The sequence below is a fragment of the Salvelinus namaycush genome, chromosome 11 (genome assembly GCF_016432855.1).
Source record: "Salvelinus namaycush isolate Seneca chromosome 11, SaNama_1.0, whole genome shotgun sequence".
In the NCBI taxonomy this organism is placed as follows: Eukaryota; Metazoa; Chordata; class Actinopteri; order Salmoniformes; family Salmonidae; genus Salvelinus; species Salvelinus namaycush.
This window is the reverse complement of record NC_052317.1, coordinates 9,977,159-10,090,369: the sequence shown is the minus strand read 5'-3', so window position 1 is coordinate 10,090,369 and position 113,211 is coordinate 9,977,159. Positions and strand designations below refer to the sequence as shown.

The following is a 113,211-nucleotide window of genomic DNA, read 5'->3' as shown; positions in this document are numbered from 1 at the left end:
GGATGAATTGGACCGCAGAGTGAAGGAAAAGCAGCCAACAAGTGCTCGGCATATGTGGGAACTCCTTCAAGACTGTTGGAAAAGCATTCCTCATGAAGCTGGTTGAGAGAATGCCAAGAGTGTGCAAAGCTGTCATCAAGGCAAAGGGTGGCTACTTTGAAGAATCTAAAATAAATATTTTGACTTGTTTAGCACTTTTTTTGGTTACTACATGATGCCATATGTGTTATTTCATAGTTTGGATGTCTTCTATTATTCTACAATGTAGAAAATAGTAAAAATAAAGAAATACCCTTGAATGAGAAGGTGTGTCCAAACTTTTGACTGTTACTGTATGTGGTACCGACGATCATACACGCTCAACGTTGCTTTGGTCACTCATTTTGCCAATTCTAACAATCAATTGAACAGTAACTGAGTCCCTCGATGCATGCTTTATATAGCAAGCCACGTGACTCACTGTGTAGGAGTGATCCATTTTCATGAACGTGGTAGTGTACGTAATAAACTGGCCGGTGAGTGTATATCAGAAGATATACACTCGGATCGTATCATTGCATGAGACGAGTGTTCCTCCAAAGATGGCTTGCCCAGTGCATGGCTGCTCACCCTGGCCCGAGGCTAAAGAGCCAGAGAAGCTGCCAACAGAATTACCAAGCACTGCCAATTAGGTCCCATGAGATAATTGCATATAAGAGCGTAATAAGAATAAAAGCATCCAAGGCCAAGCTGTGGACTCGATTGTTACCACTCTCTATCTCCTCTCTCCATGTCATTCACTCCGGTCACAGGCATTCCGGTGCCACCGTCATTCAGTCACTCAGAGAAGGCCACTTCATCCTTGCAGGACATAATTTGGCTAATAACAACCTTGAAAATGTTTTCATAAGCCAAAGAATTTGAAACAGTTATCATCTTGGGTGCAAGGATTATGGATTGCAACTGGTACTGAAACGGCATGGAGGGGAGACCGAGATTTCATAGTTGCTGGTGTTATTACAAGGACTGTGTTTGACTATGTTAATATGGCATATCAGCACAGTTTCTACTATATGAAAAGAAAGTTATTCAGAATAACATTTTTTCCCTCTCATTGAAGATAACAGTTCTCTGGTTCTTCTCCTTGTCGGAAATCAAGATCAATGTCTCAGAACATTGTGTTCTTTGAACAGGAAATTTAGGGTGCTATTTTCTGTGATGTTTCTTGTCTTCTTCGATGAGCAGTTTACTCTAGCTTTCTAGGCGTGTCAGCTGCTATACTGTATGTATGACGCCACGGTGCCAGTAAAAGTATTGGGCAGCCATAGACTAACTGTGGGTATGTAAAGGAAATGACTCAAACTCTGTGCAAGTGAGTGACAGACAATCTTCTACGGAAGTGGAATCGTTTTGTAATTGGTTCATTCAGTGTGTCATTATTCTACAGGCAGGGGATGCGATATGTAATAATCATTCATTATATACTGTACTGACTGCTGCCGCAACTTACATTGATTTATGTGCTGGGTCGACCTCTGAATGTTTCCCAGGTATTGTGTGTGTTCTACTCAGTTCTAGTTCTATCCTAGTAGTCCTGCCATGGTCCCATGCACCACACTTCCTGAGCTCACCACACTAGGCCATTGTGCTCTTCCTCCCCAAGCCTGATTCCGCTCCCCTCTACCACTGAAGCAGACCTGGCATGATGCAGCTACTTCAGCTCCAATTACCACCCACACCTTGATTCCTCACCCCTCTCTCTCTCTCCCCTCGCTATTTCCCTCTCCAGGCCACTGTCGAGAAAAACTAGCACTGAAAACCCAGGAAAGCAAACCTTTCATGAGATGTACAGGCACTGCATAAATGGCCTCAAAATCACAGAGGGAGTTCTGTCAGGTTTCTGTCTCTGTAGGGCAGAGAGAGACCTGCTGTGAGGACTATGTTCAGATGGCAGGGAGGGAGGCAGGCAGGTGGCTGGTTCATCGACTCTGCTCAGCTCTGCTTTCCTCCAGGAGACTGACAGAGAGCCACCTGCAGCCAGACTGGCTGATGAGCATCACCTTTGGGCCGGGGGCCCTCACTCCTCACCCCTCCTCCTTGGCGGAGGATCATATCAACATCTGCTGAAGGACGGGCAGAAATGCCAAGCCTTGAACTGTGCAGCTTTGTTTGCCTTTTCCATGTGTCTCTGCCAGATGGAGAAATGTGTGTGGTTATTACTTTAAGAAGGATTTAGTTATCATAAGATCACCTGCGTCTGAGAATTATAAAATGAGAGGAAAACCACAATATGTCCACATGAAAATACTTTTCGAAGTAAAAGTATATTGCCATTTCAATTGATATCAAAACCCCCAAAGCTGTTGGATGACTTATGTTGTATTTCTTGAGCAAAATTTGTAATGACTTGGGCCTACTTAATACACTTTACATTTTAATACAATACATTTTAATTTAGGCATCATCCCAAAATAGGCATCATATTACATTGGAAAACTTTTCATTAAATATTGTTGCAATGAGGATATTAAGTAGGGCAACTTACTAAGTGTACGCTTCCTACTCATACTGTAGGCCATATGCATTTTTAGAGATCTTGTTAGTATTTTTGTGATTTTCTTTAGCTTTTTTCATTACTTTTTGTCAAACCCACTGAATTACTCGATAGGTATCAATGTGCCTGTGTTATTCATTACACTGCTTACATTCAGTAATACTAACATAAACCAGTCATTGACGAAGCCATCGATCAAGGGAAAACATAATCCCTATTACCTTTAATGCCCAGTTTCCTGTTTCACAGACCACTCATTTTTATGATTTACAATAAATGCAATACACTGTATTTCTGAAGAAAATGCTTTTAATCAAAGGAACTTTGCTCATAGCCAAGTATAACAAAGAAATCAGAGCCATATATAATGGTTTTGGTTGAAACCTCAATTGCCAGAGTCTCTCAATATTAGGCTCTGGGGAAAAGCAAGTGGTTCCTTAGGCTTGATTGTTCCTGTAGTTCCATTGTGATTGGCTACAAGAGGTCAGAGCGTGTGGGTGTGTTGGATAGCTTCACAATGAATAGGAGAGCCATACTGAGGTTATGAATTACCCAATGACAAACCAAGACCAAAACTAAGAATAATGTGATTTAATAAAGCTAATCTGAAAGTGTGGGAGATTGGTCATGGGGGCAAGACAATGGAGAATGTGTGAATTCTTACGAGAGGTGAAAGGGGACAGAAGTCAATCAATCTATGTTCAACATAATCATCAGAACTATGTATATGTTGAAATTGCGTAGAAAATTCCACATAGAAATGTTTTTCATCCTATATTCAATTGGTTGGGTGAAATTACTGTATGTTGAATTTTAGATTTGATTAAACACATTTTATTTGACCTTGTTTCAATGTTGTGTCAACCTAAATAGAGGTACTGAATATTTAAATAAAATGTGAAACCACTGTCTGTGATTTCTGCCTAAACAGTGACTCCTACATAAGAGAGGTAATGCACTTCAGTGAGAACAAGTCTACCATCCAGATGCCTGCCTCTATGTACCTTGCTTAGCTTTGGAAAAGAAGCTGTGTTATTTTTCAGCTGAGCTAACATGGCAACACATTAAAATATTGATCCGCTTCCGTACTCATTTGTGTAGACTACCTAAATAACTCTTCTACTTTTCTTGCACAAGCTGTATGTGAAAGTAAATTCAGAGTGAGGTTGGGTTTATGTTGGCTACATTGACATCTGATTTGCCCAACAAAGGACACCATCATTCCAGTGTAGAGATGTATACTATCATTCATCCATGGTTGATTGGATCTTTGGAAGTTTAGAAGTAGTTACCATTATCCCTATAAATAGGATGCCAAATTCATGATATTAATAATACACTTCACCTTTGAATATTTAGCTTTGGATTTTGGATATTTGAATATACAGTATCACTCAAAAGTTTGGACACACCTACCTCATTCCAGGGTTTTTCTTTATTTTTACTATTTTCTACATTGTAGAATAATAGTCAAGACATCAAAACTATGAAATAACACACATGGAATCATGTAGTAACCAAAATATTGTTAAACAAATCAAAATATATTTCAGATTCTTCAATGTAGCCACCCATTGCCTTGATGACAGCTTTGCACACTCTTGGCATTCTCTCAACCAGCTTCACCTGGATTGCTTTTTTAACAGTGTTGAAGGAGTTCCCACATGTGCTGAGCACTTGTTGGCTGCTTTTCCTTCACTCTGCGGTCCAACTCATCCCAAATCATCTCAATTAGGGTTGAGGTCAGGTGATTGTTGAGGCCAGGTCATCTGATGCAGCACTCCATCACTCTCCTTCTTGGTCAAATAGCCCCTACACAGGCTGGAGGTGTGTTGGGTCATTGTCCTGTTGAAAAACAAATTATAGTCGCATTAAGCGCAAACCAGATGGGATGGCGTGTTGTTGCAGAATGCTGTGTAGCGATGCTGGTTAAGTGTGCCTTGAATTCTAAATAAATCACTGACAGTGTCACCAGCAAAACACCCCCACACCAGCACACCTCCTCCTCCATGCTTCACGATGGGAATCATGAAAGCGATGTGTTATTTCATAGTTGTGATGTCTTCACTATTATTCTACAATGTAGAAAATAGTAAAAATAAAGAAAAACCAAGCCTCCTAGGTGGCGCAGTGGTCTAAGGCACTGCATCGCAGTGCTAGCTGTGCCACCAGAGACTCTGGGTTCGAGCCCAGGCTCTGTCGCAGCCGGCCGCGACCGGGAGGTCCATGGGGCGACGCACAATTGCCATAGCGTCGTCCGGGTTAGGGAGGGTTTGGCCGGTAGAGGTATCCTTGTCTCATCGCGCACTAGCGACTCCTGTGGCGGGCTGGGCGCAGTGCGCACTGACCAGGTCGCTAGGTGTACGGTGTTTCCTCCGACACATTGGTGCGGCTGGCTTCCGGATTGGATGCGTTAAGAAGCAGTGCGGCTTGGTTGGGTTGTGTTTCGGAGGACGCATGGCTCTCGACCTTCGTCTCTCCCGAGCCCGTACGGGACTTGTACCGATGAGACAAGACAGTAACTACTAACATTTGGATACCACGGAAAAGGGGTTAAAAAGAAAGAAAAACCCTGGAATGAGTAAGTGTGTCCAAACTTTTGACTGGTATTGTTGTAAATGTATTTCTTTAATTCTATTTATGATACGTTGATACTACCTTTTTAATGGTGCCACCTTAACTCATAGCTAAGCGGTCACTAATGTTCTCATGGCCTGTGTCCTTCAGTCCAAGGCATCAGACATGCGCTACGACGGGATCTTCACGGAGGAGGAGGTGAAGCAGGGCTCCAAAAGACAGCGAGTCATCAACTCCCGTTACAGAGAGGATTATATCGAGCCTCTCATATACAGAGCTATCATGGAATAACCCTCCTCTTTCTCTACTTCCTTATAAACTCACCAAACACCCAGAGAGTGGGGCATCTCTGGGCACCCACAGCCTTGACAAGTGGCTCCAACCCTGGGTACCAGTACGAACAAACTCTCCCATGTCCCTTGGACATTTTTGTATCCAACTGTGTTCAAACTTTTGTCTGCTACTGTATATGTTAGTAATATGATCCTTAATCCCTCTTTTTTTCTCCTTACGCCCCATTTTCTATCCTTCCACTTACCCTCTCTCTCTTTTTGCCTCTTTCTCTCTGTCTCGATCTCTCTCACTCTCTCTCTCACTTTCACTCTCTCTCTCACTCTCTCCCTCTCTTTCTCTTTCTCTTGTTCCCAAAGCTCTCCTTTATCTCAGAGGGATATTAGTTGCTTGGGAGGCCTTGTGCCAATCACATGGTGGTCAGGTGGTAGAGCTCAGGTTACCTCATGCCTTTTAACAACTGATTTAGGATCAGCCAGAACCTACCTTTAACCATATTCAGCTACACCACAAAAGCAGCCATGGAACAATGGCTAAAGGTTTTAAGTAACCAGGCATGGTGATAGAGTGTGAGGCTGTAGACTCATACTTAAGGCTGTTTTCTGTGTCTCGTTTGTCTTGATCTTTGGCATTAGAGCAAGGGGACTGACTGAAGATAAGGTGGGTTTCTCCATCCATGATGCAATCCATACAGTATTGCTGTCCACTGTAGATTACAGACCCAAGAGAACGTGGCTCAAGCAGATATGGTGTTTATTACAGCATATCTGCTGCAACCACAGGAGGCATGGTGAATTGGTCAGATCACTGGTAACAATGTCTCCTCAAAGTTTAAAGAAAATGGAGTTGAAGAATAATAGAATTAGGAGAAACTACAAATTAAAACCTGGAGTGGTTTAGGTTTTTGTTTTGTTTTTTGCTTTCATGATTTGACTCGGTTTTGGTTAGAATTTGCAAACTCAAAGAACTTCTCGATGATAATTGTATATTGTTAATGATTTCTAAGTGAGTTAGCAGTGGTTATCTTATTAGGAGGAACTTCTACATGGCTTGGTCACATCCTGATTAGTGACTTCCCACTGTACACTCCCTTCTGATCTCAATTTCTCAACTGTCTCACTTTGGCACTGAATACTGGCCATAACTCCTGCAGTTTAACCATGACCATTTTGCACAAAATTACCTGGGGAGGACTTTTGTACTGAAACGTCTTTATGCTACATGAAAATCAAATCTACACCAGTCATCCATCTCTTGATAAAAATCTACCTTGTGCTTTTGCTCATGCACATTTAGACTGCTGCCATAGCAACCACTGTCGATCAGCCAATGGGATGATTGGGTGTGGGGGCTTAGTGGACCAGTGTTATGGTGTGATTATCCTTCTGGCACTCAGGTGAATTTAAGGTCAGCACAACCGGTGTGGCTTTTAGCTTCTGTGAGTAACTCAATTTGTCTCTCATTTCAGGTTAGTGGACTGTTGATGCTTTAGCTGAAATTCAATGAAACCTGTTTTAGGACCCTGTACTGAGGGAAAGTATGTTTATATAATGTTTTAACAAGGATTTACATTTCAAGTAAAATCAATGTTAATTGGATGAAATTAACAAAACAAAAGTTATTCCAAAAGTGTATTTTCTCAGCGCAGTTACAAAATAATTTGAGTTTCAGTGTGATGAAATTCCAATGACACATTGAGGATGGCAGCCTCAATTTCCTTATTGTCCACAGGCAAAAGTACAAGGAACACTGTATAAAGGGGTCGATTTACCGCTAGCAAATACATTGAATATGGAATGGGTCTTTTTGTTTCATCTTCTTGATTAGACTTCATTTAAAAGAGCACTCTTTCTTTTGAAGTGGATCGAGTTTGGCTGTGGCTAAGTTCAGTGACATTCACCCTACAAAGTGCTGCATTTGGAGGGATAGTTCCAAAACTACATCTTTCTTTCCTCACCCTTTAAGTGTAGCACATGAGGATGTGTGAAACTTACTCCTCACCATAAAGTGTTGAATTGCTAGCTTTTCGGGTTGCGCTGACAGTTAAGACGCTTCAGGACGACGGTCACTTATCCTGGCAACGCGGAGGTCCTGGATTTGAGCCTTGTGTGAGCCGAATCAGGAGTAAGCGGTACTCGCTAAACAAGCAGTGTGACGTCCTTTACAGTAGTGCAGTGACCCGGATCTACTGTTGCGCTCAGCTCAACACTGGGGTCGCTGTTAAGTGAGTTTGAGGGCGTTCACACAGGTAGCCCGATTTTAATATTTTTTCCACTAATTGGTATTTTGACCAATCACATCAGATCTTTTTCAGAGCTGATCTGATTGGTCAAAATACCAATTAGTGAGAAAAAAACATCAGAATTGGGCTGTCTGTCTAAATGCAGCCTACATGATTATTTAATAACAAATGTTGTCCTGGGGAAGATGCAGGTGTGTCTGAAATGTCTCTCTTCATTAGAATAAATTAGACATTGTGTGATTCAGTATGAATGCTCTAGTTACTCCAATGTTTGAAAGCATGCAGGTTGACTGATGATTTCATGTTTACCAAGGATGAGTAAAACAAAATCACGGTGAAAGTGGCATTAAGAGGCCGTGTTTACACAGGGAGAGTAATCTTTTGCCAATAGCTGGTCTTTCAACCAATCAGATCTTTGCCAATAATTTAGTTGTAATTGAATTGCCTGTGTAAATGCAGCCAGATAAAGCAGGGTTTCCCAAACTCAGTCCTGTTTTTTGCCATAGCACCACACAGCTGATTCAAATAACCAACTCATTATCAAGCTTTGGTTATTGGAATCCGCTGTGTGGTGCTAGGGCAAAAAACTAAACGTTCACCCAGGACCGAGTTTGGGAGTGTGGGAAAAGCTGATATAGAGGATATAATTTAGGGGTACTCCCCATCACCAAGCTGTCATCAACCAGTATGCCAGACTCATCTCACACCTTTTTTTTTTTTTTTTTTTTTTTTTACATAGATCAAGACTCTCAGATGCCCATCTGGCTGTGTGACACAATATTCACCTTTAGAGAATCGTCTCATTGAAACAGACATCAATGTCCTGCTAACAGTATAGCTTCCTCCATTGTCCCTGCCCCCATATCGAACTCAAACCACTGATTTTCTGCTCGCTAACACACGTAACCGCCCCCCTCCTTGACAACATACCAACCGTTTGAGCTGTCGGGAAATATCTAATTCGATAGCTTCATCGGCGACATTTTAAGCTAGCTGTGGAGTGAGTTTACAGTACATTCTTAACTCTGTTACATATTTATAAGTGGTTTCTTCAATTTGAAAGAGAACTGGACAATAAGATCCTGGAATATGGTTACCAGAGTCCTGTTATTGCTTAACCATTAGACATTGTAAGTGCTGGACAGCGCCACTTTGTCATACATGTCTTTACTTTACTTTGTAATAGATAACCCATTGGGCACAAACTGGTTGAATCAATGTTGTTTCAACTTAATTTGCCAATGTATTGCGACGTCTAATCTACGTAGAAAATACATTGGACTCGAAAAAAGTCAGCGACCATAAAAACGGTTGTTTTGAGGGTGAAATTTCAACCACAGGATTATGTCGTCATGGTCACCAAATTTCCACAAAGACATTTAAAAATCCATTTCATAGAGAGTGTTACAAATTGAACTATATTACAATGTCCCTATTACAGGCCATTCTAAAAAGTAAGCCTAAAGGCTAATTGAGAGTGAAATAATACATTGAAGGCCACTGATGATGCTCTCCCAAGATCATGTGATGAAGAGTAGGGTTAGGGAGCATGAAGCCTACAGGCCAGTTGTGGCATGAGTCATGAGTGTTGCCAGAGCATACATTCCCTAAAGCATAGTAAAGGGCAATATCTGCCTGCCACCAGAGAATACTTCCATGAGGGCAGTTCTGATATATGGACATGATGTTGGACATTTGAGTGCATGTGTGTTTTGTATAAATACTTCATCCTCCCACTAATCTGGCTGGCCCTGATGGAAAACAGTGGCTGTCCGGATTGTGTTTCCTGGTTGATTCAATATGAATAGATCAACCAGATTCATGAGGAATGCTTTTCCAACAGTCTTAAAGGAGTTCCCACATATGCTGGCTGCAGAATGGATGCCTTTTTCATCCTAGCCCTGATCCCAATATAGGGATATTGCTCATTTAAAAACAATAGAAACAACCATGAATAAAAGTAATTATTGTAAAACATCCAATATGTAAAAGCCATTTAAAATGTGTATCAACAACTATTGTTTCAATTAACCCCAGAATTCAACTATAAATAGACAATACAATCGGCCTAAGGTTTCAAGCTCTGGTGGATTTAAAATGTAATGATGTGAACCAAATATCCACATTTTATGGAAATGTACCTTCTCCTTGGGTAGTTACATCTGTGCCATTGACTTAATTAGTTATTGATATGTTGGATTCACGTCTCCATGTTACCAAAAATCTAGTTAGTTAAAGAATAGGACTAAATCAAATGTAAACTTCAATGGAGGTGATGGAGGCATGTGAGCATGTTATTTTCTTTTAAATTATAAAATCACCTTTAAGTAACATCAAACCAAATATGGAGTTGATTTTAATTTATTTCAGGTGATTTGCGCATAATTGTTTTACACGTGTTCTCATGCCCCTACCACTTCCATTGAAAGTTAGCTGAAGTTTGTAGTGGCTGTTTAAAGAAGACTGAACCATGAAAGACAGTTTATCTTGGCCTAAAGACTACTTTCAGGGTGAGGAACCATCTAACACCAAATTGTAAAATAGTGAACTACTCCTTTAAATGGTTGAAAGCCACAGTGATAGACATTTGTGTGACAACTAAACAAAAAATCCGACATTGTTTTTTCATTGGAATTTGGTTGTGCTCTTCGATGGTTGAAAGCATAAAAAAATAACACATTGGAAATTCTAACTTCTGGCTGTCTTTTTGAGTGGGTGAATATAGGTTGTAATGTCATTGATCAACGTCTCAACGAAATATTATCCATTGAATTATCATTTTTGGGGGGGTATTTTTTAATATATGTTTTTTTTACCCCTTCTCCCCAAATCCGTGATATGCAACTGGTAGTCCACGTTGAAATGACATGTGTGCACAGTGGGATGTGAGGAACATGCTGTTGAGCAAGATGGTTTGGAGAAAAAAGAACGGGGCGCGAGCGAGCGGTCGCGTGATTTAAAAAAAACATTTATAGGGAGATTTTCTGAAGTCTGAACGTCTTCAATTCTGCTAAACGTCTTCAATTCTGCTAAACTGAGTTCTCGGGATTAACATGATGATGGTCGGTGAAGGAGGGGGAATACGGTGGCGACCTCTTCGTTGTTTAAACTAGTCTAGCCTTTTCTCAACGGGCAAATCTGAAAAAGGAGAGGATAAGGTAACGACCAAAAACTAATCTGTTTTCTTGTAGCCAGCTCGATGTATTGGGGAGAAGGTCCTGTTTTTATACGATGTAGGACATAGGTGAATGTTAGCTAGTTAGCTAGCGTGTTTTTTTGAGACAACCGCTATCTTGCCTGGCTTCCAATCATTCTCGTTTGATGTCGCCTTGGTTAGCTAGCTAAGCTAACGCACCTACCTAAGGTAATGTTTTTGTAAATGACTATCGTGTATACAGTTTGCAGTGGTGATTGCAATAGCTATATTCAATAACTAATTTAGGAACCTCACAAACCCAAGGCAATTTCACCACCGTTTATTTGATTTCACTGTGTAGCTAACGTTAGCTAACAAGTCAAGAGTTAGCTGAAGAAGTTAGCTATCCGTACTAATTTTCTTTTCTGTGGGTTTTGTGGGTGCCAACCCGACTGCTACTAGGGAAAAGTAATTTTATGTCCAACAAGCTGCCTACATAGTTTTTATTGAGAAACGGCTGCATTTCTGCATATAGAAATTGGGATTAATGGACCGTTATTTTCCTACGTGACGTTACGTGCTAGAACGTTAACCAGCTAGAACAAACCTGGGATGTAATCATTAGCCAAACAGTTTCGCAACTAAAACTAGAGTTTCTATGCTGGGACACATTCAGTTAGGTCCCTCCCGTTCCGTTTGCTTCCGTTTTAATACGTTTTTTGTAACAGAATCGGCGTAATGAATACGGACGGACTGGGACTAGAATTCGGCCCTGACATTTTATCCACTCCAGCCCACATCACTGCCTGCTCCGCACTGAAAACGGCAGTACTGTTTTCAGTACTCCAGCACCCTACACTTGTGAGGAGAAAGACATTTAAAAAAAAAAATGTTTTATGCGATTGGCGAACACATTGGGAGGAATCTTAGACCATTCCTCTATACACAATTTTTTCCAGATTCTTAATATCCTAGCCTGCGTTTATGGACTGTCCTCTTCAATTCAAACCACAGGTTTTCAATGGCGGAGACTGAGATGGCAATTGCAAAATGTTGATTATGTGGTCAAGTAACCTTTTCTTTGTGGATTTTGATGTGTGCTTGGTTATTGTCTTGCTGGAAGATCTACTTGCGGCCAAGTGTCCACCTCCTGGCAGAGGCAACCAGGCTTTTGGCTAAAATGTCCTGGTACTATGGGGCTATTTTGCTTCCACTGGTCCTAGGGCCCTTGTAAACCCTGTTGAGGACAGAGGGCGCTGTTTTCACTTTGGGGGGGAAATTGTGCCCAATTTAAACGGCCTCGTACTCAATTCTCGCTCGTACAATATGCATATTATTATTACTATTGGATAGAAAACACTCTAGTTTCTAAAACCGTTTGAATTATATCTGTGAGTAAAACAGAATTCATTTTGCAGCAAACTTCCTGACGAAGTGGAAAATCTGAAATCGATGCTCTGTTCTAGGGCCTGCCTATAAATGGCCTTCATATATATCAGTATACATGCACTTCATACACCTTCCACTAGATGTCGACAGGCAGTGGGAGAAGAAATGGAGTGTATAACTTGATCTGGGGTCGAATAAAAGCTCTCGGCATGACGTGTCACCAGTTTCCTGTTTTCTGGAGAGCGTGTGAAGGGACCTGGTTTTGCCTTCTGAAAAGCTGCCGTTATAGACGACTAATATCTCCGGCTTTGATTTTATTTGATACATGTGACAATATCATCGTAAAGTATGTTTTTTCAATATAGTTTTATTAGATTATTGAAATTTATTTGGGACGTTAGGGGTGTTGCGTTGTGTGCCTTTGTTCAGGAAGGAGAGCTTCGCGCTACTTTGCTAGCTTTCCGTGCTAATTGACTGGAGAAGAGGACATTCTAAATCCAAACAACGATTGTTCTGGACAAAGGACCCCTTGTACAACATTCTGATGAAAGATCATCAAAAGTAGGACCCATTTTATGATGCTATTTCATATATCTGTCGAACATGTGAAATAGTCGTTTGCGCCCAGATTTTGGGTACTCTCTCGCTATAACTAAGCTGGATGTCGTAATGAAGTTATTTTTAGAATTCTAACACGGCGATTGCATTAAGAACTAGTGTATCTATCATTTCCTATACAACATGTATTTTCTAGTAACGTTTATGAATAGTTATTTGGTCAGGATAGTTGAGTGTCATAAAAATATCCGCACATTCTGGGAAAAAGATGCTACGTTAGCACAATGTATAACCACTGATTTCAGCTCTAAATATGCACATTTTCGAACAAAACATAAGTGTATGTATAACCTGATGTTATAGGACTGTCATCTGATGAAAGTTTATGAAGGTTAGTGAAAATTAATATCTTTTGCTGGTTTATTCGCTAACGTGCCTATTGCTATCGCTAACGTGCCTTGATGAATGAATGCGGTAGTGTGGTAGGCTATTGTAGTAAGCTAATATAATGGTATATTGTGTTTTCGCTGTAAAACACTTAAAAAATCGGAAATATTGGCTGGATTCACAAGATGTTTGTCTTTAATTTGCTGTACACCATCAATTTTTCAGAAATGTTTTATGATGAGTATTTAGGTATTTGACGTTGGTGTCTGTAATTACTCTGGCTGCTTCTGTGCTATTTCTGACGGTAGCTGTGATGGTAGCTGCAATGTAAAACTGATTTATACCTCAAATATGCAAATTTTTCGAACAAAACATAGATTTATTGTATAACATGTTATAAGACTGTCATCTGATGAAGTTGTTTCTTGGTTGGTTCTTGGTTAGTTAGGTTGGCTTTGTGCATGCTACCTGTGCTGTGAAAAATGTCTGTCCTTTTTTGTATTTGGTGGTGAGCTAACATAAATATATGTGGTGTTTTCGCTGTAAAACATTTAAAAAATCGGACATGTTGACTGGATTCACAAGATGTGTATCTTTCATTTGCTGTATTGGACTTGTTAATGTGTGAAAGTTAAATATTTCAAAAAAATATCTTTTGAATTTCGCGCTCTGCCTTTTCAGTGGAATGTGGGAGGAGTTCCGCTAGCGGAACCCCGGTGCCAGACAGGTTAAGGTCAATGGCATCATGAGCTTTACCTAGTACCAGAATATTTTAGCCAAAAACCTGGTTGCCTCTGCCAGTAGGCGGACACTTGGCCGCAAGTGGGTCTTCCAGCAAGACCGTTACCCCAAGTACTAATCAGTCAACCATTTCTGTACCAGTGACTGGTGAGACATGGTACTCGTCCTGTTTTTTTACCAGCTGATGTTTAAAACCAATGCAATATGTAAAAACACCAACTCACCACTGTACGTCTGCTCTAGCCATTTTGTTTGCCGCCTTATTGTGCTGTCTTATCTGTCTCAGCACCTTCTCTCTGCCAGTCTGCTTAAGCCTTATGTTATAATAGCCAAGCTAACAACATAGGCTATATTGCAAATTAGTGCCTGTCATGTATTCCCCTGAATCAACAGCTACTGTATCCTAACAGCCTGGCCTCATAGCCATACAAAACATAATTTATGTATTTCTGATACCTACTAAAGGTTACTTAAGACAAACAAAGTAGGGAAGTTGGACGCACCAATATCATACCTCCCCTCTTAATGTAATGGTGCGAGGTTAGCATGTCTTGGGGGGTATAATATTTGTGCGTTTAACTTTCTCACATCATTCACGATTCATTGAGGATTATCCGTAATCATGGAAGCATCCACATTAATGTAGAAATGTTTAGAAGCGTTCTATTCTTATTTAAAAATAAAAGTTACTCCAAAATGACACTACATTATTTATCATTAATTTCTATTGGGCACAAAATAATCTGAAACAACCAAAACAAACAGCAAATGCATCCATGTTTGTAGTCAAAAGCTTGAAGTAGTCATTGCGTGCTATGAATATAGGATCAAATACTTAACTTTTTGCTACACTGAACAAAAATAAACGCAACATGCTTCAATTTCAAAGATTTTATGGAGTTAAATCATATAAGGAAATCAGTCACTCTAAATAGACTGTACACAATGGAGGACCGTACTGCCTGTAGCCTACTGTACATGGAAAGCTGTAAGTGTCACTTCACTTTTTAGTATGGCAAACGGATGTGAGGATTTTTTTTTTTACAATGTTCACAAGATGTTCACAAGTAGCATTCTGCCCCGATTGCTCAGATTGTCCGGACGGCCAGCTCTAGGAAGAGTCTTGGTGGTTCCAAACTTCTTCAATTTAAGAATGGAGGAAACTGTGTTCTTGGGGACCTTAAGTACTACAGAAATTGTTAGTACCCTTCCCCAGATCTGTGCCTCGACACAATCCTGTCTCGGAGCTCTACGGACAATTGCTGTTAATACACTGTTAACCAGGGCTCTACGCACATTTTTTCCCCCAAGGAGTACAGTGAATGAAAAAATGTAGGAGCACAGTGAAAAATGTTGATTTAACAGTTTATTAACAAACTATTTATTACATACATAGTACACGTATACAGTATAAATAAGTGACACACATCTGTGCAGCAACACATACCACCAAAATCACACATTGACCCATGCCTACTAGACGCAAAGGATATCAGTTGTCTAGTTGGTTTTGTATGCGGTCCACGGCAGGAGTGGGATCGAACTCCTCGACAGAAGGCCCCTCCAAGCTGATCCTCATCAGGTCTTTGGTGGAGGAGACCCCAAGGCAGCTTCTTGTCAAATTCTTAATCCGGTTCAAGCAGAGAAGCCTCGCTCACACTGGGAGGCTGAAATGGGCAGCACCAGCATAAGCTGCACCAACTCCAGTATGTTCTAGGGAAAATATATCTTTCAATTTCATTTAAACTCTTACCATTAACTTATCTAAACCAACCATAGGATACCATACATAACCACTCAGGACTGTTAGTCTACCTTGTAATCGTGCTTGTAGAGGTCCTTTGTCAACATGGTCTCCCACAGGCCACTGTAGGACCACTGTAGAGCATGTGAGTTTGCAAATATGCGAACATTGTCTCATATGGCAATGCAGTGTCAAATAAATTCTTACCTCTAGAGGCTCCTTGAAATGCCTCATCAGGTCTGCCACACCATCATTGCCAAAGGTGAGAAGGCTGACCTGGTATTCTGGCCATGTGTCAGGGTTTAGCACTCTGAAAGATTCCACTGGGGTCTGGACACCCTCATCCTTCAGCAAACCACCAAACCTGGCTTTGAGATCATCCACGCCGATGTTGATGGCCGCCTCCATGTGCTGCTTCAGCTGGGGATTGGTGAGGTCTGTGAAGCCTTTCAGATTCCCTTTAACAGAAATAACACACACACACAATGAAATATTTGGCCATTTGTCTGTCTCCCATTTTTTTTTTTTTGACTTCTCCTGCATTTCCCTCCTTATCCTCAAATCATTCTGTTGGGCAACGATTACATTTATTCTCACACTGAGAATCTGTCTTAATCATCGATTTCTCTTACATCCTAACAAGCACTCATCCTAACACACCTGGAATCTCCTCTCATCACCCTGCTACTGAGCAAGCATGGTCTGGATCTTCTCCAGCATGCGTCCTGCCTTTTCCCTAAGCTTTAGTGCTTCCAGTCTGGTCACTGTCTTGCTCAACTCTGACATGGCTTGGGGGAGGAAGGTCATTCCTTTGCAGGGTGAGGCTAAGTGAGGATAGCTCACTCAAACATGTCTGTGAGGAAATGGCAGAATACACAAGTGCATTCTCCATGTCCCTCTTTTTCTGTTAAGTAGTGAGTAAATAAACAGTCACCTGTCAATTACTTGATTCTGAAAGTTCATTTGAGTCTTGAACTTATTATTATTATTTTTTTTTAAATAGTGTGGTATTACATTTCCTGTGTAAAACTGACCTGCTTTGCCCGCCCATGCCGCAGGAACACTTTGAGGGTTCTGTGGACATGGGGGATCCAGCGAGTTCCCTTGACGCTAGACAAATATCCACACCGAGCTCTTGCCCGAGACATACAGCTCTCGTTTGGATTTTCCGCCAAAGTGATATGTCTTCCATATGAGATTCAGAAGATCGTACACGACAGACACCTTTTGGCTCTTTCTTCTGAATGGTCAGTATTGCCAGCTCTAGCCTGTGAAGTATTGTTTAACATTCTCTGCTAACAAATAAAACTAAATCATAGAGAGGTTTGTAACAAATAAATTGTGGCATACAGTGGATTGGGATTATATGCCCCCCTGCCTCTCTGCAAGTGGGCAATCACTCCCCCACGGTGGCCCATGTTCACTGAGGCAACATCTACCCCGAAGGAGATGGACTTCTTCATCCATGACCCTCCGTCCTCCTCTGGGCAAACAGTATGAAATGTGGCCTTGGTGGCATCCAAAACACCTCGAATGACAACACAAACAATTATACAAAAGTATTTCTGACAAACTAAATTATATCCATTACGAATAATGATTAAACTTGACACAATAATGAAGCCTATAAAGAGAAACGACTTACCAATGGAATGGGAGTGCTCAAGGGTCTGTTGTCCCACCAGGAGATTGACTGGCTTCCCATCCTCCAACAAGCGCACATAGACAATCTCGCATTTGGTGTTGGGTATATCAGTGTCTATTAGAATGACAAGATACTTTGCGGCTTTCAGCTTCGTTGACAGGCTCTCTCTCATTATGTCAGCAATTTGACCGATCATCTCCGCACATCTTACATCATTGTCGTATGTGGGATTAATGTCAACTCCATTTTTGTGGTGGAGTCTAAGCGGCCCAAATTTGACGAAAGGTTAATCTTTCGAATCGAAGTATGCAATGTATATCTTTATTTTCAGCTTTCTCCTCCTCAGATAGCAGCACTTGCCTCCCCATGCTGCTGACACCGTGCTTGATGGTTTCTCCTTTCTCAACAGGTACAGATCTCTGTACTGGATATGCCGCTGCGAGATGTTAGCATAGCGAAAGATATCTCTTTTCAGATGCGGGCTTCCTGACACGAAGGACGAGTTGCCCGCTTGTTTCTGCCCTCTACAATATTTGCAGAACATGATGTTTTCGAACTCTAGCCATGGGAATATTTTGAGCCAATTCGCATTGAATCTATATGTTCTCCCTCCGCCGGCTACAGTGGACATTGAAGTGACAGCAGGGGTCACCGTAGCTTCGCCAACGTTGTTCTCAGCAGCTTCGCCAACGTTGTTCTCAGCAGCTTCGCCAACGTTGTTCTCAGCAGCTTCGCCAACGTTGTTCTCAGCAGCTTCGCCAATGTTAGCCGCCATGTCAACGTTAGCCGCCTCAGGTAAACCTTGTGAAGAGGCTTCATTAGTTAAACCTTGCGAATCCCCCTCGTCGGATTCTCTTTTTCGCTTAAAATAAAATTGAATGGGCTTCATTTTTAGCGATGTCTGTACGTTAACTTATAGCCTATATTGATACTTTTTCCCAGTGTTGTTCACCTTTCTCTCACTCTGACTGGACTGCGTTATCACAGAAAACTCTACTGTGGTTGGCGCATGCCGCTTGTGGAATGTGGGACTTGTAGTTTTTAAACAATTAGCAGCGGGGAAAAAATTGATTACGGTAGGTTGTAATCTTTACTCGCACACTGTGCTCGTAAATAATTTTTCTGGTTCGCACATATCTATTTTTAGGGGCAAATGTGAGTGAAATACTCGCACTGTAGAGCCCTGTTAACTGTGGGACCTTTATATAAACGTGTGTCTTTCGAAATCATATCTTTTTGGTATTTCGGTTTTCGCTTTGTCATTATGGGGTATTGTGTGTAGATTGATAATGTTTTAAAATCAATTTTTAAATAAGGCTGTAACGTAACAATGTGGAGAAAGTGAAGGGGTCTGAGTACTTTCCGAATGGATTGTATATAGTTGATTTTATTAAAACATTGTTTATATGAAAAAATACACATTTCAAGTTTTCTACCAATCGATTGGTCGAAAGAACAGACAACTTTTGGTCAACCAATATTTATTTTGTTGTCGGGGACAGCCCTAGTATACATATCCCGGTCTCTGACATTGCTCGTTCTGATATTTCTTAATTTCCTTACTTGTTTATTTTTCTGGATTGTGTTTTTTATTGCTAGGTATTACTGCACTGTTGGAGCTAGAAACACAAAGATGTCGCTGCACCTGCGATAACATCTGCAAATGTCTGTACTCGACCAATAAACTTTGATTTGACATGAAATCAGTCAAAACACCTCAAAGCGAGACCTGGTGTCATCGGATCATTTTTCGGATCAGCAAAAAAACAAAAAGGGAGACAAATATAGCTTTGCTTTCCATTTATTACTTAAAGAACACTTACAGCAAGGAACTTTTCTTTTTTTTTTTTCAATTTAAAGTTTTATTAAGTTTTCAATCAACCAACCAAACACATTCCACATTCACAGATGTGACTTAAAAAAATAAAAAATAATAATAATACAAAATTGTTTTATATATATATATATATACATACATACATACACACATACATATATATATATACATACATACATACATACATACATACATACATACATACATACATACATACACACACACACACACACACACACACACACACACAAATAATAATTATAACAAAATTTAAATTATAGAACTTGCAGCAGCACTATCAAGGTTCTTATTAGCTATTTCCAGCCTTAGCTGAGATGACGAGCCAATAATTAGTTTTTAGATTTTACAGCACCTTACACAACACGCATCTGCTCATCTCCCTGATTCCCCCATTCACTCTGTCCAATTTGAAATATAGTTGAGTAGTGGAGACCAGAGTCTATCAAACTTGGGCTGTCTCTTGTGGAGGTCATAAGTGAGCTTTTCAAGAGGGAGAAAGTCAACAATCTGGTCAATCCACATTTTAAATGTAGGAGAAGTATTAGAGGCCCACAATAGAAGAATACATTTCTTAGCAAAGTATGTAATGGTCATGAGCAAATTTTCTCTGTCAGGATCAAGAACAAAGTCCTGCTGGGCATTAAGAAGATAGAGACACGGGGTCATATCAAACTGTACATCTAGTATTTTCTGTGCAGCAGTATGTATAGATTGCCAAAATCTGGCAATCTCTCTACAGCTCCAAAATACATGCATATAGGTTCCACTTTCAGAGGTACATCTTTTACAGTTAGGAGAAATGTCTGTTTTCATTTTATGGAGTCTCAGGGGGGTGTAATAAAATGTGTACAAAAATTTGTAATTAGATTCTTTCATTTTTACATTAGTAGAGGAGCAGTATACCCTGTCGCAAACCTCCGCCCATAACTCCTCACTGATAGTCAGACCAAGGTCCTTTTCCCATATTATTTTCAAAGGAGTAAAGGAGGATCCTCCTTTCTCAGAAAGGAGTCTATAGATATAGGATATTTTGCCTTTAATGGATTGTGCTGTGACAAGAAGGGTTTCAACTTCATTCAACTGAGTTCTAAACCTCCTCTTGGAAGTAAATGAGGAGATGACATGTCTAATTTGTAGATAATTAAAAAAATGGGATCTTGGCACATTGAATTCACTGCAGAGCTCTTGAAAGGATTTCAGTGTAGTGGTCTTCTGATGAAATAGGTCTGAAAAGGTCCTGATTCCTAGAGTATGCCAAAGATTAAAGTTGGCATCTCTCAGGGCTTTTGGCAAGTCTGGGTTGCCTACTATAGGCGAGTGAGAACATATTTGGGAGGAGATGCCCAGGTATTTCTTACAGTCCCTCCACGCTCGTAGGGTGCTGTAAATCACAAATGTTTTGGCTATGTTGCCCACTTCACTAAAGTTATTAATGAATATAGTTGAGCTTAGTGGCAATGAACCACAAGATTGGGCTTCTATCTGGATCCACGTTGACTCTTGTCTGTTTGTGATCCATGTTAGCATGTTGCGGATTTGGGCAGACCAGTAGTACAATTGAAGGGAGGGAAGGGCAAGACCACCCTTAGATTCAGGTTTCGATAGAGTGGAGAGCTTGATCCTAGGTTTTTTATTGCCCCATATAAATTTGGTGATGCTTTGGTTAATTGTTTTGAAAAAGGAAGCTGGGAGATAGCATGGGAGCATCTGAAATAAATAGTTCAGTCTAGGGAGGATGTTCATACGGATTACATTAATTCTTCCTACTAAGCTAATTGGGAGGGAGATCCAGGTTTGGAGGTTGTTCTTGATTCGATCCAGGAGTGGAAGATAATTCTCCTTGAAAAGCCTATTCAGATCTGGTGTTATGAATATCCCAAGGTATTGAAACCCCTGTGTCTTCCATTGGAATGGGCATAGTGTCTTCATAGAACTGGTGAGTGTAATATTGAGAGGGCAGACAGTGGATTTGTTAAAATTAATCTTATAACCTGAAAACGTGCCATACTGAGCAATTGTGTCTAAAATGGGAGGAAGGGATTTCTCAGGGTTGGATATGTAGAGCAAGACATCATCCGCGTAAAGCGAAATCTTGTGCTGCAGGCCGCCTGCAGGAACACCCATAATACTTGGATTGCTCCTTATCAACTCTGCCAGAGGCTCCGCCCCCAACAAGTAGAGCAGGGGGGACAGCGAGCACCCTTGTCTTGTGCCCCGTCCCAAAGGGAATCTGTCAGAGTTCAGTCCGTTAGTAGTCACCATGGCATTTGGATGAGAGTATAGTGATTTGATCCATTTAATAAAGTTTGGGCCCATGTTGAACTTTTCTAAGACTGAGAACAGAAAGCTCCACTCCATCCTGTCGAACGCCTTCTCAGCATCCAGTGAAGCCAGCAGGACAGGGGTCTTCTGTGTGTTTACTTGATCAATAATATCAAAAAGACGGCGAATGTTATCAGAAGAGTATCTGTCTCTAATAAATCCCGTCTGGTCCGCTTTTATTATTTTGGGAAGAAGAGTGTTTAGTCTTTTGGCGAGCAATTTGGTAATTATTTTGTAGTCGAAATCCAACAAGCTTATGGGCCGAAAGGAGGAGCAGGATAGGGGGTCCTTGTCTTTTTTGAGCAACACTGTAATGCGAGCTGTGTGCATTGAGTCTGGGAGAACTCCGTTTTTGCAAAAATCCTCCAGCATTGGCATGAAAATAGGGCTAAGCTGGGGCCAAAAAGCTTTGTAGAACTCTCTGGGGAATCCATCTGGGCCTGGGGACTTGTTAGGTGGCATGGAGGTAATTGCCTCCAGGATCTCCTCAGGAGTGAAGGGGGAGTTGAGATCTTCTTGGTCGGTCTCTGATAGTTTAGGTAGCGAGATTCCCTCTAGGAAGGAGTGGAGTTCTGCCTCCGTGTGTTTTCTCTCAGAGGTATATAGTTTGCAGTAAAAATCATGAAAAGTTAAATTGATCTTTTTTGGATCATATGTGACCTCATCCTCTGCTGTTCGGATAGCCATAATTGTACGCTCTGACTGCTCTTTTTTTAATTGATAAGCAAGCAATCTACTAGGCCTATTGCTATACTCATGGTATTTCTGTTTAGTAAAGAAAACTTTTTTTTTAATCTCCCGAGTATAGTCCAAATTCAGTTTGGCTTTGGCTGCTTTAAGTTGACTCCAGGAGGTGCTGTCTGGGGATTGTTTATGTACTTTTTCACAGCGTTCCAGCTCCCTCTCCAGATCTAGCCTGTGTGCTTCCATTGCTTTTTTCTTAGAGGAAGCATATGCAATTAGATGACCTCTTAGTGTGGCTTTAGCAGCGTCCCACATTGTGGCCGGAGAAACAGGAGAATCTTTGTTGTCTTGTGTGTAGTTGTCTATCCATGTAGTTACCAATGTATGGAATGCTTCGTTTGATAGCATGGAGGTGTTGAATTTCCAGCTCTTTGATCTCGGGATGTTTTTGCAGAGGTCAAAGCGGAGGTGGACAAAGGCGTGATCCGAAAGCGCTATGGGTCCGATTGTACACGTGGCTGAATTTATGAAACTCTTTGGGATAAAAATGTAATCTATACGGGAGTAGGTGTTATGGACATTAGAGTAGTATGTATAGTCCATCGCTGAGCTATTAGTCTCTCTCCAGATATCTATCAGTCCCATCTCTTTAGTAAGAGAGTTCAACATCTTTGCAGATCTAGGATTTGTGGTGGGGACTTGAGATGATTTGTCTAGGGTTGGGTTCAGGGTACAATTAAAATCTCCGGCCAACACTCCAAAGGAAACACAATGCTCATTGAACAGGGTTATCATTTTCGACATAAAAGCAGGAGTATCTGTGTTAGGGGCGTATATGTTTAAGATAGTAATTGGTTGCCCATACAGTGACCCAGTTATCAAAATAAATCTCCCCTCCGGATCAGATATGTTTTTGTCAATTATGAATGGAACATTCTTATGGATAAGTATTGCTGTACCTCTACTGTTGGATTTGAAAGATGAGAAATACACCTGTCCCACCCAAGCTCTGCGGAGTTTGGCATGTTCAGCATCACAGAGGTGTGTCTCTTGCAATAGCGCGATGTCTGCTTTTTCCTTTTTTAGAGCACATAGTATCTTTTTCCGTTTTATTGCATGGCCTAGACCGTGGCAGTTCCATGTCAATAGATTTAAGGTACTAGTCATCGTCATCGAACAGTAATCGAACTTTAGTGCAAGTCATCTCTGGGTAAAGGTGGATAGTAGTTACAGCTGCGTTCACATAAAAGGAAAATAAATGGTTTACATAAAATAACAATCTCTGAACACCCCAGCCGAGTTCCCAAACAACTCGACATATCCCGTTGGATCTATTACCTCCCCGCTCAGTCACAATTCTGTGTTCCAACAAAAAAAAAGACCGGGAACAGTTAGCAACGCACAACGTCTCCCCCTCCCCACCAAAGAAATGCCTCATCCTCTCCGCCCCGCATTGAGTAAATGACAACGTAGCCCCCGTCCAGACCACATTAAAAAAGGGAGAAAATAAAATCAATAGCCCAGCCTACATATAGTAGGCCTAGGTTATAATATGGGGCCTATCCCTCTCAGCTAAAGGAACATAAATATAGATTGGACGGCTATAATGACATTTAGCAGGGCGGTGGGTCTTTGGATATCGGCTATATGTTGTCTTACCTCCTTTAGTAATAACAGTAATCGCATTTAGTCAATGGTCCATTTCTCATTGACCGGGGTTGTCTTTCAAAAAACGTTTTGCCTCTTCGGGAGTTTTGAAGTGTCGCAGGGCTCCTTGGTGAAGAATCCTGAGCTCGTTTGGGTATTTGAATCCCCTAAAGATGCCTCGGTCAATGGAGCATTTCTTCACCTCGTCAAACTCTCGGCGCTTTCGGCGTATTCCAGCTGACAGGTCCTGGAGTAAGGTGAGTTTGGCGTTTCCCACTGTAATGGTGTTGGTTTTCGCCGCCTGTAGGACTCGTTCCTTGTCGGTGAATCTCAGGAAACGTATGGTGATTGGGCGCGGTGGTTGTCTGGCTGCTGGTGGGGGCCTCAGTGCTCGGTGGGCTCTCTCGAGTTCTATGGGCCTGTCGGTGGACAGGTGGAGCCACTCGGGAAGTTTGTCTTGCAGGTAGCGGATCAGTGGCATGTTTCCCTCTTCTTTTTCGCCCAGATTTAATAGAACACAATTATTCCTTCGCCCCCTGTTTTCCAGGTCCTCTGTTTTCTCTTCCAGCTGCTCTATTTTTTTTTTAGCATATGCTATTGTTTCCATGGCGTCTGTCAATAAGTTTTCCGTGGATAGGATTCGCCCCTCTGCCTCGTCCAGGCGCCCCGCGTTTATGGTTATCTTGTTGTTTATGTCAGGCAAAGCATTTTCCAGGATTGTCACCTTGCCCCCTATCGCACTGAGCTGAGCGTTAATGGCATCTAGTTTAGTGTTGAGTTCTGTACGTTGGGATCTCAGCTCAGAAAAGATGTCTTCGACAGAGTGCGAGGTTGGCATTCGTTGGGCCTCGGGGGGGAACAGGTCCTCTTTCTCCTGGCTAATGGCGCTAGCTTTTTCTGAAGCTAGCTGCTTCTTGGAGGCTTTTTCCGTCGCTAGTACTCGAGTCCGGGTAAAAATGTCACCTGTAGTGTTGCCTTTTGAAGCCGCCATGACTTTTTGACTAAAGCTAAATGAGTTTAAACTTGAAGTGGAGGTAAGATTAGGAATTGGAAACTACTTGTGCGGAGCTCCTAGTTCATGCGGCCATCTCGTTCAGGGGTCACGTGATCCCCCCCAGCAAGGAACTTTTCAATGAATCTTAAATATTGAATTCTCAATTGTTAAAGTGCAATATGAGGCATGATACCTTCTTCCTTTGAACAATAGTGAATGAAAAAATATGCTGTGTCCACATCAAAAAAAAGAAAAAAAAAGCAGACCTGAGCTTATAACTTCAAATTATTTTTCAGAAAGATGATGTCTACATTGTCTGGGGAAAGGGTAGACCTCTTTGCAGTCACTATGTCCCCTGCCGTGGAGAACACCCACTCGCTAGGAATTGAAGTGCCAGGCACAGCCAGGTAGTGTCTTGCCATCATGGCAATGTGAGGGTATTTGCACTCATTGCTTTTCCACCATGCCAGTGGATCACCATCCACTGGAATGCCACTTGCTGCCTTGTAGGATGCCACCACCTCTTTGATGGTGTTGGCAAACGTCTTGCCTGTGTCCTTGCTCGCAAAGCGCTCCCCGAAAGCTCCTTCATGGCCAAATTATTTTGTGGAGGAGATGCCTCTGAGTCTGCTCCTGTCGGCTCAGTGGCTTGACCCTGCAGAAAGAAATTATCTATTCAACTATTTTCATAGAACTATAATTGTGGCAATAATATTTAATAAAAGCATTATTATTCCATATCAAAATGGATGATTCTAATAGCAATAGCATAGACTAAGATTAGACTGCAGTATGTTCATTATTTAAGTAATTCAGTCTTATTTTTTTACCTCTTCAATGCCCACAATCTCAGTGGTGAGATCACTGTATGTCCTCCGGCGTAGGGCAGGGTCTAGGTGAGACAGGGACTTGGACCTTGGATCCAGTGCAGTAGATCTATGAAGGTAGTCCTGTACATTAGGGGGGTATCTGGGGTTCATGTCCTCCCTAATGGCAGCCCTGACATCTCTAGTGATGGTGCTGTCTTCCTCACTTGGGGCCATGGATTGTAGAATCCTTGTTTTCATTGGTAGGATCATGGACACAGAGTTTCACACAGTTTCAGTGCTCAATAGGGTTGTAACTGTTTTGAGGGGTTTGAGCACCTGGAGGACCTCCTCTGCCACTTTCACGTTATCATCAGACAAGGTGCCAAATTTTTTTGTGTGTATATATATATATATATATATATATATATATATATATATATATATATATATATATATATACAGACAGACTAATCCCTGGGGGGAGAATTACATTTTTTGGGGGGAAAAAATAATATATTTTTTTTCTCAAAAAAAATGTAATTCTCCCCCCAGGGATTAGTCTGTCAGTGCAGAGTATACAGCTTGCTCCTGCTTAAGATGGCGCTCCAACATGTCATAAGTGGAGTTCCATCTTGTTGTGACATGGTGTATGAGCTTGTGGGTCGGTAGCTGTAGCATTTCCTGCTTGGTCTTAAGCACATGAGCAGCTGTTGTGCTTCGGTGGGAAAAAAAACCCACCTTCCTGATCCTCCCAAGGAGGCGGTCCATCTGATTCACCTAGATTCCTCTTTGGCATGCTAAATTGATCACATGTGCAAAGCAAGCTATCTGTGGCCCCAGTCCAGCCTCTATCACGGCATTTACTTGGTTCTTGGCATTATCTGTGGTGGTTGGGATATTGCTATTGGGCCTCTCTAGCGTTCACTCTGCTACTGCTAGCAGTACCTGCGCCAGATTTGTGCCTGTGTGACTCTCGTAGAGGGGGCGTGTCTGTAGCACCGAACTTCGCATCTCCCACTCCTCTGTGGTGTAGTGAACAGTCACGTAGCTTTCCATTGCCCTCGAGGTCCAGCCGTCTGTGGTGAGGGCAACAGAGGATGCCTTAGATAATTTGTCGACAATTTTGATATTTTCCTGTTCATAACGATCTGGCACCATCTTCATACTGGAGTGGGTGCGCCAGGGGATTTCGTAGGGTGGCTCAAGCACTTTCACCATATGTTTAAACCCTTTGTTTTCCACAACAGAGTATGGCATCATGTCTGCAGCGATAAACATCCCAATAGATTTAGTGACGGCTTTAGCCCGGTCTGATTCTGCAGCAAAGGGCTGCTTAAATGCCGCGGTGAGAAGTTGGCTCCCGCACTGACACACCAGGGTGATGACGCTTTAATTGAGTGGTCATGCTCGGTGTATTTCCATGATCCATACGGCTTTCTTGTGGCACAATGCCTACACACCGTAATGGTGTTGTCCACCACCCTTCTTCCATATTTGACAGGAAAGCCAAAATGCTCCCATACATGAGACTTAAATGAAGCGGGAGGCTTTTCCACTTCTTCAGCTCCTCCGCTAGCAATGCTATCACCGCTCTTTATGTTTTCTTTTCTTTTTGCAACGCGAGCATCCAGGATTGATTCAAAATGCCCCGTTCAAGTGAACAGTACACACAACTGCTTTAAAAACAAATCAACCTTCCGGCTTCAGAGTAAAACACAGCACTCATCTGTCTTGTCTTTATTTTTTCACTAACTCTGCATCGATTTAGGGAATTATTACTTTAAAAAGTAACAGCGGCAGTAAAACGATTTCACACTACGATGGTTAAACTTTGCAATTGATCCGCGGTTCACATGCGTGCTGAACCGTGGGGGGGTGATCCATACAGATCACAGATCAACCACTGTCCGTTACACCACTAGTTGTCAGCCAACCCCTCTAAGAGCAGCACATCAGTGTTTCCCCTAGGATGTTGGCAAGAGTTTTATGTAGAACGACTGCGAGGTCCTTCTGGTGACTTTTTAAATGAACATTCTACTTCAAAGTGCATGACAATTTAATTATGTTGACACCATCTGAAATATAACTAATGGGCAACTTTGTTAAAGAAAGGCCCCTGAACTCTGTAATTTCTGAACTATGCAATGATATGGGCAGCAACCATGTGATGCTTTTTCAACATACAGAAGTGTGCTGGTTATCAAGGGGCGAAGTATTGACATGTTTTTTCTAAATTGAGAGACGAGCTTAAAGTTTTCTTTACTGACCATAATTTTCACTTGTCTGACCGCTTGCATGAGGAGTTTCTCACACGCTTGGCCTATCTGGGTGATGTTTTTTCTCGCCTGAATGACCTGAATCTAGGATCTACAGGGACTCTCCGCAACTCTATTCAATGTGCGGTACAAAATTGAGGCTATGATTAAGAAGTTGGATTAATCCAGTTGTTTTGACACAAACAACTGGATTCATTATCCCTTTCATGCCCTGCCTCCAGTCCACTTACCGATATCTGAACAAGAGAGCCTCATCGAAATTGCAACAAGCGGTTCTGTGAAAATGGAATTTAAATCAGAAGCCACTGCCAGATTTCTGGATTGGGCTGCGCTCAGAGTATCCTGCCTTGGCAAATCGAGCTGTTAAGACACTGATGCCCTTTGCAACCACGTACCTATGTGAGAGTGGATTCTCAGCCCTCACTAGCATGAAAACTCAATACAGGCACAGACTGTGTGTGGAAAATGATTTAAGACTTACACGGAACCCAAACCGGCTGCGCGCATGCGCCATCGTGCATAAATGTATTTTGTCCCCCTACACCAAACGCGATCACGACACGCAGGTTAAAATATCAAGTGTACTGCTTTGACTTGACTGTTTGTCTTTGACACACACGCTTTTGTGTTGTTTCTCAGTCACGTTACACTGTTTTATTGGATGTAATCTTTCTATGATTAGTCCTGTCACAGGCGTAGAATCTTCAAGTCCTATAGTATGCCTTTGCTTTTAACCCCTCGTCATCTGTTTGTTTTTCAGCTGCTCCATCGCTTTTCTAGTGGTCCCTGTAAAGAGAAGTAATGTAATCATATTTCAACACTAATTCAGCTCAGTGAAGTTGCCTTGCTCCGCAGTGGGTTTGAAGACTAGTGTTTGCACAAGCCCTTAGCTGTTCTGCGAGAGAGAAAGAAGGAAAGTGAAATGGAATTTGAATTGTGGCTCAGTTTTACATTTCACGCCCACAATCCAAGCTGTGTAATGTGTTTCGACAGGTTCTGTGAGTGATAAAAGTCAACAAAGATTCTTGGAATTTGCAGGTGAGACAAAATTTACATTGTTGGATTATATTTTTTTAACATTAGGGGCCGGGGTAATTTGGACATGGCACAGTGTATTGTAGAAGATATTAAAGGAATGGTTTCATTATCCAGATCCAGCCACTATTTCTTCGGTGCTGCGCTCAGATCTCAGGGCATAGTGGCTTTTCCTTTGTCTCAGTGGAAACAAGGGAACCGATGGTAGAGGAAGCCAGTTGGATAATATTACCTCAGTTATGGAGAGAATGAGACGTTTTTTAATTTCCCAAAACATAAAAAATGTCTCTCACAAGACTATACTGTATGATTAGCCTAGTTTGAGTGTTGGCTCAGCATAAAATCCTTCTTTAACTACACAGTGTTGACCACTTTCAACCATTGCAGTTTCTTAAGTAGCTGACAAGCAGGGTGTGCTTTACCTGTTAAAACAGACTTCTTTATCTTCCCCCTCCCCATGAGCACTGATCTTAGCATAATGGAAAAGTGAAACTAATAGCACTTATTGGTGATCCACCTTATTGCATTAACACCGCATTGGGTAGTCTTAGATCGCTCTCTAAAGAGCGTGAAGGGTTGTCCCGAGGATTTTTTTTAACAAGGTTGTGGCGCCACTAAGTACAGCCGAGGGGAGGTCCCAAGGGGTGCAGAGATTTTTGCGTGTTTGAACACCTGTAACTGCCATTTTCTGAAATCTAGAGCAAAAAATTATATTTAAAATATATATATATATAAAAAAACAAGAGTAGATTGGGTAAGGTTTGACATGGCCTAAGCCAGGGATCATCATTTATTTTTATTATTTTTCATGAGTGGATGGTGGGGAGCCGGAACAATTTGTACTGCAAATTGACTGCAAGAAGCCTGGACAGATATGTTTGACTCAAACGAAATCATTTTAAACCTTGCTTACCTTTTTCGTATATGATCACGTGTCTCTTTATTATGTATGGGAATACTTGTACAGATTTCCAGAATGTAAAATCAATTGGAGCTGATATCCTGGTGTCTTTTATGTCAACAATGAAAATGCTACATTTGTTTGTTGTTGCTCAGAACTTGGGGGGGTGGGGGCAAATAAAACACACCAGTTGGGGAACCCTGGCCTAAGCCATTTCTCACAGCCAGACAGCCTATTTGCACACAACACTGACTCCTTCATCCTCAACTCCATTTTCCTCCTCTGCATCTGTCCTGTAGGTGATGTGCCATGTGAATGACAGAACCACCATGAAGCCCTCACACAAGCTGCTGTTCGTCCTGTGCCCCATGCTGGTCGTGGGCTTCATCTACTACTCCTCTGGGAAGCTACACCTGCACGTATGGGGCCAGAAGCCACGTGAGTTACACTAGACAGCCTACGCCTCTCTCCAATCATCCATCCATTCGCCTGTCTATTTGCTAGACTGCTGGTCTGCCTCTTTTTCAATTGACTTGCTTTTCAGTCTGTTGATTTACCTGTCTTTGTATTTGCTACTGTCTCTGTCTGTCAACCTGTGTGCTTGTCAGTCAGTCCATTGTTCACGGATGGTCTGTCAGTTTGTGTGTCAAGTCTTCCTCACTTCCTGTTGTCGTTTCGGACCACAAGCGTATCTCGATTTGCCCGCTAGTCCCATCAGTCAATGCCTCCCCCGGTCCCCTTGGGAGAGCTTAATTAGAGTTGATGTACAGCCGCTCAGACTCCCTGCTACTAGAGAGGATTGCAACAGACCTTGCAAGACAGGTCTAGCTGTTTGCTATATACTGTACATGTATTACTATTCCCTAGGTAGCCCATTTCTCTCATTCATTTCCTGTAGTTGACGAGGACTACATTTCCACCTGGACGGTACTTCTACAGCAGGGTTTTCTAACCCTCAGGTTTTATATATTTTTTTCTGGGCAAAAGACATTTAGATTTTTACAATTTTGTTAGACATAAGACTGTAAGAACACCAGGAAATCATCTCCAAGTGATTTTCATTTTGTAAATCTGTTTACAAATGTAAGCAAGGTTTGATATGATTGTTTTATGCAAATATTATATCTGTTTGGGTTTCTTGCGGTCAATTATTTGTAATCATGTTCCGGCCCCCCGGCCATCCTCTGTGGTCAGTGCCCGAACCCACCTGGCAGTTCTGGATACTGGCTGGTTATGAATCAGGGTGATGGAGAGGGTTACGTAACGGTGGAAAATCTGAAACCTGACAGGGCGTGTATGGTGGGGTGATGTTTCACTAGTGCGGGTCCCTGAAACTGTTCTTTGTAACCAGTAGAGGGGGCTAAAAGATTCCCAATAACATGCCCTGGAAATATTTGAACTGGCAGGCGGAGGTGTGTTTCATGTCAGCAGGGAACACTGTGTTTGTGCTTCTCAGTGGAAATGTTTTTTGTTTTGTGCTTTAGACTATGGTTGCCTCTGAGAAACATGTAGCCGGAGACGTTGTGTTGAAGGAAGCTTGAGGGGCTAGTTTGACACTTTGACACTCAGTTTGACACTTCAAGTTTTGGGGTCTTGTCCACCGGAGGGTACAGTAACAGCACAGTGAGACAGGCGTCCGAGAGGGGACGCCTAGCTTTTGGATGCCATCCTAAGTATCGGACTTCCTCAAGTAACTTGTCTTAATCTTTGTATACTCCTCCCATTTAAATTAGTCATAAACATTGGAATTTTAGATAGGTGTGCTCCTTCAAAGAAACTTATTTGAGTCTTTCATTTCACTCCTCTGAAATATATTCAGAAATGATTTATGAGGGTTCCGAAGTCACTGTTTCCAATTATATTTCTCACAACACCAAGATGGCAAATTTTTATTCCAGAAAAATACTATTTGGGAGTTGGAGCTTTTTGCACGCTGCTGCCAGATGTTGAGGTCCCGATGTTTTGTTTGTCCAAGAGGACAGGTAGCATGTTGACAAGTCCCTTTTGTGTGCTCTCCCAAACTCTGACCTTGTGATCTGTTATTTCACCAGAGAGAATCAAACAGGATAAACCATGTTCTACACTTTTGAGGTATTCTACTCTGGGAGTCTGAGTCACCGTTCAAGGTGCATACGCTTTTAACTACTGTTATGTAAATATGTATCCTTACAGTGAATAGGCTAAATTTTATTTTGGCATTTTACAATGTAGGCCTAACACTAAACTGGTGTGTCACAAACCCTGAAATGGTCAACCGAGCAGGTAGGCTATAGGGCAGAGTCCTCATGTTTGAACCCTGATTTGAAGGCTATTTTGGCTTTTAGCATGACCTACCTGACCCCTTGAACTTCAAACAAGTTCATATGAATGTTTTCATTCCCACTGTGGCAACTCGAGAGGATGTTTGACACTTCTGAAGTTGCCGTGACAAGACCCCTGTGTGCATCGCTTTACACCGTCAATGTTTAGGGTCCCCGGTTCCCCTCTCTGATTTCATTACTCTCAAGGATTAGAGCAATGATGCCCACATTGCCCATATACTACACTTGGTTATAGTGTCAGGAGACTGAGCCCCCTCTCCCAAGTCCATTTGCACATCACTGACTAAGGGGTCTTTATTCATCTCTCATAAAGATGCCTTGGCTGGGTTTGAGTGAGTGCTTCAGTTTGACAGTCAGTCTGCATCCGTTTAATATCAGAGCCTCTCGAGGCCTGTAAGTGGTCCTCCACTACAGACAAATTTAATGAACCGTGACAACCGGAAACGGTTTGACGGTGTGCAGTAGGAAGTGAGAGCATTAGCCCCCGTTGACTTATGTATGATTAAGGCTTAGTTAGCATTGGAGAAGAGGACATCTTGACATGTTATCGTTTCTCCCAGCCCTCATCGCTTCTGTCTGCCACCCTCGGCACTGTCACGCAGGTGTGACTGAAAGTGGACACTCAGTTTTTGTCTGTTGGTACATCACCCAAGGGTGTCGACTGTGAAAGACCACACCTGTGTTTGGCGTATAACCAATTTGTGGTTTGCGTCGGCGACAATCTATGCAGCACATTAGCCACCTGTGGCTTCATACACGGCTTTCGTTCTTTCTACACAGCTAGGTTTTTATCTAGGCAAGGCTTGGCACGCTTGGCCTTATGGTTACAATTAGTTTAGTTTCTAATTGGGGATTGTATTTGTTAGCACGGACTTGTTGTACCATTTGAGAGAGAGTTTGGTTAAAATGCCAGTTTATGGCATAGGTATGTGCATCTTTCCCTTCTATATACCTGCTTTCCAATACCGGAACGATGTGTTTTAGTTTGAAACAAATCGATGCAATATGAGGATTTGTTGCATAAACACATTAATTTCCCATTCTAAATTCAAATCTGCTGCTGATGGAGCTCATGAGCTGGGCCTCTGAGCTGGGCCTCTGAGCTGGATCTGTCTGAGCTAACTTCTCTCTCTTTGTGTGTGTGTGTGAGAGAGAATTATGTTTGTCTATGATATGTACTATGTAGACGCCTGATTTGAGCCATAAGAGAGACTAGGCATCTATCACTCCACTATCAGATTAGGGGACGCAGTAATGTTCCCCCGACCCAAGGCTCTGAAATCCCATCATCCACTAATTAACTTGTCATTTTTGCAGATTTTAATTGAGTTGGAAACAATGATGCATCTGCAACAATCAACTATCATTCTGAAGACTAAGATGCCTAGTTTATGGCACAGTGTCTTATTTTAAATACGTTTGATCTTTTTTCCTGAATTGTGTCCATTTTCACCTCAGATTCTTATTACCCAAATGTGTCCGGATTAAATTTCTAGTAATTTTATCCAATTTTACATTTAGATTTTTTTGTTGTTGTTGAATAAAACACTGTTGCTGTAGTTTGTCCATAAACCATAATGTTATGCTACTTGAAGTTTACATTAAACTATAATATTTATTACATAAAAACATTGTCTGTGGACATGTTTCTCAATACTGTCATTGCTGTAAAAACTCACCCATGATGCATCCTCTAGAGCAGGTATTCCCAAACAGTCCACGTATGGCCCTGTTGGGAAATATACATTTGGGTGAGGTTTCTTTCTCCCCCAAGTAGCCTCGTCATAACGGTCCGTATGTAGCCAAACGTAGCTGCTGCTCATGTTGGTATCTGTACTGATGGCGCAAAAGCCATGACAGGGTGACATAGTGGAGTGGTAACACACGTGCAAGCAGTTGCTCCCGACGCCACTTGGGTATACTGCAGCATCCACCGAGAGGCTCTTGCTGCCAAGGGAATGCCTGACAGCTTGAAAGACATTTGACACTACAGTGAAAATGGTTGACTTTGTTAAAGCAAGGCCCTGAACTCTCGTGTATTTTCTGCACTATGCAATGGTATGGTCAGCAACCATGTGACGCTTTTTCAACCTACAGAAGTGCGCTGGTTATCAAGGGGCAAAGTATTGACACTTTTTTTTTAAAATCGGGAGACAAGCTTAAAGTTTTCTTTACTGACCATCATTTTCACTTGTCTGACCGCTTGCATGATGACGAGTTTCTCACACGACTGGCCTATCTGGGTGATTTTTTTTTTTTCTCTTCTCAGCTGAATGATCTGAATCTAGGATTACAGGGACTCTCCGCAACTATATTCAATGTGTGGGACAAAATTGAGGCTATGATTTAAGAAGTTGGAGCTCTTCTCTGTCTGCATTAACCTTTCTAGTGCAGGCGTTCTGCTAGCGGAACCCCTCGGCAACATTCCGCTGAAAAGGCAGTGCGGGAAATTCAAAAATATATTTTTTAAATATGTAACTTTCACACATTAACCTTTCTCGCCCCGGGGTTCCGCTAGCGGAACACCCACAACATTCCGCTGCCTTCGCAGAGCGCGAAATTAAAAAAATATGTTTTAGAAATATTTAACTTCCACACATTAACAAGTCCAATACAGCAAATGAAAGATAAACATCTTGTGAATCCAGCCAACATGTCTGATTTTTAAAATGTTTTACAGCGAAAACACAATATATATTTGTTAGCTCACCACAATAGCCAAACACACAACGCTATTTATCCACCGCATAGGTAGCTTTCAAAAAACCGACAAAATATAGATATAATTAGTCACTAACCAAGAAACAACTTCATCAGATGACAGTCTTATATTATAACATGTTACACAATACATTTATGTTTTGTTCGAAAAATTTGCATATTTAAGGTATAAATCATAGTTTTACATTGCAGCTACAATCACAAATAGCACCGAAGCAGCCAGAATAATTACAGAGAGCAACGTGAAATACATAAATACTCATCATAAAACATTTATGAAAAATACATGGTGTACAGCAAATGAAAGATAAACATCTTGTGAATCCAGCCAATATTTCCAATTTTAAAAAGTGTTTTACAGCGAAAGCACAACATATGATTATGTTAGTTCAGAGCCAAGTCAAAAAAAAACACAGCCCTTTTCCAGCCACTGATAGGAGTCACAAAAAGCAGAAATATAGATCAAATTAATCACTAACCTTTGATCTTCTTCAGATGACACTCATAGGATATCATGTTACACAATACATGTATGTTTTGTTCGATAATGTGCATATTTATATCCAAAAATCTCAGTTTACATTGGCGCGTTACGTGCAGTAATGTTTTGATTCCAAAACATCCGGTGATCTTGCAGATAGCCACAGAAATCCCAGAAATACTCATAATAAACAGCGGTAAAAGATACAAGTGTTATCCACAGAATTAAAGATATACTTCTCCTTAATGCAACCGCTGTGTCAGATTTCAAAAAAACTTTACGGAAGAAGCATAATCTGAGTTAATTTGGTTCAGTTTGGGGTCTGCGGATCGATGCATCTTAAACATTTGAATTGGGGACCGGTGTGTACCGGTGAATCGTTACGTCCCTAGTATGGCCGTTTTGGTGCAGTCTCCACTTAAATACTAGGCTAGTACCAAACAAAATCCAGGGTTTGCCTGCCTAGAATAGCCATGCCTCTTGCTTTGCTTTAATGATCAAACAGAATACAATTCATGACTCCCGTCTCATTGTTCAGCAGAGGTCTGTTGGTTGTGCTTGATCATCAGCAGTTGGATAAAAGAACACGACAGCTGTCCTCTGCTTATTTTGATAGAGGAATTTTTTGTTGCTTGTGAAGACATGGGATGGTTCTGTTTGAACCTGATCCTCGGTATGCAAGAGTTCGCCATATTTATCTCTTAGAAATATAAATTAAAAAGACAAATCTGTAAGGGGAAGTGGAAAGGAAATGTGGACCTGTTGCCAACTGCTAAAGATAACAAACCCTCATAAACAGGGCAGGGGGATTCAAAGGTCAGGGTGGGTCCGCAGTTAATTTAATTAAGTTAAACAGTTTTACACGGCCTGATAGGCAATGGTTACATTTATAAGCCCTCCGTAATGGGCCAGTCCAACCTGCCTGAAAGTCACATGGACTTTAGGAGTAGTCTCCTCTGTCTTGAGAATATTTTGTAGGGTAAAAAACCAATATGTTCACTTTGAGCCCAAGCTGTGTCTCTGTGCATTCGTTTTCTATCCGTCTCTGTGCTTGTTTATGTGCTTGTTTATCTGCTCTGTCTCCCAGGCCTACTCTTCCTTTTCCTGTCGAGCCCTCTTGGTCTCAGTTGCTCCAACAGCTCACCGGCGATGGCATGAGTGAGCTGCCATTCTGGCTCCTCTGATGTCCTCTAACCCATTTTGTTTGCGGAGATTGATTCGGAGCCCACTCATATTCCAGTCTAAAGGTCAAAGCACCACAGGTAGAGGCGCTAGCCCTCTTTCATTGGGTGACAGTGGGAAAGTGGCGCAATCGGGATGCTTAGGGGCTCACGTTGGAACATCAACAACTTTCTGCTAACACTACAACAAAAGCCTTGCGTTTTATCCTCTCCTTATGTCTTTCTGAAGAGAATGTACTCATTCACTCTTTACTGTGGTCTTTGCTTGTACTGTTCAGAAACCACAATAACAAACACTAAAATAACCGGGAAGGTGTATTTCATATATATATATATATACACACACACTACCGTTCAAAAGTTTGGGGTCACTTAGAAATGTCCTTGTTTTGAAAGAAAAGCATTTTTTTAATTTTTTAAATAACATCATTGATCAGAAATACAGTGTAGACATTGATAATGTTGTAAATGACTATTGTAGCTGGAAACGGCTGATTTTTAATGGAATATCTACATTGGCGTACAGAGACCCATTATCAGCAACCATCACTCTTGTGTTCCAATGGCACGTTGTGTTAGCTAATCCAAGTTTATCATTTTAAAAGGCTAATTGATCATTAGAAAACCCTTTTGCAATTATGTGCTGATTTTAAAGGAGCAATAAAACGGGCCTTCTTTAGACTAGTTGAGTATCTGGAGCATCAGCATTTGTGGGTTCGATTTACAGGCTCAAAATGGCCCGGAAACAAAGACCTTATGAAACTCGTCAGTCTATTCTTGTTCTGAGAAATGAGGGCTATTCCATGCGAGAAATTGCCCAGAATCTGAAGATCTCGCACAGCGCTTTGTACTACTCCCTTCACAGAACAGCGCAAACTGTGCTTTTCTTTAAAAAAACAAGGACATTTCTAAGTGACCCCAAACTTTTGAACGGTTGTGTGTGTATATATAAAAACTTTGGGTACTAATGCCACTAACCTCTCCTCCTCCTCCTTCCTCCTTGGCTGCGGACACTGTTTGCCATGGTAACCCCCACCGACTGGGTCTATCTGACCCTCTTGTGTTTCAGAGTTGGAAGCGGACATTGCTCTCACCGTGGGACGAATAGTAGGCCCAGGTACAAACCTTTCCCCCCTTTCCTCTCACCCCTCTTCAACAATACACTTCCAAGTGCCTCCTGAAAAGCATATTATACCTCAGCGGCTGTGTTTGGGGGGGGGGGGGGGGGGGGGGGGGTTCCTCATCTCTTAAAAGTTCACGCTTCTTTTATTTTGTGCCAATAGAGCTTCTCTGCAGTCGACATCATCCCAATTAGAAAGTAAAATGCTTACATGGAACATGTCGTGGTATTCAAAGGCAAGCAGGGGAAGATGAAACAATCAGTAAATCTGGTCTTTGATAGACGGTATTACAGAGTAGGACAGTTTTACATTTGATAGTTGCTGCTCATCGTTATTGGACTGTGTCGCCTCCCAACATCGTGCATGGCCAGACTCCCTGCAGGGCTCTGTGTCGCTGCCCACTGTTGGCCCCACACTTGGCACCCTTTTCCCTGGAAAGGGCTACTGGACATGCTCCCAAACCGTTTTTGAAAGGCGTCCTATTGAGATGGGATGGCGAGCGAGACATTTGTTTTACAGGCAAATGTGGCACCATCTCTCTCCAACCTTTTGAACCCAGTCAACAACCACGCATACCCTAGACATTTCGATGGACCCCAGACACGGGTGAGTGGGTGAGTTTCAGCCGGCCTGATCCGAAAAGAGCACAACTGTAAGCTGCACGTAGACTCCTCTCGACTTTGACCACATATCCCCAAACCCAATGTGGATGGAGCAAATGAAGCACAGCTCAATTATTCATGTCGCTTGTATTAAATGTGATTCAACAGCGCCCTCTGTTGTTGATCACCAGGAGAGTGCCTCTGGATCAGTCACGGAAAAGGGGCATAAAGTATAGGTTAGGCAGCAACACAGAGTCTGAAAGCATCTGGCGCTCGGTGATTTCAGTGGCCAAGGTTTGTGCTGTACAGGCAGGGTCCTGCTGCTTTCTCCACTCAGCTCAGGAGGCTACAACGTGCTTCCTTCCACCAACACACACTCATAGCCGCTGCATTAAAAACCATGCCCCCATCCACCCGTTCCTCTCTCTCTCGCTCTCTTTCTCTCCTCTAGCATCCCCCTGAAGGCGTAGCACAACCACAGGAGTGGTGAGAACTGCTTCCCTTTCACCCTTTTCTCCCCAATTGCTAATTGTATTGTTTTGATGAGGTGTCATTTATGTAACAGGCATGTTTTGAAATGGCTGTCCTGTTTATGTTTATTGCATCACAGATATAGCCTATAGTATTTACTGGCTTCATCGGAAGATGCTGTTCAGTTGTGAGTAATGGTAAACATATGGATAATTGAGGAACTGTAGTAGCTTTTAGAGATTCACTAGTAACGTACTGTAAGTCTTTGCTGTATTTCAGAGACATGGCGACATGTCAATACTTCAGTAACAGTTGGTTCCAGAGACCTGGAGCATTCTGTAGACCTAACGGTTTGACAGAATGACATATAAACTAAGTTAGCATGCCTGGTAGTAGATTGGCGTCATGCCGAGTCACGTCCAGGTCACAATGCTGGATACATGTGTACACAAACGGACTGAAGTGGAATTCAAATAACTGTCTTGCGGAATTAATTTCCATGTTGAAGGACACGCTATTACTAAGCTGTTAACCGTTTTCTCTTGTCTCAGGGGAAAACAGCAGGTAGATATTTTTAAAGGCACATTTGGCTTGTGCTTCTTTCCCCCTCTACTGAAAAAGCCTAACCGCCGACTACGCTTGAAACGGCACCTATGGACCTGACCCCACATGGTCCTCCTCCATAGGTGAACCACAACTGCTGTTTTTAACTTATCATTTGGACTTGAACCTCAGCGAGAATGTTTTTGGCTGGCTTTCCTTAACACCCCCGCTTATTTGACCGGCCGCGGGAAAAGAAAACCCTCTCTAACCCTAATGCTTTCAACCAAGTGTTTTGCTTTTGCTTCTTTTTTCTTTATGAAATGCACAGGCTGTTTACTTGGCGAGAGATGTACAACTACATTCAACATGAGGATGGAGGATCACTCTGTCTCCCGTGTATGGGACGAGTCCTAGTTCACAAGCCATTTTGACTCCTGTTTGTTCATTTCAGTTTTCTCTCTTTCTAGTGTACGATAAGCAGGGCTTTCTGCTGAAGCTGGATGGACAGTTGTAAGTAAAACGACTTTTTGGTAAAGTACAATTTTATCATTTTAAACCAATAGGGTTTGGTTACTCATCTCCAATTGATTGTTGTAGCTGGTTGTCCGAGGCTATTCTTTTTTAGGAATGGGCTTAGCTATAACCAAGACGTCTCCCCTCATAAGAATGGGCTGTATTCAGTTTAAACAAAAACAAATCAGAAACTGAACTGGAGATGGTGTCCTGAATATTAGTTAGATTAACTCTGGTTCTTAGATTACATGTAGCCCAATAGATGTAATCAATGGGATAATTAGTCAAATGTGACATTGAACTTGTGATTTATTCATCTCACATCCATCAGTCCATTCAAATAAACATTCATTGGGATTATTTTGGCCAATTTGACACCAAGCAGGTGTGCTGGGTCGAATTGTAATGGCCATATGAATCTCTATATGGCTAATGAGTGTCAAGGTTTGTTTGTGGGTTAAATGGAGGTAGGTGTTGGTTCTGGCTTATATGCAAACTTGAGTAATTGTATTTTGTTGGCCTGAGAGCTCAGCTATGTATGTGTGTGTGTGTTGCACTCCCACTGTAAACTTTCATAGGAGGCCTCAGTCCCTCGTCCCCTAGCTCACAGGCCATATTCTCATCATCACTCCGGCCTCTCAGAGGGCATGTCTGTCCTCACCATACATTCACACTATAAGCACAACTTCAGGAGAAGGGTTATGCTGGTTCTTATCTGGGGCTGCTAATACAACTGCCTGCAGCAGTGGCCACCAATTCTGATCACTCCCTCTGACTTAGCAAAGATAGCACGTCAGCAAGAGACCCCAGTCCACTCCAGCTACAGCCTGTCCATCCACGCCCCTCCTCCCCCCTGTCATACCCCCCCATCTTATCAACACTGACTCGGTGTGTGACAGATAGGCCTCCCATAACGCTGGGACCTCCCTCCTTTCCCCCTGTTTATTTGAACTAGTCTCATGCCATATAGCAGGTAATTAATGAGTATGATCGCAGGGAGGAGGAGATACAAGGGGCTGGTTTGAACTTGAGCTTCTTAGTCCCTACTTTACCTTTTAAATCGGACAGGACCAGCATAGGACGGGCTTAAGGGGACATATCAAACTGTTTTTAGTTCTATCTTCCAGGGAGATCTTTGTCTAAATTGGATTATGTGTAGAAGTGCAAACACTGCTTGTTATCAGGTCACGTTGTTCTCAGTCTCATCTAATCCCCTTTATCCTCCCCTCTTGGTGCCACTAACAGGCCGGCGGAGTTGGCGTACAAGTATGGCAACCTCAGCGAAGGAGTTTGCAAGCCGGGCTACGCAGCGGCCAAGATGACCGCCATCTATCCAAAGTGAGCAAAACTCCTTCTGTTCTCTCTTCAGGGTTTGATTAAAGTCATTGGGTGCATCTCAAGGGTCTTAAGAGGCTTCCTCTCCTTGTCTCCACCCCTTTTGTACTTTGCACTGACTTGAAAACTTGGGGCGGCAGGTAGCCTAGTGGTTAGAGCGTTGGGCCAGATCGAATCCCCGAGCTGACAATGTAAAAGTCTGTCGTTCTGCCTCTGAACAAGGCAGTTAACCCACTGTTCCTAGGCCGTCATTGTAAATAAGAATTTGTTCTTAACTGACTTGCCTAGTTAAATAAAGGTTAAACTAAAATCAACTAAAAAAGTTGTAAGATGAAGGCAAATTCACAGTAGGCATATGCCATAGTTCAGTTCAGTTCAGTGGAGATGGAGAGGAGGAAAGGCAGCCACTTTAGATTATTGAGACGCTCCCCTGGAGACGTTACGTCATTACTCCAGCCAGCATGGCCTACGGGGAACAGCTCGTAACATAAAAGCCCCACATTTCCACACAATCTTTTAGGTTTCAGTCATGTTTCATTCATTCATTTCCTCACCACAAACTTCATACCATTTCCTCGTCAGCCCTCCGAGCACAAAAGCATCTCTGTTGGGAGAGCGTAACCCCCCCCATCCTCTCCTCATTTGAAATGGTCGCAAGTGATGCCTCAGAGGCTTATTGTCGGAGGGGCACCGACTTCCTGTCCAGGAGGGCATGACTCATCACTTCCTCCTTCAAACACAATCCACGGAACACTTGACGGCCCTCCGTGATGTCACTGGGCCTTTGATGCCATCCCTCCACCCTTCTCTCCAGCCATAGGTCATTATTCCATGAGGCCTCATCAGCTATGGCCAATAGAGGAACATTTTCCACATGGCAGAAGATTTTCCCAAGGCATCTTACTCAGCTGCTCCTAAATGTGGAAGATGGTGACTCCATCTTAACATACGATGAGGTTGTGTTGATGTATAGTCTGAAAGATGGCTAATTGTGTCTCATAATGCTCATATTCGATTAGACCAGCAATGACTGTGACAGCTTTATTAAAGATATCCTGATATTTCTTGTATTCTGTGTGTTATACTTTCTGAACCGAAAATACTGGCATTTTTTGTGTAGATAACAGATTTTCGTACGGAAACCCAAAGGGGCCGTCGAGGCGTGTTACACAAATAGGCTTATGATTATTAAGACTAGAGAGAAAAGGGCTTACTTGGAAGAGCTACGCTGGGGCTCTGCAAAATTAGAGCAGTCGTTAAAAAAGTCGCCTGGTTTCCAGGGAACTGCCCTCCCAACTAGGAGGCTGTGTGTTAACGATGTCTCCCAACCACTTCTTCTAATCAGCCACACGTTTTCAGATCAAAGTTCCCTACAACAGCGAGCACCTGCTTGGGACCGCATTGATTACTACCACGTTCACTTCAGTCACACACAGTTCAATTAGCACTATTAATGGCTTAGAGTGACAAAGTTGGGTGTATCTGTTAGATGTCCTGGAGTTTGAGGTTTGTGATGGGGGAAAGCAAAACGTGATTGGTCGTACATGACATGTACAAACACAGATGCCAAACAGCTTGACTTTTCCCCCCAAAAAATTGTTACAGCCTGAATTCAAAATGGATTCAATATTTTTTCTCACCCATCTACACATAATACCACACATTTTTTAACATTCACACCCGTGATTCAATACACCTTTGGCAGCGATTGCAGCTGTGAGTCTTTCTGGGTATGTCTCTAAGAGCTTTGCACACCTGGATTGTTTAATATTAGAACATTATTCTTTTGAAAATTCGTGCTCTGTCAAGTTGGTTATTGATCATTGCTAGACAACTGTTTTCAAATCTTCCTATAGATTTTCAAGCCGATTTTAAGTTTAAACTTTAACTTAGCCACTCGGTAACATTTAATGTGGTCTTGATGAGCAACTCCAATGTATATGTGGCCTTGTTTTAAGTTATTGTTCTGCTGAATGGCAAATTCATCTCCCAGTGGAAAGTTTGTTACTCAGTAATGTGTTGTATTGGATTTGCCCCAAACATAACTTTTTGTCCTGAATACAAAGTGTTAGTGACACAATCTCAATTTAATCCATTTTAAATTCAGGCTGTGTAACAATTTTTTTTTGTAAAAGTCAAGCGGAGTGAATACTTTCTAAACGCACTGTATGTCTGTAAACGGCTACCTCTTCTTGGCCACTTTTCCATGTCAGGCCACTCTCATAGAGGAGTGGCAACCCCAGCTCTGTTATCCAGATCTGAATCCCATCTTTGGTCTCTCATGGCCAAATTGGATAATAATGCATGTAAACATGTAGCCAGCATTTTCTTTTTTGGCAAATTACATTTTGGCATAAATTCATTTTAGTCTGTAGTAAAAACAACTGATGGTTATTTACTTGGCCAGATCCCTTAACCTCCCGAATTTGAGGTCCCTCCCTAATCATCTCCATCCTCCATGTTTGTCCTCTTCCAAAAGGCCCTGCCCAGTGGAATCCAATTTATTTTCAACGCTTCCCCTCCCCTCACGCCAAACTGTTTGTATTGGAGCTCTAAATCAAGTGTTGGCGGTGAACTTGGGCGGCGCGGTTATGAAAATATGGCCCCCAGTGAGAGGAAATGAGCACAATGTGCCTGGGCCTCCTGTTTTGGGAGCACTCTCTCTTTAAGACAAGCAAACTATCCCCTGTCTGTCCATCCATAGGCTAGGATACTCTTGACAGTCCCAGTTATTTAATGCCCGGCTCGGCCCCTGAAGCCACATGTTAATGAGTCACGGTTTGTTTTGGCAAGGGTCTTTGCCCGTCTGTTTCTGTCAGGTGATGTGTGGAGAGAGAGCCAGACATGACTGTTTACGCTTTTTCTTTCTTGGTGCATCAAGTGCAATTAAGGAGTTTGGAGGACGAGGACAAGTGGCTCCTCTTGTAAACCGTGTTTGCTCATTTGAGTTCAGATACGATTAGTAGGATGTGAAGTTTGGTGACCTGATAGCAGAATCGGATTCCTTTGGTGATAGTAGCCATCTTGACTGGGTGCACTGTGGGCAGCCGTAACTAATTGTTGGTTAAGACAACCCGTGGATGTAGACGCAGCCCCCCTGGGGGTTAGCCTAGTGAAGCCAGCCTGAGTTCCTCCTCCAGATGTTGTGGTTTGCGTCCCAGGCCTGTGTGAGTTGTAGAGAACGTCTTGTTGTTGTCAGTGTAAACACCACGGGGGCCTCGCTGTGTAATCACAGCGAACTAGTAGTCTCGCACACTAACACTCGCTCTCACATTGGTCCTCTATGCTGTGTAGGTTTTCATAGGACGCAAAAAGATTTTCCCTTGTTTAAATGGGCTTACAATATAGTATAGCATGTAATGTTTATCCATACACATTTTTATGACTAGAGTCACCTAAATCTAATCTCATATTACTTTTCTACCACAACCACATTTTTCAAAAGAGCTACTAATCATACAAAGAATTTCTCCACAAGAATCACTTCTGACATATAAACTGTCCTTGAACCAGTAATACCCTTGTTTAAACCCCAATCTGCGAGCGTGTTGTGAGTACCTTAAGTGCGAGCTGTAAAAGTGGAGTGTTGGAGGCATGGGCTTGTTAAACGAGGACCCTGGTGCTCTCCCCAGCGAGACAGCGGGTCATAAAAACAGACATCCATCGTCCGGCCACACTTCCAGAAGCAGAACGTACAGCCCGGGTCTGAGGCCTGACCAGGGGAAGTGGCTCTTTTTTTTTTATTTGAGAGGAGTGCTTTATCAAATAGTGGTTAGTGTAGGAGCACTTTGTTCGTGCACCGGCTGTTTTTGCAAACATTACAAATCAACACTGCCTACTTTAATTTCCTTGAAACATCCCTTCCCAAATCGTCTGGGACAGATAAACACTGACATCAATACATCGTCAGGACATGTATACCCAGACTGTCAAGAATGGTTTCGGCCTTTTCCTGGGAAGAAACATTGTCCATAAGAGTACATGTAGCAGACTTGTTCTCTATTTTCCTCTCTTCCTTGAGTCAACCCATTTTGCCCCCTGTGTGAACGGGATGGGTTCGGTGAACGGGGGAGTGGAAAAGTGGGATGACGCGGTTAGATTGATGAGTGGAACAAGCGTCTCCTCTTACGGCCCAGTGTCTTTAACTCCTGGCGGGGAATTAACACTAGAGCCCCAGGGTCACGGAAGAGTTAAGTGGGGGCCATGAGCTTCTAGGGAGGAAGAAACGCTTTTAGAAAGAAACTGTCAGCTTCTAAGTTAGTGTCCAGAGAGACATCAGGGTTGTGCACACCCAACCCACGTACTCTGCTTGATAACCTAATACACAGGTGAGTGAGTTATCAGGTAAACTCTGTTGCTCATTGGCAAGTCTCAATTCAACTTGATGAACACAGCAATCGATCTATGGTGAATATCTCACTAAACATTATCTGGCGCAGGAAAGGGCTCGCTTTTGAACTCTGCATCTAGAAATGAGAGGACATCGCAACACAGTAGGCCTATTTTGGTTAACTTAAGTCATGCTGGACTTCTCATGAGTGGACAGACAAACTGTTTTACAAGTTTTATATTATTTGACTTCAACTAAATGCAGTCTCAAATGGCTGCCTGGCCCTTTTTAATAGCCGGGCACACGTTTCAGCAAATAAACACGTTTTCAAATAACCGCTGGGTTTAAAATAATTATTTACGAGGTTACAGTGGACACAGCTCTGATATTCCCACGGTCATGTGCATTAAACATACATTTTTTTATTCTGGCATTGTTGCTAGCCGTTGCGTCCCTGTCCCTAATTTTCTTTTTTTCCCGAGCTCTCCATGGTGCTGAAGCGCAAAATCAGGTGTGTATGATAGGCAGCCTAGTCTGCACGTCTGATCTGTGATGTATTTGTTGTTTTAATGTTTATACGGGTCACAATAAATAATGTGGTAGTCGTTTCAATATTTTATTGAGCAAAAGCTGTGTGTATCATTAGCGGGACGCCGGTGAAATTGGAGGGCGCGCAATTCAAATAAATAATCGTAATATTAAACATTCATGAACATACAAGTGTCTTATATCATTAAAAAGCTTAAATTCCTGTTAATCTAACTGCGTTGTCAGATTTCAAAAAGGCTTTACGGCGAAAGCATACCATGATTGTCTGAGGACAGCGCCCCACATCAACATATTTTTTTTAACCAGCACAGGCTTCACAAAATTACAAATAGCGATTTTAAATAAATCACTTACTTTTGAAGATCTTCCTCTGTTTGCAATCCCAAGGGTCCCAGCTACAACATGAATGGTCGTTTTGTTAGATAAAATCCTCCTTTATATCCCAAAAAGTCAGTTTAGTTGGCGCCATCGATTTCAGTAATCCACTCGTTCAACATGCAGACAAAGGAGTCCAAAAAGCTACCGCTAAACTTCGTCCAAACAAGTCAAACGACGTTTTTATTTAATCCTCAGGTATCCTAAAATGTATAATAAAGTATAATATTTCATACGGAAAGTAGTATGTTCAATAGGAAAGTAAAATTAGTAAGCGTGCGCCCTCCTCCTCATGCGCTGAAAGACTGATATTGTACCGGTGGTCTCTTCACCAAAACTCCAAATACTTGTTTGTTTTTCCCCCCAAAAAGCCTGAAACCTCGAATAAAGACTGTTGACGTCTAGTGGAAGCCATAGGAATGGCAATATGGCAGACAGATTTACATAGAAACCCATTATAAGAGCCTGGGAGCTTTTTTTTTTTTTTTTTTTTTTTAATCTTCGGATTTTCGCCTGCCATATCAATTCTGTTATAGTCTCAAACATTATTTAACAGTTTTAGAAACTTCAAAGTGTTTTCTATCCAATGCTACCAATGCATATCCTGGCTTCTGGGCCTGAGTAACAGGCACTAGACCCTATCCCTAAGAAGTTAAGTAAATAGACGCTTGGCTCGAATAGGAGCCCGTCTCTAAGTGCTGTTTTTCTTCATCGATTGAAACACCAGGCTATTTATTGAAGTTTTACAGTAATCCCTCCTGTTCTTCTTTCTATTGTTCTTCTCACAGGTTCATGAAGCCAGCTCCCATGTTTCTCGACCGGAACTTCAAGCGGCTGGCCAAAGTCCGCAATTACTTGCCTCCATTTGGATTCAAAACACAAGGTAAGACAAATTGTGCGTCTAACATTAGACAGATTTGATTATTCCATGTATCTCATTGATGGCAATGGATGTGTCATTAACTTGTCATGGTGGTTTTGGAACGGTGTATAGATGATGATTTGGGCTGGATAGGTAAGCTAAAGAGAAGAGGGTGCCAGAGCTCTTACCATCCTTATCACCACGGGCCAGTTAGTGCATCTTCACGCTTGGTGATAGAGCTGGCAGAACATCCTTCCTGGCCTACTTGGGTTGATCTCACGCTTCTCCTGTCATGCTCTCTGATGGTTACACACACTGCCACTGACTGTGCCATTGCATGGGTTGTGGCGAAGGGTAGAGGGTGAGAATGGGATGCTTGGATATTACAGGACGTTTCTTGCTACGGCAACATCTAGACAGTGAGACAACACTTCAGTTTCTCTGAACTTCTACAAACTTTTATGGCTTTTTCTTCAACTTCAACACCCATCCTGAAGGTGAAATGCATCAAAATACTTAAGTCTTCATTCTTTCCTCAATTGTGAAGCAGTAGGGCTGGCACAATAACCAACTGTTATGGATGAAGACCGTCATGAAAATAAAATTAGAATAAAATAAAAAATGATATTGAACAGCTGACTGAATGACCAAAATGCAGGAGCAGCACACATAGAAATAGAGTGAATAGAACAGGCTTGGAACCTCTAACCCTGGCAATTTGACTGGCATACTCATGGGTACAATCCCAATGTCTGGCTGGTATTGTGATGTAGTAATTTCCATGGAAATGTACAATGTTCATTCAAATGACGTAAACAGATGTGGCTCATGCAATGGAATGTACTTTTTTGGAATGTGAGTTGAATCAACAAATCATAGCACATACTTGACTTCCTACTTTGCTCATAGGTCGAACGTATAAAGGTTAAGACAACGTCGTCACAAATCTGAGACCAGCGCCATTGCTAACTGGCATAGCCGGTACCATTGTTGAAAAGAGTTATGGGATATTAGAATCACGTTGTCTCAACATAGCTTTGCTTCTATGGGTATACTCGTAATGGCTGCCAGTCCACCCATTATGCCATCATTGACTTGAATGGGGACTCCTGTTTTAATTATTAATCCTTTTTTTGTCCGATTTTATTTTATAAACATTACAAATGACAAAATCATACAAATATCAACTACATCACACCTGCCCAGACCCACTAGCACACACCCCCATCACCAGCGCCCGCATCACTTGCCGCCACATGGTTTGAAACTGCACCATTTTGTTACTCTCCGTAGCCCACGCACTTTCAATATTTAAATAATTAATCCTTAGATTTATCCATTGTTATTGATGGCGGATTAATTTTCGTGGGTTTAGTATTAAAAAAAACATTTGAGAAGAGAATTGTCATCCATCGGGTATCTCACTACACCCCCATATGCCATGTCTTGAAATATGCAGACAGACGGTTTAAAAGTAGGTTTACATTGTAGTATTTCTGACAGCCAACTTTCTAGTGCCGCCCAGAACCTCCAGACTTAATAGCATTCCCAGAAAGCAAAATTCCGCCTAGTCACATCTCAATACGGGTTTAGGTAGCTCACTGACAGGACCGTCAAGAATCTATGCATTTTACGAATCAAACATGAGCACATCATGCGATCGGAATTGGGAAGATAAGATAGAGCATGATTTCAGGCTACCCTTTATCATTCAATTTCCAACACTTAGGAGCGAAGTGCATGTAAAGGTACACTGAATGTTACCTTTGTGCTCTGGCAAGTGCCCTCTACCCCACACTCACACGCTGGTTTTCAAAGGCAAGTGCGCTACACCTGGTTTCTGTTTTCTCCACGGTTTGTGACTGCAGTGGGATTTCCCTTTTAGCTGTATTCATGTGGAGAGGTGATACGTGTGGACCTTGAATAGAACTCCACAAAGGATTCCAAATTAGGAGCAAAAAAATAGAAACCTTGAAAATAAAAGTTTATTTGTACTTTTTTTTGCGGCCAAGCAGCCTTGTTTGCTAGACTTAGAAACACAGGGGAAACCTCCATCCTTCATGTGGTTTCTAGCCTCTCCATGATACTATAAGCAAGCATGGGGGGGCAGTTTTTTCACACAGACCGTTTTGACATCTGGACCTATATATTGGTATAAGCTTTTGGATTGCCTAAACCAGGTATTCCCAACCTGGGGGGTACGCGCAATGCCGTCGGGGGTACGCCAAATAGAAATGTGATTAACATGTAAAATATATATTTTTTATCACATTTTCAAACAGTCCATTTCTATTTCCCAACGGGGCTATACATTTGAGTGAGGTTTTTTCTCTTGCCTGAGTAGCCTCGTTTCACTGCCAAAAATAAAATTTTACCATCTAGTGTTTAGCGAAATAACAACACAATGTCAAATAATTAACATCCAATCATATTAACCGTTACTCTCTTGCGGGAATTCCACTAATGGTCCGTATGTAGCTACTGCTCATGTTGGTATCTGTACTGATGGCGCAAAAGCCATGACAGGGTGACATAGTGGAGTGGTAACGCACGTGCAAGCAGTTGCTCCCGACGCCACTTGGGTACACTGCAGCAAGTATAAACACATATTTTTGAATTGGGAGACGAGCTTAAAGTTTTCTTTACTGACCATCATTTTCACTTGTCTGACCGCTTGCATGATGACGACGTTTCTCACACGACTGGCCATCTGGGTGATGTTTTTTCTCAGCTGAATGATCTGAATCTAGGATTACAGGGACTCTCCGCAACTATATTCAATGTGTGGGACAAAATTGAGGCTATGATTAAGAAGGTGGAGCTCTTCTCTGTCTGCATTAACAAGGACAACACACAGGTCTTTCCATTGTTGTATGATTTTTTGGTGTGCAAATGAACTCAAGCTTAAGGACAATGTCAAATGTGATATAGCGAAGCACCTGAGTGAGTTGGGTGCGCAATTATCCAGGTACTTTCCTGAAACGGATGACACTAACAAACAACTGGATTTGTTATCTCTTTCATGCCCTGCCTCCAGTCCACTTATCGATATCTGAACAAAAGAGCCTCATCGAAATTTTAATGAGTGGTTCTGTGGAAATGTAATCAGAAGCCACTGCCAGATTTCTGGATTGCGCTGTGCTCAGAGTATACTGCTGTGGCAAATCGCGCTGGTAAGACACTGATGCCCTTTGCAACCACATACCTATGTGAGAGTGGATTCTCGGCCTTCACTAGCACTAACTAAATACAGGCACAGACTGTGTGTGGAAAATGATTTAGACTGACTCTCTCCAATACAACCCAGAATTGTGGAGTTAACCTACCGGTCAAAAGTTTTAGAACACCTACTCATTGAATGGTTTTTCTTTATTTTTACTATATTCTACATTGTAGAATAATAGTGAAGACATCAAAACTATGAAATAACACATATGGAATCATGTAGTAACCAAAAAAGTGTTAAACAAATCAAAATATGTTTGATGTTCTTCAAATAGCCACCCTTTGCCTTGATGACAGCTTTGCACACTCTTGGCATTCTCTCAACCAGCTTCATTAGGTAGTCACCTGGAATGCATTTCAATTAGCAGGTGTGCCTTAAAAGTCTAAGTACATATTATGGCAAGAACAGCTCAAATAAGCAAAGAGAAGACATGAAGGTCAGTCAATGTGGAAAATTTCAAGAACTTTGAAAGTTTCTTCAAGTGCAGTCGCAAAAACCATCAAGCGCTATGATGAAACTGGCTCTCATGAAGCCCGCCACAGGAATGGAAGACCCAGAGTTACCTCTGCTGCAGAGGATAAGTTCATTAGAGTTACCAGGCTCAGAAATTGCATCCAAAATAAATGCTTCAGATTTCAAGTAACGGACACGTCTCAACATCAACTGTTCAGAGGAGACTGCGTGAATCAGGCCTTTGTGATCGAATTGCTGCAAAGAAACCACAACTAAAGGACACCAATAAGAAGAAGAGAATTGCTTGGACCAAGAAACACGAGAAATGGACATTAGACCGGTGGAAATGCGTCCTTTGGTCTGGAGTCCAAATGGAGATTTTTTTTTCCAACTTCCGTGTCTTTGTGAGACGTGGTGTGGGTGAACGGATGATCTCTGAATGTTTATTTTCCACCGTAAAGCATGGAGGAGGAGGTGCTTTGCTGTTGACACTGTCTGATTTATTTAGAATTCAAGACACACTTAACCAGCATGGCTACCACAGCATTCTGCAGCGATACGCCATCCCATCTGGTTTGCGCTTAGTGGGACTATCATTTGGACAATGACCCAACACACCTCCAGGCTGTGTAAGGGCTATTTTACCAAGGAGAGGGATGGAGTGCTGCATCAGATGACCTGGCCTCCACAATCCCCAGACCTCAACCAAATTGAGATGGTTTGGGATGAGTCGGACCGCAGAGTGAAGGAAAAGCAGCCAGCAAGTGCTCAGTATTTGTGTGAAGATGGTTGAGAGAATGCCAAGTGTGTGCAAAGGGTGGAGCTTTAAAAAATCTGAAATATAACATATATTTTGATTTGTTAAACACTTTTTTGCTTACTAGAAGATTCCATATGTATTATTTTATTGTTTTGATGTCTTCACTATTATGCTACAATGTAGAAGTAAAAATAAAGAGAAACCATTGAATGAGTAGGTGTTCTAAAACTTTTGACCGGTAGTGTATGTGCATCCTTTCAAGCACACCCTTCTCATTAACCTGTGGTAAGTTATTCAACATTTTCGATGAACAAATAAGGTTTTATATGTCAGATGATAAACTAAAGAGCAAAATTATTGATTATTTTTATTTGTGCCCTGGTCCTGTAAGAGCTCTTTGTCTCTTCCCATGAGCCGGGTTGTGACAAACTCCCACTCATTCTATTGTTTAATAAATGTATCAGATAGTCTGTGTGCGTGTGGCATGCTTACAATGATGGAAAAAAACAACATTTGAGAGTGCGCTGACCCTGGTGCTAGGGGGGGATACGCAGCTGGAGGTTGAATGTTTGAAGGGGTACGGGACTATAAAAGTTTGGGAACAACTGGCCTAGACCAACTGAGCAGACCATAATGTTCTCTTTAAAAGACACCTAGAATAGATAGCTATATTATGATTCAATAAGCATTGTATGTTTGTATGTATTTCTTCATGTTCGACTGACCAGTCTCACTTGTCTCCCTTTACCTTGTGTAAGCAGCACGCTGTAGCAGAACGTTGAGCTCATGTTCAGTGACACCTCCAACCCCTCCACATTTCAGCGGAAGATTTTCCTCGCCAGAAAAGTGTACTTCAAGACGACGGCCATTTATCTGAGCTGCCGCCTAGACATACTTGGCTGAAGTGTTTATCCTGGGTGCTAATAACAATTAGCTGCCATGTCTCTCCTCTTCGAGAAACCTGTCCCAATTTTTTGGGGGGGGTTTCACCCTATTGAGTCGGGTGTGGTCTGGTCCTCTGTTTATGCTGACCGGGGTGATGCTTGATGCCAGACTTCAACGCCGCGTCCAAACAATGGGCCGCTGCTCATTTTGTGCTGTTTAATCACGAGGCTCGTTAGAGGGGATAAAGCTGTAGTCCTACTGCATTACTCTTGCAAGAAGCAAAGGAGACGCCTACATGGGGTTGTGGTTGAGCCTAATGACATTTCATATCAGTTGTTTAACAAATGGAACCAGCACGCAACTGAAATGTGATTATACAAGCGAGTGATTCATTTGGATATTACCTTGTTGGATAAATTGGACACACAACCTAGATATAAATCTCCCAATCTATGGTAGACCTATGACTAATATGAGAAGGAAAGAGTCAAGAGGTGCTAGTGGGCTGTGTGGGGGTGGGGGAGCGAAGACAAATGTGTCTTAAACACCAGAGTCATGACTCTGCCAGAATACCCTCTGGAACATGGCAGGAATGCACGCTATGGCTAAACATCCCCGTATCTCACACCACCAGACCCAGCTCCGAGTCCACACTTGAGAGAGCCCTAGCACAGCACACTTCAACCGGGAGAATGTGCTTGTTTGAAAACGGCATTCCTCACTGAGTGGTTTTATGGGCAGCTTTTTTCTCTGAAGTGCCGTTTCACCCGGATTCATCCGTCCTGAAAGGGCTGATGGTTTTCCAATGTTACTGTCACCGGGCCCGTGGCTTATCCTTATCTGTAATTTTAATAAACGGTTAGGAACGTTTTCTCCTCCAGACCTTCTCCCAAGGACCACCTAGCTTGCTACATTGTTTTCTGGGCGTTGAAGTCCTCGACAGTTTGTTATTAAAGAGGCGCTATTAATCCTTTTCATGAGGGGTTTTGTCTGTGACCTAGCAAACAACAATGAACTGTAGTTTATCTGAACTGTCTTTTTCTCTCCCGTTTCATTTTGCAGAAAGAATCATAGACAGTATTCTAACTGCCACAAAGAACTATGGTTTGGGTGAAGACCTTGACAGGTAATTACCATGGGAATTAAGTAGCGCACTCGCGTGCGCACACACTTTTTAACCCCTCAGATGTTCTTCTCTTCCAGTCTTGGTTGTAAAAGATGCATTATTGTGGGCAATGGTGGTATCCTGGCCAACAAGTCTTTGGGCTCGCGCATAGATGATTACGACGTTGTGGTGAGGTGAGTCTACTTCCAATGGAAGGGCAACATGATGCCAGTTAAGAGGGTAAAGATGATAGTTCTGCTGAGTGTCAGTTCCTCCTTTTGAACTCTGACACTGGTTAGACTTTAATGGACTTGGGGTTAGTTTGGTAGCCTGGGTGCCAGCCGCAGATTATGTTGTGATGTCAACACACAATGTATTTGCACCCATAGCATTTCTTCTCTAACCGCAGGTTGAACGAGGCTCCTGTGGCTGGTTTCGGCAAGGACGTGGGCACCAAGACCACCATGCGCATCACCTACCCCGAGGGGGCCATTCAGAAGCCTGAGCGCTACGAAAAGGACTCGCTTTTCGTCTTCTCCGCCTTCAAACCGCTGGACTTCAAGTGGCTCAGACAAATGGTCTTCAAAGAGAAACTGGTGAGGAATACCTCAAGGCTGACTGTTACCTTTTTTTATTAATTTGTACCGCTAAGAAAAAGTTAGTTGGTCATGTTTGTTAGTGGTTGGGTGCATTTCCGCTGCCTTGAAAGAGTATGCATTCGTCTGCCAAATGTCCAGTCCCACCTCCTTTCTAGGTCTCTTCCATTGCTTCTCCATCTGTCATAACATTAAGGCGACCACATAAACGTGAATCCCACTGGATGTTATGGATAGTTTGTGTGCTTTCTGTGGCACCACGTGACTAGGGGTGTTTTAGAAAAGCCATTATGGTCATAGACACCATACGTGCATCTTCTGTTGCAGTCATTTGCTCGTCTTGTGACATTTAGTAGATATGGTTATGGGTTCTCACAATACTTTCCCATTTCTTCATGATTACGAATAACAGGGTTTAAATTGTGCTTTATTGAGAAACCAATCTGAGCAAATGTTCTCTACTTTTCATTCTGCCCTGGTGAGAAATAAAACACGATTTTCCCATTTAAGGACCTTTGTCCTTTCTTTTGACGAGCCACTGACTGCCATGCTTGAGTGACATCCTGTGAATTGGCCTCTTAATCCGAGGGTCTGGCTGACTGAATGAGCTTTTCCTTATCTCTGCCAGAGAGGACGGCAGACAATCCTGTATCACTGAAAGAGCTTGCACAAGCACTCTCGTCAGTCTGCAGTTACTCTACCACAGTCAGGGTAGGGTATGCTAAATTCAAGGACATTCGCAGTCTCTCCAGATGGAGGAAAAAATTGTCTGCTGTTGAACTTGCTGGTCGAGCATTCAATTTTGGCCGTGTTGAGTTTCTCCCTATAGGGGGCTGCTAATTTTCTGAAGGGATTCTTCTGGCAATCCAGCGTCTGGGGGGATCCGCTTCCTATCCAGCGCAGCTGTGTGACTTTCAGGGACCAGTGGCCAGCAGGAATTTTTACTAGGTGACATTTGTCAAAATACAAGACTCTGGAGAGATAAGAGGGGTTAGGAGGAGGGAGAGTGAGAAAGAGGGGGTAAAATTAGGGTAAGGGAGAGGGCCATAAGAATAAGGGAAAGCCTAAAAGAGTTGGCTGTACGATGGTGCCATTGAATTGGGCAGATTTGTCTGGACTGTCAGCTGGTAAGTAGCGGGGAACATGCCTCATGCAGCTCATTGTAACTCACTATAGGTGTTGGTTAACACTTTTACATTGCCACTAATGTACAGTGCTTTCAGAAAGTATTCATACCCCTTGACTTTTTCCAATTTTTTTGTTTTACAGCCTGAATTCAAAATTGAATACGTTCATTTTTTTCTCATTGATATACACACACTACCCCATAATGACAGTGAAAATAGGTTTAGACATTTTTGAAAATGTATTGAAAGTTAAATACAGAAGTGTTCACACCCCTGAGTTAAAACTGCGTAGAAGCACATTTGGCAGTGATTCTAAGAGCTTTCTAAGAGCTTTCCACACCTGGATTGTGCAACATTTATCCATGTATTATTTTCAAAATTCAAGCTCTGTCAAATTGGTTGTTGATCATTGCTAGGCAACCATTTTCAGGTCTTGCTATAGATTTTCAACTAGATTCAAGTCCAAACTGAAACTCCACTCCAGAAAATTCACTGTCTTCTTGGTAAGCAACTCCAATGTAGATTTGGCCTTTTTTTAGGTTATTGTCCTGCTGAAAGGTGAATTAATCTCCTAGTGTCTGGTGGAAAGCAGACTGAACCAGGTTTTCCTCTACGATTTTGCTTGTGTTTAGCGCCATTCCGTTTCTTTTTTTTATCCTGAAAAACTCCCCACTATGCTTGAAAATATGGAGAGTAGTACTCAGTAATGTATTGGATTTGCCCCAAACATAACACTTTGTATTCAGGACAAAAAGTTAATTGCTTTGCCTGACAGTATGCATGTTTTGGAATAAAAAATATAAAAAATAATTCCACTTTGACATTCCGGGTATTGTGTGTAGGCCAATACCCCCAGAAATCTAAATGTACATTTTAAATTAAGGGTGTAACACAACAAAATGTGGAAAAATATAGCCTAACCTATGCAAATGTGAATTCAGCAGCTGACCTTTTATTGAAGCTGCAGAAATTCCTGACAACCACAACACTTGGCTTCTGAGTGGCGCAGTGGTCTAAGGCACTGCATCTCAGTGCAAGAGGTGTCACTACAGTCCCTGGTTCGAATCCAGGCTGTATCACATCCGGCCGTGATTGGCCCAGCGTCGTCCGGGTTTGGCCGGGGTAGGCCGTCAATGTAAATAAGATTTTGTTCTTAACTGACTTGCCTAGATGATAAAAAATATTGAAACATTGATGTACAGTTGAAGTTGGAAGTTTACATACACTTAGGTTGGAGTCATTAAAACTTGTTTTTCAACCACTCCACAAATTTCTTGTTAGCAAACTATAGTTTTGGCAAGTCGGTTAGGACATCTACTTTGTGCACGACACAAGTAATTTTCCCAACAATTGTTTACAGACAGATTATTTCACTTATAATTCACTGTATCACAATTCCAGTGGGCCAGAAGTTTACATACACTAAGTTGACAGTGCCTTTAAACAGCTTGGCAAATTCCAGAAAATGATGTCATGGCTTTAGAAGCTTCTGATAGGCTAATTGACATCATTTGAGTCAATTGGAGGTGTACCTGTGGATATATTTCAAGGCCTACCTCAGTGCCTCTTTGCTTGACATCATGGGAAAATCAAAAGAAATCAGCCAAGACCTCAGGAAAAAAATTGTAGACCTCCACAAGTTTGGATCATCCTTGGGAGCAATTTCCAAAGCCTAAAGGTACCACGCTCATCTGTACAAACAATAGTACGCAAGTATAAACACCATGGGACCACGCAGCCGTCATACCGCTCAGGAAGGAAACGTCTTCTGTCTCCTAGAGATGAATGTACTTTGGTGCAAAAGTCCCAGAACAACAGCAAAGGACCTTGTGAAGATGCTGGAGGAAACAGGTACTAAAGTATCTATATCCACAGTAAAACGAGTCCTATATTGACATAACCTGAAAGACTGCTCAGCAAGGAAGAAGCCACTGCTCCAAAACTGGAATAAAAAACCCACACTATGCTTTGCAACTGCACATGGGGACAAAGATCGTACTTTTTGGAGAAATGTCCTCTGGTCTGATGAAATACAAATAGAACTGTTTGGCCATAATGACCATCATTATGTTTTGAAGAAAAATGGGGAGGCTTGCAAGCCAAAGAACACCATCCCAACCGTGAAGCACGGGGGTGGCAGCATCATGTTGTGGGGGTGCTTTGCTGCAGGAGGGACTAGTGCACTTCACAAAATAGATGGCATCATGAGGGAGGAACTTTATGTGGATATATTGAAGCAACATCTCTAGACATCAGTCAGGAAGTTAAAGCTTGGTCACAAATGGGTCTTCCAAATTGACAATGACCCCAAGCATACTTCCAAAGTTGTGGCAAAATGGCTTAAGGACAACAAAGTCAAGGTATTGGAGTGGCCATCACAAAGCCCTGACCTCAATCCTATAGAACATTTGTGGGCAGAACTGATAAAATGTGTGTGAGCAAGGAGCCCTACAAACCTGACTCAGTTACACCTGCTCTGTCAGGAGGAATGGGCCAAAATTCACCCAACTTATTGTGGGAAGCTTGTGGAAGGCTACCTGAAACGTTTGACCCAAGTTAAACAATTTAAAGGCAATGCTACCAAATACTAATTGAGTGTATGTAAACTTCTGACCCACTGGGAATGTGATGAAAGAAATAAAATCTGAAATAAATCATTCACTCTACTATTATTCTGACATTTCACATTCTTAAAATCAGTGGTGATCCTAACTGACACTAAGAAAGGGAATTTGTACTCCGATTAAATGTCAGGAATTGTGAAAAACTGAGTTTAAATGTATTTGGCTAAGGTGTATGTAAACTTCCGACTTCAACTGTATGTACTGCCACTGAGCACAAAGTGAGGCATTACAGTAGTTAAAGGGATATTTTGGCAATGAGGTTACAGGTAGTTTTAACGAGCCAGTACTAACTAGCATTACCCATAGAATTCCAGTCATTGCACCGCTATTATGCTTAAAGTGTCTTTTTAAGTGTTTGTTGCTTGACAAATGAGGCCCGTCATTGTTGTGAATTCCTGTTGATGAAAGATTATCCGAGAAGCTCTGTTCGCTCCTAGAGCTAGATTAGCATCGAACGCATACATTCCGTCTGTTGCGGCAAACAGTTTCTCTTTGGCCGTGTGTATTCTTTGGCAGGTAAATAAAAAGGAACGTCATTTAGATGTTCAACCAGACATTCAACTAATATCAGATTCATTCTTTCAATTACCCTGAGTAGATATTTCTCTACGCATGATATGGGGGAAATTAATGATGAGATGCGGTCCGGTGTCCAAACATGATTAATTCTCTCAGTAAACAACCTGTAACCCTGGTAACAAGGTAGTCAGTCAGATAACTGTTGACTGGAAACTGATCTGCTGTTTAGTCATTTTGGGAACCCTCATCAAAAGACAAGTAATCCTGTTGATTGAATATTATCGTCACTTCATTGCTACCGGAGTAACTGCATCATAAAGGACCTAAATATTGCAGTGGAAACATAACACACTTTGTATGTCTTTAGCGACTGCGGCTAGCAAGCCCCTTTGTGCTGTCATGTTTTTAACCCCTCACATTTTCACCTTGTTAATACCAGTAGGCATGTTGTACACCGGTAAAGTCATGAGTAACTGTACAAAGAAAACAAGCTTCAGAAAACGCATGTTTTTGGACTCCTGTTACACTAATCTCTACACATAGCCAACCCCTCTGCACTCTCTCCTTTTTGTCTGGCCCACAGGGAGACTTGTATGTAACTTTGAACAGTTGCTCTGTGGGAGCTTTGATGTCTTTGGTCTGGCGGGGGCTCCTTTGTGTGGCGTGGGCGCTCACAGGTGGAAGGAATGCAAGGCCCTTTCAGGATGCCTCTCTCACCAGGTTTGAAAGGGAAGGTTTCTCACGGCTTCTTTTATGTGGGTGGGAGGTGCGCTTTCGTAATAGTGCTTCTGAAAGTGACTCTCACCTGTGCTGTCATGGCCGTCCCCTTTTACCCCCTCTCTCCTGGCAGAAGTGTTTTGATGAGTGACTGACACCTCTGACTGTAATGTATTTTAAAGGTTGGGGAGTTTACCAACATTTCTTGCCCAGAGGGAGTTGGAAATGACATAATAAAAATGTAATGATGGCCGTTTTATGGGCTCCTGACCAATTGTACTATTTTGGGTATTTTTTGAAAGCTGATCTTAACTTTCTTTGTACATAATGTTTCCACCATCGTTTCTATGACTGACAAGAGCTTCTGGGCAATCAGAACGGCTAACACTAACCTCAATTTGGACGAGGACTTCTACTTCACTGAGTTGGAGGCGAAAGACATATTCATTATCCTGGACCTGGTGTTGATCCCCGACACTTGTAGAAGGCGAAGACTGCTCTATATAGGCCGGCGCACGGACACCCTGGTGAGACTACCGCGGCGAATAAATAAATCGCCCCTTCCCTCTGTTCTATTGGCGAATGTGCAGTCGTTGGAGAATAAATTGGACGAGCTCTGCTCAAGACTATTTTATCAATGGGACATAGACTATGCTTCTCTGAGTCATGGCTGAACAAGGACATGGATAATATAAAGCTACCTGGTTTTTCTATGCATCGGCGGGACAGAACGGCAAAGTCCAGTAAGATCAGGGGTGGTGGCTTGTGTCTCTTTATTAACAGCTGGTACGCAATCTCTGATATTAAGAAAGCGTTAACATACCTCATGTTAAGCTGTAGACCATACTATTTACCAAGAGTTCATAAAACATTTTTGTAGGATTCTATTTACCACCACAAGCCAATACTGGCACTAAGACCGCATTCAACAATCTGTATAGGGCCATAAACAAACAAGAAAATACTCATCCAGAGGTGGCGCTCCTAGTGGCAGGTGATTTTAATGCAAGAAAACTGAAATCCATTTTTACCTCATTTTCTACCAGCATGTCACCTGTGCATCTAGAGGGATAAAATCTTTAGATCTCCTTTACTCCACACCCAGAGACTCATACAAAACTCTCCCCCACCCTTATTTGGCAAATTGGACCTTAACTCTATCCTCCGGTTCCTGTTGACAAGCAAAAACTAAAACAGGAAGTACCAGCGACGTGCTCTATTCGCAAGTGGTCCGATGAAGCGGATGCTAAGCTACAGTACTGTTTTGCTAGCACAGACTGGAATATCTTTCGGCATGCATTTGACAGCATTCAGAAGTTTAACATATCATTCACCGGCTTCATTAATAAGTGTATCGATGACGTTGTCCCCGCAGTGACCATACATGCATACATATTCCAACCAGAAGCCATGGATTACAGGCAACATCCGCACTGAGCTAAAGGCTAGAGCTGCCGCTTTCAAGGAACAGGACACTAATCCGGACCCTTATAAGATATACCGCTACGCCCTTGGAACCATCAAACGAGCAAAGTCTCAATACAGGACTAACATCGAATCCTTCTACATTGGCTCTGATGCTCAGATGTGGCAGGGCTTGCAAACTATCATGGATTACAAAGGGAAACCCAGCTGAGAGCTGCCCAGTGACGCGAGCCTACCAGAAGGGCTAAATGCCTTTTTATGCTTGCTTCAAGGCAAGCAACACTGAACCATGCGTGAGTGCACTAGCTGTTCCGGACGACTGTATAATCACTCTCTCCGTAGCCGATATGAGTAAGACCTATAAACAGGTTAACGTTCACAAGGCCGGAGGGCCAGACGGTTTACCAGGATGCATACTCGGAGCATGCGCTGGCAAGTATCTTCACTGACATTTTCAATCTCTCTCTGACCCAGTCTGTAATACCTACATGTTTCAAGTAAACCACCATTGTCCCTGTGCCTAAGAACACCAAGGTAACCTGTCTAAATGACTACCGCCCCCGTGGCAACATTTGTAACCATGCTTTGAAAAGGCTGGTCATGGCTCACATCAACACCATCATCCCAGAAACCCTGGCCCCACTCCAATTTGCATAACGCACCAACAGATCCACAGATGACGCAATCTCTCTTGCACGCCACATTGCCCTTTCCCACCTGGACAAAAGGAACACCTACGTGATAATGCTGTTCATTGACTACAGCTCACCGTTGAGCCCTCCAAGCTTATCACTAAGGTAAAGACCCTGGGACTGAATACCTACCTCTGCATCTGGATCCTGGACTTTTTTGACGGAGGTAAGGGTAGGGAGGTGGTAAGGGTAGGGAGGAAGTGAGGCCCTGGCAGAGTGGTGCCAGGAAAATAACCTCTCCTTCAACGTCAACAAATCGGAGGAGCTGATCTTGGACTTCAGGAGACTGCAGAGGGTGCACGCCCACATCCACAGTGGAGAAGGTGAAAAGCTTAAAGTTCCTCGCCATACACATTACTGACAATATGAAATGGTCCACCCACACAGACGGTGTGGTGAAGGCGGTGCAACAGCACCTCTTCAACGTCAGGAAGCTGAAGAAATGTGGCTTGGCCCCTAAGACCCTCACAAACTTTTACCGATGCACCGCTGAGCACATCCTGTCAGGCTGTATCACCTGGTACAGCAACTGCACCGTCTGCAACCTCAGGGTTGTGCGGTCTGCCCAACTCATCACCAGGGGCACACTGCCTGCCCTCCAGGAAACCTACAGCACCCGGTGTCACAGGAAGGCCAAGAAGATCATCAAAGACCTCAGCCACGCGAGCCACGGCCTGTTCACGCCTCTATCATCCAGAAGGGGAGGTCAGTACAGGTGCATCAAAGCTGGCACAGAGAAGCTGTTTTTCCGTTTCTATCTCAAGGCCATCAGACTGTTAGTCATCACTAGCCGGCCTCCATGCGGTTACTCTACCATACACCTTAGAGGCTGCTGCCCTATATGCTTAGTCATACAACACCAGTCACTTTAATGTTTACATACTGTTTTAACCACTTTGTATGTACAGTGCATTCAGAAAGTATTCAGACCCCTTGACTTTTTACACATTTTGTTATGTTACAGCCTTATTCTAAAATGTATTAAGCTGTTTTTCCCCCTCATCAATCTACACACAATACCTCATCTTGACAAAGCAAACAGTTTTTGTAGAATTTTTTACAAATGTATAATTAAAAATCTAAATAACGGAAATTACATAAGTAATCAAATTGTATTAGTCACATGCGCCGAATACAACAGGTGTAGACCTTACAGTGAATTGCTTACTTATGAGCCCCTAACCAAAAAGGCAGGTTCCAGAAAATATGGATAAGAATAAGAGATAAAAGTAACGGCAGCAGTAAAATAACAATAGCGAGACTATATACAGGGGGGTACCGATACAGAGTCAATGTGCGGGGGCACCGGTTAGTTGAGGTAGTATGTACATGTAGGTAGAGTTATTAAAGTGACTATGCATAGATGACAACAGAGAGAAGCAGTGGTGTAAAGAGTGGGTGGGTGGGGGGGGGGGGGGGGGGGGGGCACTGCAAATAGTCTGGGTAGCCATTTGACTAGTTGTTCAGGAGTCTTATGGCTTGGGGGTAGAAGCTGTTTAAAAGCCAACTGAGTTGCAAAGAAAAATCCATATCTCAGACTGGCCAATACAATTTTTTTTTTGATGGGCAAAAGAACACACACTGGACAGAGGAACTCTGCCTAGAAGACCAGCATCCCGGAGTCGCCTCTTCACTGTTGACGTTGAGACTGGTGTTTTGCGGGTACTATTTAATGAAGCTGCCAGTTGAGGACTTGTGAGGCGTCTGTTTCTCAAACTAGACACTCTAATGTACTTGTTCTCTTGCTCAGTTGTGCACCGGGGCCTCCCACTCTTCCTATTCTGTTTAGAGCCAGTTTGCGCTGTTCTGTGAAGAGTATTACACAGCGTACGAGATCTTCAGTTTCTTGGCAATTTCTCGAATGGAATAGCCCTCATTTCTCAGAACAAGAATAGACTGACGAGTTTCAGAAGAAAGGTCTTTGTTTTTGGCCATTTTGAGCCTGTAAATCGAACCCACAAGTGCTGATGCTCCAGATACTCAACTAGTCTAAAGAAGGCCAGTTGTATCCCTTCTTTAATTAGCACAACAGTTTTCAGGTGTGCTAACATAATTGCAAAAAGGTTTTCTAATGATCAATTAGCCTTTTAAAATGATAAACTTGGATTAGCTAGCACAATGTGCCATTGGAACACAGTAGTGAAGGTTGCTGATAATGGGCCTCTGTACGCCTATGTAGATATTCCATAAAAACTCTGCCATTTCCAGCTACAATAGTAATTTACAACATTAACAATGTCTACACTGTATTTCTGATAGATCTGATGTTATTTTAATGGACAAAAATGTGCTTTTCTTTAAAAAAAAAAACAGGACATTTCTAAGTGACCCCAAACGTGTGTGTGTGTGTGTAAAACCAGGAAAAGCACATTGAGTCTATCAAGGGAAGCCTGGCCAAGAAGGCAGCAACAATCAATAAATTACAGAATTCAAACATACAACAATACAATTCAACAACATGATCCAGCCTAAAAAAAGCATTTATACTCCTTTGTAACATAGTCTCCCATCAAAATATTTAATTAATTCAGTGGCACTAACATATCTAGATGTAGCATGGATTGTAGACTATTCCATGCCTCTGGAGCACAAGACGACAAGGCAGTCTTGAATAATACTGTAAATGTCCTGGGGACTTTAAATAGCAACCACCTAGCAGACCGGGTGTGATGACTGCTGGTGGTGAGAGACCAGACTACAGAGGTAAAGAGGGATTTAGATGAACACAGAAATGTAGATTTCTGCACATTCAAAGTGAGGTCCAACCCACTGTTTGGTACAAGGTGCAATGGTGGGTGAGGGACTTGGCATTTGCAAAAAAGTCCAGACAGAGGAGGCTGCATGCATATACAAGAAGACACTGTAATCAATTACAGAGAGAAAAGTGGCCTGAACAAGCTTCTTTCTAGCGGGAAGCAAGCCTTATTACGGTAATAAAAACCCAATTTTAATTTAAGCTTCGTCGCAAAATTATCCATATGAACTTTAGAGGGCAACTTGTCATCCAACCATATACCTAGGTATTTATAGGATTACTCTTTATTCAATGGATAAGCCACCAGATTTGACAATGCTAGCCTTCTCTGGCTGAGTGCGAGCTCTGGTAAAGGTCATGAATGTTGTTATTTAATATCAGTTTGAGACCATAGAGGGAGGCCTGCACTGACTGAAAAGCAGTCTGGAGGTCTTCAACAACCTGAACCAGCGAAGGAGCACATGAATATATGACTGTATCATCTGCATATTGATGCAACTTTGCTGGTTGCATCCCATTTCCCAAATCCTTAACACAAATTTAGAGCAACACAGGAGCTAACATGGAACCCTGGGGCACACCGCTAATAATCTCAGGAAAGCTAGACTTGTGATTGTCAGCAGATACATGTTGTGTTCTGTCAAAGATAGTTTCTAAACCAATTTACTGCCCCTTCACTGAGACCAATGTTACTGAGTCTAGCAAGCAACAATTTATGGTCAACTGAATCAAATGCCTCTTGATAAATCAACAAACAGATTAGCACAATGTTGCTTTTTATCAAGGGCATTGATGTAATTTGCCACTACCATAGCTGCAGTTGTGGTGCTGTGCCCTGAACTAAAGCCAGACTAAATCCTGCTTAGTATGTTATTTTCAATTGCAATGTTTTTTTAGCTAGGGATTCATAGACTTTGGCCAGGATAGGATTATAGTTATTAGCATCTGAGGGATCACCACCCTTTAGCAGTGGGAGGACATAAGCTGATTTTCTAAATGCTGGGTATGGAATTGGTCAAGAGACTCAAGTTGAAAATGTGAGCCACAGGTTCAGTAATAATACCAGTTGCTATCTTTAAGAGGTAGGAGTCCAGGTTGTCTGGACCTGCAGACTTTTTAGTGTCTATTGCCTTTAATGCTTTATAGACCTCAGCATAAGAAACAGGCTCAATGTTAAAATGGTTCACGTGAGGGCCTATATCATAGTTGACTGTAACAGAGCTTACATTAAAGGCCCTGGGCCCCACCATGATCAAAAAGGGAACCAGCAGATATGCAGTGCTTGTTAAAAAAAACTATATCAGCTTTACCATTCCCTTCAATAGAACACTTATGTAAATAAGGTATTTCTGGTTTTTATTTATAAAACATTTGCAAAACAATCTAAAAACCTGTTTTCACTTTGTCATTATGGGGTATTGTGTTTAGATTGATGACGAAATTTTTAAAATGTAATTCATTTTAGAATAAGGCTGTAACGACTTGCTTCCATTTAGCCACCAGCATAAGTGAGGTCGGGCACTGATGTTGGGCGATTAGGCCTGGCTCACAATCGGCGTTCTAATTCATCCCAAAGGTGTTCGATGGGGTTGAGGTGAGGGCTCTGTGCAGGCCAGTCAAGTTCTTCCACTCTGATCTCGACAAACCATTTCTGTATAGACCTTGCTTTGTGCATGGGGGGCATTGTCATGCTGAAACAGGAAAGGGTATTCCCCAAACTCTTGCCACAAAGTTGGAAGCACAGAATCGTTGAATGACATTGTATGCTGTAGCGTTAAGATTTCCCTACACTGGAATTAAGGGCCCTAGCCCGAACCATTATTCCTCCTCCACCAAACTTTACAGTTGGCACCTATGCATTCGGGCAGGTAGCGTTCTCCTGACATCCGCCAAACCCAGATTCGCCCGTCAGACTGCCAGACTGTGAAGCGTGATTCATCACTCCAGAGAATGAGTTTCCACTGAGTTCAATGGTGGCAAGCTTTACACCACTCCAGCCGACACTTGGCATTGCGCATGGTGATCTTAGGCTTGTGTGCGGCTGCTCTGCCATGGAATCCCATTTTGTGAAGCTGTCGACGAACAGTTATTGGGCTGAAATTGCTTCCAGAGGCAGTTTGGAACTCTGTAGAGTGTTGCAACCGAGGACAGACAATTTTTATGTGCTTCAGCACTCAGTGGTCCCGTTCTGTGAGTATTTGTCTTTCTCACGATCAGTGAGACATCTGTATAGATGTAGCATGCATACATAGTGCCTTCAAGTATTCACACCCCTTGACATTTTCCACATTTACAGCCTGTTTAGTCTAAATTTAAAAACCATAGTGTCTGTGGAATTGTTTTTTGTATTTGTTAAATTAGTTTAAAATCTAAAATATCTTTAATCAAAAAGTATTGAACCCCTTTTATGGCAAGCCCAAATACGTTTTGAAGTCAACATTTTCAGTTGCATGGACTCAGTGGTGTGCAGTAATATTGTTTTAAATGATTTTTGAATGACTACCTCATCTCTGTACCCCGCACATACAATTATTTGTAAGGTCCCTCAGTCGAGCAGTTAATTTCAAGCACAGATTCAACCACACAGACCAGGGAGGATTTCCAATGCCTCACAAAGGCCACCTAGTTTTGTATATGTACTGACATGTATGTGTAACTGATAGATGCATGCACATTGCATATTGTTTTTAAATGTATATTTCGTTGTGTTTGAACTCTAAGACTAGCTGTCGCCATTGGCGTTGGCTAATGGGGATCCGAATATAATCTAAACCTATTGGTAGATGGGTGGAAAAAAAGTAGACATTGAATATCCCTTTGAGCATGGTGAAGTTATTAATTACTCTTTGGATGGTGTATCATACACCCAGTCAGTGTGAATACTTGAATGTGTTAAAGTTGTTTTTCAGGGTATCTGTACTTTACTTTTTATATTTTTGACAACTTTTACTTCACTACATTCCTAAATAAACAAATACTTTTTACTCCATATGTTTTCCCTGACACCCATAAGTACCCATTTTGAATGCTTAGCAGGACAGGAAAATGGTCCAATTCAAGAACTTATCACGAGAACACCCCTGGTCATCCCTACTGCCTCTGATGTGGCGGACTCACTAAACACACATGCTTCATTTGTAAGTGATGTCTGGTGTTGGAGTGTGCAACTGGCTATTTGTAAATAAAAATTTAAAAACAAGGAAATGGGGCCATCTGTTTTGCTTAATTTAAGAAATATTTTTATTTACTTTGATACTTAAGTATATTTAAAACCATTAAAAAAAAACTTTTACTCAAGTAGCATTTTACTGTATGACTTGAGTAGTTTTCTATTAAGATATTTGTATTGTAACACAAGTAAGACAATTGGGTACTTTTTCCACCACTGCACACAGTCACTACAAAGATACAGTACAGGCGTCCTCAGTTGCCGGAGAGGAAGGAAACCGCCGAGGGATTTCAGAGGCCAATGGTGACTTTACAGCAGTTTAGAGTTTAATGGCTGTGATAGGAGAACACTGAGGATTGATCGATAACATTGTAGCCACCATACTAACTTAATTGACAGAGTGAATAGAAGTAAGCCTGTACAGAATAAAAATATTCCAAAACATGCATCCTGTTTGCAATAAGGCACTCAAGTAAAGCTGCAAAAAATGTGGCAAAGAAAGGAACTTTATGTCCTCAATACAAAGAGTTATGTTTGGGGAAAATCCAACACATCACTGAGTACCAATCCGTATTTTTAAGCATAGTGATGGCTGCATCATGTTTTCCTAGAGACACTGGGAGACAAATTCACCTTTCAGCAGGGCAATAACCTACACACTGAAGTTGCTTACCAAGATGACATTGAATGTTCCTGAGTGGCCTAGTTACAGTTTTGACTTAAATCGGCTTGAAAATGGCTGGCAATGCTCAACTTGACAGAGCTTGAAGATTTTTTTTTTTTTAATAGTGTGCAACTGTTGTACAATCCAGGTGTGCAAAGCTCTGATTTACCCAGAAAGTCTCACATCTGTAATCGCTGCCAAAGGTGATTCTAACATGTATTGACTCAGGGGGTTGAATACTTATCTCATCAAGATTTATTGTTATTAAAAGCATATGTATTTTTTTAATACACATGTTTAAAAAGTTAAGTATTTTTGTCAATTAAATCAATTTTAATCCCACTTTGTAACAACAAAATGTGGAAAAGGCACTATACAGAAACATTTACCTACCAGTAAAAAAGGGTTAAGAACATTAGCCAAGCAGTATCTGTGTATATGCAAGAAGTCAAATCCAGATTATTTTAAACAAAGCAGAATCAGTCATTTAGCCTGCTAACTTTTGATACACCTTCAGATGTAGGCTAGCTCTTAATTCCCTGGTTTTGACAGAAGACTGGGTTATTGAGAGTATCTTGATGGAGAGGCTTCTGAATATTATTTTGATAATTTGCTACACTACTCATTTAACTGCTTTGAGAACCATGCTGTAGGTCTGTTTGCTATAAGTAAACGGCTCCAGACTCTGCCAGTGGAACAAGGGTTGTCTAAAGACACCCTCTAAACCGCCCTGAGGCCACATAGTTCACGCAAGTCCTCCTTTGGGTCGGAATGCTGTTAAGTGTTCCCATTGTTTTCCCTGTTTGCCGTCATGGGAGTGCGAAGGCACGGGTTTCACACACCGGATAACCCCGGCATGACCGGGAGAAGAGAAACTCACGTGACCCGCAGAGAGGGCAGAGGTCGTAGTGCGTGTCAAGAAAAGCAAATTGGCAAATGCTTCAGATTTCCCCTTAACAAAGGGAGTAAGCATCGAAGTACCTCATAGAGTTTGGGTTGTTTTGGATTTTTGGTAACTGGAACCTTGGTCTGTCTGGCCAACCTGGTTTTCTCGAGGCGAGAGCCCTTCAAAAACCTTCTTCCCCCCCCTTCATATTTCTTCTCAAGTTCCTCCTCGTAAACTCTGAGTTAAACATGTACACAGTGCTAATGACCTCCAGACAACCTTAATTGGGTTTGTTTGTAGCTTGGTGCTGCTATTTAGACCTTTAGTTACACTTAGTAGTACATTCCTGTGACCTGCTCTAGCCTGGTCCGTAAACAAGTCCTGACGACTACCCCTTCATTGATAGCAGATCGGAAGGAACCTGAATGGTGCAAGCAAAAAGGCCGAAGCTTTCCTAAGCCCATTGGAAGCCCAGCGCCTATTGCTTACAGGACACCTACAGTGTATCGGGTCCTTCCAGACCTTCAGAACATCTAAAGAGTAGCCTCCTGGGAGGGGGTATGGGGTTATTTTTGCACAGGGAGTCAGTGTCCATCTCTCTGGTGTGCTCTTACCCTTTCCAACTTGGTCCAAGGTCTCGCCTGGCTGCTTGTGGCTGGGCGCAGGGTGAAGCGTGTTTGTTTTTATTTGCATAGAAGGGCCTTATGACCATCTGTGTATAGCCTGCAGGTGTGAGCTGTCCAACTCGCTTGCCCTTCTTTCCCTCTCTCGCCCTTTAGCCTTTTCTCCATGATCTCCCCCTCTCATTTGGTCCCTCAAGCAATGGTTGTGAACTAGAACATGCACAGTGTAAAAATAGCTAATTTTGCTTTAACAGCGTGGGTTCTGGAGGTTTATCTACCTCGGCTATACATAAACTGAAATGCAAACAGGAAGCCGTAGAGGCTAGACATCTCCAGGGCGTTTTATTGAGGCCGCCTCCTTCCCATTGAGGACCAGAGCTTAACTTGAGTGGCTTCTCTTCATCACTTCAATTGTACATCTATGGAGTGAATGCACCACAGGAGGTTGGTGGCCCCTTAATTGGGGAGAACGGGCTTGTGGTAATGACTTTAGTGGAATGCTATCAAATACATCAAACATGGTTTCCAGGTGTTTGCTGCCATTCCATTAGCTCCGTTCCGGGCATTATGAGCCGTTCTCCCCTCAGCAGCCTCCACTCGAAATGCACAGTATGTTATATCATTGTGTTTATGTGTACGTGCACATTATGTACTTGCCTCCGAAGCGCCTGGGGCTACTATTAGTCGTCTAATGGTATTTCTATGTGCTTTAGAGATGATTTATTATCATATACACTACATGGCCAAAAGTATATCTCTTTGTGTGTTGTCTAGGTGACAGGCAGGAAGCTATATGGTGTGTGTGTGTAGGTAAGTGTTGCAACCGAGGGCCGAGTATTTTTACACGCTTCAGCACTCGGCGGCCACGTTCTGTAAGCTTGTGTGGGCCAACCACTTCGCAGCTGAGCCGTTGTTGCTCCTAGACGCGTGGCTGAAATAGCAAAAACAACTCGCTTGAAGGCGTGTCCACATACTTTTGGCCACGTTGTTAGAGGGGTTTGTGTGGGCCGTAGAGGTTGAAAGTGTTATCGCTGCGATTACACATCGGTCAGGAATGTACAAACCTTTTGAGATAGTCTTCCATATACTTCAGGTGTTTAGATGCTTATGTTCCGCCGCAACTTTTTCCAGTGAGGGATTTAGAAATTTTCTTGGGGGTTTTGGATTTCGTGTTAGTGACATTCAGTCTTTTCAATATGACTGTCCTTGAGCACCACTTTCGTCAGACTGTTGGTTGCAAGAATTTTTCCCATTCAGATCGATCCCCCCCCCCCCATCTTGGTACACATCTCTATTCTTCCCCGACCTGGCATTGTCTTGCTTTAATCCTGCCCTTGGCTCTTGTGTAGGTTGATCTGTATTTTCCTATGACTTGGGAACAACTAGACAGAGCCACTTACCAGAGCCTCTGTTGTAGAGCACTCACATAGGTTGATTAGCCAGACTGCCAGTGAATGTTTTTCAAGTATCAGACTATTTGTGGAAAGTCACAAACCGTATCCAGCCATTCCTTTGATGGTGATCAACAGAAATAGTTAGTCTCCAGAAAAAAAACACACCACTTGACATTTTGATATGATTTGTTAGGTCTACTCAACATACTTTCCCAGAAATGCTCCCATTTTATAAAATGATCTCCTCCGGGTCAATGGTGTTTACCATCCATACACATTCTGTTTTCCACAGACGCCTGTTTCTCATCATGGGAAAAAGTATTTACCTTACCAAGTCTTACACCTGTTTTATGATTGTTGTTGAACAGTTAGGCAGTTAGAGCAGATGCCTTTTGGAAAGTCATTTCATATCATCTATTTGTTTTGTAACTCAGATTTGTTAAACCAAGCGGCCTTTGTTTTTTTTGAATGCCGTGTTGAGTGTTGAAGAGAAGATTTAGAGATTGAGTCAGAGGCTAGACTGAGGGAAGAGGCCAAGAAAGTTAGTGAAGGAAAGAATGAGGTGAGAGAGAGCGAGAGAGGATGACTACCCTCTTGCTATGTGATGTTTATAGAGTGATTTAACATTGGGCTGGCACGCTGCGGGGCTAGTTTAGAGGGTCACCGGCAGGAGTGACATCCATTGACTGGTGCAGGAGGAGGGCGACTCGGCCAAGAAGCCTCACTCACCCGCTGGGTTATGGGTCGGCTCAGTTACACATCCCGCCGCGAGGGAAGAAAGCGTGGCGGTCATTAGCCTGACTCTTGCGTATCGCTTAAGGGCTCAACGATCAATCAGGTTCCCCTTCCTCTCCGCAAAGTTAAAATTCCCAAACTGGAATGCTGGTGGGAGTTCTGGCCTCGTGCCAACCAGAGAAGACAGCTGGGGAATGTGGAAGATTTTGAAATAACCAGAGACTTGAATGGGAAAATCAGACCCTGGCACAAACACCACAATGAGGACATTTGTGTATGCCAGGGCTGTAGAATAGGAATGTGAGCATTGGTCTCACTGAGATGACAACATGTAGTATGGACTCATTCAACACTGTGTAGCATCTTAGATGGCCATGTAATACAATGATGTTCATGTCTTTCCGTTTTGTGGGTCGGTCCCTGGGTGACAACATATTTGCTTTCGTTTTCTGGTATGATGAAATTAAACACTGGATGTTCGGCTAGCAGGCCTGTTATAAGTCTCATTACTGTGTGACCGGTGACCCACCCATAGCTCCCATGTCTGGTTATTGAGTTAACCGGGGACCCACCCATAGGTCCCATGTCTGGTTGTTGAGTTAACCGGTGACCCACCCATAGGTCCCATGTCTGGTTATTGAGTCATTCCCCCTTTTCGACCTTTAATATATGACCAAGAGGTGACATCTGTGTTCTCTCATTGATGAGCCACTGTTAGGCGTTGAAATATGGTCACCCTGTAAGCCAATGTCAACGCTGGTGGAACTGAGGTAGTTTGGCCAGAGCTGAAGCCCTTGTCTGGATGAGAAATCTTGACCACAGTCTCATTCTCTTTCCCCGCTATGCAATCTATTGCCTCTCCAATTAAAGCCGATTATAACAGGTGCTGGTGTCAGGGCACACAGCCTTGTGCACGTACTTAAAGTAACTGTGCAGTGTTTCCAGATTTCTAACAAATATGACCTACAGTGCATTCAGAAAGTATTCACACCCCTTGACTTTTTCCACGTGACCCGATTCAGGAAACTAGGCGTATGTCGCAAGTCATGACTTCACAGGAGAGCCGTTTGAACATCAAAAATGTTTTTATCAAAATGCGTTTTTTGGCAGAAATGCCTTTAAACTTTCATGTGCCTTAATATCAAACTTGTAAGCCATCTGTAAATACGAATAAAATTGTTAAATTACGAGCCTAGTTGGTTTAGCCACAGAAAAAGTGAGCAACCTTCCCGCTAGCCATGATTGACTGAGATAATGAGTGGGCTGGACATGCCGAGGGATGAGTTTGGATTGGTCTGCCATATAGCTTGCGTCTGTCTATTGGAACTGGTCAGTATGTCTAGGTAATCGTGTTGAACGCTGCTTTAAAAAAAAAAAAAAAAAATGTATCGCGTAGTAAAACTGCATAAACCTAATGTCAAGTTAAAGTGTACTGTTAGCTAGCTAATGTTAGCTGGCTGGCTCGCTAGGTAACAATGTGTATGCTCTCCACTTTCTTGATGACCGAGTTTTGAAATCAGTGTAATTTGAGTACGATAGCTAAGGAGATTTAGAAAACACCCGTCTGGATTACAAAGTCTGGATTATCTTCAAAGGGCACCCATGCATGGCATCAGACAGAAGACGCGTTCAACCATGATGTATACGGGTAAGATAGTCTAGCTAGCTACATTTTCAGATATTACACGTTTCTAATTTTGACAAAGTGGTTTCTCTTCAAGTGTACTGTTAGCTAGCTAACGTTAGCTTGCTGTGCCGCTAGCTAAAGTTATGTGTATGATCTTATTCTTCGTATCTCAGACACATTTGCTTGACTAGTTATAGCCATATAACCTGGTTGGTTAGCTACCTGCAGATTCATGCAGGGTAGTAACGTCATGAGTTGTGATTATGGTCCATTGTTTAGCTAGCTACATGTCTTAACAAAAGACTCCACTATGCAAGTATCCATTTCAATAGAATGTCACTGCAACAGTTGATAAGACGTACTAGCAGGTAAATTTGCTCTGGCTATCTACTCTGATTTCAGACCACTGGTAAGATAGTCTAGCTAGCTACATTTTCAGATATTACGCGTTTCTAATTTTGACAAAGTGGTTTCTCTTCAAGTTAAAGTGTACTGTTAGCTAGCTAGCTAACATTAGCTGGCTGGCTGGCTGACATTACGTCATGCTTTAGGATTCATTGTTTACCTAGCTAGCTATCTAGCTACATTTTTTAACAAAAGACTTGTCTTAGTGTGCCAGAGAGCAGAATAACTGATGAATTTTTGAACTCTCAACGCCCGTTGAATATGTCCAGTGTCAGTAAACGTCGGCAACAAATCGTAATTCAATTGTTGCCAGCAGCACAGTTACAGCCACCAACGCTCTGGATAACATGAAAACAGCTTAACCAGCTCTACTAAGGTGAGTAAAATGGTCAGAGTGGGGTGTTCTCTCATTGTGTTCTGGAAGTAGCTAGCCAATGTTAGCCAGTTAGCTTGGGTGCTTGGCTGTCGTTGTGAGGTCAGAGCTTTTGGATCAACCCTACTTATTGGCCAGAGCGTCCAGTCTGCCAGGGCGACTAATGTTCAGGGAGCTGTTCTCTCGCTCTTAAACATCTGGAAGTAGCTGGCAAGTTAGTACAGAACTCTCGGATCAACCCTTAAAGAGATGGGTGGGGCTAAGGCTTTTGAGGGTGTGAACTATGCTGAATGGGTGTAGACAGAGGGCTCTCCAATAGTAGTACCAAAACATTGAAAGACAGTTTTCTCAAAAGTGAGTTTACAAGTTGATCAACTTTCAAAGTAGAATTACTTTCCCATTGTTTCCTCAAATGCAGTGTATGATATACCATGTTGTAGCTGTGAGTCTCTACTTTTATCCAATGTAAAAAAAAAAAAAACAGATTCAAATGTTGCTACATAAGACCGAATCCAGGTGGTGAGTCACATTTTGTTGTTACAAAGTGGGATTAAAATGGATTTAATTTTTTGTCAAATATCTACGCCAAGTACTCTGTCGAAGTTGAAGACAAATTCTAACATTTGTATAAAAAAATATGAAAAATTAAACACTCTTGATTAGATAAGTATTCAACCCCTGAGTCAATGCATGTTAGAATCACCTTTGGCAGCAGTTACAGCTGTAAGTCTTTCTTGGTAATTTTTTTATCCTGGAAAAACTCCCCAGTCCTTACCAATTACAAGCATACCCATAACATGATGCAGCCACCACTATGCTTGAAAATATGGAGAGTGGTACTCCCTAATGTGTTGTATTGGATTTGCTCCAAACATAACATTTTGTATTCAGGACAAAAAGTGAATTGCCTTGCCACATTTTTTGCAGTATTACTTTAGTGCCTTGTTGCAAACAGGATGCATTTTTTGTAATATTTTTTATTCTGTACAGGCTTCCTTTTCTTTCTGTCGATAAGGTTAGTGTTGTGGAGTAACTACAATGTTGTTGATCCATCCTCAGTTTTCTCTTATCACAGCCATTAAACTCTGTAATTGTTTTAAAGTCACCATTGGCCTCATGTTGAAATCCCTGAGCGGTTTCCTTCCTCTCCGGCAACTGAGTTAGGAAGGACACCTGTATCTTTGTAGTGACTGGGTGAGCTGATACTCCATCCAAAGTGTAATGAAAAACTTCACCATGCTCAAAGGGATATCCAATGTCTGCTTTTTTTATTTATTTGACCCATCTACCAATAGGTGCCCTTTGCGAGGCATTGGAAAACATCCCTGGTCTTTGTGGTTGAATATGTGTTTGAAATTCACTGCTCGACGAACCTTACAGATAATTGTATGTGTGAGGCACAGAGATGAGGTAGTCATTCAAAACTCATGTTAAATACTATTGCACAGTCCATGCAACTTATTATGTGACTTGTTAAGCAAATTTTTTACTCCTGAACATATTTATGCTTGCCATAATAGGGGTTAAATACTTATTGACTCAAGACATTTCAGCTTTTCATTTAAATTATTTGTAAAAACCTTACTTCCACTTTGAGAGTGTGTGTGTGTGTGTGACACAAAATCTTGATTTATTCAATTTAAAATGAAGGCTGTAACACAACGAAAAAGTCTAGGTGTGTGAATAATTTCTGAAGGCACTGTATAATTAGTTAGTGATAGTTTTCCTTGTAAGTTTTTCACATTTGTATTTCATTTTTTATTTAACTAGGCAAGTCAGTTAAGATCAAATTCTTATTTACAATGATGGCTTACCCCTGCCAAACCCTAACCTGGACGACACTGGTCCAATTGTGCGCCGCCCTATGGGACTCCCAATCATGGCCGGTTGTGATACAGCCTGGAATCAAACCAGGGTCTGTAGTGACGCCTCTAGCACTGAGATGCAGTGCCTTAGACCGCTGCGGCACTCGGGAGCACTTAACATAATTATGTTAAAAAGCTGCTTTTCTGTGTTGGAATGGTGTGGGCGTATACCAGCCATTAAAAATATTCAGGCAAGTAGACTGCTGATTGGCCAGCCCATCCTCCTCTAGACCGTGGATTGGCCAGTTCATCCTCCACAGGAGTATGACATCATTTTTTAAACCGCCTGTTTGAGATACACGTTTATGCTTTGACAGAAAATATGACTATAGGGTGAGTCAACAACATTTATTTGGGTATGAGTTAACAGAATATGAACTTTCACTTGACAGTTACTTAATCTAATAATCCAGACCAATTTAACCATAAACCTGTCACGAGAGAAGGGGGAACAGCCAGTTCCTTAAGGCTATAACACAACCCAACACAGCCACCGCCCTACAAAAGCCATACACGTCTGCTCACCCTATAGTGTGTGTGTGTGTGTGTGTGTTCGTGCTCGCACCTCCATATGCGCGTATGTATGGTTGACTCAGGTTTAGCATGGCGTGTGAGTGAGTAGGACGGGATCATTCTGCAGCTTCCTGTTTTATCTGTTCAAACGGCCCATCTCCTGACTCACCGGCCCATGTCACAGCTCAGGGGAAATCACTTCCTGTCCCCCAGGGGCCCATTCAGAGACAGTTCTTTGGGTTCTGAGTGATAGAACTTCATTACATACAGAAATGTAGAAATAGGCTATATCTCTCATTTGATGCTATAGGTAGCTTTATTGGAACTGATCAGTGTTTATTGAAAAGCACTGCTGTTACCTGCTATTTGGATGTACTCTTCTCCAGCACTCTCTCTTAATACTTGTTTGTCTGACTCAGACATGACACTCTTGTCTCAGTGTGTGTGTGTACCGTCTATTTGAGTCGGCACCATGCTCTCCACAGTAAAACAAATGACTTACTGCTGCTACAGCTCTGCCAAACAGATCCCCTAACACAAGCAGCGTGTTGACAGTAGAGATGAGGTTTTCCTGCCACGGCTTGCGGAGGGCTCGGAGGCCCCTGGTTAAAAACATGCGGTTAGATTATTCCCCCCCTAATATCAAGGCGGCAGGGCGGGCGTCTGAATATTTGAACAGGTTTCCCATTTACATCTGCCGACCCCTTTGAATTGTGTGCAAGGTAGTCAGTCAGGCAAGCAGGCAGGCTAGTCAGTCAACCAGTGCTGTTTGTGGCAGAATGCTACTGTTAGTGTGTGTGTGTGTGGCGCATCACAGTAAAGGCATGATGCCTGAGGGATGTTTTCAGAGGACAAGAGCTAGCCGTAGCTACTTAGCTAACGTTATTAAATATTTTTGTGGATTTGGCAGATATTTGCAAAAAATTACTTCAGATTTTTATCTTTATATTCTGACTTTACATTCACATGTGTAACTCCAACTTTCATTGTCTTGAGTGAAGTATGCGCAAAAGTCTCTTTTTGGTATTCCGGAGCATATGAAGTCAGACAACAGGCCCAGTACGTGTCCTTAGATTTGGGAGTATTCTACCTCCGGTGTGGCCAGTCGGGTCTGGTCTCTGGTGATTGGAGTAGGAGGTACCAGAGGGGTGTGAGTGCTCCCGGAACCCCTGCTGAGGTCAGGGTGTGATTTGGCTCACTTCCTGTAACACTTCCTAGCTGATGAGGGGGCGCTGCTGTGGTCGTAATTATGGTCGATTGGCCATCCTCCATGTTACCCCCGAGGCACAGAGCCATTTTCTCAGTCCGTGTAGGGAGTGAGTTTGTAGGTGGGCCTCTGGGTGATGTGACCTTTTGTGTTCTATGTCAATGTTATAAAAGATAATCTCTTTGTGTTTGAAACTCTGGCTACCTCATACTAAGAAGTGCTCCTTTCACCCCCCCCCCCAAATTACAAATTGGATGTTTTTTTTTAACTTTCAATGCCTTTCCTGAAACTCACCATCTCTCTTCACCTCTCAGCGGGGTACAGAGGGCTTCTGGAAGTCTGTGGCACACTACGTCCCCAGGGAGCCCACAGAGATGCGCATCCTCAACCCCTACTTCATCCAGGAGGCTGCCTTCCAGTTCATCGGCCTGCCGCTCAATAACGGCCTCATGGGCAAAGGGGTGAGTGACACTCAAACAGAAACCCGCTCCAGTTTAATGAAAATGTTAAACTGGGAAGAATGTCCTGAAAAAAAACATGTATGGTGCTATGTTTGCGGAAAATGGCATGTCTTCAGTCACCTGGATTCAGGTGGATAAGATTCAGCTCGGTTTGCAGTCTGCATGCAAACACATATGCAGACATGCATTCACACATGCAGTACAAAGTGCATAGACTCTTACTCACTTTTTTTCTTAAGTTCAAGAATACAAACACAGGCACAACCTGACAGTCGCATTCCCGCATTCCCGCTTTCACTCTCTCACACATGCGACGAAACGGTACAACGGCTCCACAGGCAGTCGGGAGCCGTTGACCGAGCGCACGGTCATAACCAAAGTGTGTTTGACACACTTCAGGCCCCAAACAGTAGATTCGCTGTTCCTATGACAACCACCGCAACGCAGCACCTTGCCATGTCATCACAGGAAATTAAACCGTTAAAGGGATACAGCGAAATTCTGGCATTTTAAGCCCTTCTTTTATTTACCCAGAGTCAGATGATGTGCAGTATGAAGGAAGTTAGTGGCCGTTTTGCGAGGCTAACTAGCGTTAGCTTAATGACTGCAACTCTACCGGTACGGTAGCATTATCCCGCAGTATGAATGACTAATTATAGATTGTCACGGAGCCACAAAGGAGTCGTTTAAGAGCGACAAGGCTCCAGTGCCACACGTGGCAGACCCCTGCTCTAGATTTTACTTTTTTTTTAAAAAGAAACTGTTTACGGAGGGAAAATGAAGCGTTAGGCGTATTACCTCCTTATCTCCTCCACATAGATTAATTTTGTTCTCATTTTGGTTTTGAGGGGGGCATCAGATGAGGCTGTAGATTCTGGACTGCCACAAGGTTTGCTGGTTTTCATCTCTCCTTGGCATGTAACTAATCAATCAAATTAATTGATTGTCTTCACAAGGCCACTTACCTGGTTTACTGGGACCTGGGAAGATGCTGTCACCCTCCAGGATAGGAACTGTACAGGAAGACTAGCTTGAAAGGCTAAAGTTCCACAGAGGAGAGCAAGGGAGATGGGTTAGGCCGGGGGTAGGGAAGTGTGCTGCAAAAGGGGTTAGGGAGTTGGGAAGGGGTACAAGAAATGTACAGCCTTCTGCCCTGAACACCTGGTCTACAGGAACATGTGTAGAACATGTGGGGAGCCCTGGTACCCCCTCAGTGTGTGTGGGTGGGGGGGATGGGGCTGTCCCAAACAACAATACTGATCAAGGCAGGGTGCAGCCTGACACATCATTCCCCTAAAATGCCCACCTTTCTTGCGCCTGATTAGTACTTGTGTGTGTTTGCGGGCTCACACAGCAGGGGGGGGACCCTAAGCTACACCTGCCCTAGGGCTCCAAATCAAGCTGATGATTTAGAGGGGGCCTCATCCCCTCCAATCGTCCTCCCCATGTACCCCCTAGGCTTTGAGGAAGTGAAGGTCTGCCCTCTCAAACTACTGTGACATTGGGGGGGGCGGCACTTTAAGCAAATTGTTGATCACGTTCAGATCAGGACAAGTTAACAACTCTGGCCCAGAACAAAGCCATGAGCAACGGGGAGTGGGAAAGGAGGGTGGTGCCAGACCAGTCACAGACTAGGAGCAAGATAGCAGATTTAAAGGAAGATGGAGAATACAACGGTTCATATAGGCATTTTCAGTTTTGATTTGATTTCCCAATGCTTGCTTGTACTACCTACTGCTCTTAGTGGAAAGGGTGTTGGGTCATTGATGAAAAACTCTCATCTCACCTTCTAATAACGCTTTTTTCCTACATTGCACCCCAACATAAGATACGACACACTATAAAAAAGTGACATGGCCACTAGTGAGGCTCGGGTCGACTCATAACCCGCAGTCCCCACGGTTATATCTGCTGGGCAGGTGGGATTAGGGTCATGAAATATTGTGTGGATAAAGGCCGTGTGGGTGGCGGCCGGGTTGAATAAAGAAAAAACTACATAATTTTTTTTTATATACAAATACAGTTAAAGTCGGAAGTTTACATACACATAGGTTGAAGTCATTAAAACTTGTTTTTCAACCACTCCACAAATTTCTTGTTAACAAACTATAGTTTTGGCAAGTCGGTTAGGACATCTACCTTGTGCATGACACAAGTAATTTTTCCAACAATTGTTTACAGACAGATTATTTCACTTATAATTCACTGTATCACAATTCCAGTGGGTTAGAAGTTTACATACACTAAGTTGACTGTGCCTTTAAACAGCTTGGAAAATTCCAGAAAATGATGTCATGGCTTTAGAAGTTTCTGACAGGCTAATTGACATCATTTGAGTCAATTGGAGGTGTACCTGGGAATGTATTTCAAGGCCTACCTTCAAACTCAATGCCTCTTTGCTTGATATCATGGGAAAATCAAAAGAAGAACCTCAGAAAAAAAATTGTAGACCTCCACAAGTCTGGTTCATCCTTGGGGGCAATTTCTAAACGCCTGAAGGTACCATGTTCTTCTGTACAAACAATAGTACGCAAGTATAAACACCATGGGACCACGCAGCCGTCATACCGCTCAGGAAGGAGACGCGTTCTGTCTCCTAGAAAGGGACGTACTTTGTTGCGAAAAGTGCAAATCAATCCCAGAACAACAGCAAAGGACCTTGTGAAGATGCTGGAGGAAACAGGTACAAAGTATCTATATCCACAGTAAAACGAGTCCTATATCGACATAACCTGAAAGGCCGCTCAGCGAGGAAGAAGCCACTGCTCCAAAACCGACAGACTAAGGTTTTCAACTGCACATGGGGACAAAGATCGTACTTTTTGGAGAAATGTCCTCTGATCTCATGAAACAAAAATATAACTGTTTGGCCATAATGACCATCGTTATGTTTGGAGGAAAAAGGGGGAGGCTTGCAAGCTGAAGGTCACCATCCCAACCGTGAAGAACGGGGGAGCAGTATCATGTTGTTTTGTGCTTTGCTGCAGGAGGGACTGGTGCACTTCACAAAATTGATGGCATCATGAGGGAGGAAAACTATGTGGATATATTGAAGCAACATCTCAAGACATCAGTCAGGAAGTTAAAGCTTGGTCAAAAATGGGTCTTGCAAATGGATAATGACCCCAAGCATACTTCCAAAGTTGTGGCAAAATGGCTTAAGGACAACAAAGTCAAGGTATTGGAGTGGCCATCACAAAGCCCTGACCTCAATCCTATAGAAAATGTGTGGGCAGAATTGAAAAAGCGTGTGCAAGCAAGGAGGCCTACAAACCTGGCTCAGTTACACCAGCTGTCAGGAGGAATGGGCCAAAATTCACCCAATTTATTGTGGGAAGCTTGTGGAAAGCTACCCGAAATGTTTGACCCAAGTTAAACAATTTAAATGCAATGCTACCAAATACTAATTGAGTATATGTAAACTTCTGACCCACTGGGAATGTGATGAAAGAAATAAAATCTGAAATAAATCATTCTCTCTACTATTATTCTGACATTTCACATTCTTAAAATCAGTGGTGATCCTAACTGACCTAAGACAGGGCGTTTTTACTAGGATTAAATGTCAGGAATTGTGAAAAACGGAGTTTAAATGTATTTGGCTAAGGTGTATGTAAACTTCCGACTTCAACTGTATATATAAATTATTGTGCAATTTATATCTATAGGCTACATTGAGGTTTTTCTTTTTAGGCTATCGGTCATTAGTGCTTAATTAAACTCAGGCATTGTCCTTTTTACCTTAGTGGATCGATGCTAACTTTTCTGCCTGTTCCCAAAAGCGCTTGGTGATTGGCGTGTAGGTTATTTGGCTCGCGTAAAGTTAGGCCCTAAAGCTTAACCTCTCTGGGATATGTGGGACGCTAGCGGGAAAATGCAGAGCGCCAAATTCAAATAAATTACTATAAAAATGTAACTTTCATGAAATCACACATGCAAAACACCAAATTAAAGCTACACTTGTTGTGAATCCAGCCAACATGTCAGATTTCAAAAAGGCTTTACGGCGAAAGCAAACGATGCTATTATCTGAGAACAGCACCCCAGCAAACAAACACAGACCATCATATTTCAACCCTCCAGGCGCGACACAAAATGCAGAAATAAAGATATAATTCATGCTTTACCTTTGACAAGCTTTTTCTGTTGGCACCCCAATATGTCCCATAAACATCACAAATGGTCCTTTTGTTCGATTAATTCCGTCGATATATATCCAAAATGTCCATTTATTTGGCGCGTTTGATCCAGAAAAACACCAGTTGCAACTCGCACAACATGACTACAAAAGTTACCTGTAAGCTTTGTCCAAACATTTCAAACTACCTAATACAACTTTAGGTATTTTTTAACGTAAATAATCTCTAAAATTTAAGACGGGATATACTGTGTTCAATACCGGAGGAAAACAATGTTTAGCGAGCTTCTGTGTAACGCGCCTCTAACAAAGAGTACACTTCCCTCTAGCCTCGTTCTGAACAGTGCTACTTCTTCATTTCTCAAAGGAAAACCCTCAACCAAATTCTAAAGACTGTTGACATCCAGTGGAAGCGATAGGAACTGCAAGAAAGTCGATTAGAAATCTGGATTCCCAATGAAAACCCATTGGAAAAAAACAAGTTCTGAATGGTTTGTCCACAGGGTTTTGCCTGCCAAATAAGTTCTGTTATACTCACAGACATGATTCAAACAGTTTTAGAAACTTCAGAGTGTTTTCTATCCAAATCTACTAATTATATGCATATCTTAGCTTCTGGGCCTGAGTAGCAGGCAGTTTCATTTGGGCACGCTTTTCATCCAAAATTCCGAATGCTGCCCCCTATCCTAGAGAAGTTAAATAAGAAATGGAGATTTGTAAATAGAAAGGGAGGACCAGAAAAGTAATGTTTGGGAAAGATTTGGTGAAGTGGTAAAAAGAGGATGATAGCAGTGCCGGCAATGTTATGTGTGATGATTGTGAGGCGCTATACAAATTAGACAGTCACAAGAAGTGCCATAGGCCTATTTGAACTGTAACCTACTGTTCAGATGGGTTATATGGACACTGACTGTAGATCTATAACCTTTCACATTAGTCTTAATATTAACTCCTGCAGAATTAAACATTTCTTGCAGTAAAATGATACACCAACTGTACATTTTGACTCGTGAACAGGAGTGGAGAAATATGATTTCTTGAGCATTTTCAGCATCTACAGACGGTCCTCTATCTTTATCAGCATCATAAAAGCTGATAGTATTAAAACCGCTGGCTTTCATCAAGCTGCCCACTCAAGAAAAAGCTTCAAACTGTAACCAGTGGTTCAGGTTATCAGTCAACCTACCAGGATAGTTAAACAGCACAGGAGTGAAATCATCAACATGTATTGATCACATCTTTACTAATGCTGCAAATCCATCGGATATAGTGATCACAATATAGTAGCCATATCTAGGAAAACCAAAGTTCCAAAGGCTGGGCCTAATATAGTGGTATAAAAGGTCATACAATAAGTTTTGTAGTAATTCCTATGTTGTTGATGTAAAGAATGTGTTTGTGTGTAATCCGTGGTGTGTAATGAGGAGAAAACAGATGTTTCACTTGACACATTTTATGAAGTTGCTCATCCCAGTTACTAATAATCATGCACCCATTCAGAAAATGACTAAAAACTGTTAAATCCCTGTGGATTGATGAGGAATTTAAAGTTGTATGGTTGAGAGGGATGAGGCAAAAGGAATGGCAAATAAATGTGGCTACACAACTGAATTAAAATAAGAAACTATACTATGAACCAAAGATAAATGACAACGAATGATAGTAAAAAGCTTTGGAGCACCTTCAATTACATTTTGGGGAAAAGGCAGACTCAGCTCCATCATTCATTGAATCAGATGGCTCATTCATTACAAAACCGACTGATATTGCCAACTACTTTGATTATTTTTTAATTGGCAAGATTAGCAAATTTAGGCATGACATGCCAGCAGCAAACGCTGACACTACACATCCAAGTATATCTGACCAAATTGTGAAAGACAAGAATTGTAATTTTGATTTCCGTAAAGTGAGTGTGGAAGAGATGAAAAAAATATTATTGTCTATCATCAAGGACAAGCCACCGGGGTCTGACAACTTGGATGGAAAATTACTGAGGATAATAGTGGACAATATTGCCACTCCTATTTGCCATATCTTCAATTTAAGCCTACTAGAAAGTGTGTGCCCTCAGGCCTGGAGGGAAGAAAAAGTAATTCTGCTACTTAAGAATAGTAAACCCCCTTTACTGGCTCAAATAGCCGACCTATCAGCCTGTTACCAACCCTTGGTAAAATTTTGTAAAAAATTGTGTTTGACCAGATACAATGCTATTTTACAGACAATGCTATTTTAACAGACTTTCAGCACGCTTATAGGGGAAGGACATTCAACAAGCACAGCACTCACACAAATGACTGATGATTCGCTGAGAGAAATTGATAATAAAAAGATTGTGGGGGCTGTTAGACTTCAGTGTTATATTGTGGATAAAGAGTTACCTGTCTAACAGAACACAGAGGGTGTTCTTTAATGGAAGCCTCTACAACATAATCCAGGTAGAATCAGGAAGTCCCCAGGGCAGCTGTCTAGGCTTCTTACTTTTTTCAATCTTTACTAACGACATTTGAGTAAAGCCATTGTGTCTATGTCTGTGGATGACTCAACACTACACGTCAGCTACTACAGCAACTGAAATGACTGCAACGCTTAACAAAGAGCTGCAGTTAATTTCAGAATGGGTGGCAAGGAATAAGTTAGTCCTAAATATTTCAAAAACTAAAAGCATTGTATTTGGGACAAATGATTCACTAAACCCTAAACCCTAAACCTCAACTAAATCTTGTCATAAATAATGTGGAAATTGAGCAAGTTGAGGTGACTAAACTGCTTGGAGTAACCCTGGATTGTAAACTGTCATGGTCTAAACATACAACAGTAGCTAAGATGGGGAGAGGTCTGTCCATAATAAAGTGCTTCTCTACCTTCTTAACTTCTTAACTTCTTATGGCTGCATCCCGCTAACGGGATCGATATGACAACAGCCAATGAAAGTGCAGGGCGCCAAATTCAAACAACAGAAATCTCATAATTAAAATTCCTCAAACATACATGTGTCTTATATCATTTTAAAGGTAATCTTGTTGTTAATCCCACCAAAGTGTCCGATTTCAAATATGCTTTTCAGCGAAAGCACTACAAACGATTATGTTAGGTCACCACCAAACCACAATAAGCACAGCCATTTTCCCAGCGAAATATAGCAGTCACAAAAAGCAGAAATAGAGATAATATTAATCACTTACCTTTGATGATCTTCATCAGATGACACTCATAGGACTTCATGTTACACAATACATGCATGTTTTGTTTGATAAAGTTCATATTTATATAAAAAAATCTGAGTTTACATTGGCGCGTTACATTCACTAGTTCTAAAAACATCAAGTGATTTTGCATAGCCGCATCGTTTCAACAGAAATACTCATCATAAATGTAGATGATAATACAAGTTATACACATGGAATTATAGATATACCTCTCCTTAATGCAACCGCTGTGTCAGATTTTTTTTTTTTATTACGGAAAAAGCAAATCATGCAATAATCTGAGACGGCGCTCAGAACAATAGCCAAATTAGCCGCCATGTTGGAGTCAACAGAAACCAGAAAATATATGATAAACGTTTCCTTACCTTTGAACTTCATCAGAATGCAGTCCTAGGAATCCCAGGTCCACAATAAATGCATGGTTTGTTCGATAATGTCCGTTATTTATGTCCAATTAGCTACTTTGGTTAGCGCGTTTGGTAAACAATTCCAAAGTCACAAAGCGCGTCCACTATAACGTGTCAATGTCCAAAAGTTCCGCAACAGTCAGTAGAAACATGTCAAACGATGTATTGAATCAATCTTAAGAATGTTGTTAACATACATCTTGAATAACGTTCCAACCGGAGAATTACATTGACTTCAGTTGAGCGATGGAACGGAGCTGCCTATCACGTGAACGCGCATGTTCAATGCGTGGTCACCTCATGGCAGTGATTACTCATTCCTGTCTCCCTCGGCCCCCCTTCACATTAGTCATCAGACAACGTTCTATTGACTGTTGACATCTAGTGGAAGCCGTAGGAAGTGAAAACTCATCCATATCTCGCTGTAATTTCATTGGGAGCTTGAATGAAAATCTAGCAGCCTCAGAAAAAATCCAAACAGGAAGTGGAACTTCTCCGGTTTTTGCCTGCCATATGAGTTCTGTTATACTCACAGACATAATTCAAACAGTTTTAGAAACTTCAGAGTGTTTTCTATCCAATACTAATAATAATATGCATATATTAGCAACTATGACTGAGGAGCAGGCCGTTTACTCTGGGCACCTCTGTGCACCTTTCATCCAAGCTACTCAATACTGCCCCTGCAGCCATAAGAAGTTAACAGCACTATCAACATGGCAGGTCCTACAGGCTCTAGTTTTGTCGCACCTGGACTACTGTTCAGTCGTGTGGTCTGGGGCTGCAAAGATTACAATTGGCTCAGAAAAAAATACAATTGGCTCAGATCAGGGCAGCACAGCTGTCCCTTGGAATTACACAGAGAGCAAACCGTTAATAATATTCATGTCAATCTCTCCTGGCTCAAAGTAGAGGAGAGATTGACTTCATCACTACTGTGAGTGCTATTAACATGTTGAAAGCACAGAGCTGTCTGTTTTTAAACGACTAGCACACAGCTCAGACACCCATGCATACCCCACAAGACATGCCACCGGAGGTCTCTTCACAGTCCCCAAGTCCAGAACAGACTATGGGAGGCGCACAGTACTACATAGACCCATGACTACATGGAACTCTATTCCACATAATCAGGTAACTGATGCAAGCAGTAGAATCAGATTTTTTTTTTTTTATAGATAAAAATACACCTTATGAAACAGCGGGGACTGTGAAGCAACACAAACATAGGCACTAAACACATGTACACATGGCTTTTGTGTTGTAGATATGTGGTAGTGGAGTACGGGCCTGAGGGCAGTCAGTGTGTTGTGAATTCTGTAATTAATGTATTGTAATGTTTTTAAAATTGTATAACTGCCTTAATTTTTCCGGACCCCAGGAAGAGTACTTGCTGCCTTGGCAGCAGCTTATGGGGATCCATAATAAATACAAAAACAATAAATATGCAACCAAGCCGAACTGAAATCCTATCAGAAACATGTTGGGTTGTTTTCACAGCTTTTGTATTTCCTTACAACCGGTCAAACTGATGTCAATTGGAAATTTGGCACTGAAAATGTTTCCCATTTTTCTTTTATTTTTCCCCGGTCCCTAAATGTCTTTGCTCCGCGAAAGAAGCAGGGATGACATTACTTTACCGATGTCAACTTGATTCATTCTATAATTTATGACATTCTGGTGAGCAAGGGTTTATTTAGTCTTCTAGGTTAATGTATACTGACAGAAGAGAAGCTGCATGTATTTAATTATAAACAAGTTGACTAACAAATGACAGACATTCTAAGCAGAAACATATGTAAATTAGGCAAAGAAAATCCTGCATCCCTTGTCATAAAATCATTCCGCCGTCTGACTATATTTACTATTTTTGGGGGTCGCGTGCGGGCCTCAGATTTTCCCTTCATCACATAGTCAGGCGTTTGCAGATGGGTTATTAACGATTGCAGGCGGGTGCAGGTGAACAAACAGCTGACCCGTACACCACTAATGGCCACCTCTGTGCTTTTCCTTCTCCAGAACATTCCAACCCTGGGGACCGTCGCCATAACAATGGCGCTGCATAACTGTGATGAGGTGGTGGTGGCTGGCTTCGGTTATGACATGAACATGCCTCACGCACCCTTGCACTACTACGAAACGGTCAAGATGTCCGCCATCAAAGAGGTGCGTGTTTTTGTTTGAAAACGCATTGTCAGTGCACAAATCCACCGTATTGCTTTCCCCGATCCTGTGTTTTCAGGAGAGTGCAGATGAGAGAGCGGAGACTACATTGGCTCCCCGCTAGACCTGTTGACTGACGAGAGTGTTATTACATTATCTGTGTCTTTTGATTGGCTCTCGTATCCCCCCCCCCTCCCTTTGAACTATGACCAAATAAATTACCCCAAGACGGGGCGTTTTAATCCTCCACTCCAGACTGCATCAGTGTTCTGTTTTTACAGATGTCACAGAGGGGAGCTGACGTAGGAACTATGAGCTCAGAATGATAACCTTTGTCTAAACTCCCGGTGAACTCCTGACATTTGCCATGTTGAGCAATGCAATCAATGGAAACATCATCTAGTAGGTCTATCGTCATTGGAACACAAAGACTACCGCTCCCTCATGTCCTTCCGCTGGTGGTAATGTGCTGAGGTCACCTCTGAGGGGGTGATGAGATGCAGTAGTATCCTTACTCACTGTCTGACGTGAACTAGTCCCTTCCTCCAGCCAGCGTTACCCACCGTAGATGCGAGATGGATCAAGGTGTTTTTCAACTTTCTCTAGCTTAGTGTAAAGGGGTCGTACAGGAGTGAATGTAGAATACCACACTGTACAGCATGGCTGTACACACCATTTGTATGTGTGTGTTATGTGGATGCAAAGATGTTAAAGCAAGAGGGAGGTTGCTTCCATATCATCTACTTTCTGAACTAGCTCCTCATCCCTGGACTTTCAGCCTGAATCAGATAGCAAGGCCTGAAGAGACACACCGGTGTTACCGCTCACATGGGTTTCCCGGCCATGCTCCCTGTAGAGCATTGAAACCCTAGCCCTGGTTCCGTGTGAGTGAGATCCGTCAGTGTCCGGGCCGGGCCGACCCAGACAGGCCAGGGGCCCTCGAGCGGCTCGGTCCCACAGCTTGGACCCAGGTGGGTTCCCTGGGGCAGCTGTGGGGCCCGGTTCAGCCCGGTCCTCGCACTCTCAGGCCCCAGAGCCCACCACCTGCTCTGGTTACACACTCTGCCGACCGGACTGACGCCCTGGATCACAATGGGGAGGGAAACACAGTGTGGCTCCATACACACACAAACAAACGTGTACACACTATAATCTATCACACATTTATCAGAAAAACAATGCATGCTTTTACTGAAGTGCCTATGGCAAGGCTCTTAACCAGGTCAAGTGAAATGTTTTGATGCAGAGAGAGATGATGCAAACAGAATAGAATGCAAGGAACGTCCTTCAAGTTTAGGCTGATGAGAACAGGGTCTTTGAACCTGACATGCTTCTTGTTTCTGATTGTGTTCCCTTGCACCTCCGCAGTCCTGGACACACAACATATCCAAGGAGAAGGAGTTCCTCCGCAAGCTGGTGAAGGCCAACATCATCACGGACCTGACTAATGGGATCTGAGTCTGACCATCCAAGAGGTTTGCCTTTTCCCAAAAGAACTACAGAACAGAGGATGCTGGGAATGAACCTGGGTGGTGGGGGGGAGAGGACCCTTAGAACCCAGACCCTGGTGGTCTGCACACTGCCTGAGTTTTTATGTAGAGGAGATTTAAGCGGATGACTCGATGGAAAGGCGCACATATGTGCCTTCTGACCCAGAGGCTCCTGTCTGACACAGCCAGGAGGGACGGGCATGGATCGAACGCCAGTGAGCGGACAATCGGACAACCGCGTTTACCGTTTTGAAACCAGAGAGCATCGAACACATGAGTGGTATGGAAGAGGAGGACGGAAGGTCTGACAGACAGATGTAGAGACTGACAGACTGCAGGAGAGAGACAGAGGGACAGATAGTTACAGCAGTGCCAAATGTACCTCGTTACAAAGGGGGGAGGAGAATACCTCTCCCTCTACTGCCTGAATGTATTTACTTTAACAGTGTAAATGTCAAAAAATTTTACTATGCTTTTTAACAAGCTCCAGCGACCTCCACCCCATCCCCAGTTCTCTCAGTACTGTCTTTACCGGCGAGCCTCCATCCAGGCCTGGTGGGGAGAAACCTTTTTCAAACCTCTATCTCCCCCTTCTCACTTCCATATCGGCAGGTGTTTTTGAGGCCCCCGTGCGTTTTAAGATTAGCATTTCAGATTTTAACAGGAAGTTTAAATTGGATTATTTTATTTTGGTTAAATGTATTTATAATTTAAGGCTGATAGAGCACTAACTATCTTTTCCTTCTAACAGTTCGCCTTAACGTGCTTCCTCAATGACTCACTGTGGTGTCATAAGTTGTTGAGTGGATGTCCCTCAAATCCTAGTATTTCTAATATGGCTCTTCACAAAATCAGAACAATTATATTTCCGGTCGAAAACGTTCTAAATGCAGATACCTCTTTTTTTTACAAACACAGGAGCTTGTTGAATTGTGTTGTGAATATCATTATGTGAGCGGTGAGGCAGAGAGCCTAGGCCTAGGTTACCAGCCACGCAGCGAGAGAGTGGAGATGGGAACTCTCCATTATTTGTGTGGTGCTGAGAAACATTCCTAATTTGTCCACATGCAGAGCTTATGTTCCCTTCCGCCATGAAACTATATGTTGCCAAGTTTATTTTCCCTGACTCGTAGCACATGCGAAAATTGTTAACTTAACCTTTATTTTTATTTCCCCTGTTATGATGGTTGAATATACACCATCGTGGAAACAGTGAAATCCCCATTTTAGAGGCCACAACCCGGTAGATGGATACACAGTTAAAGGGCAAGCAGGTGTTTGTTTACGATAATTCTGTTTATTATCAGTTCATTATTACATGAATTAACCTTGCACAGGCTATATAAAGTTTACCAGCCTGTGTGGCTGGTAAAAGTTTGAGTAGCCAATTTTTGCAGCCTTATAGCCTATTCGATTCTGGGAATTGTTTGTTTCAATTCAAAACAATATTGAATGTAAAGGTATTGTTTTATGTCGGCTATAGGCTTTCATTAGTTAAGAAGGCTAATTGGAAGGCTCTTTTTAAAAGCGATTTGAGTTGTCAATGTGCTGCATTGTGAATTATAAGAGAGGCTTATTGTTCTTAATTCATGGCATTCTTTTATCCATATCTTGAATAGACATGCAGACAAATTAATAGAGGGAAGGGGAACACCTATTACCCTCCTACTCTGGAGTCATAAAAACAATTGAAATATATACTTTTTTGGGCGGGTCACGGATCGGCTCTCTGAACAATTCTATGTGGTTGGTTCGGGTTGTGGAGAAAAATCTGTCCTCATGTCAAATATCGGTTGGGGCTCGGAATTGATGTGCCTGACCCTGGCAAGACTCTAGATTGCAGTAAATTATCCACAGGAGTTGTATTATAATATCCTTTTGACTTGCAATATTAAACCCAGACTGGTATTACAATGTGAAAGCTTACTGGTCCCAAGTTTCTCAGCAAAAAACGCCATTTTCTTTTGTTAGTTACAGTTCAGTATTTAAGTGTTGCTCCGTGGATAGCAGTGGTTCAGTATTGACCAGATAAGACCACGCTATGGTTGCCTTTTCTGCCTCCCTCGCTGCTTCCCTCAACATCAACAAAACTTAAGAATGTCAATTTTAAGATTTGAATATTTAAAAATGTACCGAATGTAATAATCAGCTTTATATGTTGAATTTTATTCTGACATGATACGTTTTGTTTTGTTTGTACCATTTTTGGGGGGACATTTGAGTTGTTTTTTTGAAAGTCAGTCATTTTCTGAGGCTTTTTTAATTAATATTTTTAAAAATGTTGTGCTTCCTGGACTGGACAGGAATTTAAACAGAATTGACCCCAACCCTGTTTTTCCAGCCTGGTCACTAAGCAGAATATAACTATTAAAACTGGAGACAACAATGACATCATACAGGAAACCTCACCATATCACCCATTGGTAGAGGTCTATATCAGTTATCACCTTGCCCTGAGCAATCAATCACTGGCAAGGTCGTTACACTTCAAATCACAAGTGTTGCTGTTTCTTTTTATATTATATATACAGTGCCTTCAGAAAGTATTCATTCTCCTTGACTTATTCCACATTCTGTTACAGCCTGAATTCAAAATGGATTTTCTCACCCATCTACACACAATACCACATAATGACAAAGTGAGAAAATGTTTTTTTTTTTATGTATCACATTTATTTAAAATAAAATACATAAATATCTAATTTACATAAGTATTCACACCCCTGAGTCAATACTTTGTAATCGCCACCAAAGTTGCTTCTACATCTGTCTTTTTGGGTAAGTTTCTAAGAGCTTTGTACATCTGGATAGTACAATATTTGCCCATTATTCTTTTTCAAATTCTTCCATCTCTGTCAACTGTATAGTTGATCATTGCTAGACAACCATTTTAAAGTCTTGCCTTAGATTTTCAAGACGATTTAAGTCAAAACTGTAACTAGGCCACAGAAGCATTCAATGATGTAAGCAACTCTAGTATAGATTTGGCCTTGTGTTTGAGGGATTGTCCTGTTAAAAGGTGAATTTGTCTCCCAGTGTCTGTTGGAAAGCAGACTGAACCAAGTTTTCCTCTAGAATTTTCCCTTTGCTTATAGCTGTATTCCTCTTATTTTTGTCCCCCAAAAACTCCATAGTCCTTGCCAATGACAAGCATACCCATAACGTGATGCAGCCACCACCATGCTTGAAAATATGAAGTGGTAATTGGATTTGCCCCTAATGTAATGCTTTGTATTTAGGACAAAAAGTACATTTCTTTGGTACATTTTTTGCAGTATTACTTTATTGCAAACAGGATGCATGTTTTGTAATATTTTTATTCTGTCCAGGCTTCCTTCTATTCACTCTGTCAGTTAGGTTAGTATTGTGGAGTAACTGACTGGGTGTATTGATGCACCATCCAGAGCCTAATTAATAACAACCCCATGCTCAAAGGGATATTCAGCGTCTGCTTCTTTCTTCTTCTTTTTTTTTTACACACATCTACCAATCAGTGCCCTTTGCGAGGCATTGAAAAACCTCCCTTGAATCTGTGCTTGTAATTCACTACTCGATTGAGTGCTCTTAGAATTATCTGTATGTGTGGTGTACAGAGATGGGGTAGTTACTCCATAATCATGTCAACCACTATTATTGAACATGGAATGAGTCTGTGCAACTTATTATGCGATTTGTTAAGCACATTTTTATTCCTTAACGTATTTAGGCTTGCCATAACAAAAGGCTTAAATATTTATTGATTCAAGACATTTCGGCTTTTAATTTCGCAATCATTTCTAATATTTTCTACAAACAAAATTCCACGTTGACATTATGGGGTATGGAGTACCACAGTATGTGTCAAAATACCAATAAAACCTAGTGGTCAAACAGGGAAATGGTTCCAATCGTTTCTCCACCATTCATTTTTCCCATAGGGGATTTGGGAAACACTTCAAATAAAGGGGCTGTGTTTAGTGTAGGCATACCCTGGCGTGACATTTTATTAACCATGTAAATCTCTCTCGGACAAAGTGACTTTTATAAATATATATTTACCTGTATTTACCCCCCAAAATCAAATAATTAGCTGCTAATGTGGCTATCATAAAGAACTACAAATGCCATGATGATCTGGATTGAGACTGCGAAATCGGGGCAAAGGTAAACATCTCTGGATTAACCATCTAATGCTAGCTAAGTATAGTAATGAATAAATAGGCTACATTTCTTTAAATGGACAATAAATTGACACAATACCTGTCAGCAAAAGTATCAGCTAGAAATGATGTGCAGGAGTTTTGCATGATGTCTACTTTTATGCCTATTAGCATTTTTGAAGTAGAGCCGGATATATTGATGAAAGTCACCTTGTCCGAGAGATTTACATGGTTATCAAAATGTTATGCCAGGGTAAGCTTACACGAAACAAAGCTCTTATTTTAAGTGTTCCTAAAGTGAATGGTGGAAAAATTATTGGAACCTGTTTTGACCGCTAGGTTTTATGGCACCTCCACTGTGGTGCCCTATTGTGTGTAGATCAGGGACACAATCTCAATTGAATCAATTTGAAATTCAGGCTGTAACAACAACATTTGGAAAGAGTAAAGGCTTGTGGATACTTTCTGAAGGCATTGTATAAGCGTCTGTGTGTGTATATATAGACTTTGTCCTATCTGCGACTTGTTAATAAATACGTTGACCCTTTGGTCGCTTGGTAAGGTGACTGATGGATGGTGTGTATTTATTTGTTTTGTTTGTTTTTTTGTTAAAACATAAAGGACTGTCAATGGGTGGTCTAGTTTGCAGGCAACTATCTGTGCAGGCCTTAGGTTAGGTTACAAGGCCCTGGTGTTCTTTCCTGTTGTGCAGCCCCCATACTATAGCTGTGTCCATTATTCTTTTATAGAGATTATAGACTCCACAGGAAACATACTGTTAAGTTAAAAAAGCATTGGTCTAAGCCTGGAGCAGGATTTCCTGATTCCCGCTACCTGCTGAGAGACAGGAAATCATTTTTAAAGCCCTATCCACTACTTCCTCTTGCACACTTTCTCTCTCTTCTTCACCTGCCAAACCCTTATGAAGATCTAGTTTCATTGTACAGTCGTGGCCAAAAGTTTTGAGAATGACACAAATATACATTTTCACAAAGTCTGCTGCCTCAGTTTGTATGATGGCAATTTGCATATACTCCAGAATGTTATGAAGAGTGATCAGATGAATTGCAATGAATTGCAAAGTCCCTATTTGCCATGCAAATTAACTGAATCCCCCAAAAACATTTCCACTGCATTTCAGCCCTGCCACAAAAGGACCAGCTGACATCATGTCAGCGATTCTCTCGTTAACACAGGTGTGAGTGTTGACGAGGACAAGGCTGGAGATCACTCTGTCATGCTGATTGAGTTCGAAATGAGGGTGGTGCTTGGAATCATTGTTCTTCCATCGTCATCCATGGTTACCTGCAAGGAAACACATGCTGTCATCATTGCTTTGCACAAAAAGGGCTTCACAGGCAAGGATATTGCTGCCAGTAAGATTGTACCTAAATCAACCATTTATCGGATCATCAAGAACTTCAAGGAGAGCGGTTCAATTGTTGTGAAAAAGGCTTTAGCGTGCCCAAGTCTCTTAAAGTTGATTCAGGTCAATCCTCAAGAGGCGGGTGGACAAACAAAAACCCACTAATTCTGACAAACTCAAAGCATTGATTATGCAAGAATGGGCTGCCATCAGTCAGGATGTGGCCCAGAATTTAATTAACATTTAATTATGTACAAAAAGTGCAGTAAATTCTAAACAGTTAAACCAATATGGATGAAAATACCCTCAAATTAAAGCTGACCATCTGCACTTTAACTTCAGTCATTGTTTGATTTCAAATCCAAACTTTTGTAGTATTGAGCCAAAAGAAGAAAAAAAGTTTTGTCAAAATTGCACAAACTCAGTAAATTTGGTTGGGAATCATTAGTCAGGTTTCCATTCGACAAAAGCAATGTCGCAGAATCATTGCGTCATGTAATGGAAACGGCAGTTAGAGGGGACATTTTCAAAAGATAGACAAATATGTTATCTGTTCGAAGGGTGAATTTTTCTTTTGTAAAACTTCACTGCAAAAAATTATGGTAATTGTTTTTCAAGGCACATCCTCACGTAACTAAAGTTCCACGCCACATTATTTTCAAATTCTACTGCCTGCAAAAACATATTTTTTCAACTATTAAACTCTTTCTTTGCAAGACAAGGATTGTCCTGACTTTAATGAACTACTGAATAGCTTTTCTGGTTGGCTGGCAAGTTTCACCATCCAATTATTTCAGATCTACAGGATTGCAAGTTTCACCATGGCACCGACTGTGGCAATACGTTGGCACATGAGAATTAATAGTGAAAGAGAGCGACCCCGGCTCTACGTATTTTACTGGTTTGTGACTCACTGACACCGCCCCCGGTTAAAGGGGAATAAAGCAGCCCAAGAGTTAAAACACAAGGAAGAGGAACATGGGGATGGAAAGTGGGAGAGGTAGTGGAATGCTGGTGGAATTATAGTGGTTCTGGAACAGGGGTAATGAATACACTGCTCATAATACTATAACTGACAGCACAGGTAGTGCAACAAGGCAATTGAGAGCATCCTGTCGGGCTGTATCATCGTCTGGTAGGGCAACTGCACCGCTAACAACCGCAGGGTCTCCAGAGGGTGGTGCGGTCTGCACAATGCATCACCGGGGGCAAACTACCTGCCCTCCAGGACACCTACAGCATCTGATGTCACAGGAAGACCAAAAAGATCAAGGACAACAACCACCTGAGCCACTGCCTGTTCACCCCCCTATCATCCAGAAGGGGAGGTCCGTACAGGTGCATCAAAGCAGGGATCGAGACAGAAGCTGCACGCACACCATCCCACAAGTCCGGAGATGTGAGTAAGTCCAGTTGTTGATGGGCAGAGACAGAGATGTTGCTCTCTGCCACTGCTTGAGGGAGACTGCAAGTATTGTGTGATGTGCAGATGTCCGGCCCCCTAGTAACCTCCTTAGAAACCTATCAAGGCACAGGTCAAACAGGTCAAAGAGAGTTTGAGAGGCAGGTTTATGGTACACCTTAGACTCTCAGTCTCCGGTCGGTCATGGGGGATGGGGAGTGCAGTGTGCAGCTCGGTTGTGAGGTGCTAATAATAGTCACTGGCAGGGACTTTGTAATAGCCACCCCTAAATATGAGCAGCATATTTACAAAATAAGGAATTCCCTGCTGGAATGTCAGTCTAGAGCCCGCTGGGTCCAAGGCAGGTCCGGCCACCCTGTGTGGCCACCCCATCAGAGGCGGGCAAGGAGCAGCCAGGTTCAGAGTGCTGAGGGCGTCCATAGGGTGCCGAGGGGTGGCTCCCCCACAGAGGTGGGCCAGAACCCCAGGAGGGCCCCCGTGTCCAGGGCCGGGGAGGAGAGCAGGCCCAGAAGCAGCTGCTCCCCCAACTGAGGCAGGCCAGGCCCCAACAGCGGAGAGCAGGTGTGGGCGGTGGCGGTTCCCCAACTGCGACAGGCAAGTCTCTGATGCAGGAACCAGAGGAGGGCCCAGGGCAGGCCCCGGAGCAGGCCACAATGGTAGACCCAGGGTAAGGGCCTGATCAGGACAGTGCTGGTGAGTCCAGGGCAGATGGTGGATTAGTTCGGACCCCAGGAACAGGAATAGGTAGCGCTCCTGGAACAGGACACTGGGTGGCAGAGTCTGGGTTGTCAGCCCCGGTGAGGTCTGGTGTGTCCCCACAGTCCCATCGAGGTTCAGTCAAGCAGCAGCAGGACCAGGATTGGAGCTGGGTCAGGTGGTGCATGCTGGGTAGGGGCCATCCTGGACACCCCGAACGGGACCCAGGGCTGTGTCAGGTGAAGCGGTACTGTCAGTGTCTGTGACGGGTGTGGCTGGGTTCCCCCATGGGCCCAGGTCAGCGCTGGACCGGTCCGGTGCTGCTGGAGGGTCCCCTAGTGCAGGGAGAGGCAGAGAGTCAGAGGCAGACACGGCCTCTGTCGCTGGCGACAGCTCGCCAGGTAGCTCTGGCTGGTGATGATCTGGTGGCGGTGAGGAATAGAGTCCAGTCAGCAACATAGGCACACTACTGTCTGGTGATGCTGCTGGAATCGCATAGACCGCCCAAGCCAGGGAGAGGGTTCCCCCAGAATCCCCAGCAGTGGAGGGGGGATCGGTAATTACGTCTGTTGTGGGCTCAGTCTCCGTAGCAGGCAACACTTGAGGACCAGCGAGGGTTTAGGACATGACGTGTCCCTGCCCGGTCTCAGTCACAGCCATGCCCGACAACGGTGCCGGGGATGGAGAGGCAATATAGTCACACCCGACAGTCACAGTCACACCTGGCAACGGTGCCGGGGTCGATAACACATTCTTGCTGCTGTCCTCCATATGACTGGCTGATGTTCTCCACTGCAACCTGTTGGAGAGGGCTCCGCTGACAGGAAGAATCCCGGGATCTGGTCTTCTGTTGCATAATGCAAAGAACACTGTATATTCTGCTCAATACGGGCAAAACGTGCTTCCTGTGATATTTGCAGCGTTGTCCACGGCGCTGCAACTTCCCAACGTAGAAGAATAATCCACACGCTGGGTTGTTGGGGATGTGACCCCACCTGGTCCTGAGTAGTATCACACAGGTGGAGACGGGCCATAGGGTTCATGCTGCACCGTCGGCAGGTGTGGGGCTCCCATAGACTACACAGAGGGGGTATAATACACATGGTCGTAGTTAACTGGATACCCCAGAGCCATACTCCATTGGACTGCAGGTGGGCTGTGTGGAAAATACCCTGTGTGGTCTCTGGGCCGCCATATTGTGCAAAGTCACAAATCCGTCTCGAAGGACCTTAAAAGAGAGCAACCCGGATCTATGTATTTTACTGGTTTGTGACTGGTTAGAGGGGAATAAAGCATTTCAAGAGTTAACACAAACAGGAACTTGATTTAAGCACTCTGAGGAAGATGCACATGGGGATGAAAAGTGTGAGAGGTAATAGAATGATAGTGGAATGGTAGTGGTTCTGAAACAGGAGAGACAGAGGTAATGAATACACTGTACACAATACTATAACTGATAGCACAAGTAGAGCAACAAGACTATTAGAAAGGGAAGGACTGTATGAAAATGTATATGGTACCTGCACATATGACTATAGAGCTATACACAAAGACGGCATACAGCAATAGTAACAACTAACTATTAAGAACAATATATACATGTCACACAACTCACTTTGGGCACGCACACCATCCCACAAGTCCAGAGATATGAGTGAGTCCAGTTGTTGATGGGCAGAGACAGAGATATTGGTCTTTGCCACTGCTTGAGAGTGACTGCAAGTATTGTGTGATGTGGAGTCAAGAGGATGGGCAGATGTCCGGGCCCCTAGTAACCTATCAGGGCACAGGTCAGACAGGTCAAAGAGAGTTTGAGAGGCAGGTTTATGGTACCCCCTAGACTCTCAGTCTCCGGTTGTGGGGGATGGGGAGTGGAGTGTGCAGCTAGCTCATTGTTGTGAGGTGCTAATAATAGTCACCGGCAGGGAACTTTTTTATAATTAGAATATGGCAAATATTAATCAATTATTGCATTCTATCCATGTTGGATTTCACGGGCTACGTGAAACGGGTAGGTGGGAGCGCATTTAGTCTGTCGCCAATTTATTAATGTGCAATTTGCCTAAATGGGTAATGGAACAGTAGCGGTGCGTGGGTAAAATCACTGGGGAAGCTAATCCAAAAAAAGCCATATTACTACCTATGTGTTGTGATTATTGCGTTGTTTTCTATATAACCTGTTAGTTCATATGCCTTGCCACTGTGATATATAGGCCGAAGGCCAAGACAATAAGAATACACAGTGGCAGAATAAATTCAACCACACCTTTGTTTCATTACAAAACCGGAGAGCAACATCTGTCCGGTGAAGTCCACAAATCATATCGCATGTAACAAACAGTTAACATGACCTACATCATGGTCAAGCAAGTTAATGTTTCTGGCATTTTCGGGCAACTTAACAACTATTGATTTAGAACCACGGAGAGTTACCGCAAGTTGCAAAGAAAACAGGAGCTGCGTCCACTATTCCAGCACCATTTAAAATTCAACATTTCAACATCATCTACCTAATCACCTATGCTTAGTCTAATATAGTAACAACTAAAAGATACCAAAAATAATTTTGCCCAATCAACGTAAGCTAAATAGGATGTGGCTGTCCATGGTTCTTATTTGTGTGTGTGTGTGCAAGTAGAAAAAACATATTGACTCACCCTACTTGTAGAGAAACGCCAATGCCATCCTCTCAGGCCAGGGGCACAATGTATGAATTTATGTTTGGATCAGAATCGCCGTTATAATCATTGGCCAGTATGACAAATTAGGTAAAACCACAAGTCCAAATCCCTATCTCCATCCATGGCTAATTTAGGAAAGGGATTATTTTAGCTAGCTAGCCACTGGATGAAAACAACACAATGAGGTGCAACAATTCAAGTTTTTTTCTGTCAATAATGACTGTTAATAATGACATTTGGTCTGAAGCCAAATCCAAACTGTCTTCCCTTTACACTTTTTTTGGGGTGTGCCAGGACCATTCACAGCTGAGCTCGCTCAGTTTAGCTCAATGCTGATTTGGCTATTAATTATTTATTCATTTTTATCAAGGGAGGCCAAATTATCACTGGCTTCCCTTGCATTCAACGCTATGGGCGGCATAATGTCATACTCTTTGTCATACTCTTTCTGACCAGGCTACACATACTGAGACAAAGAGGCGCTGTTTTGTTCGCTCTGATGCTTACTCCAGTGAGATACATTCAGCCTCTTGCGGATTGAGGGACATTTATGAAACACAGAGAAGAGAGGAAAGCTAAATTCTTATATTTCTTTCTTGGTATATTTTTTGAGGAAGGCAGGCTTCTTTTGGCATCCATGAATACACAACACAACACTAATGGAAACACTTCAACCACTTCATTTTTATTCGACACTGCGGGATTTAGCTAAACTTTTTTTGTGATGTCATTACGTCCAGCTGTTTTTTATTGACACAATAAATGGTTAAACATTTTTTATTTAACTAGGCAAGTCAGTTAGAAACAAATTCTTATTTACAATGACGGCCTACCGGGGAACAGTGGGTTAAATATCTTGTTCAGAAAGACAGATATTTATCTTGTCAGCTCGGAGATTCGATCCAGTAATCTTTCGGTTAATCTTTCGGTTAACACTCTAACCACCTGCCGCCCCAGGTTAAATGTAAACGCACTGTAGCAGGCAATGTGAAGTCTCTACTTTCTGAAGGCACTGTAAAGTCTGCCGAAGGTGCTTTCCCATAGTATTAACTCTGGCGTGTAGACTTTCACTAGGTACTGATCTATGCAAACGGAAGTGGGAGCGAGTGAGAGAAATTACTTCTGCACAGCTGCTGGTGCTGTAAGCGAATTTCGAGTGGGGGACGCTGGAGCATTTTAAAAGGCCAGTGGGGGTGTTCCATCCTGTCGTTGAAAGGGGGCCCGCAACACCGGGCCCATTACGCGCGGCTGGCCACTAACACGCCGCTCTCACGGCTCTGTTGACTCTGACTCAACAGACTTTACTATCACCACGGCTAGCCCCAACCACGCTCGGCCTCCCGGGTGGCGAATTGGGGGCCTGCGACCCTTCAGCGGACTCCCCTTTTATTCCCCGCGACAGGTTCTGCACTCCGCCTCCTCTCCGTGGGCTTGGAATGGGAAGGGTGTGACCCCTGGGCCGAAACCTAAACTCCTCGTAAATGTCGAGGACGTGTGAAAGGGAAAGAAGGCACGTACACACAGACAGGAGAACAACATCCGCCTTTCACTCTGTTTACTTTAGAGAGGGTAAACTGAGACAATGGAGAACACCCTCTCTGTCCTCGTTTTCTCACTCTCTGACGCGCGGTGTCCCTCTTTTTACCCTTCCTCTCTTCAGTACATGGCATTGGTGACCTAATCAGTGTCAGGTTTACGGCTTTTTAGGAAATACTGGATCGATAATGTGATCAACGATCTTCAGAAAACGTTTATTTATATATACATATATACACTGCTCAAAAAAATAAAGGGAACACTTAAACAACACAATGTAACTCCAAGTCAATCACACTTCTGTGAAATCAAACTGTCCACTTAGGAAGCAACACTGATTGACAATAAATTTCACATGCTGTTGTGCAAATGGAATAGACAAAAGGTGGAAATTATAGGCAATTAGCAAGACACCCCAATAAAGGAGTGATTCTGCAGGTGGTGACCACAGACCACTTCTCAGTTCCTATGCTTCCTGGCTGATGTTTTGGTCACTTTTGAATGCTGGCGGTGCTCTCACTCTAGTGGTAGCATGAGACGGAGTCTACAACCCACACAAGTGGCTCAGGTAGTGCAGCTCATCCAGGATGGCACATCAATGCGAGCTGTGGCAAGAAGGTTTGCTGTGTCTGTCAGCGTAGTGTCCAGAGCATGGAGGCGCTACCAGGAGACAGGCCAGTACATCAGGAGACGTGGAGGTGGCCGTAGGAGGGCAACAACCCAGCAGCAGGACCGCTACCTCCGCCTTTGTGCAAGGGGGAGCACTGCCAGAGCCCTGCAAAATGACCTCCAGCAGGCCACAAATGTGCATGTGTTGTTTAAGTGTTCCCTTTATTTTTTTGAGCAGTGTATATATATATATATACGACCATTCAAAAGTTTGGGGTCACTTAGAAATGTCCTTGTTTTTGAAAGAAAAGCACATTTTTTGTCCTTTAAAATAACATCAAATTGATCAGAAATACAGTGTAGACATTGTTAATGTTGTAATTGACTATTGCAGTTAGATTTGTTTTGGAATATCTACATAGGCGTACAGAGGCCCATTATCAGCAACCATCACTCCTGTGTTCCAATGGCACGTTGTGTTAGCTAATCCACAAATGCTGGAGCATCAGCATTTGTGGGTTCGATTACTGGCTCAAAATGGCCAGAAACAAATAACTTTCTTCTGAAACCCATCAGTCTATTCTTGTTCTGTGAAATGAAGGCTATTCCATGCGAGAAATTGCCAAGAAACTGAAGATCTCGTACAACGCTGTGTACTACTCCCTTCACAGAACAGCGCAAACTGGCTCTAACCAGAATAGAAAGAGGAGTGGGAGGCCCCGGTGCACAACTGGGCAAGAGGACAAGTACATTAGAGTGTCTAGTATGAGAAACCGACGCCTCACAAGTCCTCAACTGTAAGCTTTATTAAATAGAACGCGCAAACACCAGTCTCAACGTCAACAGTGAAGAGGCGACTCCGGGATGCTGGCCTTCTATGTCTAATGTCCATTGCTCATGTTTCTTGGCCCAAGCAAGTTTCTTCTTATTATTATTGGTGTCCTTTAGTAGTGGTTTCTTTGCAGAAATTTGACCATGAAGACCTGATTGACACAGTCTCCTCTGAACAGTTGATGTTGAGATGTGTCTGTTACTTGAAATCCGTGAAGCATTTATTTGGGCTGCAATTTCTGAGGCTGGTAATGAACTTATCCTCTGCAGCAGAGGTAACTCTGGGTCTTCCATTCCTGTGGCGGTCCTCATGAGAGCCAGTTTCATCATAGCGCTTGATGTTTTTTTGCGACTGCACTTGAGGAAACTTTCAAAGTTCTTGACATTTTCCGTATTGACTGACCTTCATGTCTTAAAGTAATGATGGACTGTTGTTTCTCTTTGCTTATTTGACCTGTTCTTGCCATAATATGGACTTGGTCTTTTACCAAATAGGGCTATCTTCTGTATACCAACCCTACCTTGTCACAACACAACTGATTGGCTCAATCGCATTAAGAAGGAAAGAAATTCCACAAACTAACTTTTAACAAGACTCACCTGTTAACTTCTTGACGCTAGGGGTCAGATTATTATTATTTTTTTTAAATAAAGTTCCCAAGGTAAACGGACTATTTCTCAGGTCCAGATCGTAGAATATGCATATAATTTACAGATTAGGATAGAAAACACTCCAAAGTTTCCAAAACTGTCAACATTTTGTCTGTGAGTATAACAAAACAGATTTTGCAGGCGAAAACCTGAGGAAATCTAACCCGAAAGTGATTATTTAAAAAATAAATCTGTTTCATTTCCCGTCTTTCTTCCTTTTAAAGGGGTATCAACCAGATTCCTTTTCCAATGGCTTCCTCAGGCTGTGACCAGGCTTTAGACATAGTTTCAGGCTTTTATTTTGAAAAATGAGCGAGATTTTTCAAAAGTAGTCACGTGTCCTTTGATTAGTTCCTGCGCGCGAGAGGGGTAGCTCTCCATTTTCTTTCTCTCTTTTATTGAATAGGTTACGGTCCGGTTGAAATATTATCGATTATGTATGTTAAAAACAACCTGAGGATTGATTATAAAAAACATTTGACATGTTTCCACGAACATTACGGATACTTTTTGGAATTTTCGAACGGAACGAGGCTGTAGTTTTCTGAACATAACGCGCAACCCAAATGGCGTTTTTTTGTTATAAAAGTAATATTTATCGAACAAAAATAACATTTATTGTGTAACTGGGAGTCTCGTGAGTGCAAACATCCGAAGATTATCAAAGGTAAGCGATTAATTTTATTGCTTTTCTGACTTTCGTGACCATGCTAATTTGGGGCTAGCTGTTCTAGCATTGATTGATACACTCACAAAAGCTTGGATTACTTTCGTTGTAAAGCATATTTTCAAAATCTGACACGCTAGGTGGATTAACAACAAGCTAAGCTGTGTTTTGGTATATTTCACTTGTGATTGCATGATTATAAATATTTTTAGTAATATTTTGCGCCCTGCAATTCAGCGGTTGTTTAGGAAAATGATCCCGCTAAAGGGATCCGTAGCGCAGAGAGGTTAATTGAAATGCATTCCAGGTGACTACCTCATGAAGCTGGTTGAGAGAATGATAAGAGTGTGCAAAGCTGTCATCAAGGCAAAGGGTGGCTATTTGATGAATCTCAAATATAAAATATATTTATATTTGTGGAACACTTTTTTGGTTACTACATGATTCCATATATGTTATTTCATAGTTTTTGGATGTCTTCACTATTATTCTACAATGTAGAAAATAGTAAAAATAAAGAAAAACCTTTGAATGAGTAGGTGTTCTAAAACTTTTGACCGGGAGTGTATATGTCAGTAAACGTCACAAAAAAAGCATAATTAAATTGTTGCCAGCAGCACAGCTAGTCACCAAAGCTCTGGATAACATGAAAACGGCCTTACCAGCTCTGTTAGGGCAATTTAAAATTGTCAGAGTGAGGTGTTCTGTCATTGTTTCTGGAAGTAGCTAGCAAGCTAGCCAATGTTAGCCCGTTAGCTTGGGTGCTTGACTGCCGTTGTGAGGTCAGAACGCTCAGATCAACCCTTCTCCTGGGCCAGAGCGTCCAGTGTGCGCTCTGAACACTCTTAGAGCTAAACGCTCTGAATTTTCAAACGGACAATCTGACAAAGCTCTGAATTTACGAACTTCCAGAGCACACTCTGGCACTCCAGAGGGAATTTTACGAGCACACCCTAAAATGGCAACAACAGGAACCCTTCAGAAGCAGATAGATAAACATCTGGAATAGCAGCTTTCTGGTATCATCTGTAATTACTGGAACATTCTCTAATTACAATTGCAGTGGTTAAAGTGCTACCAAGGCTTATAAACAACTTAACAGGCTTATAGGGAAAACACAAATAAACACAAAGTGACAGGTTTGGTTCGTTAGCATTACCATGACCATACTGCCATTATGTACAGTGCCTTCAGAAAGTATTCAAACCCCTTGACTTTTTCCGTATTGAATTTAAAATTGATTAAATTTAGATTTTGTGACACACTCCATAAGGTCAAAGTGGAATTAAAAAGGAAAATCTTTATTTAAAATGTATTTAACTCTGCAAGTAAGTTAAGAACAAATTCTTATTTACAATGACAGCCTACTGGGGAACAGTTGGTTAACTGCCTTGTTCAGGGGTAGAACAATGGATTTTTACCTTATCAGCTTGGGGATTTGATCCAGCAACCTTTTGGTTACTGGCCCAATGCTCTAACCACTAAGCTGCCTGCCACCCCAAAATGTTGCAAGCCTAAATATGTTCAGGAATAAAAATGTGCTTAACAAGTCACATAATAAATTGCACGGACTCACTTTGTGTGCAATAATAGTGTTTAACATGATTTTAACATGACTACCCCATCTTTGTACCCGACACATACAATTATCTGTAAGGTCCCTCAGTCGAGCAGTGAATTTCAAGCACAGATTTAACCACAAAGACCGGGAGGTTTTCTAGTGGTTCACAAAAAAAGGCACCTATTGGTACATAAAACAAAAAAACAGACATTGAATATACCTTTGAGCATGGTGCAGTTAATTACACTTTGGATGGTGTATCAATCCACCCAGTCACTATAGATACAGGCTCCCTTCTTAACTCAGTTGCCGGAGAGGAAGGAAACCACTCAGAGATTTCACCATGAGGCCAATGGGGATTTTAAAACAGTTACAGAGTTTAATGACTGTGATAAGAGATAACGTACTCTGGATCAACAACATTGTAGTTACTCAACAATACTAACATAAATGACAGAGTGAAAATAAGGAAGCTTGTACATAATACACATATTCCAAAACATGCATCCTGTTTGCAATAAGGTACTAAAGTAAAAGTGCAAACAATGTGGCAAAGAAATGAACTTTTTGTCCTGAATACAAACTGTTAGGTTTGGGGCAAATCCAACACAACACATTACTGAGCACCGCTCTTCATATTTTTTGCATCATGTTATGGGTATGTTTGTCATCGGCAAGGACTAGAGAGATGTTTAGGATAAAAAATAAATAGATCTAAGCACAGGCAAAATCCTAGAGGAAAACCTAATTCAGTCTGCTTTCCAACAGACACTGGGAGACAAATTCACTGTTCAGCAGGACAACTATCAAAAACACAAGGCCAAATAAATATACACTACTTACCCAGATAACATTGAATGTTCTTGAGTGGCCTAGTTACAGTTTTGACTTAAATTGTCTTGAACATCTATGGCAAGACTTGAAAATGGCTTTCTAGCAATGATCAACAACCAACTTGACAGAATAATGGGCAGATATTGTACAATGTAGGTGTGCAAAGCTCTTAGAGACTTACCCAGAAAGACTCACAGCCGTAATCACTGCCAAAGGTGATTCTAACATGTATTGACACAAGGGGTTGAATACTTACCTAATCAAGATATATTCATATTTTCCATCCATTCCTTAAGAATGTTACATTTTTTAAATTCACTTTGACATTACAGAGTATTTTGTGTGGATTGTTGACAGAAATTACAATTAAAATCAATTTTAATCCACTTTGTAACACAACAAAATGTGGAATAGGTTAAGGGTTGGGAATACTTTCTGAAGGCACTGTAAGCTGTATTTGTTGTCTGTTTGCATAAACACTGCCATAACAAGCCTTGAGAGACCATTCATGAAATGAAAACCCCCAAAATATTTTATGGAAAATGTTCAATTCATGATTTATTTCATAAATTGACAAGCGCTAAAATGGCATTGACCTAAATTGGGACTGTCTTAATAAAAAATATAATACATGTCATTAGCAGACGCTCTATCCAAAGTGACTTACAGTCATGCATGCATACATTTTATTTAGGGGTGGTCCCGGGAAGCAGACCCACTCTATCCTGGTAGCCTTTATATAACCTTGTCCTTCAACCTAGATTTGATGGAGGTGCACTCTTGTAAAGAGAAAAGCGAAAACAAACTTGCACATGGCAGTTGGACAAGACCCAAGGAGGAAAGGCACCTTGGGATAGAGGAGGGTGGGGGCAGTGAACGGACCTGTGCACTAGATGAAACTGGAGAAACCCAAAGGGAACCAAACTCTCTTAAAAACTGTCCCTCACATCTGGAGGGTGCACCACACTCCTACCCCCCTCCAACCTTCTCATAATCCCCCCCATCCGGGACTGGGACAGCCCTCAATCCTGTCTGGAAACAGGGCGGGACACGGTCAGGTCCAACGGCCCAGACGTCCATCTGGTAACCGTGGAAACTGCTCTGGACAGCCGCCTGCTGAGCAGTACAGGTACTTGAGAACTCTGCGTCTGCTAAGAAACATTTCGGTAATAATAAAGTGTCCTGTGCGCGCTGGACTGGAGCGAGAAGCCCTCTTAACAGGACAATGGCTTTGCCTTGCAGCTGGCCGGTGACTTGCTGGCATAACTACATAACTAACTATTAAGTCATTCAGCTTTTCATCTCGGGCATCTCTTTTAGGTGACTATATAAGACATTTAATGAAAAGTGTGATGAGGAAATGAGTTTGAAAGTATAAGTAGGCTATAGAAAAGGCATGTTATACTATATGTGAAGTAGCCTATCAGATTAAGTGTAGTACAAAGTACAGATTTGTCATTGCAGGTTGAGTCAGTATGTCATATTCATAAGAGGTAAGAAGTAATGTCTGTTTGTATTACAGTTTGTATTGTTCCACAGCCAATTCAGTTGCAGGTAAAAGGTTGGCAGTCATGTAACTTGTCATTTATCCAAAACCTTAGTTGACTACATTTCTCTGACTCGGCTATTCTTGGGAGTACTGGAGGACGCAGGTCTCAGAGTTACTGGCAGAGATTTCACCTATTGACTTTACCGTCTTGTGGGGATGGGAGGAGCAAGGTGACACAGCATTACGTGAGGTGACATGCAGCATATTATGCCCAAAGTAGTGTTTGGAGTGTGTGTGCGTCTATGCGTGCATGTGTGTGTGTGCTTTAGTGTGTGTTCTTGGTGCCTGAGAGTTTGTTGTCCTTGTGCGCATGGGCTTAACTGTGGGTATACACAAAGCTGTGCTGTGAAGTCGCACACACTGCCGTACAAGTTCATTATCATCTGTCAAAGTGAAGGCTTGATACCCAGTACCAAGGGGACTGCTCTTGGCTCTTGTCATAAAGCCATGCATTTCAAAGCACATTTTTGGTTATTTAAAGGCCCAGTGCAGTCAAAAACATGTTGTTCCTGTGTTTTATATATATTTCCACACAGGTTGGAATAATACTGTGAAATTGGGATTATGACGATAATGCCCTTTTAGTGTCAGAGCTGTTTGAAAAGACTGCCTGAAATTTCAGTCTGTTTTGGTGGGATGGAGTTTTGGCCGGCCCGGTGACATCACCAGGCAGTAAATTAGTTAATAGACCAATAAGAAAGAGAGTTCCAAACCTCTCTGCCTATCACAGCTAGTTTTCCGTTTTCCCCTCCCCAATCAGACCACTCCCAGACAGTCCTAGCAAAATTCTTGCTTGAGAAATTGCTCTTCGCAAAGAAGCTATTTTGTTTCCTTTTGACCATTTTAGTTGAAAACAATCACAGTAAGGCACTTAATTGTTACTCAGATATCATTTGAAATAAAAAAAAAAGGTTGCATTGGACCTTTAAGTAGCAATGCCGATGGAAGTGATGTCACGGCTGTAAAGTAAAGTTGCCAGTGAGAAAACATATATGTAGGCAGCACCTATTGCCAAAGGCATGTTCGAAGAAAACATTGTCAAGCTCCTCTTCAAAAAGCTTTGAAACTGTCATTAATTTCCGTGTTCTTGTAGTTCATTATCACTCTTCAGCATTGATGAGGTTTTATGCCTATGGTTTCACATTTCTGTCTCTAACTGTGTGAGGGTCATCCAGAGAAATGTAGTAACCATGTATTGCTTAATCCTCCCCATCTCCCCTTACCCAGGTTTCCCCTTGCTTGACGGTCCCTCTCTGGCATAGGCACAGAACAGTCCACGGGTCCCACTTGTTGTTGAACCTGCCATGAGGTGCTGTACACATTCCTGCCTGCCACAGTCAGCTGTGTGTATTGTTACCCAGGTTCTATTTATAGGGACCGCGGATCCTCCCCTGTGTTTGTCTCTGCCTTGTGTGTGGTGGAGCGGGGAGCGGGGCGAGCAAGCCGCTGTTTGCCCAGGATTTGTGCTCTGCAGGCCCCACTGTTTGCCATGGAGGGAGTTCCCCCATTGTGCAGGTGCTGGAGGGAGTTTGGGCTGGCCTGGTAAGGGGGTGGAAGGTGGGGTGGGTTGGGGCGCGAGGCCCTGGAGTTGAGGTGCGTGCTGTACGGTGCAACCATAAGCCTGGCCTGAAGTATGTCAGGCAGACCCTTTCTGAAGGAATCCCCCTCACTGCCTCTGCCCTCAATCCATCCCTCTCGCCATGGGTGACAGTAGACTTGGTGACACAGTCTGTAAGGGAGGCCCTGTGTGACTATGCAAACATGGAGTGGAGGTTGGCAAACATAAACGAGTGTGTGTGTGTCTTGTTAGTTGATTAATTAGAATGTAAGAAATGTAGTAAAAATTCTCAGGTTTATGGGACTTGGAGCATAAACAACTTGGGAGTCAGTCCGTGGGCGATCTTATTTTTTCTAAGAACCTTGTTGTCAATACTGATTCACCGACAGGTCCCCAGATCCAAACACAAAGCCAATTAAAATATGACAATTCCAGTGCGCCCTCTCTCCATGAACAAAACTATATTTGTAGCTTTGTGGAGGGGCAGGAAAAATCTCCGCACTCTCACAGCGTCAGTTCGCTCTGGTTTCACAAGGCTTTTGACAGGCAGAGCAGCGTGGTGAATATTTAGCCTCCAGTGCTTGTGTATTGTATAGTATTTCTGTAGTGTGCGGCAGAATAGACACAAGAGCGGCAAAGGTTGAACATTGGATACATTTTTTTTGGTCCTAAGTGTGTCTGATATCTCCTCAACAAAGATCGATGGGATAGCCAACAATATTTGGAGCTTCGGTAATAGTTGCAAAGTCACCACGTAATGACACGGAGCATGGAGTTGAAATGTTGCAAATGCGTTTATCCTCAGTTGCTGAGAAGTAGATTTTGACGCGCGCAGGGTCTCATCAATAGTCTTTGAACCTGAGGTATACGTGTGAAAAATAACAGGTACCAAAGACAAGAACGGCATCGAGTTCCAAGGTCTGAATGAGAGACACTATAGCCAACGTTTCTGTAACAAGGACATAGCCGGAATGCAGTTCAATCCCAAAAATCGAACGTGTATCTTGGAAATGTTATGTTTTTAAATTTTATTGTGGAATAACCCAGGAATAGCCTAAAGGTTATGAGCGTTCCTGGCGCGTTTACTCATTTCTCAAATCAATGTTTGGAGGCAAGACTGAGCAAGTCCTAAAGGTAAGGGTGAACTTAATATACACGTTATATTGTTTTGTATGTTTATTTTTTTTAAATAAATGTCAATAACAATGAATGATACATAAGACGCCGAGTCTGTAACTTATCATACATGAACCCTCTCTCTCACACACACGCGCACAAAAAGCAAATAAAGTGTGTTCAAGTAATAACGTTTGTTTGAATTGATAAACCTTTGTTTGATTGTTTGACATTTCTACAGATGTGCCCAACATTAAATAATTAACGTAATGTTCCCACGAGATTTAAGTTAGCCAAAATGTACTTGCAGTGCCTTTAATTTCAAATTTTGGTAATGTGCGTATTTATGTGTACTATTCAACTTTTTATGAAATTAAAATTATATTTATACACATTGTGTTCCTATGCAGGGTGAAACTGAAAGGATTTGGTGGAGAGGAGAAGAGAAAGGCTTGGCCGCATAGAGGGAGGCGCCTTTCGCGCTCTCCTGAAACCAAAGCCTTTGAATAGTTTTTTTTTTGTTCACTTCAGGCAAAGAGGAGATAACCTGAAAAGTTGGACGCTTGAGAATGATGTGCATTTAAAGGACATCATTGTGTGGATTTTCACCGCCAAGACATGCTCCACAGCCGACCAGGAGCACGCTGGGGAAAAGGGTCTGACCTCTCCGGCGTGCGCTCAGACTGGACTAATACGCATGGGATAGTCGGTAACTCACAAATTTTCCTTTGAATTCTACAAAAAAAAAAAAAAAAATGTTTGAATAGGAAATAATGAATTTAGACTACATGAGGTATTTAATTTATTTAAAACTGTGATTTTTGATAAATTGATTCAATACCTATTCGTTTACTTGCGCGTTATGGTACATTGCTGCTATGAAAGCCACATTCCTTACCTGTCATTAGTCATTACCCTTCTCTTAGTATTTGCTATGCCAACAATTAAATGGCTGGTTTGATGTCAAAGGCTTTCTTTTCACATCAGCTGCTTTTGTCATGTAAAACTCTCTTTGATCACACCTGCCACCTGTTCTGGCCTGACTTGTTGAGTCACCAGATTTTTTTTATGCAGACCTATTGGGAGTATTTTTGTCATAAATGTTGATTCTGCCTCTGTAAACTGATTGAACACTATCGTTATATTAATAATACAGCCTTTATAACCTTTCTGATTCAAATCAGTCCTAAAAAGCTTATTCTGTGTGTAAATTGAACCTGCCCAATGTAGATTGGCTACAATATAGGTTATCCTTGACCTGTTATTGTGCCAATTCCCTGGTAATCTCTTACTCTGAGGAAACAGTGGCAGCTAGGAAGTCTTAGTGTGTGACCCTCTCCAAGGGTGGGCTGCAATCTAAATATCAAAGCATTGTTCACACACGTGCTAATGTTCAGCGTGTACCCCCCTCAAAGCATGCATACAACCTCACACGTACAGGCGTATCCATTTCCCCTGATTTCCATTGCCTCCCAGGTGCTAGAGACTTTTTTGGGTCATTTAGTAGACACTCTTATCCAGAGCAACTTACAGAAGCAATTAGGATTAAGTGCCTTCCTCATGGCCACATCGCCAGATTTTTCACATTGTCAGCTCATAGATTCGATCCAGTGACCTTTCAGTTACTGGCCCAACGCTCTAACCGCTAGGCTACCTACAGTATTAGTCTGCTTTCTTAGTTGACTTTATACTCACCTCTAATGGGAAGGCTGATGCAGTGGCGGCTTTAGTCTCAGTGTTTCGTCGGGCACTTACTGGACATCTAGTATCCCAGTAGCACAGTGTAGATTGGGGAGGTCAGGGAACTGGGCCAAATTGTATAAGTTTGAAGATGAATTTCAAACTCAAGGTGGCTCATACTGTTAGCTACTCTGTAGTCTGTAGGGAAATCCAGTCCCCACAGAATGAAACATGTCAATCCACCAGCATTGATACGAGTTGCAGAAAGCAAACCAGGAATCAGCAAAAGAGCAGAAAGATGATATTGTCCAACCTTCAACAATAAGGGCTCTGCTTTTATCCGCAAGCAATGTTTGTGCGTGCATGTGTGCAGTGAGCCACTAAATAGCTCCCTTGAGTTGATTTAGGACTGTCCATTTACTTTGCTATTTCACTTCCAGGTAGTATTGTGTGTGTGTGTGTGTGTGTGTGTGTGTGTGTGTGTGTGTGTGTGTGTGTGTGTGTGTGTGTGTGTGTGTGTGTGTGTGTGTGTGTGTGTGTGTGTGTGTGTGTGTGTGTGTGTGTGTGTGTGTGTGTGTGAGAGAGAGAGAGGTACCTGAGGTATCTCACATTCTCCTGTGATCCTTGCACTGGTTCCACTTTCCCGGGTCAAAGGTCATGGAGGTCTGCAGCCCGGTTAGGGATCAGATCAACTGGACACTCTTTTACCCTTTTCCTACAACCTCCCTGTGTGTGGCCTGCATGGTCTGTTTAAACAGGCTTGTACTTTATGGGAATGAGAGGGTGTTTTTTTGGTCTGGAGGTGTATTTCACTACATGCTCTCATGTCTTCTTCACTTCTCTTTCATTGTTGCATCTTAACATCCATCTGTATCGCCTCTGGGAGGCAGTTGGTTCCATATCAACGTTAAATGCATCAACGTGTTG

At 42.4% G+C, this 113,211-nt stretch overlaps 1 protein-coding gene across 5 annotated transcripts; it reads left to right on the top strand.

Moving 5' to 3' along the window:
* The first annotated feature begins 10,133 nt into the window (after positions 1–10,133).
* On the top strand, positions 10,134–92,003 carry LOC120055788 (CMP-N-acetylneuraminate-beta-1,4-galactoside alpha-2,3-sialyltransferase-like). 5 transcript variants are annotated; one of them, XM_039003751.1, is made up of 13 exons: positions 10,354–10,801; positions 28,827–28,871; positions 30,069–30,207; positions 37,543–37,590; positions 39,678–39,720; positions 40,969–41,061; positions 47,101–47,195; positions 53,561–53,624; positions 53,702–53,797; positions 54,013–54,199; positions 77,834–77,980; positions 87,754–87,900; positions 89,266–92,003. In XM_039003751.1, exons 3-13 carry the CDS (start codon positions 30,072–30,074, stop codon positions 89,353–89,355), a joined length of 1,146 nt encoding a protein of 381 aa, XP_038859679.1. In that variant the 5' UTR covers positions 10,354–10,801; positions 28,827–28,871; positions 30,069–30,071; the 3' UTR covers positions 89,356–92,003. The 5 variants fall into 5 exon arrangements, with proteins under 5 accessions (XP_038859681.1, XP_038859679.1, XP_038859682.1 ...); XM_039003753.1 differs by lacking the exons at positions 10,354–10,801; positions 28,827–28,871 and adding an exon at positions 10,134–10,153; XM_039003750.1 differs by lacking the exon at positions 28,827–28,871 and having other exon boundaries at positions 10,357–10,801.
* Positions 92,004–113,211: the final 21,208 nt, after the last annotated feature.

What these genes read in the sequence shown, in the direction of transcription:
- LOC120055788 (XM_039003753.1), top strand. Translation starts at nt 30,072, where the DNA reads ATGTGCCATGTGAATGACAGAACCACCATGAAGCCCTCACACAAGCTG. An exon ending in ATGACCGCCATCTATCCAAA is followed by an intron (nt 41,062 to 47,100) that starts GTGAGCAAAACT and finishes TTCTTCTCACAG; the next exon opens with GTTCATGAAGCCAGCTCCCA. An exon ending in ACGGCCTCATGGGCAAAGGG is followed by an intron (nt 77,981 to 87,753) that starts GTGAGTGACACT and finishes TTCCTTCTCCAG; the next exon opens with AACATTCCAACCCTGGGGAC.